The following is a 113,339-nucleotide window of genomic DNA, read 5'->3' as shown; positions in this document are numbered from 1 at the left end:
CAGGTAAATCGCATAACACACAAAGATGCATACCCTTTGCCCCGTATAGAGGAATCCCTGGCTGCATTAAAGTCTGCAAATTACTTCTCCACCCTTGACCTCACTAGTGGGTACTGGCAAGTAGCTGTTGCTGAGGAGGATCAGGAAAAGACGGCCTTTACTACCCCGATGGGACCCTGCAAGTTCAACAGTATGCCGTTTGGACTCTGCAACGCCCCCGGAACGTTCCAGAGATTGATGGAGTAATGCCTGGGACACCGCAACTTCGAGACTGTACTGCTATACATAGATGACGTGATAGTGTACTCCAAAATGTACGAGGACCATTTGAAGCACCTGGCAGAGGTATTTGAGTCGCTGTCCCGGTATGGGATGAAGCTGAAGCCCTCCAAGTGCCACCTGCTCAAGTGAAAGGTACAGTACCTGGGGCACATTGTCAGTCCAGAAGGAGTAGCACCGGACCCGGAGAATGTCACTGCCATCCAGAAATGGCCAGAGTCAAAGAGCCTCAAGGAGGTACGTCAGTTCCTGGGACTAGTCGGGTATTACCGGAGGTTTGTGAAGGACTATACCAAGAAAGCGGTGCCTTTGCAAGATCTCCTGGTAGGACAGTCCGGAAGAGGCAGAAACCCCCCGTTCCAGTGGGGTAAGGAGCAAGCTGAATCCTTTGAGGTGATGAAGGATATCCTGACCGGCGAAGAGATCCTAGCCCACCCTGACTACAGCCAACCATTCCTGCTGTACACTGATGCCAGCAACGAGGGATTAGGAGCTGTGTTAAGTCAGAAGCAGAATGGCTGAGAGAAGGTGATCGCCTATGCAAGCAGGAAGCTCCGCCCGACCGAGAGGAACCCAGAGAACTATAGCAGCTTCAAGTTGGAGTTCCTTGCCCTGGTCTGGGCCATCACTGAGTGGTTCAAGCACTACCTAGCCTCCAGTAAGTTCACTGCCTACACTGTTAATAACCCCTCGTCTCATCTGGAAACAGCCAAGTTAGGAGCCATGGAGCAACGATGGATGGCTCGGCTGTCAAACTACCAGTTCACCATTAAGTACCGGGCAGGCCGCAAGAATGCCAATGCCGATGCCCTGTCCAGGATGCCTCACCAGTCGGACACTGAAGAAGAAGTGGATGACCTGGAGGAGATAGAGCTACCTGCCTTCCACCGTAATGGAATGGTCCACGAGCAACGAGCCTCCAGGAGGCATCGCGGTAAGAAGTTAAACCCTTTGCCTCACCACAGCTGGAAGGAGACCCACGACAGCGACCCAGTTGTCAGCCGTATCAAAGAACTGATAACCCAGGAAGGTTCCTCCCTGGAGAAGGACGCGTCTCCACAAGCCAAGCAACTGTGGAATGAGAGAAGCCGGCTGTTTATCTATAGAGAGAAGCTGTGCCGAAGGTACGTCAACCCGAGGACCCATGAGATGGTATGGCAGATCGTAGTGCCTAGGACGGACATCCAGATGGTGTTGGAGGCCTACCACGATCAAGCGGGGCACTTTGGCTGGAAGAAGATTCAAACCCTGCTAAAAGGTCGGTTTTATTGGGTTGGAATGCGCAGTTCCATAGAGAGATGGTGCTGGGATTGTGGACCCTGTAGCCTCAGAAGAAAAGACTACAGCAGCCAGAAGCCACCCCTGCAACCCATCAAGACAACTCGACCCTTGGAGATCGTGGCCCTGGATCATGTCAAGCTGTCACCCAGCAGGTCAGGATATTCCTATGCCCTGACCATGGGGGATCACTACTCCCAGTTCCTAGTGGTCGCCCCCGTCAAGGATCTGAGGGCAGAAACTGCGGCAAAGACGTTTCAGGCGTACTTCTGCAGGCCCCATGGATACCCGGAGCAGGTGCTGACCGATCAAGGCCCTGCCTTTGAAGCCGAATTGTTCAAGGAGTTCTGCCATCTGTACGGGTGTAAGAAGATCCGGACTACACGGTACCACCTCCAAACCAATGGGTTATGTGAAAAAATGAATAACATCGTCATCGACCTATTGAAGACCTTACCGCTAGAAGAAAGAAACCAGTGGCCAGACAAGCTACCTGACCTGTTATATCTGTGCAACCACATACCTGTGAGTTCTACCAATTGTACTCCAGCATATCTCATGCGAGCAAGACCCGGAAAATTGCCCATGGACCTGGAGCTTGGTGTAGTAGAACCCGAAGCAGATATGTCCACTGAGGACTGGGACACGAGAGTACAAGCCTGTGTCGAAGACAGTCTGCATAGGGTAAGAGACAAGCAGGAAGCACAGTACAACAAGAGTGCACCAGCAGAACCGTTAGCACCTGGAGAAGTTGTGCTAAAGAGAAAAATAAGAAACCACAAACTTGATGACCAGTGGGAGAGGGAACCCTACACTGTGTTAAATTCAAGATTTGATAACAGGAAGACCTGTTTAATTACCAAGGACGGAGGAAGAACGACTGCAACGGTATCTAGAGACCATCTAAAGTTGTGTCCAGGTCTGCTAAGGCCCCAGGAAGAAGTGCCTCTCATCGTACCGGAGGAGCCTAAAGAAGCAGTAATACATACCGAATTAGGAGATTTCCCGGCAGATTGGCCCCAACTAGGAGGAGCAGTGATAATACCTGTGATCCACTTCTACCAACAGCCAGAAGACCCTCCACAGCAAGTAGGACCAGTAAGTGCCCCAGAAGAGCCTGCTCAGGAAGAATCCCGGAAGAAGGATCACCAGTAGAAGCAGAGCCAGAAGGCCCAGTAACCAGTGTACTTGCCAGCCTCATAGAGAGGTTAAGACAGTTCAACAATTTACACACACGTAGATCTGATAGGGTAGCGGACAATGCAAACACGGACATCAACAACACCCCAGTACTACGTAGGTCAACACGCAGTACAAAAGGCCAGGTCCCTGTCAGGTATAAGGAGTCAGTTAAAAATACCTGCAGCGTGAATAGTTACCCAGTAAGGTATTGCATAATGTTTATTGTATAAGATGAAATTAAATATATGTGCATTTAGTTACCCGTAAGGGTAAAAAGAGACTTGTAGGCTGAGGACTGTGAGCAGCCCAAGAACTGTCCTGTACATAGTTGCACTCCCTGGAGTGCCCTTTTAAGTGACCACTGAACAAAAACCCGTTTGGCGTGGCGGAAGACGTGGTCCAGCACCTGGATCACCTATGCCCTGTAGCCACGCCCAGGGTCTACGTTGAGGGTTTTCAGGCGGGTTCCTCATGTTCCTTCATCGGTGAAATGGACACCAAGTTACGGAACTTGCTGTAGCTTTAATGTTATCTATAGTTGTAATTATTGTATTATAATGTTTCCTGTAACGTTCAAGAAAGTGCCTCCCATAAAGGGAAGAAAAGTTGTTTTTGTTAACCTGTTTTTGAAAAGTGCTTCAGTCCAGGAGTACTGAGTTTTACTAGGGGGGAATGTGGCACCCTGCTGTGCATTGGTGCCACAGAACCCAGAAGGGTGCATGGATGGACTTCTCCACAACAGGCCCTCACACATTCACACATCTCCACCCTACCACCTCAGACCAGCAGAGGGAGCCCGTTAGGGATATATAAAGGGAGGGTGGAGCTAGGCAGCTGAGATTAGTTCCTGCTGAGACACAGAAAGGGACAGAGCTCAGAGTGAGCTGGGAGCTTGCTGACGCTCAGAGAGCAGTGAAGAGAGCAGCACGCTGGCTGCTGTGCTTAGGCGAGCCAAGGCCTACAGCACGTGTGGAAGCCTAGTGAGTGCCTTGAGTGAGCTGAAGGCGAGAGGAGAAAGAAGAAGTAGTGAGGGGGCAGAGGAGCAAACCAGGCTCACCCCGATATATATACCGGACACCGGGTCTGCGCTTACAGGGACCCTTTACACCCAGTAGGAACCACCGGAACTCCTGGAGGACTACAGGTCCCAGGCTCACCAAACCCTGACTAAAGTACCAGGGCTAGGAGTCATGGAGGTCCCAGCGTCCAGGGAGAGTGAACTACAAAGAGAAGGCCCTACCACCAGGTCAGCAGGTGCAGAGAGAGACAGTAACCAAGCTAGGCCCAGCTCCAGGCAGGCCAGAAGCTTAGAGAATAAATCAATGGATCAGGAGGCCCTATACCCGCTCACTGGGGAGAGTCCAGAAGTGCGCCCTTCACCTGGAGTACCCTGGGCCGTGCCTGCAGCATCACCAGTAAAGGAACTGAAGCTTACCCCTGTTCCTCCGGGACCGTCCTGCCGTCTCTCCCCTGCACCACCATCCAGTACATCCCCCACGCTGCCCTGAGGCCCGCTCCACCTGTGGGGAGCCATTCCATCACAAGCTGCCCTACCATCTGCCTCAGAGGACTGCTCCGCTGCGGCGGCACCCCTTAGCCGCATTTCACTGACCACCCTGGGTCACGGACCGGGCCAGCCACCGTGATATCCCCCGGCAACCAGAGGCCTGGCTGCCGAGTACCCCACGGCCCTGGGGGCGCGTCATTAGGAATGGGTTAAAAAGTATGAATGTCTTATGGAAGCATCTAAAAGAAATTAGGGAGCAGAGAAAAGTCCAATAGCGTCTTATCCAGCTGACAATTAAAGATATAAATAGGTTATGGTAACCTAGTAAGGTTGTGTTCACACAACGATATTAAAGCATAGAATCCCAGCTGCTGCAGGTCCACAGGTTCGCAGACCAGAAAATTTTGCATAGAAAAAGGGGGTTTTGATGGGTAGAATGGTAGATCCGAGCACACACTAATAGGTTTGCGCTTTTTTATTTGTCTACGCGTTTTGAAGTATAACATTTTTGTTGCCATTCTTGTGTTTCTCTTGGGCATCTTTAGAGCCTTTTTTTGGGGAATTTTTTTTTTTTTTTTTTAAGTCCGTAAAACAACATATAAAACTGAAGCATTTTTCTAGGTGAAAACACTAAAAAAATGCCTAAGAGTCTATTGGATTTTTTTTTTACTTATATTGTAAAGTATGGAGGATCATCCAAGTTGAAAACGCCTGAAGAATGGTGGCCACATTTCTTTTAATTGCTTGGCATTTTTGGAAATGTGAAGCAGTTAAAAGATTCTCAAAAGCTTGGGCATAAGAACAACATAAGTCTTATTTTACAAAAACGTGAATAGGAACATTCTTTTGAGCATTTTTTGAGCAACTTTTCATAGTGGACACAAGCCAAACCATCCCGAAAAAAAAACCATTGTGTTAACATACCTTAAGATTGCAACTAATAAATATAATAAACTACACTAAGGCTGCCATGTTGACCAGACTATTGAATAGAGTACAATTTAATGATTCCAGACATGCAAGTGTGTGTTGGGTCTTCTTCACATGGCCATGGTAGTGTCTCCACGAGTCAGAGCACAGCTCATTTACTTCCATAAGTGAGAGTTGTGGCCATTCATTTACCCTTCATTGAAATTCCATGGAAAATTGTAAAAAAGGCAAGAAAATATTCTAAAACTTTATTTAATCAATGCGTCAAAACTTTTTAAAATGCAGTTTTGTGGTTCCTGATATTTTTAGCTCCTTATGAATTAATAGTTAAGAGGAATTTCCAACTATGCTACCAGATATTTGTGGCACTTCGTGTAAATACGCTATATATGTTCAAGTACAAAAACCTCTTTAATACATATTAGGTGATTTAAGAAAAATAATAAGCCTTAGATTTTTAAAACACTGAACACTGAAAGAATATCCTTGTGTACATATTATCCTGTTTTATACATTGCATCTTTAGTCTCCATTTATGAAAGTTGTTTTTTTTTGCATAGAAAGTTTATTGCCCTATAGTATATATTTACATTATATATGTATTTCACAATGCTAAGCTAGCAAAATCCACTTAGACACCCATACAAGATGAGTTAGACTGGTTCCTTATACATATTCTCTACCTGTTGACTATAACAGCACCATGAAGCTTCCCTACTATTTTTTATGATGATGATGATCACACTGATCATAAGGTCTCAAAAAAAGTATTTTGCTGGCATTATTTTACTCAAAACAGAATATTGAATAACTTTGATAATAGTCAATGTTTAGCCTTACCTAAATTCTGCTGATATTGAGTTACAATACTAGAGTTACATCCAAAACAGCATTCCAAATTCTATCAACTTCCACTTTGTTAATTCAAAGCACTAACAGGCACATATATTTCATCTCCAGTGGAGTGTATTATAGCAGATGGATTTTTAAAGGGAGTCTGTCAGCCCAAACTAGGTGTTCAAAGCACCCTTGGTGAGTTCAACAGTCTCAGTGCACCCCTGGTGTGGCCAACAGTCTCAGTGCATCGTTCCACCACTAGCTATTAGTTTTGCATACCCATCTCCCTTAATGGTGATTGACAGCGCGAGCCTGGAGTCTACAACGAGACAACTCAGGTAAATTATATGGTATATCCCTATTTATTATCCTATTTTCCATAAAAAGATGCTATTATATGACCTATTAATTGAATTTACACTGGTATATACTTACACTACCATATCATACTGTATATTCCCATCTATTATATACTATGCCTTATACATATTACAAACTATATGTTCTCATATATTTTAGACATTTATTTCTATATTAAACATCTCATACCACTATTATATTCCCTTGCTATATTTTGCCTTTCATCCGCTTAATTATATTTTATATAATCATGTTTGGTACAATCATGCATATATTACGCATAATTAATTTTTGTTAAATCATGTACGTACATCATGGTTTCATGAATTTTCCAAAGTTATATCTTGGTGAATATAGTTATTACCTAATTAATTCCATAAGATCATACAAATCTTTTTTAAGTTTGTATGATTATTATTTTGTACTTTAATCACGGTCATTTTCTTCATGATTAAATTATTTATTGCACATGATGAGTATAGATGCAATTTTCTTTATGGCAATATACCGGTATATGTACATATATAAAATTAATACATTAATTTTCATTTGGAATACCTTGGTTCACATCTTGTTAAATTCAGGTAATCCATGGCTGTCAATTACCAGTGGGGGAGACTAGGGCATGCAATAACAATGGGTAGAACAGTGCACTGAGCCTCTTGGCCATACCAAGGGTGCACCAAGCACCCAAATTAGGATGTTTGATTAACCTTCAGTTTTTACAGAATGAGGACTATAATTCAGAAAACTAAAAATGTGATATTTTGTTTTCTAGTGGCTCTTATCCATTACAAGGCTGTGTGCTTAGTTAATACTGTCAGATTGAGCGGACAGACTCTCTTTAATTACTACATCAGACTATTGAAAGGTGCTTGGTGTGCAGATACATATCCCACAGTATACTACAAGGAGGGATGGCTGCTCTTCATTGGCCATGACTGGGTGTGGTACAAGTAAGTTGTAGCAACTTAGGGCTCAGACAGTTGTATAAATTTACCAGAGATCAGACTGCAATGTTTGGGCTGTCCGGTGGGTCTCCTGAATGTGACAGCTGCATAGAAATATTCTATTAACCTGATAAAAACATTATTAACCTGCAGATATTGAGTCAATCTGCAGATTAATAGCGTTCTGAAACCGTGGGGCTGCTGAACTCAAAGCTCAACTGCCAGGAGGCAAATAACTTTATTCCTCCTCGCAGCCTCAGGCTTTCAGTTATTGAGGTGCAGCCGGTGCGGCTTCAGTCACTGCTCAATACATAGTGATCACCGGCTGTAACCATACCCCCACACTGACCCACAGGCAAGCTTGCAATTAAGTCAGTGCGAGGCCGCGGTTACAGCTGCTGTTTACTATGTATTGAGAGGTGATTGAAGCTGCACTGGCCGTGTTTCTTTGACTCGAAATCCGGGACTGCCGGGAGGAATAAAGTTAATTTCCTCCTAGTAAGTCAGGCTTCCAGTCTGGCGGTCGGGCAGCATCAGAACGCTATTAACCTTGAGAGTAACCCCATATCTGCAGGTCTACAGTGCTTTTTGACATGACAGGTTCCCTTTAACAAATCCTGCTCATACTATTCTGCAAACATTCAACAGACTTTCAGTTTGCAAGGCTCAAGAGATTTCACTTTCTCAACATTCGTGTCTTCGAGGCATCTGCGCTTAGTATTTGAGTTTTCAGAAACATCTGGGTCTTTATTCTTTTTGAAACAGTCTTTGATGTCCATTTCCATAGGGTCATCAGCAGAATCTGAAACCAACAGATTAGTCATGTAATTTCAAGTAATTTGTAAAATAACATAAATGAAAGCTGAGAGACATTGCATTTTTTGTCAGAGGTTTTTGGGCTCGGAGGTGTAGAGTCCATTTTTTTCTGTACTTTGCCTGAATCATAAGTTTGACAGTATTGAAAGCAGGAGTGACCCCTAGCAATATACAGGGTGGTGGGCAACATTTGTATTAACATTTGTAAAACTAGTAAGGTTTCCCCTGCCTATTAGGCAAAACATTGAGTGCAGCTAGTGGGTATCAGTATCACTTATGATGATTCTGCCTACTGTTCACTTACATACCCACAGGATGACCCATATTGTACATGGGAAGTTAAAGGGAATCTGTCACCCTCCTGACACTTATCTGACCTCTAATATGGGCATACAGGTGATAGAAATGTAAATCTATTCATACCTGTATGCCTCATATTAGAGGTTTTGTTGCTGTGAAATGTCATTTTATTCATACAAGTTTCTGCTGTGTTCCAGTCCGGGGGCTGGAAGAAATCCCAGCCTCCTGTGGTAATTATAATGTTTCCCCCTCCCCTGCAGGTCACAGTGCCCTGTGATGTGCAGTTGTAGCAGCCAAATCCAGGCACTGTGACATGCAGGGGAGGGGGGAAACATTATAATTACCACAGGAGGCGGGATTTTTTCCTGTCCCCTGGCCTGTAAGCATCAGAAACTTGAAAGAATAAAAAGACATTTCACACCAACAAGACCTACAGATAGAAATGAGGCATACAGATAGAAATGTAAATCTATACCTATCACCTGCCTGTATGCCCATATTAGAGGTCAGATAAATGCCAGGGGGTGACAGATTCCCTTTAAAGCTATGGCTACACTGGTCTTAAGGTCTGTACGCAGTACTCTGTTTATTACATAGTGAAGCAATAAAATCTCCTCTCTAACCTTGTGCTATAAAAGTTGTTTTACTAAGTGTAATCACAACCACTAAATGATCGTCTAAAGCAGTGGTCTCTCACTGTCCAGCTGTTGGAAAACTACAACTTCCTGCATGACCACCAGGAGGAAGATGTAGCATCGGCGTCTCTGCCTCCTGCCGGGCAGAGACGCCGTTCCCCTCACCGACGCGGTCCCAGTCCAGCGTCTTCCTGCTCCCCTCCTGCTGTCGCTGTGGGGCGCAGCTTCCCGGGCACTGTGCTTAGGGCGATCGCGCGTTCCCTCCCTCTTAAAGGGGCCGCACGCGCCGTCCTAAAGAGTCCCCGGCCAATGGCTGGAGGACTTCCCCTTTATAAGGTACTTCCTCCAAAATGGAGGTGCCTGTGCAAGGTTGTTGTTTTGTGTGCTAACACTTCCTTCAGCCCTCAGGTCCCGCTGCCTGTCAGTCTTGCCCGCCAGTCTGTCTAACAGCCCTGTCTGCCAGTCTGTCTAACAGTCCTGCCCGCCAGTCTGTCTATCAGCTGTTTCCACCAGCCTGTTTACCTGGAGCACCTGCCAGTTACCTGCTGCGCCCGCCAGCCTGCTTACCTGGAGCACCTGCCAGTTACCTGCAGTGCCCGCCAGCCTGCTTACCTGGAACATCTGCCAGTTACCTGCCGTGCCCACCAGCTTGCCTACCCGGAGCACCTGTCTGGCTATCTGCTGTATCCGCCTGCTTGCCTACCCAGAGCACCTGTCTGGCTATCAACCATACCTGCCTGCTTATCTACCCAGAGCACCCGCCAGCCTTCCTGCCGTGCTCATCCGCTGTACCGGTCAGCTCCTGTCATCTGACCCGTAGGAGTCACCTGCTCTCACACAAGGTAGGTCCCAGAGTGGCACCTGGTTCACGTGCTCGGTCCCTCCCTGGTTCATGGAGTCGACTAAGCCACCATGTGACCTGGGTCGGTTCGAGTAGGCACTTAGTTACGCCCTCCTTGCACCGAAGCACAGAGGTTCCACCACCCAGACCCGTAACAGAAGAAACCTTGCCCCATGACTTTTGAAAATCAATGTCACATCAGCACCAACAAATGCAATCGATTCTCTTTAAACCATGGTTTTGCAATCCTTTTTAGGCTGACTGCAGACAAGCATAAGAAAAATCTACCAAGTTTCATCCAGAAAACTTGGACGATTTTCATCGACGTGCTATCCGAGTGTCCTTTTTTTTTGTACATTAAAAAATCTATACAATCAAATACAGTTTCCTAGGTTTATAATAAAAATTTATCTGTAAACATTGGATGGCACACGGATGTTCTGTGTGGGATCCAATTTTTTTCTTTTCTTTTTTTTTTTTTTACACACCCATTGAATTAAATGTGGGAGTCTCATCCAAGACAAGGAATAAAATAGTGCATGTTGGAATTTTTTTCTCATGGACAGCTGGGCTGAGAAAAATCGTTCATCTGAGCAGGGTATTGAATGACATGGGTCAGTGTGCTGTCCGTGTGCTAATCGATCAAAAATCAGAGAGCACACGTTCGACTTATACGCTCGTCTGCATGAGCCTTTAGCGTCAGGGCTACACAAGTTTTTGTAGTGCTATTTGTGGATTTTAGTTGATTTAGTGACAGCTGTAGTTCTGAACATTGGATGCAGCTCACAATATTCATCTGGACAACAACTGTATCTCAATAGCATCAGGAGCACTCAACATTTTTTTTGTCTATATGTTGCAGCAGTTGAGTGCCACTTCCGTCTCTAGCATAGATTAAATTCCCAAGATATCTCTGGATTTGCAGAGGAGTCTTATTACACTGCACTTGCTCTGCCCTGAGTCGTTCCAATGTGCAACCAGTGACATTATCACCAGGCTCGCAGTGACCCATAGGGGAGTAAATTAATTCCCACAGTTGGCCCCCAATCTCCAAATGACTCGCCCCCAGGGCTGTGGGGTGCTCGGCAGCCGGGCCTTATGGCTGCTTTTGGGGGAGATCACGGTGGCTGGCCCGGTCCGTGACCCAGGGCGGTCAGTGCAAAAAGGGGATATTTATAGGGGATTTGTCGTGACGCCACCTGTGGAGTCTGGTGAGGATCACCAGCGCTGAGACAGTCCTCTGAGGCAGGTGTTAGGGCAGCTTGAGATTGAACGGCTCCCCACAGGTGGAGCAGGCTTCAGGGCAGTGAGAACGATGCAGGTTGCGCTGGGCGTTGTGGTGCAGGGGAAGCGATGGCGCAACAGAAGTAACGGACAGAGACAGGGGCTTTGCTTCATTACCTTTACTGGTGCTGTTGTTAGGTACGGTCCAGGGTACTCCAGGTGAAGGGCGCACTTTTGGACTTCACCCCAGTGAGCGGGTATAGGGCCTCCTGATCCGTGTCTGTCTCGGTGTATGTTCCTGGCCAGCCTTCAACTGAGCCTAGACTATGTGTCCTGCTTTTACTTCACCTGTTGCTAAGAAGTAGGACCTCTGGTTGGTAACCACTTTCCCTGGACGTCGGGGCCTTCGTGGTTCCTGGTCCTGTAGGTGTCTAGCTTCAGGTTTGCCAGGGACTTGTAGTCCTCCTGGGATTCCGGTTATCCCTACTGGGTGTAAAGGGTCCCTGTAGGCTCGGACCCGGTGTCCGGTTTGTATAACGGGGTGAGCTTACTAGGCTTCTCTGCCACCTTAGCTCCACTCTCGTTTTCTCCTCGCCGTCGACCACACTCGGGGCCCTCACTACTCGGCAGCTGGCGTGCTGTGTCTTCACCGCTCTCTGAGCATCGGCAGGCTCTCAGCTCACAGACTCACTTCTGTCTGAGCTTAACAGCTAACTAAGACTAGACTGAGCTGCCTGGCTCCACCCTCCCTTTATATATCCCTATCAGGGCTCCCTCTGCTGGTCTGAGGTGGTAGGGTGGAGGTGTGTGAATGTGTGAGGGCCTCTTGTGGAGAAGTCCATCCATGCACCCTTCTGGGTTCTGTGGCACCAATGCGCAGCACGGCGCCACACAAACATGAACAGTGTTTGGTATAGCATAACTGATGCAATATAAACAGAGGTCTTGGTACATCATATCATCATTTATTTCGTAAACTACTCATTAAAATGTAGATGTACTGTATAACAACAGAATATATAGTAACCTCCCGCTTTGGTAACCCCTTATTAGTATTCAACATCAAAAACCCAGTATTGGTACGGGGTCCCCATCCAAATCCAATTATGTTGCACTTTTTTGCTGAAGTTTGTGGTTTGTCACTGTGTGAGCTGAGCAGGCAAGACAAGGTAGGAACAGCAGGCTCAAAAAAGTGCACGTACCCGCTCTCCTTCTAGGTAATTAAAATAAATATATTTCAAACCACTTCAAGATCGGGCCATTTTCCCCCATTCCTGACCATGCACATTTTCTATTTTTTTCAAATATGTGGTTTTAAGGGCTCAACCCTTTTTCTTGTTCATATATACAAATAGTTTTTGCATCTTTTTTTCGTGATACATAGGGCCTAATTAGTGATGTGCGAGCATACTCGCAAGTACTCGGTACTCGCCCGAGCATTTCAGTGCTCGAGATGCTCGGAGCTTGCCGAGTACTTCAGAGATCCTCGGGCGGATTCTCGGGTCCCCTCCCTGCATGTTTGGCGCTCTTTAGAGGGCCAATCAACATGCAGGGATTGTCTGCCACACACTGTAATGCCGCAGCCATGTTGGTTGTGGCATTACAGTGATTGACTGGCCGCACAGCGATCAGATATAGGTCTATATCTGATCTGGCACTGCAGTGCTCATCACAGTCACTCCGGAATCAGACAGTGTAGGGATAGGTGCTGCTGAGCTAGGGAGAGATTTGGTTGCTTATTAGTTAGTGTAGGTATACCACAACATTCTCTACATATCCATCTCAACTAACAGTCCCTCTGAGGACTAATCCAGCTGCAGAGATATCAGTGCTAGGCAGGCAGGCAGGGTATATAGCGGACTGCAGTGCATATAGCAAGAGGGTCCATTCCAGTTCTGTCTTCTGGTGCTTTTACAGATATTATATTTGTAGAAATAGCCCGAGGTATCAGGGGCCAGGAATATTTTTTTTATCTTATTCCTGATTTTTTTTCTTAAAAAGCAATCCAGAGAACACCGTTTTTCAGTGCCATTTGCTTGTTGGCACTGCAGAATACAGCCAGGTCCTTTCCATATTACAGTGCTAAAAATACAGCTATTTAAAACTGTGGTTTGTCCGTCACATGGATCACATATAATTGCGCTGAAAATCCTGCCATTTTTGGCCTCCATTGAAATTTTGTTTCAGTGTGTCAGTGAAGTTATTGATACGAGGTTGCTGTTAAAAATAGTTACTTACAGGCCAGCTATTTAAAACTGTGGTTTGTCCGTCACACGGATCCAGGCTCCGACCGGCCTGGCGGGGTGCCGGGAAACTTCCAGGTGGGCCCCGGGCCCCCTGCAGAGAAGACAGAGGAGAATTTAAAGAAAAAAAAAGTGGTCACAGGCCCTTTAAGGGCGTGCGCCCGCACTTTCACCACCGCGATGCCCAGGACAGTAGCGGGAGGGGCCTGGGAGCAGGAGAGCAGGGTCTGCACTGCAGTGTCACATTTAACAGACAGAGCCGCACGTCTGCTAAAAGGGACTGCACAGCGCGCCCTGCACTGCAGTCTCCCGCCTTAGGAGCGCTTCTGTACACTCTATGGGCCGGACTGGAGACAAGCCAAGGTAGTGTACAATTCGTGTGTGTTTGTATGAATTTTTATGTATATGCTGCCTTCATGTGTGTGTATATGCCTGTGTGTGTATATGCCTGCATGTGTGTACAGTGTGTGTATATATCCCTGCATATGTGTGTGTGTGTGTGTAGTGTGTATATGCCTGCGTGTGTTTGTGTGTATGTATTTGAGTGCCTGCATGTCTGTGTGTGCCTGTCTCCATGTGTATATGTGTGCGTGTCTACGTGTGTATATGTGTCTTCACACTTGTGTGCGTGCTTCCCTGCATGTCTGCAGTTTTGTGCGTGTGATTTTCAGAGTGTGTCTGTGCATGACTGCGTGTGCATTTCTGTATGTGCTTGCTGCGTGTGTACGTGTCCCCATTTCTGTGAGTATGTGTATCTGTGTGTGTATATTAGGGCTCTTTCACATGTCCTGATATTTACGGACGTGGAGATATCTGTGTCCACCTGTGTCATCCGTGTGACACATACTGGCGCTTGGGAATCAATGTACAGTTAGCACTGTTCCCAAGAGCCGGGTGCTGAACTCTGCCCTCATCATAGATCCCTGCCGGCGCTGCAATCGGCAGCAGCAGGGTCAATGATGAGAGTAGTAGTTTACTCCCGCCGTATCCAACTGTAAAAATAAGAATAAAATAAAAAAATCCTTTTATTCTTATTTTTACAGTTGGACACGGCGGGAGTAGACTACTACTCTCATCATTGACCCTGCTGCAGCTGATCGCAGCGCCGGCAGGGATCTATGATAAGGGCAGCGTTCAGCACCCAGTGCTTGGGAAGAGCGCTGTCATCAGTGTGCAAGACGTTTTGCGGCCTGTGCAGCAGGTAAAAAACAGACATGTTAGCGTGTTTTGCCCACGGAGACCACATGGTCTGTGGAAAGTGGAAACACACTGACATGTGCACATAAGCATTCATTTGAATGGGTCTACGTGTACCAATGTCTCTGGTACGTGCGGAAACTCACCGCACGTACTGACGTGTGAAAGAGCCCTTAGTATGTGTCTGTGTGCGCTTGTTTTCGTGTGTGTAAGTGTGGCGCCCCTGAGGGTTCAGTCGCCACAGGGGTACTGCACCTCAGAACGAGGTATGGTATCTCCTCTCCCAGGTAAGGATGGAGTACCTCACAGGACCCCAACCACACACTCAACACTACACCACTCCAGTTCTGAAGGGGACCTAAAGCACCATAGTGCTGCCCCGGGCCTGAATGGAGGAGTTGGGGGGAACCAAGGTTAGGGGAAACCATGTAGTGAGTAGTGTTGAGCCACCCCCGTATTGTTCGGGTTCGGTTCGGTTCGTCGAACACCGGGATGTTCGAGGAACTGTTCGTCGAACTGTTCGTCGAACACCTTAGAACACCGTCGAACACCGTTAAAACCAATGGCAGGCAAACAAAAACACATAGGAACACATAGAAAACACCTTCAAAGGTGTCCAAAAGCTGACAAACTGCTCAGAAGACGCTTTCTTTAAAAAAGCCGGCCGGCAATTCAGCAGCGGCATACACCGGTACCCGACAATTTAGACATGAAGGAATAGAGCATCACACATAGATTAGATAGATAGAAACATGTCAGTCACATATATATGAAGTACAGTAATAGTGTTGCTTACTGTACTTGTCATTTAGTGTAAAGGATTTATTAAAAAATATAATAGTGTTTTCGTGCACCGTCTCTTTAAAAAAGCCGGCCGGCAATTCAGCAGCGGTACCTGACAATTTATAACAGACAGAATAGAGCTTCACACATAGATTAGATAGATAGAAACATGTCAGTCACATATATATGAAGTACTGTGACAGTGTTGCTTACTGTACTTGTCATTTACTGCAAAGGATTTATTAAAAAAAATAATAGTGTTTTCATGCACCGTCTCTTTAAAAAAGCCGGCCGGCAATTCAGCATCTGTACCCGACAATTTATAACAGACAGAATAGAGCTTCACACATAGATTAGATAGATAGAAACATGTCAGTCACATATATAATAAGTACAGTGACAGTGTTGGTTACTGTACTTGTCATTTAGTATTAAAATAAAGGATTTATTATTAAAAAAAATTGGCGTGGGGTTCCCCGTAATTTTAGTCTCTAGCGGAGGTTAAGCAGACAGCTGGGGCAGATGTTTGAAGCCTGGGAAGGGGGTAATACCCACGGAGCTTCCCAGGCTACTAATATCAGCCCCCAGCTGAATACCTAGCCTTTACTAGCTATTAAAATGGAGGACCCCCCCAAAAAAAATGACGTGGGGTCCCCCCTAATTTAATAGCTAGCAAAGGCTAGGCAGACAGCCGGGGGCTGATATTAATAGCCCAGGAAGGGAGCCATGAATATTGGCCCCCTCCCAGGCTAGAAACACCAGCCGTCAGCCGCCCCAGAAATGGCGCATCCATAGGATGCGCCAATTCTGGCACTTAGCCTCGCTCTTCCACGCTGCCCTGGTGCGGTGGCAGGGGGTAATAGGGTTGGGGTTGATGTCAGCTTATAATGCCAGCTGACATCAAGCCCAGGTTAGTAATGGAGAGGCGTCTATAAGACACCCCCATTACTAACCCCATAGTCAAAGTTAAAAAAAAAACACAAACACCCAGAATAAAGTCCTTTAATTGAAATAAAGACACAATTCTTTATTGTTCTAAATTAAACCATACTTACCATCACGCCCATTCCAGCTGAAGCCAACGATCTCCTGCAATAAAAGAAAAATAATAAAGCAACCTCATCCTTACCTTTCCATGGTTCCCAGGACAGCTTCAGCTCTGCTACATCGAGATGACAGGCTGGACCGCAGCAGAACGCTGCCATCCAGCCTGTCATCCCGCAGACACTGAGAAGCGCAGGCATGCTTGCGCTGCTCAGTGTCTGACTGTGACGGCATCCAGATGAGCCGACAATGAACTCGGCTCACCTCATGTACGTCACTGACAGCGTGGGAAAATTCTCCTGCACTCAGCGCTTCAGCGTGAGAATTTTCCCACGCTGTCAGTGACGTGCATGAGGTGAGCCGAGTTCATTGGACATGACCTCGGCTCATCTGGATGCCGTCACAGCCAGACACTGAGTAGCGCAAGCAAGCCTGCGCTTCTCAGTGTCTGCGGGATGACAGGCTGGATGGCAGCGTTCTGCTGCGGTCCAGCCTGTCATCTCGATGTAGCAGAGCTGAAGCTGTCGTGGGAGCCATGGAAAGGTAAGGATGATGTTGCTTTATTATTTTACTTTTATTGCAGGAGATCATTGGCTTCAGCTGGAATGGGCGTGGCGGTAAGTATGGTTTAATTTAGAACAATAAAGAATTGTGTGTTTATTTCAATTAAAGGACTTTTTTCTGGGTGTTTGTGCTTTTTTTAAATACTTTACTAGAAATTCATGGTGGTCATGTCTAATATTGGCGTGACCCCATGAATTTCGGGCTTAGGGCCAGCTGATAATGCCAAGCTGGCCTTAACCCCTTTATTACCCAGTGAGCCACCGCACCAGGGCCCTGGATGAGTTGGGTACAGCGCCAGAAGATGGCGCTTCTATGAACGCGCCATTTTCCGGGGCGGCTGCGGACTGCAATTTGCAGCGGGTGGGGCCCAGAAAGCTTGGGCCTCCCTGCGCTGCAGATTCCAGCCCCCAGCTGCCTAGTTGTACCTGGCTGGACACAAAAATAGGGCGAAGCTCCACGTATTTTTTTTTTAAATTCATGAAATTCATGGAATAATTAAGAAAAAAAGGGCTTCCCTATATTGTTGTGTCCGGCTAGGTACAAATAGGCAGCTGGTGGTTGGGAGCAGCCCGTTCCTGCCTGCTGTACCTGACTGGACACAAATATAGGGCGAAGCCCCACATCAATTTTTTTTTCATTATTTCATGAATTTCCTGAAATAATTTTAAAAAAATTGACGTGGGGCTTCGCCCTATATTTGTGTCCAGTCAGGTACAGCAGGCAGGAACGGGCTGCCCCCAACCACCAGCTGCCTATTTGTACCTGGCCAGACACAACAATATAGGGAAGCCCTTTTTTAAAAAAATTATTTCATGAAATAATTAAAAAAAAATTGACGTGGGGCTTCGCACTATATTTGTGTCCAGCCAGGTACAGCAGGCAGGGACGGGCTGCCCCCAACCACCAGCTGCCTATTTGTACCTGGTTGGACACAACAATATAGGGAAGCCCTTTTTTTCTTAATTATTCCATGAATTTCATGAAATAATTTTAAAAAAAAATGCCTGGGGCTTCGCCCTATTTTTGTGCCCAGCCAGGTACAACTAGGCAGCTGGGAGCTGGAATCCGCAGCGCAGGGAGGCCCAAGCTTTCTGGGCCCCACCCGCTGCAAATTGCAGTCCGCAGCTGCCCCAGAAAATGGCGCGTTCATAGAAGCGCCATCTTCTGGCGCTGTACCCAACTCATCCAGGGCCCTGGTGCGGTGGCTCACTGGGTAATAAAGGGGTTAAGGCCAGCTTGGCATTATCAGCTGGCCCTAAGCCCGAAATTCATGGGGTCACGCCAATATTAGACATGACCACCATGAATTTCTAGTAAAGTATTTAAAAAAACACAACACCCAGAATAAAGTCCTTTAATTGAAATAAACACACAATTCTTTATTGTTCTAAATTAAACCATACTTACCGTCACGCCCATTCCAGCTGAAGCCAATGTCTTCTGCAATAAAAGTAAAATAATTAAGAAACCTCATCCTTACCTTTCCATGGTTCCCACGACAGCTTCAGCTCTGCTACATCGAGATGACAGGCTGGACCGCAGCAGAACGCTGCCATCCAGCCTGTCATCCCGCGGACACTCAGAAGCGCAGGCATGCTTGCGCTCCTCAGTGTCTCGCTGTGACGGCATAAAGATGAGACAAGCTCATGTCCAATGAACTCGGCGCACCTCATGCACGTCACTGACAGCGTGGGAGAATTCTCCTGCACTCAGCACTTCAGCGTGAAAATTCTCCCACGCTGTCAGTGACGTACATGAGGTCAGCTGAGTTCATTGGACATGAATGAGCTCACCTCATGCACGTCACTGACAGCGTGGGAAAATTCTCACGCTGAAGCGCTGAGTGCAGGAGAATTTTCCCACGCTGTCAGTGACGTGCATGAGGTGAGCTCATTCATGTCCAATGATCTCAGCTCACCTCATGCACGTCACTGACAGCGTGGGAAAATTCTCCTGCACTCAGCGCTACAGCGTGAGAATTCTCCCACGCTGTCAGTGACGTGCATGAGGTGAGCTCATTCATGTCCAATGAACTCAGCTGACCTCATGCACGTCACTGACAGCGTGGGAGAATTCTCACGCTGAAGTGCTGAGTGCAGGAGAACTCTCCCACGCTGTCAGTGACGTGCATGAGGTGCGCCGAGTTCATTGGACATGAACTCGTCTCATCTTTATGCCGTCACAGCCAGACACTGCAGAGCGCAAGCATGCCTGCGCTTCTCAGTGTCTGCGGGATGACAGGCTGGATGGCAGCGTTCTGCTGCGGTCCAGCCTGTTATCTCGATGTAGCAGAGCTGAAGCTGTCGTGGGAACCATGGAAAGGTAAGGATGAGGTTGCTTTATTATTTTTCTTTTATTGCAGGAGATCGTTGGCTTCAGCTGGAATGGGCGTGACGGTAAGTATGGTTTAATTTAGAACAATAAAGGAATGTGTCTTTATTTCAATTAAAGGACTTTATTCTGGGTGTTTGTGTTTTCTTTTAACTTTGACTATGGGGTTAGTAATGGGGGTGTCTTATAGACGCCTCTCCATTACTAACCTGGGCTTGATGTCAGCTGGCATTATAAGCTGACATCAACCCCAACCCTATTACCCCCTGCCACCGCACCAGGGCAGCGTGGAAGAGCGAGGCTAAGTGCCAGAATTGGCGCATCCTATGGATGCGCCATTTCTGGGGCGGCTGACGGCTGGTGTTTCTAGCCTGGGAGGGGGCCAATATTCATGGCTCCCTTCCTGGGCTATTAATATCAGCCCCCAGCTGTCTGCCTAGCCTTTGCTAGCTATTAAATTAGGGGGGACCCCATGTCATTTTTTTTGGGGGGGTCCTCCATTTTAATAGCTAGTAAAGGCTAGGTATTCAGCTGGGGGCTGATATTAGCAGCCTGGGAAGCTCCGTGGGTATTACCCCCTTCCCAGGCTTCAAACATCTGCCCCAGCTGTCTGCTTAACCTCCGCTAGAGACTAAAATTACGGGGAACCCCACGCCAATTTTTTTTAATAATAAATCCTTTATTTTAATACTAAATGACAAGTACAGTAACCAACACTGTCACTGTACTTATTATATATGTGACTGACATGTTTCTATCTATCTAATCTATGTGTGAAGCTCTATTCTGTCTGTTATAAATTGTCGGGTACAGATGCTGAATTGCCGGCCGGCTTTTTTAAAGAGACGGTGCATGAAAACAATATTATTTTTTTTAATAAATCCTTTGCAGTAAATGACAAGTACAGTAAGCAACACTGTCACAGTACTTCATATATATGTGACTGACATGTTTCTATCTACCTAATCTATGTGTGATTCTCTATTCTTTCTGTTATAAATTGTCGGGTACAGATGCTGAATTGCCGGCCGGCTTTTTTAAAGAGACGGTGCACGAAAACACTATTATATTTTTTAATAAATCCTTTACACTAAATGACAAGTACAGTAAGCAACACTGTCACTGTACTTCGTATATATGTGGCTGATATGTTTCTATCTATCTAATCTATGTGTGATTCTCTATTCCTTCTATTCTAAATTGTCGGGTACCGCTGCTGAATTGCCAGCCGGCTTTTTTAAAGAGACGGTGCATGAAAACACTATTATTTTTTTTGATAAATCCTTTACACTAAATGACAAGTACAGTAAGCAACACTGTCACTGTGCTTCTTATATGTGTGACTGACATGTTTCTATCTATCTAATCTATGTGTGAAGCTCTATTCTTTCGGTTCTAAATTGTCGGGTACCGGTGTATGCCGCTGCTGAATTGCCGGCTTTTCATGTTTCACTGTGAGCACTGTTCCCATCGATTTGGGCAATCACTGTAATGCCACAACCACCATGGCTGTGGCATTACAGTGAGTGGCAGACAATCCCTGCATGATTGGTGCTCTAAATAGCGCCAGACATGCAGGACACGCTTTTCGTGCACAAACAGTTATCGAACATAACCTCGAACAGCCGAATTTTTTGCAAATCGTTCGGGTTCGTCGAACAACTCGAACACCACCCAAAACAGCTCGAATTTGAGATTGGCGAACAGTTCTAGTCGAACACCGCTCATCTCTAGTAGTGAGTGAGGGTGGAGGAAGCACTTTACTTTAGCACTTAATTAGAATCATATATAACTGGAGGCCATTTTAATAACCGGGTCTTTGGTCGTGGGTCTTTGGGACGGCAGGTCAGCACAAGGCTGCAGTCTCCTCAGGGTCCATGGTTCCCGGTCTCAGGCCTCAAGACGGGGGATTGGGGCAGAGTTAGAATCATCTCTGTCCCCGGTCAGAGTCCAACGAAGAAGGCCCAGGAGGGGAGCAGAGGAGATAGGCTCCACAGGCAAAAGGATCTCAGGGGGTGCGGACGGAGCGGAGTCTCCACCTGCATACCTTATTCTGGCCCTGCCAGAGAGACCTTGTCACAAGAGGGGGTACCGGTCCCCGATTATCTGACTTTGCACTTCACGTCTCTGTCGGAAAAGTCCGGAGGCTTATGTGGATCCAAGGGGGATACGGACGGAGCGGAGTCACCACCTGTATGCCCTAATCTGAGTTTATCCAGAGGGACCCGGCCTTACACCACGTTCTCACCACAAGTCACCAAAAAGGGCACCCAGTCGGTCCGGGAACTGCACGTTACCCACAAGGGACATCGCAGTACCCGTACGGGACTCAGAGGGTGACACAAGGTGGGAGAAGTTCAACAGGAGAGGAACACTTTAGAGCGGGGGTCGTGTCAAGCGCTCCTGAACTACCTGGAGTGTGCTGAACCCCACCCTGGCGGCCGCAGCTCACCGTGTGACAGCAGAGAGAAGCTCTGAGCTGAGAAAACGCTACTGTGAGTAAAGACTTGGATGACTTCAACTACTGCCTCTGTCTGTTCTTTCCTCCACGGCTCTGCACCCGCCAGCGCTCTATTCTGCATCCCTTTCTACGCTGCCCTGAGGCCCCGCTCCACCTGTGGGGAGCCGCATCAACTAAGCTGCCTGAACACCGGCCTCAGAGGACTGTCGCAGCGCTGGTGATCCTCACCAGACACCACAGGTGGCATCACGAACATTCCCCTTTCCCATACACCTTATCCCCCCTTCCTTCCCCTTGCTTTTAAGAGTGACCCCAGGGTACGGCCCAGGGAGCCGGCCACCGCGACATCCCCCAAGATCAGGCAACAACAAGGCCCGGGCGCCGAGTCGTTTGTCCCCATCCCTTGGGCGTGTCATAAGGGCGCTTCTGCATGTCTGTGTGGTCTTCCAAAGATTTATTATATTTGGGGAGAGATGGGAGAGAAATTTTAGTAGACAGAATGGGGAGATGTGTGAAGAAACTGTATGGTGAACTAGGGGAGGGGTGGGAATGGGTGCAGGAACAGAATGGGGAAGGGATGTATGAGACATTGTGGAAAGTGGGAGGATAACGTGAGGAGACAGTATGGAGGGAGAAAAGTGTGAGGTGACACAGCACAGAGACTAGGTAGTGTGGGGGAAGGTATAGAGATGCGGCAGTATGGGAGGGAACAATGTGAGGGCACAGCAAGGAGGGAACAGTATGCTGAGGAAGGGGAGTGTGATGACTGGGCAGCATAGCGGGGGACAGTGTGAAGAGGGGGCCCAGTATGGAAAGGAAAGGACAGTGTGTAGAACATGTACCATTAGAGGGGTAGAGTGTATGTCATATTTTGTGCAGGGAGCATTGTAAGAGTTAAGTTTATTCAGGGGCTCAGTGTACATATTTTTATTCCGGAGCATTATAATAACACTGCTATCTTTAAGGGCAGCGTGTGAGGATGTGCTGCAGAAGACCGGAGAAGATGGAATTCTGCAGAGACGAGCTGTGGATGAGAAAAGTCATCATGGAGTCTGGACTACAGGAAGAAAAGAAAGAACGACTCTAATCAGAGAAGACGCCTCAGGTAAGATACCAGAATGTAAATGTTCATTTGTGATCCTGCCTGTGTCTCATCAGTACTGTGGTTCCTGTATGGTCCGCAGTCTGATGATGACTGATAACAACTCCTAGTATCTCTATTGTTAATTACTTACTGGGAGTTGTAGGTTTATGCGATATAAAGATATATGGGGCTGACCTGACATTACAATTGATGGTGGTTCAGATGATGTATTCATGTACTGATGTGTTTGTGTGCATCTGCGTGTTTGTATGTGTCTACGAATCTGGAATAATATGTATTTTTGTAAGCTGCGTGCATGTAACAGTGCATCGTTGTGTGTAAACACATTCATATGCTTGGGGCACCTTTACTAAATCTATTAGGACTCTTTCACATGTGTTAGGGAATACCACTTGTCTTTCCACATTTAGGAACAGACAAGTGAAATTTGCTAACCTTGTCATAACTGTCACCATAGGGATGTGCTTGTATGGAGCAGGTTCAGGAGCTGAGTCTGCTCCATACCAGGCACATGCAGACTGTGTTACATAGCCGGCGTCTGCAAGAAACAGCAGTGTTCAGAGCTCGCCTTGATTGCTGCTGTTATGAGTATTTAAGTGACCTTGTCAATCACTGACGGCGGCATTTAGATAGCAAAATGGCCGGTGCATGCTGTCACCTGTTCCCTTCAGCCCCCTGTGACGCAGTTGCAGGTTGCTGATGGGTTGCAAGTAGTGCTGAGTGAGTGTGGTCGGATAAGGTGTTATCTCAGCAGCTCGGGTGTTATCCGAGTATCTTGTAGTACTCTGCTAATATGTCTGAGTCCCTGCGATAGCATGTTTTGCGGCGGTAGACAGAAGCAGCATATGCAGGGATTACCTAACAAACAGGCAATTCCTGCATGTGTTGCGTCTGTATACCGCCGCAAAACATGTTACCATGGGGACTCGAGCATAGTAGCAGAGCACTACAAGATACAACGGATAGCACCCGAGCATGCTGGGATAACACCTTATCCGACCACGTTCACTCATCACTAGTTGCCAGGTGCTGCTGTCATGTTAATCATTCAATGAAGCTCAGCCTGAGGTTGTGTGACACCCAGCTGCGCTTGGTATCACAGATCCTACAAGGGTGTATTGAAGGATTCCTCCACAAAAGGCCCCCATAACCATTCACACATCTCCACCTTCCACCTCAGACCACCAGAGGGAGCCCGTTAGGGAGATATATAAGGGAAGGTGGAGCCAGGCAGCAGTCAGTCAGAGTCTGGTTTAGCAGTGAGTCCAGTGTTGTCTGAGAAGAGTTACCTCAGAGGACAAAAGCCTGTTCCAGTTCCTGCAATTGCTATCCTGCAGTGGAGCTTATCCAGATCAAGACTCAGTTGTAGCTCAGAGCAGTGAGTTTCAGGTGTGCTGGCGCCATAAGATCGGTGAAACGCGGCATGCTGCCATTAGTGTGAGTAGACTATCGAGGGCCCGAGTAGGCCGAAGGCGAGTAGAGAGAGTTAGTACATAGGTGGGGCAGAGGAGCTTAACTAGCTCACCCCGAAGAAGCAGTTACCGGACACCGGGTCCGAAGTTTACTGGGATCTCTATGACCTAGTAAGATAAACCGGAATCCTTGGAGAACTACAAGTCCCAGGATCGCTAAAGTGCTGATACGTAACAGAGCCAGGAGACACATAGGCCCCGTAAGTCGGGAGCGTGCACTCCAAGAGAAGGCCCTACCACAAGATCAGCCAGCGCAGGACAGAGACAAAGTTAGGCCTAGCTCCAGGCAGGTCAGAAACTTACTACGCAGAAGCAAGAAACAGGAGGCCTAACACATGCTCTTTGGGGAGGATCCTGATATGCACCCTTCACCCTACAGTGCTCCGGGATGTGCCTAAATTTCCACCAGTAAAAGGTACTGAAGTGACTGTCGTGTCCGTCCCCGTTCTTGCTCTGACCCGGCCAAGTCTCTCCGTCCTGCATTCCCTATTCATACCCTGCCCTGAGGCCTAGCTCCACCTGTGGGTAGCCATACCATCTAGCTGCCTTATCATCGGCCTCAGTGGACTGCGCAGCGCTGGTGAATATCACCAGAAACCACAGGTGGCGTCACGAACTCTTTAATAAAATTTAACATCTATCAACGCCTTTTTAAAGAGTGACCACAGGGTATGGGCCCGGGAGCCGACCACCGCGACATCCCCAAGGCAAAGGCCCGGGTACTGAGTAATTCCCATTTCCCCTGGGCGAGTCAGTGGGGCTCCATGGAAGATGTCACAATCAAGGTGCCGGACATTATTACAGCACACTCACTTTATAGTAAGCGGTGACTGTAATGTCTCCCTCCTTGTACCGACCCTATAACAGGAAGTGAGTGGCGACAGGGAGAATAAAACATAATTTTCTCTGTGTACCCAACGCTTTTACATTAAGCTGTATAACCAGGCTTTAAACCCTATTTACCTGCAGATTACCTCTATATCTGCAAATAAATAGCGTTTTTCAAGGCGACAAGTAACCATTAAAGGGACTCTGGCAGTACGAAATGACTGTTCGAACAAAGTCCTGCCGCTTGGTGCTCCACAGCGTGGCCAATAATGTAACTATAGTACATTATTGAAAAACATAACAAGTAATAAAACCGTTTATGGTGGGCTGTAATGTGGGCCCCTAGAGTTATTTCCTCTGGTGGGCCCTAGGCACCCCAGTCCGACCCTAAATGGATCACATATAAGTTCGCTGAAAATTCTGCCATTTCTGGCCTCCATTAAAATTTTGTTTCAGTGTGTCAGTGAAGTTATTGGTACCAGTTTGCTGTTAAAAATAGTTACCTACAGGCCAGCTATTTAAAACTGTGGTTTGTCCGTCACACGGATCACATATAAGTTCACTCCAAATTCAGTCATTTGTAGTGCGCATGGAAGATATTTTCCTCCATTTAAAATGGGTAAGGCGCGTGGCAAGGGACGGGGAACTTGACGTGATGGTTATGGTGATGGTGCATGCAGAGACCAAGGCCGTGGGCAAGCTGAAATTGTGCCACAACAAACACCCACATCTTCTCGCTCGACCTTCCTGTCCCAATTAATAGGGGAACGCAGAACACCACTATTGAACACAGAGCAGTGTGAAAAGGTTATTGGTTGGATAGCAGATAATGCTTCCAGTCACTTAGCCACCACCACCACCCTGTCTTCCACACGGTCAAGTCTCAGTAGCCTTGAGTCTGGACTGCATATTCCTCACCCTGATCCTCCTTCCTCCCACCATGACGAGTTCCCAGAGACAACTGATCCCACACTTGGACACTCCGAAGAGCTGTTCACTTTTCCATTTATAGATTTGGGCATCTTGCCAGGTCCACTTGAAGCGGGGCAAGAGGAGATCGCATGTAGCGATGCCCAAATATTTGAGCAGCCACGGTGGGAAAGTGTCACAAGAGGTGGACGATGATGAGACACAATTGCCAGAAGGTTAGGAGGAGGACCAGAGTGCGGAAGTGGAAGACGAGCTGCTGGATGATATAGTAACTGACCCAACCTGGCAGGAAGACACGCGGAACGAGGACAGCAGCACACAGGGGGAGGGAGGCAGAGCACCCCAACAGGCAGGAAGAAGCAGTGTGGTGGCCGCAGACAGAAGGCGTGCAACCGTTCCCCGTAACACAAACACGACTGAAGTAGCCAGTAAAACTGTTTAGTCTTCCCAAGTCTGGTTATTTTCTAAAGTCTCTGCCGATAACCCCAAAATAGCCATTTGCACCACCTACCAGGCCAGCATCAGCAGGGGTAGCAAAACTACCAGCCTGACCACCAGCATGATCAGGCACATGGCAGCAAAGCACCTGACTTTGTGGCCCGAACCTTTTAGGCTTGTGGAAATGGAAGCATTCGGCAACCTGATGGCGGAGGCCACTACTCGGTACTCGGTCCCCAGCCGCTACTATTTCTCCCGGTGTGCCATCCCCACATTACACAAGCACGTGTCCCACAACATTAGCCGTGCCCTCAACAATGCAGTTACAGGGAAAGTCCACCTAACAAAGGACACGTGGAAAAGTGCTTGTGGACAGGAACGGTACATCTTGCTGACGGCACACTGGGTTAACATAGAGGAAGCCAGGACCCAGTCGGACCTTGGAACGAAACACATTCTCCCAACACTGAGGATTGCGGACCCTAGGTTAATCAGGGTTGCCCCCACAGTCTACATCTCCTGCACCTCATCCTCCTCAGCCTCCTCCTTGTTATGCACACGCCCGGGCTGAGCGGCGTGTGCGTGTGATTGTAGTGATTCCCTGGACCATGAACCGGAGAGTGCCTGGAGGGGCGTGACTAAGTATCTGGCCGATCCGACCAAGATGGCACGACGGCATACGACGCCAGTGCACCAGGGAGAAACCGGGCAGAGGGACCAGGTGCTACTCCAGGTCAAACTCCGGACACGGGGGTTGACCCACACAGGGATTATTGGATCAGGCTGGTTAGGCTGGCGCACAGACTGGAGGGTATAGGCAGGCACGACTGGTATGCAGGCAGGCGGGTAAAGGCAAGCGCAGCTAGAGTGCAGACAGGGAGGCACTAGCAGGTAGGAACACAGGCGGGATAGGACCCAGTACACACTGGGACTCAGGAACAATACAGGTAGAGGGGTACAGGCAAGCACAGCTAGAGTGCAGACAGGGAGGCACTAGCAGGTAGGAACACAGGCGGGATAGGACCCAGTACACACTGGGACTCAGGAACAGGCAGGTTAGGCTGGCACAGACTGGTGGATATAAGCAAACACGGCAGGTATGCAGATGGGTGGATACAGGCGAGTATGCAGGCAGGGAGGTACTGGCCGAAAGGACGGGCTGGAGCACAGAAAGGTTAAGACCCAGTACAGACTGGGTCACAGAACCGCAGATGCGGTAGACAACCACAGCAGAGAGGGAACGCCCGAAGCGGTGGGCAAGAACAGAGCAGGACGGGGCTGCCGGAGCAGCGAGCACAAGCAGGGCAGGACAGGACTGCCGGAGCAGCGGGCAGAAGCAGGGCAGGACAGGACTGCCGGAGCAGCGGGCAGAAGCAGGGCAGGACAGGACTGCCGGAGCAGCGGGCAGAAGCAGGGCAGGACAGGACTGCCGGAGCAGCGGGCAGAAGCAGGGCAGGACAGGACTGCCGGAGCAGTGAGCAAGGAGTCAGAGCAGGCTAGAACCGCCGGAGCGGTAAGCAAAGGAGTAAGAGCAGGCTAGGCTGAGTAGGGGGGACAGGGCTCTGTTCACACGGAACAGACAGGAAGGGAAAGGCAGAGCCAGACACCCACAGGGTACTTGCAGTGAAGTAGCGAGTGGACCACAAACTCACAAACGGGAGTACAGAGACAACAAGCAGGAGTTAGGTACGAGTTCAGACTCTGCAGAAAAAGGAAGGGAACGGACATAGAGGCAAAACAGGTAAAGGATAGGAGAGAGTTCAGACTGGAACTGAGTGTACGGAGGAGACCGACACTGCAGCGGAATACAGGAGCGGGTCTGGGAATACGGCCCCCAGAGAGGCAGGACGAACAGGCAAGGAGCGTGTTCAGACAGGACAGACAAGATACAGGAGCAGGTCTAGGTAATCAGCCCCTAGAAGGCGAGAGGAACAGGCTAGGAGCGTGTTCAGACAGGTCAGACAAGATACAGGAACAGGTCTAGGTAATCGGCCCCTAGAAGGCAGGAGGAACAGGCTAGGAGCGTGTTCAGACAGGCCTGGAAATACAGCCTCCAGGATAGGCAGACAAGAGAACACAGAACGGGACCTGGCACCTACAGAGTGCACGCACACACTGAATGAAACACTATGCTCAGGCAGGGATAGATGGGCGCAGCTGAGCTATATACCAGGTGACAGACAGCAATAGGCTGAGGACGCACAAGAGGTGTGACCCACAGCAGGTACAAAAAGCAGGAAGTGATCGGGCGCCGCCCTTAAGCAGCAGAAACAGACACAAACAGACAGCATGGAGGGAAGCCAGAGAGACATTCTGGACAGGAGATCAAGTGCGCGCTCTTGCACAGTGGGAGATGGACCACTATGCAAGGACGCCGCCAGGTATGTTACACTCCTCCTCTCCAGCCTCCATCTCCGAAATGACCACATCAGTCACAAGCTGGAAGCACTGCAGCACTGCTTCGGCCAAGCGGCAACAGGCTGTGCTGAAGCTAATATGCTTAGGTGAAAAACCGCACAATGCTGAAGAGTTGTGTAAAGCTCTGATAGAGCAGGCAGATCTGTGGCTGACACAGCTGAACCTACAGCCAGGCATGGTCGTGTGTGACAATGGCCGGAACTTGGGGGCAGCTCTGAGGCAAGGCGAACTCACACATGTACCATGCCTGGCTCATGTGCTTAACCTCGTGGTTAAGCGGTTTCTCAAAACCTACCCGGAGCTGCCGGATCTGCTGGTCAAAGTACGCCGCCTCTGTGCCCATTTTAGAAAGTCAGCTACAGTTCCGCTGTGCTCTTGCCGTGCTCCAGCAGTGTTTGCAGCTTCTGGCTCACCAACTAGTGTGTGTGTCCTCACGTGTTGGAACTATACACTGCAGATATTGGGAAGGATTTGTGAGCAGAAGAGGGCAGTTGTTGACTATCAGCATCAACAAGGCTGTCAGTATTCAGTTCAGACTTCACACATCAGACCTCACGAGTGGACATGGATGTCAGACATCTGTACCATACTCCAAAACTTAGAGGACTCCATGAAGATGGTGAGCGGTGATAACACCATAATTAGCATCACCATCACGCTTCTCTGTCTTCTGAAACGCTCTCTGCTCACAATCAAAGAGGATGCATTGCAGGCGGAGCACGATGAGATGGAGCAAGGAACGATACAGGGTGATTCCACACAGCCCAGCCTCATCTCTTCCCAACGTGGATTTGGTGACAATGAGGAAGAGGAGGAGGAAGAACAGGAGCTAGTTTCATGCACTATAGACGGTACTACCTGCACAACTGTCATATCGTCTGTTCAGCGTGGATGGCCTGAGGACAGGGAGGAAGAGGAGGAGGAGAGCATGGTCTGTCGTCCTCTTGGTGAGGACATGGAAGTCTTGCCTGTTAGTCTGGCACGCATGGCTGAGTTTACGATACCCTGCCTTTCCCATGACCCTCGCGTTCTCCAAATTTTGGGTGACAGTCATTACTGGTTGGTGACACTTCTAGACCCACGCTACAAGGAGAACTTTATATCTCTTATTGCTGAGGTGAACAGGACTACAAAAATGGGCAGTACCAGAAGGCCCTTGTTGCAGAACTATTAAAAAAATTCCAATCTGAAAATGCTGGCGGCAGAGGTCATAGTTCATCGGACAACCAAGGAGTACAGACGAGAGAGACACAACTCCAATCCAGCAGAGGCAGGGGAACCCTGTCAAAGTTCTGGGAGTGTTTTCTCAGCCCCTCCCATCGCACAGGCCCTGAAGTGTGGGGTACTCTCACAAGGAGTGCAAAGTTTGGGAAGATGCTGAGAGAGTACCTTGCTGGCCGTACCAACATTCTCCGTGATTCCTGTGTGCCTTATAATTATTGGGTATCGAAGCTGGACACGTGGAATGAACTGGCTCTCTATGCCTTGGAGGTCCTGGCCTGCCCTGCCGCTAGCATTTTACCAGAGCGGGTTTTTAGTGTCGCTGGTGGAATTATAACTGATGAGCGCATCGGCCTATCAACTGAAAATGCTGACAGGCTGACTCTTATAAAAATGAACAAGGGCTAGATTGAGCCAGACTTCTCAACACCACCGATTGATAGCAACGTAACATAAACTCAAATCCAGTGTCTTTTTTTGGGAGGTATAATCCCATGCAGCTTTTCATACCCACCATGGGTATATGCTTCCTGATTTTGGCTATTTGCTCTTGTCCTCCTCCTTCTCCTCATCCTCCACCACCATATCACCAGGGTGACCGTGGTCCGTAATGCAACACCCACATAATTTTTTAAAGGGTGTTTATGATTAGTGTTGAGCCACCCCCGTAGTGTTCGAGTTCGGTTCGGTTCGTCGAACACCCGTGTGTTCGCCGAACTGTTCGTCGAACTGTTCGTCGAACACCTTCGAACACCGTTAAAACCAATGGCAGGCAAACAAAAACACATAGAAACACATAGAAAACACCTTCAAAGGTGTCCAAAAGCTGACAAACTGCTCAGAAGACATAACTAACACATGGAAAAGTGACAAGTACATATAGTCATGCGAAAAGAAAAGAGGTGGAGGAGTAAAAGGAGGGGGAAACACAGATATAGGCATGTCATGCCCTTCTAAAATCCAAAAAGTGAGAAGCCGACACGGCCAGTTCGTTCCTGCTCGTGCCACCTCTGTGTCGCCGGGTTTGTGCCAGAGCCGCGGTGGACCCTGACGGCCAGCCCCCCTCTCCCAATACTGGTGCCCGTCCGTTGGTGGGTCGAGCCCCCCCGCGGTGGGGGTGGGGGGGTAACATCTGCAGAAGAAAGACCATATTCCAGCCAAACTAAGATGTCGACTTCTTTTCGTGGACAATGTGATACGATCCCTTTCTTACGGACACGCCCATCGCTACAAATTCCAGATGAGGCACAAAAACAGCAGGTGCTTCAGCGGATATCAAGTGCTCCTTCAAGTGGGCTCTCCTCCACCTCAATTTCAACATCACAAATACTCCAGTCCTAAGAGGTGTCACCGCAATCGCACTTGCTTCCTCACAGCTCCCAAGTCTCCAGCTGCCCATCTGAGTATGGGGTAACACAGATGGTTGAGTCTGCAGAGCTGTTTACTCATACTATAGCCTGGGAAACGGAGGTCTGCTCCAGAGCATCTGTTAATCCAGACGAGGAAATGATCTGCACTGATGCCCAGAATCTTTATAAGTCGGATCGAGGACCAGATGAAGAAGGTTCTGAGCATAATGTAGACCCTCGTTCCCAAACTGTCACTCCTGTTGGTGGAGACAATGATGAAGACGATGATGAGACTCAAATACCTGATTGGAGCGACAACTTGACTTTTCGGTCAGGGCAGGAAGAGGTTGGCTTTGAGGACTACGGGTGTGATAACACACAGGGTGATGATGATGAGGTTGGAGATCCCACTTACTGTCAACCCACAGTCAGCCAGTCGATGAGGTCAACGGAGGAGGTGGAGGAGGATGTGACTAGCCCAGGGGATGGGGATGACTCAGTACCCGGGCCTTTGCCTGGCCTTGGGGATGTCGCGGTGGTCGGCTCCCTGGCCCGTACCCTGGGGTCACTCTTTAAAAGAGTGGATAATTGTTAATTTTATAAGAGTTCGTGACGCCACCTGTGGTATCTGGTGAGAAGCACCAGCGCTGCAGCAGTCCACTGAGACCCGTGATAAGGCAGCTCGATGGTATAGCTCCTGACAGGTGGAGCTAGGTCTCAGGGCAGCGTATGCAGGGGGAATGCAGGACAGGCGAGACCCAGCTGGGTCAGAGCAAGAACGGGAACGGACACGGTAGTCACTTCAGTACTTTTTACTGGAGGAAATTCAGGCACATCCCAGAGCACTGTAGGGTGAAGGGTGAATATCAGGATCCTCCCCAATGAGCGGGTGTAGGGCCTCCTGTTTCTTGCCTCTGCGTAGTAAGTTTCTGACCTGCCTGGAGCTAGGCCTAACTTTGTCTCTGTCCTGCGCTGGCTGACCTTGTGGTAGGGCCTTCTCTTGGTGTTCACGCTCCCACTATGCGGGGCCTAAGCGTCTACTGGCTCTGTTACGTATCAGCACCTTAGCGATCCTGGGACTTGTAGTTCTCCAGGGATTCCGGTTATGCCTTACTGAATCTAGCTAGCAGGAGCCTCGTGCTCCACTGCTGAACTATTAACTGAATTCTCTAGACTAGACTGAGCTCCACTGCAGACTGACCTCTCTTAGGCTTCTCTACTGCAGGAACTCTTCAGAGGAACTGAACTGTCTAGCTCCACCTTCCCTATTTATATCCCTAACGGGCTCCCTCTGCTGGTCTGAGGTGGAAGGTGGAGATGTGTGAATGTTTATGGGGGCCTCTTGTTGAGGATTCCATCAATACACTCTTCTAGGATCTGTGATACCAAGCACAGCGGGGCGTCACAGATGCTATTGACGACGAGGTCAGGTTGCGCCTTCCTGGACAGAGACGGAGTACTGGAAGCACGTCAACAACTGCATCCTCAACCACAACTCTGCCTCTGACCACAAGTCATAGTGGCTCTTCAGGTCACATGGGCTCTAAGCCTTGCATAGCCTGGGCATTTATTCAGAATGATAAGGATGACCCAACTCGTGTTATCTGTAATATTTGTCACCAAAAGCTAAGTAGAGGCCAAAAAATCCATAGTTTGAGTACTTCATGCATGTACCGTCACATGGATATGAAGCATAAGTTGCAGTGGGAAGCTCACTGTGCTACAATGCGGCCTAGCAGGCTGGGCCAACCACCGTCTGCCCCTTCTTGTGCATCCGCGGCCTCTTCATCCTCTGTGACTGGGGGGACAGCAGTCACACATGTTTTTGGACGCAGACCTGCAACCTCTTTACCTGCAACAGCCAGTGTGATTGGCAGGTCGTCAGTTCATTGGGAAGTGGAAACACCTGCTGGTGTTGAGCGCTGTCCGACATCGATAGCACCACCTTTGGATCAAGGCAACCTAACATGTCCACCTGCATCTTCCTCACAGACCGGCAGTTTGCCGAGGACACGCTACTCAACCCCGTCTAAGCACAACAGCCAGCCCTCGGTCCCTCAGTTGTGGAAAAGTAAAAGACCATTTCCTCCTAGCCATGAGAAAGCTAAGAGGTTGAATTTCACCATCTGCAAGCTCTTGGCTACAGAAATGCTGCCTTTCCGCCTGGAGGACACAGTGGATTTTCGAGACCTTATGTCCGTCGCAGTGCCCCAGTACCAGATGCCCAGTCGGCACTACTTCTCAAAGAAAGGTGTGCCTGCGCTCCACCAGCATGTCGCACACAACATCACTGCTTCTTTGAGAAACTCTGTGTGTGACAGGGTGCATTTCACCACAGACACTTAGACGAGTAGGCATGGACAGGGGCGTTACATGTCGCTGACTGGGCACTGGTAACTATGGTGACAGCAGGACAAGGGGCTGCTGTCCAAGTCTTACCGTCCCCATGAGTTGTGCGTCAATCCTCTTTATCTCGAAGTTCCTCCACTGCTTCTGCCTCCTTAACCTCCTCTCGGTCCTCCACCTGCACCCAAAGCCTGTCTGGTAATGCCACCTGCTTTCTAACTGCGCAGAAGGAATCCTGCACACCTCCTTACTATGCTGGCAGCAGGGCTCAAGGCATCAGTGTTTACTTTGAAATGTCTGGGAAATGTGAGTCACACAGCTGAGGAGTTGTGGTCAGCTCTGTAGACCCAGTTTCATGAATGGTTGTCTCCACTGGACCTGCAACTAGGGAAGGCCGTGTGCGACAATGCTGCAAACCTGGGTGCGGCCCTTCGCCGGGGCAATGTCACACACGTGCCTTGTATGGCTCACGTGTTGAACCTGGTTGTCCATAAATTGATAGCCCACTATCCCGGACTAGTTGGCCTTCGGGCACGGTCGCTGTGTGCTCACTTCCGCCGTTCGCATCCCGCAGCTCAACGACTTACATCTCTACAGAAGTCGTTGGGCCTGCCAGTTCACCGGCTGAAATGCGATGTGCCGACACGGTGGAATTCAACTCTGACCATGTTAAAGAGACTGTGGCAGCACCGACAAGCCCTGGTGCAATACGTTCTGACGTATAGCCTGGGCCAACGAGATCCAGAGGTGGGGCAAATCACGCTGCAGGAGTGGTCTCAGATCAGGGACCTATGAAGTTGATGCGCCCCCTGGGCCGTGGGGTACCCTGAGCCGGGCCGGTAGACGCTGGGGGTTGTAGTCACTGTGGCGGTGACCCGGTCCGTGATCCAGGGCGGTCAATCCAAGGGTAATTTGTATATATGGGTTTTATAATGTCCGACTACGCCACCTCTGGAGTGGGGCAAAAGGGGCCGCCGCTGCGGAACAGTCCTCTGAAGCTGGTGGTTTTGCAGCAATGGTATTATTACTCACCACAGGAAGAGTGTAGCTTCAGGGCAGTGTGGGTGGATGATGGTGGTTGTAGTGCAGGGAGTCAGTAATGAACACAGAGTCCGTGTGATGCAGTCCCAAGATCTTTACTCACAGTTGTTGCAGTCCAGATTACAGGTACCAGAGCAATCTCACCCGTCGTGCTGTGCGTACTCAGTGAGGGGCTCAGTCCACCCCCAGATAGCTCCGGAGTACTTAGCAGGACCCCCTTCTGTGTGTCCTTTCTCTGGCCTTCTCCCTGCACCTCACACCCAGTGACACTTCTATCCGGTATCCTCGGGCCTTGGCGGGCGACTTGAGTTCCGTCCCCTGGGTCCTATGTGGCTACCTTCTTAGTGAGACTGGTGTGGACTTTTACCTGCAGTACATGAAATGCTGCAGCCTCCGGTTTCTAGTTGAGCCGTGCTGTTTCTCCGCTAGTTGAGGGACCGGTTCCCCTTATCTGGCCTGACTCCTCTACCTCCCGGTAGCAGCAGGAGTACGGGTGGCCTTCTGCACGGCCCGTAGCCCTAGGGTCCCTTCGGTTCCTGGAGCCTTCCTGCTCCAACTCCTCTCTTCTCTCCTTCAGTCCTGGGCCTCCCAGGCTAGGCCCGCCTCTGGAGCAGAGCTCATGCCGAGTCTTTGCTCCTGTCGCTTTCCCTCCTCTGACTGGCTTGCTCTTTCTAAGATGGCTTCCTATTTATACTCTCCCTGTCATGTGCTCCGCTAAGCTGCTCCCCTAAGCACCCACTACATAGGACCCTTCCACCAGCTAGGGACCTGGGACTGTGCCCTCCCTTAGGAGCAATCTCGCCCTACCCCCACTGCGGGTATGTGTTGGATGCAGGTGTTAGGGTCCCGAGCCATATGCCTTCCTTACCTGAGGGTGAGATACCACACCTCTGGGTGAGATGCAGTAACTCTGTGGTGACTGAACCATCAGGGGTGCCACAAACCCTTCTGCACAGTTTTGAAATGGCGACGAAGATGTTTAGTGCTGACGACGATGCCATTATCAGCATGACTATTCCGGTGGTTTACATGCTGGAGCACACAATAAACAGAATTCAGAGTCAGGTGGTGGGACAAGAGGAGGTGGAGGAAGTAGAGGAGGAGTCGTATGCAGAAGGGATAACATCTCCAAGGTCCAGACGGTTGGTAGCACCAAAGCAGCAGGCATGGGAGGGTGGGGGAGAGGGATTAACCAGGGCGCATGGTAGCAGCCAAACTGTTGAGGAAGGTGCAGGAGCCGAGGAAGAAGTGGAGGACGAACTGGCGATGGGCATGGAAGACTCATCAGATGAGGGAGACCTTGATCACATTTCTGTTGTGCGAGGTTGGGGGGAGAGGGCAGAGGAAGGAAGCATGATTCTTACCTCGCTACCAACACAACAAGGACTTGGTCCTCCTGGATGCGCAAGACACATGAGTGCCTTCTTGCTGCACTACCTGCAACATGACCCTCAGATTGTCAGAATTCGAAGTAATCCCGACTACTGGGTTGCCACACTCTTAGATCCCCGGTACAAAAGTAAATTTACCGAAATAATTCCAGCCATAAAAAGGGATTGACGCATGCAGGAGTATCTGCAGACGCTGTTGCAGAATCTTACATGTGCTTTTCCACAAAACACCAGTGGTGCACGTAGTGAATCTCACAGTTCTAACTTGCCAACCATGGGACTGTCGAGTCTTCATCACTCAAACCGTAACAGTAACACAGTATCTGCTGGTAACAGCAATTTTGTGGAATCGTTTCACCACTATTTTAGACCATCCTTTGCAAGGTCACAGGAGACAAGTAGTCTGACACATAGTCAATGCCTAGAGAGGATGGTGCAGGAGTATCTCCAAGTGAACATCGAAGCCATGACTGTGTCACTGGACCCTTGCTCATTTTGGTATTCCAATCTGGAAAAATGGCCGGAGCTCACCACTCACGCCTTGGAGATCTTGTCATGCCCTGCAGCCAGTGTTCTCTGAACGTGTGTTCAGCGCTGCTGGTGGTGTGCTGACAGATAAGCGCACGCGTCTGTCCACTGAGAATGTAGACAGACTCACGTTCATAAAGATGAACAAATCATGGATTCGCAAGGACTTTTCTACCCCTGTGTTATCCTTGGGAGACTAAAACCTTGAGGATTTGGTAAAATCACCTCACCAACCGTTTTAAGCAACTGTGGGGCAATTGATGCCACTTAACCCTAGAACGCATGACCATAAAAATCTACACTTTCATATACCTGGGGCCTTTTAGGCCCGTGTGCAAATAACATGGAATAACTCAAACTCAAATGACAAACAACTATATACATGAAGAATACCTAGAGTTTCAAAATTCTAACTAAAGTAATCTTGCAGAAAATAGAAAACAATTAACAGGGCGGGACTGCGAGGCCCCAGGTATGCGTTCTAAGGTTAAGTGGTGTCTGTGCAACAATTTTGGGAAAAAATGGAGACTCTTTTTGGAGTCCCCTTGCTGTGTCTTACGTGACGTTGGCATCGTCAATTCCAGGTGGGTTGGGTCGCTCCCCCCCCTTTTAACTGTAAGAAACTACATACACTATGGCTTGGGGTAACACAGATGGTTGAGTCTGAAGAGCTGTTTACTCAGAGGTCTGCTCCAAATCTTCAGTGTCTGCTAGTCAGCGTAGAATTTTTAACTGCATCTAGCCTAGGCAATACTTTGGGCGTAGTAGCCCAGCTGCGAGGCAAGCTGCACCGCCTGTGTATCTAATAAGAATTTTTAAATGCATCTAGCCTAGGCAGACTGTGGGGACCCCCAACCAAACCCAGACGCTCAGCCCCCCTACCGCCCCCCTTTCCTTGACAATACAATAATGTAACTCTTACAACTGGATGGGTGAGGATCGGTCACAGCTTTATTAACTCTTTATACTCATTCCATTAGAAAGGCATTTTATTTCTAAAATAATTCAGCTTGTTGCAGCATGCCCTGGGTCTCCACTCCGGCAAGTTGGCCAACAAGTGTAAGTCTCCAACATGTCCTTTCTATTTCCAGGCCACGGAGGATCCTGCGTACTCGTATGCAGGACTCAGACCCCCACCCTTCACTCTTAACGCTTGTTCCACTCCGTCCTGGAGTCCTGACAGGAATATGTCCAGTACAATATCCATTAAGTGAACAACGTCGGGCCGTACCAGGCCTGCTTTATCTCCTTCCAGTTGTCGGTGTCGTACCACTACACCGCCTCTGTCTCTTCTAAATTTTGCCATCCGAATATTTATTACCCGTCTTGTCTGTTCAATGGCCGTGATGTCTCGCGCACCTTGCCATACCGCTATCGGCACAATCTCTGACCATACTATAGCTAGTTTTGTGAAAAATTCTCTGAAGCGCTCAGTGTCTAGTTTCATTATTGCCATTAGTTATGCGCTGTTGTGATGACCTAGGTTGTTTCCCCCGGCCTGTATAACTAAGATGACCAGACATTTTGCCTCTCTCCCTACCTTGATTACCTCCATTAGTACCTGTGGCCATAGCGGGCCTCTAATACCTCTCTAGTTGAAATATGTGTTATGAAACTCTAATTTCCTCCCGCCTGGGCAGACTTTCGCCCTTTTTTCTGCCCAATACATATACAAGTGGCCTATCACCCACACTGTTGGCTTAGCGTCACCTGTAAAAGAAACAAACCACGTTAGGATAACAAGTCCTGTCTTATGTATCTTGCCAAACACGTGGATCGCCATCTCCCTATCCTCTGAACTTCCGTTTCTGACAGTCCTGCTCTTGCTGCTTCCGTGGCCGCGCCTATGCGGAATGAGTGTGTCCCGTAATCTTTGGGGTGGTTCCCTGCCGATCTTATGCATTTATTAAATATAGCTTGGAACTGGTATCTTGATAATGGCATTCCATCAATGTGTGATAGGAAGAAATTACTTTGTGATCTGATGTTTAGATATGTTTTTACTATTGTTACCCGACTTAATGTACCGTTTGTGGGTTGTAGAAGTACCCAAGTGCCCCTGCCCACTGGAACCGTTTTCGATTTGTGTATGCGTAGACGTATTGCATTATTGGCTATGACTACGTCCTGTATAATAAGCCTCCACTGGTGGTAATTTTGGATTGAGGGACTAATTCGCTTATGCATAGCGCCCCGAAGAAGGCGATCACAAATGCAGTAGACAGTAGTGTTGCTTCAAATTGTGAGTGTCAGGTTAATAGTGTTAGGGATATGATGTGAGAAATCAGTTTTAGTGACGGGACGTCTACACTCCTGACTTGGCTGACCCTTTTTCCACCCTTTTATGGATTGTCTGATGATGAACCTTTGTCACATCTCCCCAATTCAGTAGTTGGAAGTGAAATGCTACTCCGGTCAGACACCGCTGCGCTGACGCCCCTGATATGCCCCTCATAATTAGCTGGTGGAGAAATTCTATGGTGACTTGTGATCTGGCTTGTTCACATTGGTCAACCCGTCTGCCTGCTACTAGTCGTGTCCACTCTTCCCATGCCTTACCGTATGCTTGCCACGTCGACGGGGCAACTGACGCTCTGATTAATGGCATCAACTATTCGCCACTAGATCCCATAGGGAAGGTGGGCAACTGTTGCCCGATGGGTGGGCGTTGTGGAAGACCTCTGTGAAAATCTGCCAATTGAATTGTTATAAAGCGTTAGCAGCAGCTTTAGACCCCTCAGCATAGTGGCTAGCGCGGACCCATACATTGTGTTTTAGGCACAGGAATGCTAGCCTGGGTAGTAGACCTAGCACTGGGAGAGACGATGATGCCATCTTATTAATGCAGTGCGCTAGGCTGGTGTTTTTTGTTATGAAGCGTATATTTTTGTAAGCAGGCGCGCGCCCCATATTTCTATTGCTACCACTATTGGGAAGAAAAATTATTTTCAGGGCTAGATGCAGCTAAAAATTATTATTAATTTACAAGCTGGTGGAGCTTGGTATAGATGGCCTAATACAATGAGTTCCACACACTGCTAGAAGGCCAAATATTTTTTCAGAGCTAGATGCCGATAAAAATTATTTTTCATTTGCAACCTGATGGAGGTCAGTAAGGATGGATTAATAGAGAAAGTCCCACACACTGCTAGAAGGCCAAATATTTTTTCAGAGCTAGATGCAGATAAAAATTATTTTTCATTTGCAACCTGATGGAGGTCAGTATAGATGGACTAATAGAGAAAGTCCCACACACTGCCAGAAGGCCAAATATTTTTTCAGAGCTAGATGCAGATAAAAATTATTTTTCATTTGCAACCTGATGGAGGTCAGTATAGATGGACTAATAGAGAAAGTCCCACACACTGCTAGAAGGCCAAATATTTTTTCAGAGCTAGATGCAGATAAAAATTATTTTTCATTTGCAACCTGATGGAGGTCAGTATAGATGGACTAATAGAGAAAGTCCCACACACTGCTAGAAGGCCAAATATTTTTTCAGAGCTAGATGCAGACAAAAAATTATTTTGAATTTGCAACCTGATGGAGGTCAGTATAGATGGACTAATAGAGAAAGTCCCACACACTGCTAGAAGGCCAAATATTTTTTCAGAGCTAGATGCAGATAAAAATTATTTTTCATTTGCAACCTGATGGAGGTCAGTATAGATGGACTAATAGAGAAAGTCCCACACACTGCTAGAAGGCCAAATATTTTTTCAGAGCTAGATGCAGACAAAAAATTATTTTGAATTTGCAACCTGATGGAGGTCAGTATAGATGGACTAACAGAGAAAGTCCCACACACTGCTAGAAGGCCAAATATTTTTTCAGAGCTAGATGCAGACAAAAAATTATTTTGAATTTGCAACCTGATGGAGGTCAGTATAGATGGACTAACAGAGAAAATCCCACACACTGCTAGAAGGCCAAATATTTTTTCAGAGCTAGATGCAGAAAAAAATTATATTCCATTTGCAACCTGATGGAGGTCAGTATAGATGGACTAATAGAGAAAGTCCCACACACTGCTAGAAGGCCAAATATTTTTTCAGAGCTAGATGCAGATAAAAATTATTTTTCATTTGCAACCTGATGGAGGTCAGTATAGATGGACTAATAGAGAAAGTCCCACACACTGCTAGAAGGCCAAATATTTTTTCAGAGCTAGATGCAGACAAAAAATTATTTTGAATTTGCAACCTGATGGAGGTCAGTATAGATGGACTAACAGAGAAAGTCCCACACACTGCTATAAGGCCAAATATTTTTTCAGAGCTAGATGCAGACAAAAAATTATTTTGAATTTGCAACCTGATGGAGGTCAGTATAGATGGACTAACAGAGAAAATCCCACACACTGCTAGAAGGCCAAATATTTTTTCAGAGCTAGATGCAGAAAAAAATTATATTCCATTTGCAACCTGATGGAGGTCAGTATAGATGGACTAATAGAACAAGTCCCACACACTGCTAGAAGGCCAAATATATTTTCAGAGCTAGATGCAGATAAAAATTATTTTTAATTTGCAACCTGATGGAGGTCAGTATAGATGGACAAATAGAGAAAGTCCCACACACTGCTAGAAGGCCAAATATTTTTTTCAGAGCTAGATGCAGATAAAAATTATTTTTCATTTGCAACCTGATGGAGGTCAGTATAGATAGACTAATAGAGAAAGTCCCACACACTGCTAGAAGGCCAAATATTTTTTCAGAGCTAGATGCAGATAAAAATTATTTTTAATTTGCAACCTGATGGAGGTCAGTATAGATGGACTAATAGAGAAAGTCCCACACACTGCTAGAAGGCCAAATATTTTTTCAGAGCTAGATGCAGATCAAAATTATTTTTAATTTGCAACCTGATGGAGGTCAGTATAGATGAACTAATAGAACAAGTCCCACACACTGCTAGAAGCCCAAATATTTTTTCAGAGCTAGATGCAGAAAAAAATGATATTCAATTTGCAACCGAATGGAGGTCAGTATAGATGGACTAATAGAACAAGTCGCACACACTGCTAGAAGGCCAAATATTTTTTCAGAGCTAGATGCAGAAAAAAATTATTTTTAATTTGCAACCTGATGGAGGTCAGTATAGATGGACTAATAGAGAAAGTCCCACACACTGCTAGAAGGCCAAATATTTTTTCAGAGCTAGATGTAGATAAAAATTATTTTTCATTTGCAACCTGATGGAGGTCAGTATAGATGGACTAATAGAGGAAGTCCCACACACTGCTAGAAGGCCAAATATTTTTTCAGAGCTAGATGCAGACAAAAAATTATTTTGAATTTGCAACCTGATGGAGGTCAGTATAGATGGACAATTAGAGAAAGTCCCACACACTGCTAGAAGGCCAAATATTTTTTCAGAGCTAGATGCAGATAAAAAATTATTTTGAATTTGCAATCTGATGGAGGTCAGTATAGATGGACTAATAGAGAAAGTCCCACACACTGCTAGAAGGCCAAATATTTTTTCAGAGCTAGATGCAGATAAAAATTATTTTTAATTTGCAACCTGATGGAGGTCAGTATAGATGGACTAATAGAGAAAGTCCCACACACTGCTAGAAGGCCAAATATTTTTTCAGAGTTAGATGCAGAAAAAAATTATATTCAATTTGCAACCTTATGGAGGTCAGTATAGATGGACTAATAGAATGATGCTATGCCCAAAAGGTTTTACTTCACTAGGTGCAGTAAAAAAATTGGTATTCTATACACAGGTGGTGTAGCTTGCAACACAGATAGGCTACTCCACTGACTAACACACTCTGCAATAGGCTAAAAAGGATTAGCTTTGCTAGATTCAGCCAAATGCTGTGAAAAAAACTTGCACAGCACTGGCACAGACCTGCCTGGCAAAAAGTGATAGGAACTGATGTAACCTAACCCTGAAAAGGACTGCAATTACAATTAGTCTTTACTCCCAACCTATCTATTTAAGAGCACAGACCTGCTTGATAAAAGTCGTATGAAATGATGTAACCTAGTCCTTAAAAGGACTGCAATCACAACTATTCCCTACTCCCAAGCTATCTGTAGATTTGTGCGAAAATTGGCTTGAATTTAACAAGGTATAGCGCACACAGCAACAGCGGTGCCGTCTAACACGCAGCTGCAGCAGTGAGAAAATGGTGGCGACGGGGAAAATGGCTGGGTCTTATAGGGCAAGGACATGTGACATACACTGCCAATGACACATGCCCTTGCTTGTGTGAAAAAAAGCACTTCGCTCCGTGTGTGCGCTGCTGATAGGCTGACAGATTGCACCTCCCCACTGTAAATGCGGGAAAGAGAAAAAAAAATGGAGATCTTCATTATTCCTGCAGAGATCCATCCCCTGCCCCTCCCCCCGCCCCGCTGTACACTCAAACTGCGTATTAACATTAATTTTCATCACTACTGAGAAAAAATCCAGTTATGATTTTGGTGCACGAACAGTTATCGAGCATAACCTCGAACAGCCGAATTTTTCTCAAATCGTTCGTGTTCGCCGAACGGCTCGAATACCGCCCAAAACAGCTCGAATTTGAGATTGGTGAACAGTTCGAGTCGAACAACGCTCATCTCTATTTATGATGCCCGTAAAAAAATTTTTTTATACAGTATGTCATGTATACCCCCCAGGGGTAAATGTTTGTCAGCCCATGCACTTAGTTAATGGGCATTACAAGTATAGGAGACCTGCTCCTTTCTAATGGGAACATTTTTTTATGAGGCCCTCTACATCTCTTCCAAGGGGCATTGGAGTATCTCCCAATTTTTTTTTTCAGCCCTTGCATTCACTGCATAGGCCAACACAATGGGAGACCCATTTCTTGATAATGGTAACATTTTTTCATGAGGCCCTATATGTCTCTTCCAAGGGGCATTGGAGTGCCTCCCAATTTTTGGCAGCCCTTGCATTCACTGCATAGGCCAACACTATGGGAGACCCACTTCCTAATAATGGGAACATTGTTTTCAAGAGGCCCTCTGACGTCCACGTCTCTTCCAAGGGGCATTGGAGTGCCTCCAAATTTTTGGCAACCCTTGCATTCACTGCATAGGCAAACACAATGGGAGACCCATTTCCTAATAATGGGAACATTGTTTTCAGGAGGCCCTCCTCTAAGTTTCTTCAAAGGGGTATTGGGGTGCGTCCAAATTTTCAAAGCGTATTGGGATGCGTCCAAATTTTGGGCAGCCCTGCCACTCACTGCATACACAATAACAGTATAGGAGACCACTCTTTAGTAATGGGAACAACAAAGCATAGACGGCTGATGGCTCTCTAAGAATAGCAAGGGCCCTTTAAGAATAGTAAAGGCCGTCTGATGGCCCTATGAAAATAGGCTTTGTGACTTCCAGAGTCCCTACTTCATAAATGAAACAGGATGTGTCTGATCATGTCTCACACACCACATGGCCAGATAAAGTTGTAAAATGTTAAAATGACATTTCCCGGTGAATGCATTTGTCACAGTTGAAAGCAATGCAAAAGTGCAAAAATGCATCAAAAACGCTACGTGTAAACATAGCCCAAGGTGTGAAGGAGTATTTCTGTTTTGGTTATTTATTTTGCCTTATATACAAGTCACTACCCAGGAAAGGATGTTCCATAACATATTTCCCAGGAAAATCCATTTTGGTTTCGTTTTTGTATGTTTTATTGAGTCTGTAAAAGTGGTGTAATACTCTGACAACGTTGTTGACAGCAGTGACCTGGGAGTCAGAAATGCTTCCAGGGGTCTTCCCCATGCTGTTCCCATGTCATTTGAGCACTGTTCCCATCGATTTGGGCAATTTTTAGGCCCTCTGCAGACCATCAGGGGGAGCCACCTGAAAAATGCTCGAGTTTCCCATAAACTTACATTGGGCTCGTTGCTAGGGTCGAGCACCCGAGTATTTTAGTGCTCGCCCATCATTAAGCCTACTCTTTAGTATATTCAGATTGTATTTTTAATTTTTTTTGCCGATATTAGGAAATATTCGGGGTGGGGTACAGAAATACGCATCTATTATTCACTTAAATTTTTATATATCTATTTTCCAAGAGGACTGGGCAATTAGAAATGGCAGCGGCTTATTTTTTTATTTATTTTTTCCTTCTTTATTTTCTACTAAATTTTATAATTTATTTCACAAACCGTGCCCCCATAAAATCAGAACAAAACTTTGGGGGTCCATATTAACATTTTAATACTTTTTTGTAATCTGATTTTCCCTGTAACTTGGGCAGGTATACTATCCTCAGTAACAAGGCAAATTCAATCTCCAGTTTGCATAACAGAGTTGATATGGGTCTGTTATACACAGCACTGTGTATACAGTGATTGGGAAAGCATAGATGGTACTAAACCATCTCTGCCCTCTCTATGAGCAGCTGCTTACTTTGCAGGGACTGTTTAAAACATCACTTAAGAGCAATTTTCAGATTTCCTGGACATTTAAAGTCTACAGTCAATCCACAAATAGTTAACCTCTCGGATTCACTTACTTCTAATTGAGGAACTGTAAATCTCAGAATACACTAACAGCCACAGTATGTCAGGACCTGCAGGGAATTGTAATTTTCCACAAAGGAACTTTCTATAAGGGCAATTTCTCATGTAATGGACGCAAAGCACTGAAAACAGACATGTGCTCTTATCAGATATTTTCCAAGTTTTCAAAAAGATTTGTTATTTGCAATGCAGTTTTAGGGATAAAACGGATGTTGACCTGAAAAAATATGCAGTCATTAGTAATTTTAAAATAGCATAACTTCGTGGAAACACAACATGACGATGCTGTTCATGGCCACACTGTGATCTCTACTTGTTTACTTACCCTTTACACATCATGCTATAAAACCTTCAATGGCATCCTCATCTATAGGGTCAATGTGGGTGCAACAATTCCTGCCCAATGTATCTTTATATACAGTACTTCAGTGGGGATGTGGCTTCATGCAAACATAGCCACATTTCCATTTTAAGGCAAGGTGAGTGTGTCACCTTGGAATATGATAAAGAGGATCGAGTAATATTGTGATGCAGCTTCAGCTTATTTCCACTGCCTCATGCTTGTAATAAGTTTCTCCTTGAAAGCTTTTACAATAAAATGCAAAGGAAAGAGACTAAAGCAATAGATCAGTGGATACACTGGAACGTTTGCATATAGCACTTGCAAATAGTGTGGACAGGCAGTATCAGACTGTGGAGTTTTAAAACTAGAGCTATTCATTGTCAGGGCTCACCTTCAATGTAAAAATCTGACAATATAGGTTATAAAAATCAGGAATTATACACCGCGTGCAGAATTATTAGGCGTATTTTGATCACCTTGATACTTTTTATACATGTTGTCCTACTCCAAGCTGCATAGGCTTGAGAGCCAACTACCAATTAAGTAAATCTGGTGATGTGCATCTCTGTAATGAGGAGGGGTGTTGACTAATAACATCAAAACCCTATAAAAGGTGTGCTTAATTATTAGGCAACTTCCTTTCCTTTGGCAAAATGGGTCAGAAGAGAGGTATCGTTGTTACCAGTAAAGACCCTGAATTACACCGCACCGTCTCTGAGTGGTTCCTGCTACCCCCATCTTCCACGTCGGCTGCCCTGAGGCCATACCCCTCCCGTTTCCAGGTCAACAGGTAACTTACCAGGTCTTGCCCTCATTAGGTAAGCCGGGGTACAGTTGGTGGAACCTACCGGGATGTGGTTGTATAGGTCCACCAGATCGGGCAACTTCTCAGGCCACAGACTGCGTTCTTCCAGGGGCAACGTTTTTAAAAGATCCATTACCACCTGGTTCATTTTCTCACAAAGTCCATTAGTTTGCGGATGGTAGGGTGTCGTCCTTATCTTCCGGCAGCCATACAGATTGCAGAATTCCTGGAAGACCTCCGCTTCAAAGGCAGGTCCCTGGTCCGTCAGCACTTGGTCCGGGTACCCGTGTGGACGGCAAAAGTGCTGCTGGAAGGCTCTAGCTGCTGTTTGAGCCGTTAAGTCCTTGACGGGGACGACAACCAAGAACCGGGAGTAATGATCCACGATGGTTAACGCGTAGACGTAGCCACTTCTGCTTGGGGTCAGTTTTACATGATCCAAGGCTACCAGTTCCAACGGTTGCCGGGTGACGATGGACTGCAGGGGAGTCTTCTGGCTGGCACGGTCCTTCCTTCTCAGGTTGCACGGGCCACAGTCTCTGCATCACTTCTCAATGGTTCCCCTCATGCCTACCCAGTGGAATCGCTCGCGCAGCAGGAACTCCAGCTTCTTCCACCCGAAGTGTCCAGCTCCGTCGTGGTATGCCTCCATCACCATGGCTGCGTCTCTTCGTGGCACCACTACTTGCCAGAGTAGTTCATGCGTCCGGGAGTTAACCATTCTGCGGCACAACTTCCCCTTGTAAAGGAACAGTCGACTCTTCTCTGCCCATAGTTGTTTGGCTTCCTCCGGAGCGTCTGGTTCAAGGCAAGCCTCCGGGCGAGTCAGCATCTCCTTCACCAGTCAGACGGCAGGGTCGCTGTCTTGCGTTTCCGCCCAGTTGTAGTGAGGTAAGGGGTTCAACGTAGCAGCCTGCTTACTCCTTACCCGGTGGGAATACTGGATAGTCCCATGGAGCTAGGCCTAACTTTGTCTCTGTCCTGCGCTGGCTGACCTTGTGGTAGGGCCTTCTCTTGGTGTTCACGCTCCCACTATGCGGGGCCTAAGCGTCTACTGGCTCTGTTACGTATCAGCACCTTAGCGATCCTGGGACTTGTAGTTCTCCAGGGATTCCGGTTATGCCTTACTGAATCTAGCTAGCAGGAGCCTCGTGCTCCACTGCTGAACTATTAACTGAATTCTCTAGACTAGACTGAGCTCCACTGCAGACTGACCTCTCTTAGGCTTCTCTACTGCAGGAACTCTTCAGAGGAACTGAACTGTCTAGCTCCACCTTCCCTATTTATATCCCTAACGGGCTCCCTCTGCTGGTCTGAGGTGGAAGGTGGAGATGTGTGAATGTTTATGGGGGCCTCTTGTTGAGGATTCCATCAATACACTCTTCTAGGATCTGTGATACCAAGCACAGCGGGGCGTCACAGATGCTATTGACGACGAGGTCAGGTTGCGCCTTCCTGGACAGAGGCGGAGTACTGGAAGCACGTCAACAACTGCATCCTCAACCACAACTCTGCCTCTGACCACAAGTCATAGTGGCTCTTCAGGTCGCATGGGCTCTAAGCCTTGCATAGCCTGGGCATTTATTCAGAATGATAAGGATGACCCAACTCGTGTTATCTGTAATATTTGTCACCAAAAGCTAAGTAGAGGCCAAAAAATCCATAGTTTGAGTACTTCATGCATGTACCGTCACATGGATATGAAGCATAAGTTGCAGTGGGAAGCTCACTGTGCTACAATGCGGCCTAGCAGGCTGGGCCAACCACCGTCTGCCCCTTCTTGTGCATCCGCGGCCTCTTCATCCTCTGTGACTGGGGGGACAGCAGTCACACATGTTTTTGGACGCAGACCTGCAACCTCTTTACCTGCAACAGCCAGTGTGATTGGCAGGTCGTCAGTTCATTGGGAAGTGGAAACACCTGCTGGTGTTGAGCGCTGTCCGACATCGATAGCACCACCTTTGGATCAAGGCAACCTAACATGTCCACCTGCATCTTCCTCACAGACCGGCAGTTTGCCGAGGACACGCTACTCAACCCCGTCTAAGCACAACAGCCAGCCCTCGGTCCCTCAGTTGTGGAAAAGTAAAAGACCATTTCCTCCTAGCCATGAGAAAGCTAAGAGGTTGAATTTCACCATCTGCAAGCTCTTGGCTACAGAAATGCTGCCTTTCCGCCTGGAGGACACAGTGGATTTTCGAGACCTTATGTCCGTCGCAGTGCCCCAGTACCAGATGCCCAGTCGGCACTACTTTTCTCAAAGAAAGGTGTGCCTGCGCTCCACCAGCATGTCGCACACAACATCACCGCTTCTTTGAGAAACTCTGTGTGTGACAGGGTGCATTTCACCACAGACACTTGGACGAGTAGGCATGGACAGGGGCGTTACATGTCGCTGACTGGGCACTGGGTAACTATGGTGACAGCAGGACAAGGGGCTGCTGTCCAAGTCTTACCGTCCCCATGAGTTGTGCGTCAATCCTCTTTATCTCGAAGTTCCTCCACTGCTTCTGCCTCCTTAACCTTCTCTCGGTCCTCCACCTGCACCCAAAGCCTGTCTGGTAATGCCACCTGCTTTCTAACTGCGCAGAAGGAATCCTGCACACCTCCTTACTATGCTGGCAGCAGGGCTCAAGGCATCAGTGTTTACTTTGAAATGTCTGGGAAATGTGAGTCACACAGCTGAGGAGTTGTGGTCAGCTCTGTAGACCCAGTTTCATGAATGGTTGTCTCCACTGGACCTGCAACTAGGGAAGGCCGTGTGCGACAATGCTGCAAACCTGGGTGCGGCCCTTCGCCGGGGCAATGTCACACACGTGCCTTGTATGGCTCACGTGTTGAACCTGGTTGTCCATAAATTGATAGCCCACTATCCCGGACTAGTTGGCCTTCGGGCACGGTCGCTGTGTGCTCACTTCCGCCGTTCGCATCCCGCAGCTCAACGACTTACATCTCTACAGAAGTCGTTGGGCCTGCCAGTTCACCGGCTGAAATGCGATGTGCCGACACGGTGGAATTCAACTCTGACCATGTTAAAGAGACTGTGGCAGCACCGACAAGCCCTGGTGCAATACGTTCTGACGTATAGCCTGGGCCAACGAGATCCAGAGGTGGGGCAAATCACGCTGCAGGAGTGGTCTCAGATCAGGGACCTATGAAGTTGATGCGCCCCCTGGGCCGTGGGGTACCCTGAGCCGGGCCGGTAGACGCTGGGGGTTGTAGTCACTGTGGCGGTGACCCGGTCCGTGATCCAGGGCGGTCAATCCAAGGGTAATTTGTATATATGGGTTTTATAATGTCCGACTACGCCACCTCTGGAGTGGGGCAAAAGGGGCCGCCGCTGCGGAACAGTCCTCTGAAGCTGGTGGTTTTGCAGCAATGGTATTATTACTCACCACAGGAAGAGTGTAGCTTCAGGGCAGTGTGGGTGGATGATGGTGGTTGTAGTGCAGGGAGTCAGTAATGAACACAGAGTCCGTGTGATGCAGTCCCAAGATCTTTACTCACAGTTGTTGCAGTCCAGATTACAGGTACCAGAGCAATCTCACCCGTCGTGCTGTGCGTACTCAGTGAGGGGCTCAGTCCACCCCCAGATAGCTCCGGAGTACTTAGCAGGACCCCCTTCTGTGTGTCCTTTCTCTGGCCTTCTCCCTGCACCTCACACCCAGTGACACTTCTATCCGGTATCCTCGGGCCTTGGCGGGCGACTTGTGTTCCGTCCCCTGGGTCCTATGTGGCTACCTTCTTAGTGAGACTGGTGTGGACTTTTACCTGCAGTACATGAAATGCTGCAGCCTCCGGTTTCTAGTTGAGCCGTGCTGTTTCTCCGCTAGTTGAGGGACCGGTTCCCCTTATCTGGCCTGACCCCTCTACCTCCCGGTAGCAGCAGGAGTACGGGTGGCCTTCTGCACGGCCCGTAGCCCTAGGGTCCCTTCGGTTCCTGGAGCCTTCCTGCTCCAACTCCTCTCTTCTCTCCTTCAGTCCTGGGCCTCCCAGGCTAGGCCCGCCTCTGGAGCAGAGCTCATGCCGAGTCTTTGCTCCTGTCGCTTTCCCTCCTCTGACTGGCTTGCTCTTTCTAAGATGGCTTCCTATTTATACTCTCCCTGTCATGTGCTCCGCTAAGCTGCTCCCCTAAGCACCCACTACATAGGACCCTTCCACCAGCTAGGGACCTGGGACTGTGCCCTCCCTTAGGAGCAATCTCGCCCTACCCCCACTGCGGGTATGTGTTGGATGCAGGTGTTAGGGTCCCGAGCCATATGCCTTCCTTACCTGAGGGTGAGATACCACACCTCTGGGTGAGATGCAGTAACTCTGTGGCGACTGAACCATCAGGGGTGCCACAAACCCTTCTGCACAGTTTTGAAATGGCGACGAAGATGTTTAGTGCTGACGACGATGCCATTATCAGCATGACTATTCCGGTGGTTTACATGCTGGAGCACACAATAAACAGAATTCAGAGTCAGGTGGTGGGACAAGAGGAGGTGGAGGAAGTAGAGGAGGAGTCGTATGCAGAAGGGATAACATCTCCAAGGTCCAGACGGTTGGTAGCACCAAAGCAGCAGGCATGGGAGGGTGGGGGAGAGGGATTAACCAGGGCGCATGGTAGCAGCCAAACTGTTGAGGAAGGTGCAGGAGCCGAGGAAGAAGTGGAGGACGAACTGGCGATGGGCATGGAAGACTCATCAGATGAGGGAGACCTTGATCACATTTCTGTTGTGCGAGGTTGGGGGGAGAGGGCAGAGGAAGGAAGCATGATTCTTACCTCGCTACCAACACAACAAGGACTTGGTCCTCCTGGATGCGCAAGACACATGAGTGCCTTCTTGCTGCACTACCTGCAACATGACCCTCAGATTGTCAGAATTCGAAGTAATCCCGACTACTGGGTTGCCACACTCTTAGATCCCCGGTACAAAAGTAAATTTACCGAAATAATTCCAGCCATAAAAAGGGATTGACGCATGCAGGAGTATCTGCAGACGCTGTTGCAGAATCTTACATGTGCTTTTCCACAAAACACCAGTGGTGCACGTAGTGAATCTCACAGTTCTAACTTGCCAACCATGGGACTGTCGAGTCTTCATCACTCAAACCGTAACAGTAACACAGTATCTGCTGGTAACAGCAATTTTGTGGAATCGTTTCACCACTATTTTAGACCATCCTTTGCAAGGTCACAGGAGACAAGTAGTCTGACACATAGTCAATGCCTAGAGAGGATGGTGCAGGAGTATCTCCAAGTGAACATTGAAGCCATGACTGTGTCACTGGACCCTTGCTCATTTTGGTATTCCAATCTGGAAAAATGGCCGGAGCTCACCACTCACGCCTTGGAGATCTTGTCATGCCCTGCAGCCAGTGTTCTCTGAACGTGTGTTCAGCGCTGCTGGTGGTGTGCTGACAGATAAGCGCACGCGTCTGTCCACTGAGAATGTAGACAGACTCACGTTCATAAAGATGAACAAATCATGGATTCGCAAGGACTTTTCTACCCCTGTGTTATCCTTGGGAGACTAAAACCTTGAGGATTTGGTAAAATCACCTCACCAACCGTTTTAAGCAACTGTGGGGCAATTGATGCCACTTAACCCTAGAACGCATGACCATAAAAATCTACACTTTCATATACCTGGGGCCTTTTAGGCCCGTGTGCAAATAACATGGAATAACTCAAACTCAAATGACAAACAACTATATACATGAAGAATACCTAGAGTTTCAAAATTCTAACTAAAGTAATCTTGCAGAAAATAGAAAACAATTAACAGGGCGGGACTGCGAGGCCCCAGGTATGCGTTCTAAGGTTAAGTGGTGTCTGTGCAACAATTTTGGGAAAAAATGGAGACTCTTTTTGGAGTCCTCTTGCTGTGTCTTACGTGACGTTGGCATCGTCAATTCCAGGTGGGTTGGGTCGCTCCCCCCCCTTTTAACTGTAAGAAACTACATACACTATGGCTTGGGGTAACACAGATGGTTGAGTCTGAAGAGCTGTTTACTCAGAGGTCTGCTCCAAATCTTCAGTGTCTGCTAGTCAGCGTAGAATTTTTAACTGCATCTAGCCTAGGCAATACTTTGGGCGTAGTAGCCCAGCTGCGAGGCAAGCTGCACCGCCTGTGTATCTAATAAGAATTTTTAAATGCATCTAGCCTAGGCAGACTGTGGGGACCCCCAACCAAACCCAGACGCTCAGCCCCCCTACCGCCCCCCTTTCCTTGACAATACAATAATGTAACTCTTACAACTGGATGGGTGAGGATCGGTCACAGCTTTATTAACTCTTTATACTCATTCCATTAGAAAGGCATTTTATTTCTAAAATAATTCAGCTTGTTGCAGCATGCCCTGGGTCTCCACTCCGGCAAGTTGGCCAACAAGTGTAAGTCTCCAACATGTCCTTTCTATTTCCAGGCCACGGAGGATCCTGCGTACTCGTATGCAGGACTCAGACCCCCACCCTTCACTCTTAACGCTTGTTCCACTCCGTCCTGGAGTCCTGACAGGAATATGTCCAGTACAATATCCATTAAGTGAACAACGTCGGGCCGTATGAGGCCTGCTTTATCTCCTTCCAGTTGTCGGTGTCGTACCACTACACCGCCTCTGTCTCTTCTAAATTTTGCCATCCGAATATTTATTACCCGCCTTGTCTGTTCAATGGCCGTGATGTCTCGCGCACCTTGCCATACCGCTATCGGCACAATCTCTGACCATACTATAGCTAGTTTTGTGAAAAATTCTCTGAAGCGCTCAGTGTCTAGTTTCATTATTGCCATTAGTTATGCGCTGTTGTGATGACCTAGGTTGTTTCCCCCGGCCTGTATAACTAAGATGACCGGACATTTTGCCTCTCTCCCTACCTTGATTACCTCCATTAGTACCTGTGGCCATAGCGGGCCTCTAATACCTCTCTAGTTGAAATATGTGTTATGAAACTCTAATTTCCTCCCGCCTGGGCAGACTTTCGCCCTTTTTTCTGCCCAATACATATACAAGTGGCCTATCACCCACACTGTTGGCTTAGCGTCACCTGTAAAAGAAACAAACCACGTTAGGATAACAAGTCCGGTCTTATGTATCTTGCCAAACACGTGGATCGCCATCTCCCTATCCTCAGAACTTCCGTTTCTGACAGTCCTGCTCTTGCTGCTTCCGTGGCCGCGCCTATGCGGAATGAGTGTGTCCCGTAATCTTTGGGGTGGTTCCCTGCCGATCTTATGCATTTATTAAATATAGCTTGGAACTGGTATCTTGATAATGGCATTCCATCAATGTGTGATAGGAAGAAATTACTTTGTGATCTGATGTTTAGATATGTTTTTACTATTGTTACCCGACTTAATGTACCGTTTGTGGGTTGTAGAAGTACCCAAGTGCCCCTGCCCACTGGAACCGTTTTCGATTTGTGTATGCGTAGACGTATTGCATTATTGGCTATGACTACGTCCTGTATAATAAGCCTCCACTGGTGGTAATTTTGGATTGAGGGACTAATTCGCTTATGCATAGCGCCCCGAAGAAGGCGATCACAAATGCAGTAGACAGTAGTGTTGCTTCAAATTGTGAGTGTCAGGTTAATAGTGTTAGGGATATGATGTGAGAAATCAGTTTTAGTGACGGGACGTCTACACTCCTGACTTGGCTGACCCTTTTTCCACCCTTTTATGGATTGTCTGATGATGAACCTTTGTCACATCTCCCCAATTCAGTAGTTGGAAGTGAAATGCTACTCCGGTCAGACACCGCTGCGCTGACGCCCCTGATATGCCCCTCATAATTAGCTGGTGGAGAAATTCTATGGTGACTTGTGATCTGGCTTGTTCACATTGGTCAACCCGTCTGCCTGCTACTAGTCGTGTCCACTCTTCCCATGCCTTACCGTATGCTTGCCAAGTCGACGGGGCAACTGACGCTCTGATTAATGGCATCAACTATTCGCCACTAGATCCCATAGGGAAGGTGGGCAACTGTTGCCCGATGGGTGGGCGTTGTGGAAGACCTCTGTGAAAATCTGCCAATTGAATTGTTATAAAGCGTTAGCAGCAGCTTTAGACCCCTCAGCATAGTGGCTAGCGCGGACCCATACATTGTGTTTTAGGCACAGGAATGCTAGCCTGGGTAGTAGACCTAGCACTGGGAGAGAGGATGATGCCATCTTATTAATGCAGTGCACTAGGCTGGTGTTTTTTGTTATGAAGCGTATATTTTTGTAAGCAGGCGCGCGCCCCATATTTCTATTGCTACCACTATTGGGAAGAAAAATTATTTTCAGGGCTAGATGCAGCTAAAAATTATTATTAATTTACAAGCTGGTGGAGCTTGGTATAGATGGCCTAATACAATGAGTTCCACACACTGCTAGAAGGCCAAATATTTTTTCAGAGCTAGATGCCGATAAAAATTATTTTTCATTTGCAACCTGATGGAGGTCAGTATAGATGGACTAATAGAGAAAGTCCCACACACTGCTAGAAGGCCAAATATTTTTTCAGAGCTAGATGCAGATAAAAATTATTTTTCATTTGCAACCTGATGGAGGTCAGTATAGATGGACTAATAGAGAAAGTCCCACACACTGCCAGAAGGCCAAATATTTTTTCAGAGCTAGATGCAGATAAAAATTATTTTTCATTTGCAACCTGATGGAGGTCAGTATAGATGGACTAATAGAGAAAGTCCCACACACTGCTAGAAGGCCAAATATTTTTTCAGAGCTAGATGCAGATAAAAATTATTTTTCATTTGCAACCTGATGGAGGTCAGTATAGATGAACTAATAGAGAAAGTCCCACACACTGCTAGAAGGCCAAATATTTTTTCAGAGCTAGATGCAGACAAAAAATTATTTTGAATTTGCAACCTGATGGAGGTCAGTATAGATGGACTAATAGAGAAAGTCCCACACACTGCTAGAAGGCCAAATATTTTTTCAGAGCTAGATGCAGATAAAAATTATTTTTCATTTGCAACCTGATGGAGGTCAGTATAGATGGACTAATAGAGAAAGTCCCACACACTGCTAGAAGGCCAAATATTTTTTCAGAGCTAGATGCAGACAAAAAATTATTTTGAATTTGCAACCTGATGGAGGTCAGTATAGATGGACTAACAGAGAAAGTCCCACACACTGCTAGAAGGCCAAATATTTTTTCAGAGCTAGATGCAGACAAAAAATTATTTTGAATTTGCAACCTGATGGAGGTCAGTATAGATGGACTAACAGAGAAAATCCCACACACTGCTAGAAGGCCAAATATTTTTTCAGAGCTAGATGCAGAAAAAAATTATATTCCATTTGCAACCTGATGGAGGTCAGTATAGATGGACTAATAGAGAAAGTCCCACACACTGCTAGAAGGCCAAATATTTTTTCAGAGCTAGATGCAGATAAAAATTATTTTTCATTTGCAACCTGATGGAGGTCAGTATAGATGGACTAATAGAGAAAGTCCCACACACTGCTAGAAGGCCAAATATTTTTTCAGAGCTAGATGCAGATCAAAATTATTTTTAATTTGCAACCTGATGGAGGTCAGTATAGATGAACTAATAGAACAAGTCCCACACACTGCTAGAAGCCCAAATATTTTTTCAGAGCTAGATGCAGAAAAAAATGATATTCAATTTGCAACCGGATGGAGGTCAGTATAGATGGACTAATAGAACAAGTCGCACACACTGCTAGAAGGCCAAATATTTTTTCAGAGCTAGATGCAGAAAAAAATTATTTTTAATTTGCAACCTGATGGAGGTCAGTATAGATGGACTAATAGAGAAAGTCCCACACACTGCTAGAAGGCCAAATATTTTTTCAGAGCTAGATGTAGATAAAAATTATTTTTCATTTGCAACCTGATGGAGGTCAGTATAGATGGACTAATAGAGGAAGTCCCACACACTGCTAGAAGGCCAAATATTTTTTCAGAGCTAGATGCAGACAAAAAATTATTTTGAATTTGCAACCTGATGGAGGTCAGTATAGATGGACAATTAGAGAAAGTCCCACACACTGCTAGAAGGCCAAATATTTTTTCAGAGCTAGATGCAGACAAAAAATTATTTTGAATTTGCAATCTGATGGAGGTCAGTATAGATGGACTAATAGAGAAAGTCCCACACACTGCTAGAAGGCCAAATATTTTTTCAGAGCTAGATGCAGATAAAAATTATTTTTAATTTGCAACCTGATGGAGGTCAGTATAGATGGACTAATAGAGAAAGTCCCACACACTGCTAGAAGGCCAAATATTTTTTCAGAGTTAGATGCAGAAAAAAATTATATTCAATTTGCAACCTTATGGAGGTCAGTATAGATGGACTAATAGAATGATGCTATGCCCAAAAGGTTTTACTTCACTAGGTGCAGTAAAAAAATTGGTATTCTATACACAGGTGGTGTAGCTTGCAACACAGATAGGCTACTCCACTGACTAACACACTCTGCAATAGGCTAAAAAGGATTAGCTTTGCTAGATTCAGCCAAATGCTGTGAAAAAAACTTGCACAGCACTGGCACAGACCTGCCTGGCAAAAAGTGATAGGAATTGATGTAACCTAACCCTGAAAAGGACTGCAATTACAATTAGTCTTTACTCCCAACCTATCTATTTAAGAGCACAGACCTGCTTGATAAAAGTCGTATGAAATGATGTAACCTAGTCCTTAAAAGGACTGCAATCACAACTATTCCCTACTCCCAAGCTATCTGTAGATTTGTGCGAAAATTGGCTTGAAATTAACAAGGTATAGCGCACACAGCAACAGCGGTGCCGTCTAACACGCAGCTGCAGCAGTGAGAAAATGGTGGTGACGGGGAAAATGGCTGGGTCTTATAGGGCAAGGACATGTGACATACACTGCCAATGACACATGCCCTTGCTTGTGTGAAAAAAAGCACTTCGCTCCGTGTGTGCGCTGCTGATAGGCTGACAGATTGCACCTCCCCACTGTAAATGCGGGAAAGAGAAAAAAAAATGGAGATCTTCATTATTCCTGCAGAGATCCATCCCCTGCCCCTCCCCCCGCCCCGCTGTACACTCAAACTGCGTATTAACATTAATTTTCATCACTACTGAGAAAAAATCCAGTTATGATTTTGGTGCACGAACAGTTATCGAGCATAACCTCGAACAGCCGAATTTTTCTCAAATCATTCGTGTTCGCCGAACGGCTCGAACACCGCCCAAAACAGCTCGAATTTGAGATTGGCGAACAGTTCGAGTCGAACAACGCTCATCTCTATTTATGATGCCCGTAAAAAAAATTTTTATACAGTATGTCATGTATACCCCCCAGGGGTAAATGTTTGTCAGCCCATGCACTTAGTTAATGGGCATTACAAGTATAGGAGACCTGCTCCTTTCTAATGGGAACATTTTTTTATGAGGCCCTCTACATCTCTTCCAAGGGGCATTGGAGTACCTCCCAATTTTTTTTTTCAGCCCTTGCATTCACTGCATAGGCCAACACAATGGGAGACCCATTTCTTGATAATGGTAACATTTTTTCATGAGGCCCTATATGTCTCTTCCAAGGGGCATTGGAGTGCCTCCCAATTTTTGGCAGCCCTTGCATTCACTGCATAGGCCAACACTATGGGAGACCCACTTCCTAATAATGGGAACATTGTTTTCAAGAGGCCCTCTGACGTCCACGTCTCTTCCAAGGGGCATTGGAGTGCCTCCAAATTTTTGGCAACCCTTGCATTCACTGCATAGGCAAACACAATGGGAGACCCATTTCCTAATAATGGGAACATTGTTTTCAGGAGGCCCTCCTCTAAGTTTCTTCAAAGGGGTATTGGGGTGCGTCCAAATTTTCAAAGCGTATTGGGATGCGTCCAAATTTTGGGCAGCCCTGCCACTCACTGCATACACAATAACAGTATAGGAGACCACTCTTTAGTAATGGGAACAACAAAGCATAGACGGCTGATGGCTCTCTAAGAATAGCAAGGGCCCTTTAAGAATAGTAAAGGCCGTCTGATGGCCCTATGAAAATAGGCTTTGTGACTTCCAGAGTCCCTACTTCATAAATGAAACAGGATGTGTCTGATCATGTCTCACACACCACATGGCCAGATAAAGTTGTAAAATGTTAAAATGACATTTCCCGGTGAATGCATTTGTCACAGTTGAAAGCAATGCAAAAGTGCAAAAATGCATCAAAAACGCTACGTGTAAACATAGCCCAAGGTGTGAAGGAGTATTTCTGTTTTGGTTATTTATTTTGCCTTATATACAAGTCACTACCCAGGAAAGGATGTTCCATAACATATTTCCCAGGAAAATCCATTTTGGTTTCGTTTTTGTATGTTTTATTGAGTCTGTAAAAGTGGTGTAATACTCTGACAACGTTGTTGACAGCAGTGACCTGGGAGTCAGAAATGCTTCCAGGGGTCTTCCCCATGCTGTTCCCATGTCATTTGAGCACTGTTCCCATCGATTTGGGCAATTTTTAGGCCCTCTGCAGACCGTCAGGGGGAGCCGCCTGAAAAATGCTCGAGTTTCCCATAAACTTACATTGGGCTCGTTGCTAGGGTCGAGCACCCGAGTATTTTAGTGCTCGCCCATCATTAAGCCTACTCTTTAGTATATTCAGATTGTATTTTTAATTTTTTTTGCCGATATTAGGAAATATTCGGGGTGGGGTACAGAAATACGCATCTATTATTCACTTAAATTTTTATATATCTATTTTCCAAGAGGACTGGGCAATTAGAAATGGCAGCGGCTTATTTTTTTATTTATTTTTTCCTTCTTTATTTTCTACTAAATTTTATAATTTATTTCACAAACCGTGCCCCCATAAAATCAGAACAAAACTTTGGGGGTCCATATTAACATTTTAATACTTTTTTGTAATCTGATTTTCCCTGTAACTTGGGCAGGTATACTATCCTCAGTAACAAGGCAAATTCAATCTCCAGTTTGCATAACAGAGTTGATATGGGTCTGTTATACACAGCACTGTGTATACAGTGATTGGGAAAGCATAGATGGTACTAAACCATCTCTGCCCTCTCTATGAGCAGCTGCTTACTTTGCAGGGACTGTTTAAAACATCACTTAAGAGCAATTTTCAGATTTCCTGGACATTTAAAGTCTACAGTCAATCCACAAATAGTTAACCTCTCGGATTCACTTACTTCTAATTGAGGAACTGTAAATCTCAGAATACACTAACAGCCACAGTATGTCAGGACCTGCAGGGAATTGTAATTTTCCACAAAGGAACTTTCTATAAGGGCAATTTCTCATGTAATGGACGCAAAGCACTGAAAACAGACATGTGCTCTTATCAGATATTTTCCAAGTTTTCAAAAAGATTTGTTATTTGCAATGCAGTTTTAGGGATAAAACGGATGTTGACCTGAAAAAATATGCAGTCATTAGTAATTTTAAAATAGCATAACTTCGTGGAAACACAACATGACGATGCTGTTCATGGCCACACTGTGATCTCTACTTGTTTACTTACCCTTTACACATCATGCTATAAAACCTTCAATGGCATCCTCATCTATAGGGTCAATGTGGGTGCAACAATTCCTGCCCAATGTATCTTTATATACAGTACTTCAGTGGGGATGTGGCTTCATGCAAACATAGCCACATTTCCATTTTAAGGCAAGGTGAGTGTGTCACCTTGGAATATGATAAAGAGGATCGAGTAATATTGTGATGCAGCTTCAGCTTATTTCCACTGCCTCATGCTTGTAATAAGTTTCTCCTTGAAAGCTTTTACAATAAAATGCAAAGGAAAGAGACTAAAGCAATAGATCAGTGGATACACTGGAACGTTTGCATATAGCACTTGCAAATAGTGTGGACAGGCAGTATCAGACTGTGGAGTTTTAAAACTAGAGCTATTCATTGTCAGGGCTCACCTTCAATGTAAAAATCTGACAATATAGGTTATAAAAATCAGGAATTATACACCGCGTGCAGAATTATTAGGCGTATTTTGATCACCTTGATACTTTTTATACATGTTGTCCTACTCCAAGCTGCATAGGCTTGAGAGCCAACTACCAATTAAGTAAATCTGGTGATGTGCATCTCTGTAATGAGGAGGGGTGTTGACTAATAACATCAAAACCCTATAAAAGGTGTGCTTAATTATTAGGCAACTTCCTTTCCTTTGGCAAAATGGGTCAGAAGAGAGGTTTGACGGGCTCTGAAAAGTCCAAAATTGTGAGATGTCTTGCAGAGGGATGCAGCAGTCTTGAAATTTCCAAACTTTTGAAGCGTGATCACCGAACAATGAAGCGTTTCATGGCAAATAGCCAACAGGGTCGCAAGAAGCGTGTTGGCCAAAAAAGGCGCAAAATAACTGTCCATGAATTGAGGAAAATCAAGCGTGAAGCTGCCAAGATGCCATTGGCCACCAGTTTTGCCATATTTCAGAGCTGCAATGTTACTGGAGTATCAAAAAGCACAAGGTGTGCGATACTCAGGGACATGGCCAAGGTAAGGAAGGCTGAAAAACGACCAACTTTGAACAAGAAACATAAGATAAAGCGTCAAGAATGGGTCAAGAAATATCTTAAGACTGATTTTTCAAAGGTTTTATGGACTGATGAAATGAGAGTGACTCTTGATGGGCCAGACAGATGGGCTAGAGGCTGGATCAGTAAAGGGCAGAGAGCTCCACTCCGACTCAGACGCCAGCAAGGTGGAGGTGGGGTACTGGTATGGGCTGGTATCATCAAAGATGAACTTGTGGGACCTTTTCGGGTTGAGGATGGAGTGAAGCTCAACTCCCAGACCTACTGACAGTTTCAGGAAGACAACTTCTTCAAGCAGTGGTACAGGAAAAAGTCGGTATCGTTCAAGAAAAACATGATTTTCATCCAGGATAATGCTCCATCACATGCATCCAACTACTCCACAGCGTGGCTGGCCAGTAAAGGTCTAGAAGAAGAAAAAATAATGACATGGCCCCCTTGTTCACCTGATCTGAACCCCATAGAGAACCTGTGGTCCATCATAAAATGTGAGATCTACAGGGAGGGAAAACAGTTCACCTCTCGGAACAGTGTCTGGGAGGCTGTGGTGGCTGCTGCACACAATGTTGATCGAAAACAGATCAAGCAACTGACAGAATCTATGGATAGAAGGCTGTTGAGTGTCATCATAAAGAAAGGTGGCTATATTGATCACTAATTTTTTTGTTTTTTGTTTTTGCATGTCAGAAATGTTTATTTCTAAATTTTGTGCACTGATATTGGTTTACCTGGTGAAAATAAACAAATGAGATGGGATTATATTTGGTTTTTATTAAGTTGCCTAATAATTCTGCACAGTAATAGTTACCTGCACAAACAGATATCCTCCTAAGATAGCCAAATCTAAAAAAAAAAACACTCCAACTTCCAAAAATATTAAGCTTGGATATTTATGAGTCTTTTCAGTTGATTGAGAACATAGTTGGTGATCAATAATAAAAATAATCCTCTAAATACAACTTGCCTAATAATTCTGCACACAGTGTATCTTTATGTGACATGCAAAAGTAGTACTGTTGCTTCAAAAGCATTCAGCAACTGTTACAAATAACACAAGCACAGGGGACAGGAAATGTTGTGCTTCAAAAGCATCCAGCAACTAGAGGGGTTAACACAGTCACAGGATACAGGGAGTGTTTTAGCAGAGCCCCAGGGGGATTGTGGGGAACTTGTTATTGTAGTCTGGCTGAAGGCGAAGAGAAAGGTGGTGTGTTATCTGGATCTGACAGAAGGCAACTGAACAGGATTCAGATCAGGAGAGAAACTAAACACAGGTCAGATAAACTCCCTGAACTAACAGAGCAAATTATCGGGCAGGAAGATAAGGACTGGAAAGAATTGTGTCATAGGGATCATCTCCCTCATCAAACCCTCCCCCCCTCCATCTCCATGCAGGATAAAGAATGCTGTGTACTATTCTGTCCTTGTGAAGGAAAAGCCTGTGGTGGTGTATGCATAGAGTTGTGCTGCTAAGAGATCTAATCTATGCTGAATTAGGCTACTGAAGAGACTGTAATACTGTGCCTTGTGAAGAAACTGCTGTATTGTTACTGGAGCTGGTTGCTCAAGAAACTCAGACTATACGGTAATGAAGATTATTGCTGTAATATCCCTGAATTGCACAGGCCGTGCTTCAGATTAAATTCCACTGTTAAATTGTTGAAAAATACTCTTTGTCAGATGTGTCTGGTCAGCAATTGAATCTATCGTGTGCCTGAGAGAAGCTGCAACACATGGTCTATGGTCGCCCTGAGTAACCGTTCCCCCTGGATTCCAAAAAATTCATGAAACCCGTCTCGCCCTATCTGAACCTAGCGGCGTGCGTGTAACATTTAACTGGATGGGAAAGATGGGAATGGAATGGGAACCACTCTCCATAATCTTTGAAAATTCTTGGAGAACAGGAGAAGTCCCAGAAGACTGAAGAAGAGCAAATGTTGTTCCTATCTTCAAAAAGGGGAAGAAGGTGGAGCCAGGGAACTATAGGCCAGTGAGTCTGACTTCTATACCAGGAAAGATCTTTGAACAAATTATTAAACAACATGTATGTGTAGCTCCCCGAGGGTTCGGTTGCTACAGGGGTATTGCACCTCAACCAGAGGTGTGATATTCCACTCCCAGGTAAGGATGGAGTGTGGACCAGGGTTCAGTTAGCTGCATACACACACTCACCCCATTTCCGGGGGACAGCTCGATGGTGCTCCCATTTATGCAGGCACGACTGACTATGTCCTCGGACAGCTCGACGGCGCTCCCATTTATGCAGGCACAACTGACCATGTCCCTGGCTGGAGTGGGGAGGGGGGAGAGAACCCAGTGATGTAGGAGCAGAAGGGGACAGTTTCTGGAGCATAGGAAGGAGCTCATTGGGTGCAGGTCACCTGAGCTCAGACACAGAGAAGCAGATAAAAGGTGGGAGCCATCTTTAGTCAGTGAGTAGTTCAGAGAAGCAGAGCAGAGTGAAGGAGGAGAGAGCTGACAGGGAGCCGAGGCTCAACCTGAGCTCAGCTCCATGAGGCAGGCCTGGAGAGAAGGCCGGGGCCAGAGAGGAGAAGAGGAGAAGGAGAAGGAAGGAAAGAGGAGAGACAGAGGAGTAGAAAGGCTCCAGAAACAAGAAGGCAGAAGGGATCCTAAGAGAGCAGAACGGACAGCAACCGTTGCAAGCCCGCGTTATATCGGGTGAAGGGTCAGGCCGTGGAAGGGTACCGGATTCCCAAGTTGGTGGAGGTAAATCATCCCTCAGCCAAGAACCGGAGGTCGTGATCATTTATTGGTGCGACCCCTTGCTACACCCGCTAGGAAGGCACCACATAGGGTCAGGGAAACTGGCGCCAAGTTTTACCAGAGAAGGCCCGAGGCAGCCGGACTGAAGCGTGGTCACTGGTGGGCCACGAGAGGCCAGAGAAAGGATAGAAGGGGGTCCTGTGCCACACTCCTGAGTTGCCTGGGGGTTGACCGAGCCCCTCACCTGGTGGACGCAACACGGCTTGGGCAGTCATTGCTGACAGAGGTGACTTGGATATCAACTGTGAGTAAAAGGCCTGAACTGCACCATTGGACTCTGTGTGATTTATTCTGCGCCTGCACCATCACCCCCAGCATCCACCTACATTGCCCCGAGGCTACACTCTTCCCGTGGGGAGTTATCCTATCCCTGTGCTGCACACCAACACCAGCCTCAGCGGTCTGCCTTGCAGCGGCGGTCATCCCTGACCGAAATCCACGGGTGGCGTAGTTGGACATTCCAAAACACAGATAAATAGACTGCCACAATTTGGTCTGACCCCCCTGAGCCACGGGATCGGGTTGCCACTACTACCCCCATCAGCACCGTGCACAAGAAGGCCCGGTTCCGGGTACCCCACGGCCCAGGGGGCGAGTCATATGTAAGTACCTGGATAAGAATGAAGTGATTAACCAGAGTCAGCATGGGTTTGTAACTAACAAGTCATGTCAGACTAACTTAATTTCCTCCTATGACAGAATCACTGACTGGGTGGATCAGGGAAATGCTGTAGATATAGTATATCTTGACTTCAGCAAAGCATTTGACAAAGTATCTCACACCATCCTTATTGAAAAAATGAACAAGTATGGAATGGACAAGGCAACTGTTAGGTGGATTCATAACTGGCTTAGTGATCGAACTCTAAGAGTGGTCGTAAATGGCTTCACATCCAGTTGGATGAATGTCTGAAGTGGGGTACCAGAGGGCTCTTTCCTGGGACCTGTATTGTTCAACGTCTTTATCAATGATTTAGATGAAGGAATTGAGGGTATACTGATTAATTTTGCTGATGACACAAAGCTAGGAGGGATAGCTAACACTAGAGAAGAGAGAGAGAGAATTCAAAAAGACCTAAATAAACTGGAGCAGTGAGCAGCAACTAATAGAATGGTTTTTAACAGGGAAAAATGCAAAGTACTACATCTGGGCAATAAAAATTTAAAAATTATATACAGAATGGGAGGAATAGAGCTAAGCAACAGTACATGTGAAAAAGACTTAGTTATACTAATAGATCATAGACTCAACATGAGTCAACAGTGTGATGCAGCAGCAAAAAAGGCAAATACAATTCTGGGATGTATTAACAGAAGCATACAGTCTAGATCATATGAAGTCATTATCGGTCTTTACTCCTCTTTGGTCAGACCTCATCTGGAATACTGTGTCCAGTTTTGGGCACCACATTTTAAAAAAGACACTGACAAACTGGAGCAAGTTCAGAGAAGAGCAAGCAGAATGGTGACGGGTCTGCAAACCATGTCCTATGAGGAACGGTTACAGGATTTGGGAATGTTTAGCTTGCAAAAAAGAAGACTGAGAGGAGACTTAATATCTGTCTACAAATATCTCAAGGGCTGTCACATTGTAGAAGGATCATCTTTATTCTCATTTGCACAAGGAAAGACTAAAAGCAATGGGATGAAACTGAATGGGAGGAGACACAGATTAGATATTAGAAAAAACTTTTTGACAGTTAGGGTGATCAATGAGTGGAACAGGCTGCCACGAGAGGTGGTGAGTTCCCCTTCAATGGAAGTCTTCAAACAGAGGCTGGACAGACATCTGTCTGAGATGATTTAGAGAATCCTGCTTTGAGCAGGGGGTTGGACCAGATGACCCAGGAGGTCCCTTCCAACTCTACCATTCTATGATTCTATGAATCTATTATTTCCATTTTCTGTCTTGCCAGATCATATTGTTAAGATTAATAACCTGTGCCATACTACTTTTTACCTTGTGTAAGCTGTGCAGTATTATGCTGCTGTTCGCGAACAAGCCTCATCAATTGCAAATTATGCTCACTGATAACTTTGTGATCCACCATGGGAAGAGGATAATCTTGACCTTAAATAGAGAAAAAAAATCAAACAAATCAAATGTAAATTAAAAGTCTTACCAACTTAAAATGTATTAAACTCGCATGTGGAAAAGCCATTAAAGAGAACCAATCTGCTTATTAACGCTGCCTGAATCACGGACAGCATGAATCAAAAATCAGCTCCTACATTAAAAACATCATGTTTTACTCTGTAAGGCTGAAGTCTGTCAGAGAGAAACATAGTTAAAAGTGCAACCGGTTACAAGGGGAGTAGTTCATGTTGTGTGTCTTGGCAGCCTTCTTCCCACCTGCTTAGCTAAACTGACAGGTCTCTCCCTTTGTGTGTGTGTATAGGGAAAGACCTGTCATATTATCCAGGTAGGAAGAAGACTTATTTATTATTTATTTTACTCACTTATATAGTACCATTAATTCCATAGGGCTTTACAGACATTATAGACACTGTTCCCATTGGGTGTCACATTCAAACTTCCCTATCAGTATGTCTTTGGAGTATGGGAGGAACCCACACAAACACGGGGAGAACAAACATACTCCTTGCAGATGTTGTCCTTGGTGGGATTTGAACCCAGTACCCCAGAACTGCAAGGCTGCAGTGCTAACCACTGAGCCTCCGTGCTGCTCAGATGGCAGGGAAGATGGCAGGGAACTGCTTCTTGTACTAGCCACCTTGTCCTTGGCTGTGCTTCCTTGTTCTTAAGATGAATTACAGTTTGCATTGTTAGAAACAGTCAATAAGCCTGCACCTTATTAGAGCCTTTTTTAGGCAAAAAAAAAAAGCTGTGGACATAGGTTTTAGAGACGAGACCCCTGGAACCATAATGTTTTGGTTTATCCTAGTAATATACCGTAACATCATAAGATTGGGATTAGTGATGAGCGAGCACTAAAATACTCGGGTTGAGCAAATTGGAATAATCGGGTGCTCGACCCGAGCAACGAGCCCAATGTAAGTCTATGGGAAACTCGAGCATTTTTCAGGCGGCTCCCCCCGGCGGTCTGCAGAGGGCCTAATAATTGCCAAAATCGATGGGAACAGTGCTCAAATGACATAGGAACAGCATGGGGAAGACCCCTGGAAGCATCTCCGACTCACTGATCACTGCTGTCAGCAAAGTGGTCAGAGTATTACACCACTTTTACGGACTCACAATAAAACATACAAAAACTAAACCAAAATGGATTTTCCTGGGAAATATGTTAAGGAACATCCTTTCCAGGGTAATGACTTGTATAGAAGGCAAAATAAATAACCAAAAACAAAAATACTCCTCCACTCCTTGGGCTATGTTCACACGTAGCGTTTTTGATGCGCTTTTGCACTTTTGAATTGCTTTCAACCAAGACAAATGCATTCACCAGGAAATTTCATTTTAACATTTTACAACCTTATCTGGCCATGTGGTGTGTGACACATCGTCAGACACATGCATACAGTGCTGAAAAGACATGGGAACAGCATGGGGAAGACCTCTGGAAACATCTCTGACTCCCAGGTCACTAACTAAAAGTTTGCCCATCATAAGTGATCCTTGGTGCATGCGAAGATGCCTCCCGCCATGCACCTGTCGTTGCAGACTTGCAACAATCACCGTCCACGTCCTTGTCCCACTGCAGCGTTCAGTTGTCCCTACCCCTTTCCTTGAAATGCAAGTGCAAGTATGCAGGCAGCCATACTCGGTCCCCAGCCGCCACTATATTTCCCGGTATCGCCTCCGCCTTCCACAAGCACGGGTCCCACAACATTACCCATGCTCTCCCCAGTGCACTTACTGGGAAGGACCGCCTAACCACAAACACGTGGACAAGTGAATGTGGCCAGGGACGGTACGGAGCCAGTCCACAACTTTTTTTGCTAAGAGTTGTATTTAGCTCGGTGAAAGGACTGGCATAGAGGGAAACTGTATGTACCCTGCGTGTCATTTCTCCCAGGAAGTCCTCTAAAGCTGCTTGCACTTGAAATGTGGCCTGAACATTACTGCTGGTACTTTTCTGTGGGAAATTGCTTGCCTCCTACCAGCCTGGAATATTTCCAGCAAACTATAGTACGACGCCATGGTATTAGCACTGCCCACAGTACCAGTAGCGAAGCCATCCCCAATTTCCTTCTCAGGAATTTTATTTGGTAGACTGAATGGCTGCCCAAATACATTTTCTCACAAAGGAGCTGAAGATAGAGTGGCAGTAGGTGCAAGTTTCTCCAGCCTGTTAGATATTAGAGGGTGAAAGGCACCACATTGGATCAGTGGTTAGCACTGAAGCCTTGCAGAGCTGGGATCCTGGGTTCAAATCCCAGCAAGGACAACATCTGCAAGGACTTTGTATGTTCTCCCCATGTTTGCGTGTGTTTCCTCCTCAGTTAAAAAGCAGCTATAGAGTGTCCGGGAACCTTCCCACACACTTTTCTTAGCCAGGACTGCTTCTCAGCAGGGTTGGATGGTCCCACCAAAGAATCCTCTTGTGTGCCTTGGCTTCTACCTCAGGAGAGTTCATGATAGCGCTAACTTTGCAGCTGCTATGGGGCTCTTGAGCGGGTGAGAAAGGTTAGCCCTCAGAATTAAATCCTCTGGTGGGCACAATGTTTTTCAATCTGAAACAGCTTCTCAGTGGGAGTTGTAGTTCACCACAGCCATATTCTTTAGCTCGGTGAAAGGACTGGCATAGAGGGAAACTGTATATACCCCGGCTGTCATTTCTCTGTCACCAGGTTCCGCCCATTGTCACACACAACCATGCCTGGCTGTATGTTCAGCGGTGAGAGCAACAGATCAGGCTGCTGTGTCACAGCTTTCAACAACTCTGCAGCGCTGGGCGGTTTGTCAATTAAGCATAAAGCATGTTATCTTCACCACAGCCTGTTGCTACTTGGCCAAGGCAGTGCTGCAGTGCTGTCAGCTTGTGACTGATGTGATCATTTCAGAGATGGAGGAGGACAATGTGATTATGACGCGCCCCTGGGCCTGCTGTGTCGCGCAGCGTCTCGCGCACGGGGGCTTACCCGGAACCGGACCAGATGAGGGTTGTAGTCTCCGTGTGGCGGGGACCCGGTCCGTGCCCAGGGAGTCAGACTCAGTGTGTGGCAGTCTTGATAGATGTTATTTGAGTGTCGACTACGCCACCCGTTGATTTGCAGCTATGGAGCTGCCGCTGCAGGGCAGACCGCTGAGGCCGGTGTAGAATTGTGCAGCGTGATAGTATAACCCCCAACGGGAGGGGTATGGCCTCAGGGCAGCCGACGTGGAAGATGGGGGTAGCAGGAACCACTCAGAGACGGTGCGGTGTAATTCAGGGTCTTTACTGGTAACAACGATAGACCCTCCCGGAGTACTTGCTAGCGAACGGGGCCTGGTCAGTCCTTGAGCAGATGGGATCTCCCCTGGCCAGGCGGAGTTGTAGGCCTCCCAAACTGACTGTACTCTTCTGGCTACCTTGCTAGAGGCGGGTATAAGTAGCCCACGTCCCTGAGTGTACCGTGTGGTGCTCACCCGTATGGCCGGTGACTCGGGGCCTTCTATTGGCTTCCGCTCCACGATGGCGGTGCTGGTCCCACACGTGTGACCGTGCCTTCGGGTTTATGGGCCTGAGGACCTGCAATCCCCTGCCGGTCGGCTTCTGCTGCTGGGTAAGAGTTAGTCCCCACAGCCTCGGACGCCGGGTCCGGTAAGAAAGCTTCTCAGTCAGGGCGAGCTCTGCAGCTGCCAGCCCCTGACTCGTAGTAGTATTGCTCCCACTGAGATCCAGCTGTTTCTTCCTATGACTGTCTCTTGTCTCTACTCTCCTTGACTCCTAACCCTGCTTCAGCCCCGGGTTTATATAGGGGAAGTTCTTCCCCTCCCAAGACTGGGCAGGAGGTGTGGCATGCACAGAATCCCTGACCAAAGGACCTCCCACCTGCTCTCAGACATAACATCTCTATCACTGTGGCAACCAGACCCCTGGGGTGTCACATTCCCCCCTAGTGAAATTTAGTACTCCGGGACTAAACATATTTTAGAAAAACATAACAAGATAAAAACAATAATAATACAATAAGAAAAACATATAAAGATGGTTACGGCATGTCCGTAACCGGGTGCAGTCTTTGAAGAAAGCAAGGTGTCCATTTCACCAAAACAGGGAGACGTAACCAGGTAGGGGTCTGTCCTGCCCCGAGTCCTTAACAGTCTTTAGTCCGTCCTGGGTTACGCTCCAACTATGTACAAGGATTCCCGGTAAATCCACCAAGGACTCCTACAAATAACTAGAAACACAAAATTATACACAAGCAACAATACACAGGTAAACATAAATAAAACAATTTATACACTTCAAATCCTCCACCGTGCGGGTAACTGGCCTCTAGTAGCCCTAGTGGACCTACGGAGCTGACTGCCTAGCCCTGAACTACAGGGTGTAGGAGCTGTCAAGGGTAAACTGGGCAGCTGTCTACCGGCTCTTTGGCTCACTAGGGATATGGCAGGCTCACTGCAAGCAGAGGGTTGATCCTCCTGGTCTGCGGGTGTGGGGTCTTCTGCCTCCTGGACCGGCTGTTCTTCCAGCTCTACCTGTTGCTCCGTAGGTGCTTGGGATGCTGGTTGGAGGAAGGTGAGTACGGGTACCACAACTGCACCATTGACTTGAGTCCAAGACCGAGGGAAGTCCCCGAGCACAGTACTAACCATATCTTCCCTTTCCTCTACGGGTCGATGGTCTTCTTGTTCCTCTTCAGGGTTCCTCAGTTGTTCGGGACACTTCTTCAGGTGGTCCCGGGATACAATAGCTGTGGTTTCCCCTCCGTCTTTACTGATGGTACGAACCTTCGGGTTCTCGTGGCTTGAGGGCAGTACGGTGTACGGGTCCTTTTCCCACTGGTCGTCCAACTTGTGGAGCCGTCTCTTCCTCTTCAAGACCTGCTCTCCGGGTACCAGGGGAACAGCGGGAGCATACTGGTTGTAAGTTTTCTCTTGTCTTTCCCTAGCCTGACAGAGACTTCGCTCCACGCTCTCCTGTACTCTCCGGTACTGCTGCTGCCTCTCCGTGTCCCAGTCTGTTTCTGGTGAAGTGTCCTCGGGTGTCAGGACTCCCATTTCCAGGTCAACAGGTAACTTACCAGGTCTTGCCCTCATTAGGTAAGCCGGGGTACAGTTGGTGGAACCTACCGGGATGTGGTTGTATAGGTCCACCAGATCGGGCAACTTCTCAGGCCACAGACTGCGTTCTTCCAGGGGCAACGTTTTTAAAAGATCCATTACCACCTGGTTCATTTTCTCACAAAGTCCATTAGTTTGCGGATGGTAGGGTGTCGTCCTTATCTTCCGGCAGCCATACAGATTGCAGAATTCCTGGAAGGCAGGTCCCTGGTCCGTCAGCACTTGGTCCGGGTACCCGTGTGGACGGCAAAAGTGCTGCTGGAAGGCTCTAGCTGCTGTTTGAGCCGTTAAGTCCTTGACGGGGACGACAACCAAGAACCGGGAGTAATGATCCACGATGGTTAACGCGTAGACGTAGCCACTTCTGCTTGGGGTCAGTTTTACATGATCCAAGGCTACCAGTTCCAACGGTTGCCGGGTGACGATGGACTGCAGGGGAGTCTTCTGGCTGGCACGGTCCTTCCTTCTCAGGTTGCACGGGCCACAGTCTCTGCATCACTTCTCAATGGTTCCCCTCATGCCTACCCAGTGGAATCGCTCGCGCAGCAGGAACTCCAGCTTCTTCCACCCGAAGTGTCCAGCTCCGTCGTGGTATGCCTCCATCACCATGGCTGCGTCTCTTCGTGGCACCACTACTTGCCAGAGTAGTTCATGCGTCCGGGAGTTAACCATTCTGCGGCACAACTTCCCCTTGTAAAGGAACAGTCGACTCTTCTCTGCCCATAGTTGTTTGGCTTCCTCCGGAGCGTCTGGTTCAAGGCAAGCCTCCGGGCGAGTCAGCATCTCCTTCACCAGTCAGACGGCAGGGTCGCTGTCTTGCGTTTCCGCCCAGTTGTAGTGAGGTAAGGGGTTCAACGTAGCAGCCTGCTTACTCCTTACCCGGTGGGAATACTGGATAGTCCCATGACGGTGGAACGCAGGGAGTTCAACTTCTTCCAGTCCCTCCGGATCTTCTCCTTCGTCCGGCAGGTTGGGCATCCTGGACAGGGCATCCGCGTTGGTATTGGAGCGTCCGGCCCGGTATTTGATTGTGAACTCGTAGTTGGACAGACGGGCCATCCACCTCTGCTCCAGGGCACCGAGTCTTGCCGTGTCCAGGTGTGTCAACGGGTTGTTATCCGTGTACACGGTGAACATGGAAGAAGCGAGGTAATGCTTAAAGCGCTCGGTGACTGCCCATACTACGGCCAGGAACTCTAGCTTAAATGAGCTGTAATTCTTGGGGTTCCTTTCGGTGGGTCGCAGTTTTCGGCTGGCGTAGGCGATTACTCGTTCCTTCCCCTGCTGGATCTGGGACAGTACGGCTCCTAGCCCGATGTTACTGGCGTCGGTGTAGAGGATAAAGGGCTGGCTATAATCCGGGTACGCCAGGATTTCGTCCCCCGTGAGGGCCATCTTCAGCTGGCGGAAGGACTCTTCTTCCAGCTCCTCCCATTTGAAGGGCGGCTTCTGGTTCTTGGCCTTCCGGGACTGGCCTATCAGGAGGTCCTGCATAGGTGCTGCCTTTTTGGTGAAACCGGGAATAAACCTTCGGTAGTAGCCTACCAACCCGAGGAACTGCCGCACTTCTTTTACGCTGGAGGGGCTTGGCCATTCCTTAATTGCGGTGATCTTATCAGGGTCGGGAGCCACTCCGTCAGCACTCACCACGTGTCCCAGGTACTGCACCTTTGGTTTCAGGAGGTGACACTTGGAGGGTTTCACCTTTAGGCCGTAACTCGCCAGAGCTTCGAACACTTCCGCCAGGTGTTTCAGGTGGTCCTCATACGTCTTGGAATATACGATGACATCGTCCAGGTACAACAAGACCGTCTCGAAGTTTCTGTGGCCCAGACAACACTCCATTAGTCGTTGGAAGGTTCCTGGTGCGTTGCAGAGTCCGAACGGCATGCAGGTGAACTCGCTAAGTCCCATCGGGGTGGTGAATGCGGTCTTCTCCCGGTCCGCCTCTGCTACAGGAACCTGCCAGTACCCGCTAGTGAGATCCAAGGTAGAGAAGAAGTTAGCAGATCTTAAAGCAGCCAAAGACTCCTCTATCCTTGGTAAGGGGTACGCATCCTTGTGTGTGATACGGTTGATTTTCCGGTAATCTACACACATCCTCATGGTGTTGTCTTTTTTTCTGACTAAGACTAGTGGAGCTGCCCAGGGGCTACAGCTATCCCTGATCACCCCAGCCTCCTTCATGTCTCTAAGCATCCCCTTGGCGTGTTGGTAGTGGGCAGGGGGTACGGGTCGATACCTCTCTTTTATAGGAGGATGGTCTCCCGTGGGGATGTGGTGTTCTACCCCCTTGACTCGCCCGAAGTCTAACGGGTGTTTACTGAACACTCTCTCGTACTCTTGAACCACCCGATAGACTCCTTGTTTCTGGTGTGCGGGAGTGGAGTCAGTACCCAGATGTAGTTGCTGACACCAGTCCTCCATGTTTTTCTTAGAGCCGTTACCTTCCTCCGGGTGAGATGGAGGCAAGGGTTCCACAGATTGTATAGAATTTTGGTTAATGGTATATAATTTAGCTAGCGTGGCATACCGGGGCAGATACACTTCCCTCTCCCCGATATTTATTATGCGAACGGGCACCCTCCCATGGCGTACATCAACCACCCCCCGTGCTGTCAAAATGGTGGGCCTACTGTCCGAGTAAACTGGTTCTACCATTGCCTGGTAATCCCTACCTCTCAGACCAATAGCTGCCCGGCACCAAATCATCATTTCACTTTTTGGGGGCATGGCAATAGGAAAAGGGTCACACATTCTTACGCTACCAATCTCACCGCCGGAGAGTTCCACCTGTTGCCGTCGCATCAGTGCCCGGATCTCTTTCTGGAGCACCCGCTGCTCGCCGGAGCTGGCGTTCTTGGCAACCTGCTGTAAAAGGAAAATCACCTCTGCAAGACAATTTTCAATTACATTAGTTCCTAGAGTTATTTTTGGGTGACTCTCATGTTTGTCAATATCTACAATGATCAGTCCCTGTGCTGCCAGTTCGACTCTACCGATTTTGATGGTCACCTCTTTAAATCCGATCTGTGGCACGGGCTGGCCATTGCTGGCGATGATACTCAAGTCGTCGTCAGGGTAGCGGGTAATATCCGAGTCATTCCAGTACTGCTTAAAGAGCACGTACGGGATGGTGGTGACCTGTGACCCGGTGTCCAGTAGGGCACTCATGGGAATGACATCCAGTACCACAGGCAAGACTGGACGTCCTCCCACAAATCTGTCGCGCCAGTTCGATGGGCCTGATGATCTTTTTCCTGGGGGTTGGCCCTCTACCCCAGGTTGTGCCCGTTTAAAGAACAGTACCTTGCCATATGTCCGGGTTGATTGCAGCGGCGGCAGATGGGTCGTCCGTCCTCGCTGTATCGATCACTGGGTCTTCCTCTGGCCGGTGGGGTCCTCCTTGGTCGACGCCACGGGATGTCCTCCGGTCCGGATGCCAGCTGGATCTTCCCTGGGGTGGAAACCTGTAAAGACTGCACAGTTCGGGTTAGCGCAGCAACGCTCTTAGCTAGCTCTTGGACCTGATGGTGTAGGTCTGGAGCCGGGTCATTGTCCAAAGCCTGCGCATCAGCTCCCACAGGCCCTGCCGACAAGGGCGCCGCCTCCTGGTGGTAAGCAATAGCTGGGCGCCTGTGGGTCATAACGCCACCCGGTGCTGGTTCTCGGAGCACCCGGATGGCTCTGTCCTTGAACTGTGCAAAGCCCAGATAGGGATCCTGTAAGGCCATCGCCCGCAACTGAGTTCGGTGGGCATTGCAATATAAACCCTCTATAAATTGTTCGGTCAACAGCCTGTCCTCGTTTCCCACTCCATCAGGGTCGGTCTGCTTAATGGCCCTCAGGGCCTCTTGTAGGTTTAGTGCATAGTCCCTTATACTCTCATGCGCTCGCTGCTTGCACCCGTAGAATCTAAGCTTAATCTCGGCTGAGGTGCGGGTATCAAAGGTATCCTTCAGCCGGGTTAGTATCCCTGCGACAGTCTTCCTCCCAGGTGGCCAGGATTTTACTTCCCTTTTGGCTGCCCCGGTTAGTTGGGCCACCAGGATGCTCACTTTTTGCTCTTCTGTGAGGGGGTACACCTGGAAGAGGCTATCCAGCTTTTCTCTAAAGTCATGCAGGGTATGTGACTCCCCTGAGTACTGGGGTAGCCAAGCGGCTCCCGGGATATAGGGCATGGTGAAGGGCATAACTGCAGCAGCGGTGGCGCTGGCGGGGGTTGAGGCAGTGAAGCTCTCCTCCGTATCCGACATCTTCCTCCCCCCTAGTGGACCGTGGCCTACCTTGCGATGATCCTGTTCCGTAGGCCGCGGCTCCGCAGTAGATCGTCAGGGTTGAGGACCTTCCGTCGCGCTCCGGTGACATCGGCGTCTGCTGGGCTCCTTCCAGGACCTTACGCAACGTCCGGACGTGAGGCGGGGCTTCAGTTCTCGCGCGCTTTCGAAGTCCACGCCCCTCTTCTTCCCGCGTGGCGTCCTCAAGATGGCGTCCAATGGCGGGAAAACTCCACGGATGGCGGGAAGAAGGCAGAAGATGGCGCCGGATGGCGGGAAATCTCACCACTGGTAAGTTTGAACAGTCTTTGCTTTTCAGGCACGCAGTACCCGGTGGTTGCGGGCACGAAATCCTGCCGACTACGCCAAAGTTGACGCGCCCCTGGGCCTGCTGTGTCGCGCAGCGTCTCGCGCACGGGGGCTTACCCGGAACCGGATCAGATGAGGGTTGTAGTCTCCGTGTGGCGGGGACCCGGTCCGTGCCCAGGGAGTCAGACTCAGTGTGTGGCAGTCTTGATAGATGTTATTTGAGTGTCGACTACGCCACCCGTTGATTTGCAGCTATGGAGCTGCCGCTGCAGGGAAGACCGCCGAGGCCGGTGTAGAATTGTGCAGCGTGATAGTATAACCCGCAACGGGAGGGGTATGGCCTCAGGGCAGCCGACGTGGAAGATGGGGGTAGCAGGAACCACTCAGAGACGGTGCGGTGTAATTCAGGGTCTTTACTGGTAACAACGATAGACCCTCCCGGAGTACTTGCTAGCGAACGGGGCCTGGTCAGTCCTTGAGCAGATGGGATCTCCCCTGGCCAGGCGGAGTTGTAGGCCTCCCAAACTGACTGTACTCTTCTGGCTACCTTGCTAGAGGCGGGTATAAGTAGCCCACGTCCCTGAGTGTACCGTGTGGTGCTCACCCGTATGGCCAGTGACTCGGGGCCTTCTATTGGCTTCCGCTCCACGATGGCGGTGCTGGTCCCACACGTGTGACCGTGCCTTCGGGTTTCTGGGCCTGAGGACCTGCAATCCCCTGCCGGTCGGCTTCTGCTGCTGGGTAAGAGTTAGTCCCCACAGCCTCGGACGCCGGGTCCGGTAAGAAAGCTTCTCAGTCAGGGCGAGCTCTGCAGCTGCCAGCCCCTGACTCGTAGTAGTATTGCTCCCACTGAGCTCCAGCTGTTTCTTCCTATGACTGTCTCTTGTCTCTACTCTCCTTGACTCCTAACCCTGCTTCAGCCCCGGGTTTATATAGGGGAAGTTCTTCCCCTCCCAAGACTGGGCAGGAGGTGTGGCATGCACAGGATCCCTGACCAAAGGACCTCCCACCTGCTCTCAGACATAACATCTCTATCACTGTGGCAACCAGACCCCTGGGGTGTCACAATTACATTGAGGTTAAATTGGTGACACTGTTTTTTATACTAAAGAAAGATCCTATTGTTTTGTTTTTTTTTACGTTATTTTTTAAGACAAATGCATTCACCGGGAAATATCATTCTAACATTTTACAACCTTATCTGGCAATGTGGTGTGTGACACATCATCAGACACATCCTTTTTTATTTATGATGGAGGGACTCTGAAAGTCATAAAGCCTATTTTTACAGGGACATCAGACGGCCCTTACTATTCTTAAAAGGTCAGCAGTCGGCCGTAGCTATTGTTAGGGAGCCATCAGCCGGCTATGCCTTGTTGTTACCATTATTAACAAGTAGGTCTCCTATAATGTTATTGCGTATCCAGTTACTGCAAGGGCTGCCAAAAATTTGGACACAACCCAATACCCCTTTGAAGAGACATAGAGGAGGGTCTCAGTAAAAAAAAATGTTCCCATTATAAAGGAGCGGGTCTCCTATAGTGGTAATGCCCATGCTGTGACTGCAAGGGCTGCCAAAATTTGGGAAAAACCCCATTAAGAATTTAAAGACACATAGAGCAGGCCACAGTAACAAGGTAAGACATGTTCCCATTAGAAAGGAGCGGGACTCCAATTCTTGTAATGCCCTAAGTGTATGGGCTGACAAACATTTACCCCTGGGGGGCATACATGAACATACTGTATAAAAAAAAATTTTTCACGGGCATCATAAACACCCTTTAAAAAAATTATGTGGGTGTTGCATTACGGACCACGGTCAACCTGGTGATGTGGTGGTGGAGGATGACGAGAAGGAGGAGAACAACAGCAAATAGACAAAATCAGGAAGCGTATACCCATGTGTGGGTGTGAAAAGCTGCATGGGAATACACCTCCCAAGAAAAGACACTGGATTTGAGTTTATGTTACGCTGCTATCATTCGGTGGTGTTGAGAAGTCTGGCCCAATCCAGCCCTTGTTCATTTTTATAAGAGTCAGCCTCTCAGCATTTTCAGTTGACAGGCAGATGTGCTTATCAGTTATAATTCCACCAGCGGTACTAAAAACCCGCTCTGATAAAACGCTGGCGGCAGGGCAGGCCAGGACCTCCAAGGCATAGAGAGCCAGTTCATTCCACGTATCCAGCTTGGATACCCAATAATTATAAGGCACAGAGGAATCATGGAGGACGTTGGTACGGTCGGCAAGGTACTCCCTCAGCATCTTCCCAAACTCTGCACTCCTTGTGAGAGTACCCCGCGCCTCAGGACCTGTGCAATGGGAGGGGCTGAGAAAACTCTCCCAGAACTTTGACAGTGTTCCCCTGCCTCTGCAGGATTGAAGTTGTGTCTCTCTCGCCTGTACTCCTTGGTTGTCCAATGAAGTGTGCCCTCTGCCGCCAGCTTTTTCACAAGGGAATTTTTTTAATAGTTCCGCAACAAGGTCCTTCTGGTACTGCCACATTTTTGTAGACCTGTCCGCCTCAGGAATAAGAGATATAAAGTTCTCCTTGTAGCGTGGGTCTAGAAGTGTCACCAACCAGTAATGACTGTCATCCAAAATTTTGAGAACGCGAGGGTCATGGGAAAGGCAGTGTAACATAAACTCAGCCATGCGTGCCAGACTACTAACAGGCAAGACTTCCGTGTCCTCACCAAGAGGATGACTGACCATGCTCTCCTCCTCTCCTCTCTGTCCTCTGGCCATCCACGCTGAACAGACGGTATGAAAGCTATGCAGGTAGTACCGTCTATAGTGCATGAAACTAGCTCCTGTCCTTCCTCCTCCTCCTCATTGTCACCCAATCCACGTTGGGATGAGATGAGGCTTGGCTGTGTGTAATCACCCTGTATGGTTCCTTGCTCTATCTCATCGTGCTCTGCCTGCAATGCATCCTCTTTGATTGTGAGCAGAGAGCGTTTCAGAAGACAGAGAAGCGGGATGGTGACGCTAATTATGGCGTCATCACCGGTCACCATCTTGGTGGAGTCCTCAAAGTTTTGGAGGATGGTACATATGTCTGACATCCATGTCCACTCCTGAGGTCTTATGTGTGGAGTCTGAACTGAATACCGACGGCCTTGTTTATGCTGGTACTCAAGAACTGCCCTCTTCTGCTCACAAATCCTTCCAAACATCTGCAGTGTAGAGTTCCAATGCGTGGGGACATCACACACAAGTCTGTGAGCCGGAAGCTGCAAATGATGATGAAACACTGCAAGGGCGGTGGAAACTGTAGCTGACTTTCTAAAATGTGCAGACAGGGGGCGTACTTTAACAAGCAGATCCGGCAGCTCCGGGTAGGATTTGTGAAACCGCTGAACCACAAAGTTAAGCACATGGGCCAGGCATGGTACGTGTGTGAGCTCGCCTCGCCTCAGAACCGTCACCAGGTTCCGGCCATTGTCACACACGACCATGCCTGGCTGTAGGTTCAGCGGTGAGAGCCACAGATCTGCCTGCTCTTTCAGAGCTGTCCACAACTCTTCAACATTGTGCGGTTTTTCACCTAAGCATATTAGCTTCAGCACAACCTGTTGCCGCTTGGCCAAGGCAGTGCTGCAGTGCTTCCAGCTTGTGACTGATGTGGTCATTTCGGAGATGGAGACTGAAGAGGAGGAGGAGGCTGAGGAGGATGAGGCGCAGAAGCTGTAGACCGTGGGGGCAACACTGATTGACCTAGGGCCCGCAATCCTTGGCGTCGGGAGGACGTGTTCCATCCCAAAGTCCGACTGGGTCTCGGCTTCCACTATGGTGCCATCAGCGAGATGTACTGTCCCTGCCCACAAGCACTTGTCCACGTGTCCGTGGTAAGGTGGACTTAACCGGTAAGTGCGTTGTTGAGAGCACGGCTAATGTTTTGGGACACGTGCTTGTGTAATGCGGGGACAGCACACCGGGAGAAATAGTGGCGGCTGGGGACCGAGTACCGAGGGACGGCTGCCGCCATCAGGTTGTGGAATGCTTCCGTCTCCACGAGCCTAAAAGTCAACATTTCGAGTGCAAGCAGTCGTGAAACGTGAGAATTTAGTAGTGTGGCCTTAGGGGCGTTGGCTGCATATTTGCGCTTGTGTTCCAAGGACTGGGGTATGGACAAGTGAATGCTGCGCTGGGTCAAGGACATGGACGAGCTTCCTGATGCTGCTACTTGAGAGTGTGCAACGACAGGTGCAGGGCAGGAAGCGTCTTCGCATACATCATGGACAGGGGATTGGCTTGGATGCACAACAGCGGAAGAAGCAATGGTGCCACCCGCAGACACTGTTCCTGGCCCCTGGGGTTCGGCCCACAAAGTTGGGTGCTTTGCTGCTATGTGTCTGATCATGCTGGTGGTGGTCAGGCTGGTTGTTTTTCCATCCCTGCTGATGCTGGCCTGGCAGGTGGTGCAACTGGCCTTTTTGGGGTCTTTAAAAAACAACCAGACTCTGGAAGACCTAACAGTTGTACTGGCAACTTCCTTCGTGTTGGTGTTACGGAGAACGGTTGCCTGCCTTCTGTCTGTGGCCACCACACTGCTCCTTCTTGCCTGTTGGGGTGCTCTGCCTCCCTCCCCCTGTGTGCTGCTGTCCTCGCTCTGCATGTCCTCCTGCCAGGTTGGGTCAGTTACTATATCATCCACCACCTCGTCTTCCACTTCCGCACCCTGGTCCTCCTCCTGACTTTCTAGCAATTGTGTCTCATCATCGTCCACCTCTTGTGACACTTTCCCACCATCAACTTCGTGTGACCGTGGCTGCTCACATATTTGGTCATTGCTACACGCAATCTCCTCTTGCCCCGCTTCAAGTGGACCGGGCGAGAGGCCCGAATCTATAAATGGAAAAGTGAACAGCTCTTCAGAGTGTCCAAGTGTGGGATCAGTTGTCTCTGGGTACTCGGCATGGTGGGAGGAAGGAGGATCAGGGTGAGGAATATGCGGTCCAGACTCAAGGCTACTGAGACTTGACCGTGTGGAAGACAGGGTGGTGGTGGTAGTGGCTAAGTGACTGGAAGCATTATCCGCTATCCAACCAACAACCTTTTGAACACTGCTCTGGGTTCAATAGTGGTGTGCTGTGGTCCCCTAGAAATTGGGATAGGAAGGTCAGGCGAGAAGATGTGGGTGTTTGTTGTGGCACAATTTCGGCTTGCCCACGGCCTTGTCCTCGGCCTCTGCATGCACCATTACCATCACGTCCATCTGATTTAATGAGCCATTCACAGTTTCACTGTACTATCCGTGTGTACTTACATGTGCATGGCTTAATCTTTGAGACAAGCATATGCTACTGGCAGGATCAACCCTTGTCCCTTGCCACGTGCCTTGCCCATTTTAAATGGAGGACAGTATCTTCCACGCTCACTACAAATGACTGAGTTTGGAGCGAACTTATATGTGATCCATGTGATAGAGAAAACAGAGTTTTAAATATCTTGTCTGTAGGTAAGTAGTTTGAACAGCAAACTGCGGTGAATAGCTTCAATGACACACTAAAGGAAATTTTTAATGGAGGCCAGAAATGGCAGTATTTTTTGACAACGTATATATAATCCGTTTGACGGAGAAAACACAGTTTTAAATACCTGGCCTGTAGGTAAGTGTAGCATCCCTGGCGGCTTGCCGGCATGGCTTACCACCTCCCACCATGCAAGACCGCCATTTTATCTATCCGTCCAGGCTGCACACTTTGCTCCAGTACCTGCTGTGTCTCTTGTCTGATCGCTTAGGGCGGCGGCGCGGTTACTGCCTGATTCTTATAGTTACTGTGTGCACACTCCTAATGCCTCCCCAGCCTATTTCTGTGAGTCACTGGATACTTAAACCCCCTCCACCCAGTAGGAGGTGCCTGAGCAACACTTTCTTACAGTGTGTTTTGTGCAACTGAGTTGCCAGGCCCTGTCCTGTATCTTGTCTGTTTCCACCACCCTGGGGTCTGTATACCCAGACCTGTTACCTATATCTTTGACTTCTAGTCTGTTTCCGCCACCCTGGGGGCTGAGTTCTCAGGCTTGTTCCTGTATCTTGTTCTTGGTTCAGTTCCTGTCTGAATTGTATCCTAGCCCCTTACCTGTTTGTCTTTATGTCCAAACCTTCCCTTTTCCTGCAGTCTGTACCTGCACCTAACTCCAACTCGTTGTCTCTGTACTTCTGGTTGTGAGTTTTGTATCCACTCGCTACTTCATAGTAAGTACCTTGTGTGTATCTGGTTCTGCTTGTCCCGTTTCCCTGCCTCCGTATCTACCTCCTGTGTTCTAACTATCTTCCTGTATTTTCCAGTCTGTTCCATGTGAACTGAGCCCTGTCCTGTCTGCCTGCACCTTCTGCTCTGCTCTGCTTGTCCACCGCATCTGCGGTTTCACTCTGCTCTACTTGTTCACCGTACCTGCGGCTTCGCTTTGCTCTGCCCTGCTTGTTCACCGCACCTGCGGTTTCCCTCTGCCCTGCTTGTTCACCGCACCAGCGGTTTCGCTCTCCTCTGCTGGTTCACCACAACTGCGGTTTCGCTCCCCTCTGCTCGTTCACCGCACCTGGGGTTTCGCTCCGCTCTGCTTGTTCACCGCACCTGTGGTTTCACTCCGCTCTGCTTGTTCACCGCACCTGCGGTTTCGCTTCGCTCTGCCCTGCTTGTTCGCCGCACCTGCAGTTTCGCTCTGCCCTGCTTGTTCACCGCACCTGCGGTTTCGCTCTCCTCTGCTGGTTCACCGCAACTGCGGTTTCGCTCTGCTGGTTCACCGCACCTGTTGTTTCGCTCCGCTCTTCTTGTTCACCGCACCTGCCATTTCGCTCCGCTCTGCTTGTTCACCGCACCTGCAGTTTCGCTCCGCTCTGGTTGCTCACCGCACCTGCGGTTTCGCTCTGCTCTGCTTGTTCACTGCACCTGCGGTTTCGCTCCGCTATGCTTGTCCACCGTACCTGCGGTTTCGCTCTGCTCTGCTTGTCCACTGCACCTGCGGTTTCACTCTGCTCTGCTTGTTCACCGCATCTGCGGTTTTGCTCTGCTCTGCTTGTCCACCGCACCTGCGGTTCTGCTCTGCTAGTCCACCGCACCCGTGGCTCTGTTCCAGTCTGTACTGGTCCTTATCCAGCCTGCGTTCATACCTGCCAGTATCTGCCTGTCTGCATACCAGCCGTGCCTGCCAGTGCCCACCTGTCTGCATACCAGCCGTGCCTGCCAATACCCACCTGTCTGCATACCAGCCGTGCCTGCCAGTACCCACCTGTCTATATGCCAGTCTAACCTGCCTGTTCCTGCATTCCCCGGTGTGGGTCAACAGCTGTTACTGGGGTCTGACGTGGAGTAGCACCTGGTCCCTCTGCTCGGTTCCTCCCTGGTTCACGGAGTCGACTGAGCCGCCGTGCGACCTAGGTCGGACCGAGTTGATACTTAGTCACGCCCCTCCAGGCACTCCTCAGTTCATGGTACAGTGGGATCACTAACCACGCTCATGACAGTCAGTCCAGGCGCGAGCGTAACAGTAAGTAGTTTGAACAGCAAACTGCGGTGAATTGCTTCAATGACACACTAAAGGAAATTTTTAATGGAGGCCAGAAATGGCAGTATTTTCTGACAACGTATATGTGATCCGTTTGACGGAGAAAACATAGTTTTACATAGCTGGATTTCTAGCGCTCTAATATGGAAAGGACCTGACTGTATTCTGCAGTGCCAACAAGCAAATGGCGCAGAAAAAATGGTGTTCTCTGGATTGCTTTTTAAGCAAATAATGAGGATTAAGATGCAAAGAAAAGTATTCGTGGCCCCTGAGACTTGGGCCTTTGTATAGAAATATCTAACAACAGCAGAAGGCAGAATTGGAATGGAGCCTCTTGTGCTATATGCACTGCAGTTTGCTGTATACACCCTGCCTGCCTGATATCTCTGCAGATGGATTAGTCCTCAGAAGGACTGTTTGTTAAGATGGATATGTGTAATGTACGGTTTTTCTCCCTACACTACCTAATACACGATCAAATCTCTCCCTGGCACAGCAGCAGCTCTCCCTACACCGTCTGATCCTGAGTGACTGTGACGAGCATGGCGGCGCCAGGTCTGATATAGACCTGATGACGCTGTGCGGCCAGCCAATCACTGTAATGCCCACAACCAACATGGCTACGGCATTACAGTGCATGGCAGTCAATCCCTGCATGTTCACTGGCTCTCTAAAGAGTGCCAAACATGCAGGGAGGGGACCCGAGTTCCCGCCCGAGCAACCCGGAAATACTCGGCGAGCGCCGAGCATCTCGAGCAGTGAGATGCTCGGGCGAGCACCGAGCAGTAGTGAGCATGCTCGCTCATCACTAATTGGGATATATCCATCAAACTGGGTTTTTTTTAGAGCACACAGTCCCAGCAAACACTGTGTATAACTTATCTATTAATTTAGCATTCTTCATGATAGAACTTATACACAAACTCTTATAACCCTTTTACTTTGATGAAAGCAATTTTCCCAACCGTGGTTCCATTAAACGCCATGCTTCAAGGCATTCATACTTTCCTCTTTAAGGAGGATTTAAACCTCCAAGTGATATTTAGCTCACCAATTATGCATCCAGCTTGCTTCTGAATTTCTTCTGGTGCTGTCCATGGTTCATAAATGTATTTTACAGGAAAGTCCTTTAGTACAGGCAAGTATTTTCTATGGAGAAAGGTTTATATTACAAGAATTGCTTTAAAATATATATAAAAAAAAAAACCTTTTCCAAAGTTGAATATATGTACAAAATATAATAAATCTGTACATTTTTTCATTATTATTTATTATGCTTTGCTTATATAGTGCCATCATATTCCACAGTGCTTTACAGACATCATCATTGCTGTCCCCACAGGGGTTTACAATCTAAATTCCCTATCAGTATGTCTTTTGGAGTGTGGGAGGAAACCCAGGCAAACACGGGAAGAACATACAAACTCCTTGCAGATGGTGTCCTTGGTGGGACTTAAACCCAGGACTCAGTGCTGCAACGCAACAGTGCTAACCACTGAGCCACTGTGCTGCCCATTAAGAAAGCAGTTTAAACCAAACTCAACAAAGATCAGTAATTTGGCATTGACACATTTATTTCTTACTTTAAGACTAATATACTGTATTATCATATATTGTTTATGGCAATATACTGTATATAGGGGTCTGAAATATTGTAGCTATGAGATATAAGCAGCCCCTTTTTGTTGATAAGGTAATGGAAGGAGCTATGAGCTGATTGAAGGCGATTCAAATCATATACAGTTGTCCAGTTACAGATGCCACTTACCGTATATAACTTCCATCCGGGTCAGTGCGCTTTCCAAAACGAACAGGACAAAAGATACGGGTATAATGATGGAAAAAAGCACTTGCTGAAAGCCACATCCAATTCCCTGCATTAATGCTATAGTCTGCATCTAACAGCAGCTCTTCAAAGACCTGAACAAAAGAGAATATACACTTCATCAAATGCAAAAAAGACCAAAATAATAAATAATATAGCATAATAAAAAATATTAGTAATATTATTATTATTATTATTAATACTCCCTACCAGAGCAGCTGCTTCTTTAAATTCTAAAAACCCTAGTAATTTAATAGTATATAATATATTATATAACATAATACTATAATAGTGTTTGACAATAATGCAAATGAGTGTGGAAAAGACTGACAAAGCCCAAAAAAAAAAAATAGCCTCAATTTTCTCTATACACACCAACATTTATTAAACAGAAAATAAAGAAAAACATTATTTAATCCAATTCCAGAATTCCTTGTTTTTCTGGGCTAGAAAAGGAGTCAACACCACCTTATCGAGCACCTCGCACTTCCGCATTGGGAGGTAAGAGGCGCAACTGACATGGAGTCTTTGGCCATTCGGCAGGTATCTTGGTCTTGTCCTATTTATTAGAATATGACACCACGTCAGTCGTCCCTCTCACTATGACAGACATGCAGTTTTAGAAAGTATATTAATAAAAAGATTTGATTTTCATGACATACTGAACTTTTCAAAGACAATTTGCATTCACTCCTTGAGGCCAGTGATGGGTCCTGTGCACCCACCTACTAGTTTAGATCACAGACCAAACAACTTGGACACAGTGTGCGGAGAGTTCTAAAACTTGTATCTTTGATTGCTTCTCACATCCAGATGCAGAAGTTAGAAACACCGGATAAACACTTTAGTTTCCACTTTCCTTGAGGTCAAGAGAAGTGGAGGGATTTAGGCTAGGCCTCCATGGCAAGCAATAGCTAGTCATAATGTAATGACCGGAGGTCCGAGAGAGATCCAGTGAGTCACAAACTGAGACAGAGACAGAAATAAACAACACTTTCTTTACTAAGACAGGGATTAGACTAAAATTCAGTATTGAATGAATCAGTCTCAGGTTCTGCCTGGGACACTGTCTCTAATAAATACACGCAATCAGCAAAAGCTGAAATCAATGTGCCAATCTCAAGGTTTCCAGCTTATGTGAATTATTCTAGTGATCTGGAACAATTTTACCTAAACACAAAGTCAGTCTAGTGAGGGCGGTATGTGGGGACCCCCTGAGATGGCACACTGAATACAATCCTACCACTATTAACAATAACAATGCTTGAAACTATACCAATTGCTCTTATACCCTTATTATCAGAATACCCGGGTATCTTAAAGTTATGGTACCGTTAACCTGAGATGCAGTCTATCACAGGCCTGTGAATCACGGTGGCTGCAGCTAGTCCCGGAAAACTTTGGCGCCAAAACAAAAACAAAGTTCACAAAAACAGCAAAAATTCCTTATCTTGTCGGCCGATGCCGAGCCCACACGCCGGGGACTTTAGTCCTGTAGCCTCAGATTAAGGTCTGGGAAGATTTCTTCACAAAGGCTTGTCAATATCCTCTCAGTAGAAATGGCACCAGAAACCTTCTTTCCTCCCGAAGTCTCTCACTCTTTTCCAGTACACCAACCATGTGCTCTGTCACAGAAATGGATTCCTTAGTCCCTTCCTTTATCACTCGACATGTGACTCCTTCAGCACAAAGTCTCTAATCCACTCAGCATAGACTACCACAAAACTCCACAGAGCCACACAGCTTTCCCCAGCTCAGCACTTGTTCTTAAACAGAGAAAGGGGTAAACAAACTCCACAGGGAAGCGTGTAAAGACAGCATCTTCTTGCAGCTCAGTTCTCACAGACTTCCTGTCTGGCCTCTCACACCTCAGACACTCTTAGAACACACAGAGTTTCTTGCACTGCCCCTCCTCTGAGCTCAGCCAGGCAAAAGTCACAGGGTCCTAGTGCTCTCCTGCTGTTATCACATTTCACACTCTCACAATAAGACCAAAATAATTTGTGCTGTTTGCGAGAAAGAAAAGCAGTTTGCAAAATAGTTTTTTGGCTGCAAAAAAAAAAGCTGCCAAACTGCAGAGAGGTTGGAAGAAAGTTACAGTCACACGGGACTTGATTAGCAGCATCAAGTGGCAAAGATGAAAGTGACTTTCCATCTGTGACAAAAAAATCTGACAAGTGCATTAGATGTGATGTCCCAATGACACTTTGTGATCTTCATGTCACCATGCAGGACTAATCCAATATGTATAGGCAATGATTTGGAGTGTTTTTAACCCCCCAAAAAGTAATAAAGTATTATAAGAACTCACAATATCTCTATATGCTCTATATGAATCATCTCTGTACAAAATTATGTTTTTTTTTAATAATAAAAAATATGCTGCTTACAGCAATCTGCAGCTTTGGCTCAATCTGTCTGTCTGCACCATCAACTTGTGTATCCTACTTCAGCAGCACCTAAAAAATACTTCATTTTCATAATGCCTAGCGTTTGTGCAGTTAAACCCCATCCCTTCACCCCTTATTATAGTAGCTTCGTCCATGCTTGCTGTTATCTAACTCTTCTCCCATTCACCTCTAACTCTTGCTCCCATTGTACGTCTTTCCCTGCTCTCCTCAGTTGAAGCATCACTGATACAATCATAGCACCAGGTCCCGGTCAGGGTAAGTGATGCTAAGAAAAAATTCCAAATATGATAAAACCAAGGTTCATATTACTATAAACGATGGATCAATCCATCTGGTAATATCTACAGTATATCTCACTCTCTCTCACCCGTGTACAAAGTGAAGGAGATTTAGAGGCTACTGATAATGATGCCACACAAGCTCAGTAGCAGGGAGACTAGACCCAGTCTAGCTCTCCTTCAGTCTTAAAAACATTTTCATTAATTAAAGTTAGAGATGAGCGTTGTTCTACTCGAACTGTTCGCCAATCTCAAATTCGAGCTGTTTTGGGCGGTGTTCGAGCCGTTCGGCGAACACGAACAATTTGAGAAAAATTCGGCTGTTCGAGGTTATGTTCGATAACTGTTCGTGCAACAAAATCATAACTGGATTTTTTCTCAGTAATGATGAAAATTAATGTTAATACGCAGTTTGAGTGTACAGCGGGGTGGGGGGAGGGGCAGGGGATGGATCTCTGCAGGAACAATGAAGATCTCCATTTTTTTTTCTCTTTCCCGCATTTGCAGTGGGGAGGTGCAATCTGTCAGCCTATCAGCAGCGCACACACGGAGCGAAGTGCTTTTTTTCACACAAGCAAGGGCATGTGTCATTGGCAGTGTATGTCACATGTCCTTGCCCTATAAGACCAAGCCATTTTCCCCGTCGCCACCAATTTTCTCACTGCTGCAGCTGCGTGTTAGACGGCACCGCTGTTGCTGTGTGCGCTATACCTTGTTAATTTCAAGCCAATTTTTGCACAAATCTACAGATAGCTTGGGAGTAGGGAATAGTTGTGATTGCAGTCCTTTTAAGGACTAGGTTACAGCATTTCCTACGACTTTTATCAGGCAGGTCTGTGCTCTTAAATAGATAGATTGTGGGAGTAAAGAATAATTGTAATTGGAGTCCTTTTCAGGACTAGGTTACATCAGTTCCTATCAGTTTTTGCCAGGCAGGTCTGTGCCAGTGCTGTGCAAGTTTTTTTCACAGCATTTGGCTGAATCTAGCAAAGCTAATCCTTTTTGGCCTATTGCAGAGTGTGTTGGTCAGTGGAGTAGCCTATCTGTGTTGCAAGATATACCACCTGTGTATAGAATACCAATTTTTTTACTGCACCTAGTGAAGTAAAATCTTTTGGGCATAGCATCATTCTATTAGTCCATCTATACTGAGCTCCATCAGGTTGCAAATTGAATATAATTTTTTTCTGCATCTAGCTCTGAAAAAATATTGGGCTTCTAGCTGTGTGTGGGACTTGTTCTATTAATCCATCTATACAGACCTCCATCAGGTTGCAAACTGAATATATTTTTTTCTGCATCTACCTCTGAAAAAATATTGGGCTTCTAGCTGTGTGTGGGACTTGTTCTATTAATCCATCTATACAGACCTCCATCAGGTTGCAAACTGAATATATTTTTTTTCTGCATCTACCTCTGAAAAAATATTGGGCTTCTAGCTGTGTGTGGGACTTGTTCTATTAATCCATCTATACAGACCTCCATCAGGTTGCAAACTGAATATATTTTTTTCTGAATCTACCTCCGAAAAAATATTTGGCCTTCTAGCTGTGTGTGGGACTTGTTCTATTAGTCCATCTATACTGACCTCCATCAGGTTGCAAATTGAATATAATATTTTTCTGCATCTAGCTCTGAAAAAATGTTTGGCCTTCTAGCAGTGTGTGGGACTTGTTCTATTAGTCCATCTATACTGACCTCCATCAGGTTGCAAACTGAATATAATTTTTTTCTGCATCTACCTCTGAAAAAATATTTGGGCTTCTAGCTGTGTGTGGGACTTGTTCTATTAGTCCATCTATACTGACCTCCATAAGGTTGCAAACTGAATATAATTTTTTCTGCATCTACCTCTGAAAAAATATTTGGGCTTCTAGCTGTGTGTGGGACTTGTTCTATTAGTCCATCTATACTGACCTCCATAAGGTTGCAAACTGAATATAATTTTTTTCTGCATCTAGCACTGAAAAAATATTTGGCCTTCTAGCAGTGTGTGGGACTTGTTCTATTAGTCATCTATACTGACCTCCATCAGGTTGCAAATTCAAAATAATTTTTTGTCTGCATCTACCTCTGAAAAAATATTTGGCCTTCTAGCAGTGTGTGGGACTTGTTCTATTAGTCCATCTATACTGACCTCCATCAGGTTGCAAACTGAATATAATTTTTTTCTGCATCTAACTCTGAAAAAATATTTGGCCTTCTAGCAGTGTGTGGGTCTCATTGTATTAGGCCATCTATACCAAGCTCCACCAGCTTTTCAATTAATAATAATTTTTCGCTGCATCTAGCCCTGAAAATAATTTTTCTTCCCAATAGTGGTAGCAATAGAAATATGGGGCGCGCTCCTGGCTTACAAAAATATACGCTTCATAACAAAAAACACCAGCTTAGCGCACTGCATTAATAAGATGGCATCACCGTCTCTCCCAGTGCTAGGCCTACTACCCAGGCTAGCATTCCTGTGCCTAAAACACAATGTATGGGTCCGCGCTAGCCACTATGCTGAGGGGTCTAAAGCTGCTGCTAACGCTTTATAACAATTCAATTGGCAGATTTTCACAGAGCTCTTCCACAATGCCCACCCATCGGGACAACAGTTGCCCACCTTCCCTATGGGATCTAGTGGCGAATAGTTGATGCCATTAATCAGAGCGTCAGTTGCCCCGTCGACGTGGCAAGCATACGGTAAGGCATGGGAAGAGTGGACACGACTAGTAGCAGGCAGACGGGTTGACCAATGTGAACAAGCCAGATCACAAGTCACCATAGAATTTCTCCACCAGCTAATGATGAGGGGCATATCAGGGGCGTCAGCGCAGCGGTGTCTGACCGGAGTAGCATTTCACTTCCAACTACTGACATGGGGAGATGTGACAAAGATTCATCATCAGACAATCCATGAAAGGGTGGAAAAGGGGTCAGCCAAGTCAGGAGTGTAGACGTCCCGTCCCGTGTCACTAAAACTGATTTCTCACATCATATCCCTAACACCATTAACATGACACTCACAATTTGAAGCAACACTACTGTCTACTGCATTTGTGATCGCCTTCTTCGGGGCGCTATGCATAAGCGAATTAGTCCCTCAATCCAAAATTAGCACCAGTGGAGGCTTATTACACCAGGACGTAGTCATAGGCAATAATGCAATACGTCTACGCATACACAAATCGAAAATGGTTCCAGCGGGCAGGGGCACTTGGGTACTTCTACAACCCACAAACGGTACACTGAGTCGGGTAACAATAGTAAAAACATATCTAACCATCAGATCACAAATTAATTTGTTCCTATCACACATTGATGGGACGCCATTATCAAGATACCAGTTCCAAGCTATATTTAATAAATGCATAACATCGGCAGGGAACCACCCCAAAGATTACGGGACACACTCATTCCGCATAGGCGCGGCCACAGAAGCAGCAAGAGCAGGACTGTCAGAAACGGAAGTTCAGAGGATAGAGAGATGGTGATCCACGTGTTTGGCAAGATACATAAGACCGGACTTGTTATCCTAACGTGGTTTGTTTCTTTTACAGGTGACGCTAAGCCAACAGTGTGGGTGATAGGCCACTCGTATATATATTGGGCAGATTAAAGGGCGAAAGTCCGCCCAGGCGGGAGGAAATTAGAGTTTCATAACACATATTTCAACTGGAGAGGTATTAGAGGCCTGCTATGGCCACAGGTACTAATGGAGGTAATCAAGGTAGGGAGAGAGGCAAGATGTCTGGTCATCTTAGTTATACAGGCCGGGGGAAACAACCTAGGTCATCACAAGAGCGCATAACTAATGGCACTAATGAAACTAGACACTGAGCGCTTCAGAGAATTTTTCACAAAACTAGCTATAGTATGGTCAGAGATTGTGCCGATAGCGGTATGGCAAGGTGCGCGAGACATCACGGCCATCGAACGGACAAGGCGGGTAATAAATATTCGGATGGCAAAATTTAGAAGAGACAGAGGCGGTGTAGTGGTACGACACCGACAACTGGAAGGAGATAAAGCAGGCCTCATACGGCCCGACGGTGTTCACTTAATGGATATTGGACTGGACATATTCCTGTCAGGACTCCAGGACGGAGTGGAACAAGCGTTAAGAGTGATGGGTGGGGGTCAGAGTCCTGCATACGAGTATGCAGGATCCTCCGTGGCCTGGAAATAGAAAGGACATGTTGGAGAGTTACACTTGTTGGCCAAGTTGCCGGAGTGGAGACCCAGGGCATGCTGCAACAAGCTGAATTATTTTAGAAATAAAATGTCTTTCTAATGGAATGAGTATAAAGAGTTAATAAAGCTGTGACCGATCCTCACCCATCCAGTTGTAAGAGTTACATTATTGTATTGTCAAGGAAAGGGGGGCGGTAGGGGGGCTGAGCGTCTGGGTTTGGTTGGGGGTCCCCACAGTCTGCCTAGGCTAGATGCATTTAAAAATTCTTATTAGATACACAGGCAGTGCAGCTTGCTTCGCAGCTGGGCTACTACGCCCAAAGTATTGCCTAGGCTAGATGCAGTTAAAAATTCTACGCTGACTAGCAGACACTGAAGATTTGGAGCAGACCTCTGAGTAAACAGCTCTTCAGACTCAATCATCTGTGTTACCCCAAGCCATAGTGTATGTAGTTTCTTACAGTTAAAAGGGGGGGGGGAGCGACCCAACCCACCTGGAATTGACGATGCCAACGTCACGTAAGACACAGCAAGGGGACTCCAAAAAGAGTTTCCATTTTTTCCCAAAATTGTGGCACAGACATCACTTAACCCTAGAACGCATACCTGGGGCCTCGCAGTCCCGCCCTGTTAATTGTTTTCTATTTTCTGCAAGATTACTTTAGTTAGAATTTTGAAACTCTAGGTATTCTTCATGTATATAGTTGTTTGTCATTTGAGTTTGAGTTATTCAATGTTATTTGCACACGGGCCTAAAAGGCCCCAGGTATATGAAAGTGTAGATTTTTATGGTCATGCGTTCTAGGGTTAAGTGGCATCAATTGCCCCACAGTTGCTTAAAACGGTTGGTGAGGTGATATTACCAAATCCTCAAGCTTTTAGCCTCCCAAGGATAACACAGGATTAGAAAAGTCCTTGCGAATCCATGATTTGTTCATCTTTATGAACGTGAGTCTGTCTACATTCTCAGTGGACAGCCGCGTGCGCTTATCTGTCAGCACACCATCAGCAGCGCTGAACACACGTTCAGAGAGAACACTGGCTGCAGGGCATGACAAGATCTCCAAGGCGTGAGTGGCGAGCTCCGGCCATTTTTCCAGATTGGAATACCAAAATGAGCAAGGGTCCAGTGACACAGTCATGGCTTCGATGTTCACTTGGAGATACTCCTGCACCATCCTCTCTAGGCATTGACTATGTGTCAGACTTCTTGTCTCCTGTGGCCTTGCAAAGGATGGTCTAAAAAAGTGGTGAAACGATTTCACAAAATTGCTGTTACCAGCAGATACTGTGTTACTGTTACGGTTTGAGTGATGAAGACTCGACAGTCCCGCGGTTGGCAAGTTAGAACTGTGAGATTCACTTCGTGCACCACTGGTGTTTTGTGGAAAAGCACATGTAAGATTCTGCAACAGCGTCTGCAGATACTCCTGCATGCGTAAATCCCTTTTTATGGCAGGAATTATTTCGGCAAATGTACTTTTGTACCGGGGATCTAAGAGTGTGGCAACCCAGTAGTCGAGATTACTTCGAATTCTGCAATCTGAGGGTCATGTTGCAGGTAGTGCAGCAAGAAGGCACTCATGTGTCTTGCGCATCCAGGAGGACCAAGTCCTTGTTGTGTTGGTAGCGAGGTAAGAATCATGCTTCTTTCCTCTGCCCTCTCCCCCCAACCTCGCACAACAGAAATGTGATCAAGGTCTCCCTCATCTGATGAGTCTTCCTTGCCCATCGCCAGTTCGTCCTCCACTTCTTCATCATCGTCAGCACTAAACATCTTCGTCGCCATTTCAAAACTGTGCAGAAAGGTTTGTGGCGCCCCTGAGGGTGCAGTCACCACAGAGTTACTGCATCTCACCCAGAGGTGTGGTATCTCACCCTCAGGTAAGGAAGGCGTATGGCTCGGGACCCTAACACCTGCATCCAACACATACCCGCAGTGGGGTTAGGGCGAGATTGCTCCTAAGGGAGAGCACAGTCCCAGGTCCCTAGCTGGTGGGAGGATCCTATGTAGTGGGTGCTTAGGGGAGCAGCTTAGGGGAGCACATGACAGGGAGAGTATAAATAGGAAGCCATCTTAGAAAGAGCAAGCCAGTCAGAGGAGGAAAAGTGACAGGAGCAGAGGCTCGGCATGAGCTCTGCTCCGGAGGCGGGCCTAGCCTGGGAGGCCCAGGACTGAAGGAGAGAAGAGAGGAGTGGGAGCAGGAAGGCTCCAGGAACCGAAGGGACCCTAGGGCTACGGGCCGTGCAGAAGGCCACCTGAACTCCCGCTGCTACCAGGAGGTAGAGGGGTCAGGCCAGATAAGGGGAACCGGTCCCTCAACTAGAGGAGAAACAGCAAGGCTCAACTAGAAACCGGAGGCTGCAGCATTTCATCTACTGCAGGCAAAAGTCCACACCAGTCTCACTAAGAAGGTAGCCACATAGGACCCAGGGGACGGAACACAAGTCGCCCGCCAAGGCCCGAGGATACTGGATAGAAGTGTCACTGGGTGTGAGGTGCAGGGAGAAGGCCAGAGAAAGGACACACAGAAGGGGGTCCTGCTAAGTACTCCGGAGCTATCTGGGGGTGGACTGAGCCCGTCACTGAGTACGCACAGCACGACGGGTGAGATAGCTCTGGTACCTGTAATCTGGACTGCAACAACTGTGAGTAAAGATCTTGGGACTGCATCACACGGACTCTGTGTTCATTACTGACTCCCTGCACTACAACCACCATCATCCACCCACACTGCCCTGAAGCTACACTCTTCCTGTGGTGAGTAATAATACCATTGCAGCAAAACCACCAGCTTCAGAGGACTGTTCCGCAGCGGCGGCCCCTTTGGCCGCACTCCACAGGTGGCGTAGTCGGACATTATAAAATCCATATATAAAAATTACCGTTGGATTGACCGCCCTGGGTCACGGACCGGGTCACCACCACAGTGACTACAACCCCCAGCGTCTACCGGCCCGGCTCCGGGTACCCCACGGCCCAGGGGGCGCGTCAACTTCATAGGTCCCTGATCTGAGACCACTCCTGCTGTGTGATTTGCCCCACCTCTGGATCTCGTTGGCCCAGGCTATACGTCAGAAACTATTGCACCAGGGCTTGTCGGTGCTGCCACAGTCGCTGCAACATGTGCAGAGTTGAATTCCACCGTGTCGGCACATCGCATTTCAACCGGTGAACTGGCAGGCCCAACGACTTCTGTAGAGATGTAAGTCGTTGAGCTGCGGGATGCGAACGGCGGAAGTGAGCACACAGCGACCGTGCCCTCTGCAGAAGGCCATCTAGTCCGGGATAGTGGGCTAAAAATTTATGGACAACCAGGTTCAACACGTGAGCCATACAAGGCACGTGTGTAACATTGCCCCGGCGAAGGGCCGCACCCAGGTTTGCAGCATTGTCGCACACGGCCTTCCCTGGTTGCAGGTCCAGTGGAGACAACCATTCTTGAAACTGGGTCTCCAGAGCTGACCACAAGTCCTCAGCTGTGTGACTCACATTTCCCAGACATTTCAAAGTAAACACTGATGCCGTTGAGCCCTGCTGCCAGCATAGTAAGGAGGTGCGCAGTTAGAAAGCAGGTGGCATTACCAGACAGGCTTTGGGTGCAGGTGGAGGACCGAGAGGAGGTTGAGGAGGCAGAAGCAGTGGAGGAACTTCTAGATAAAGAGGATTGACGTACAACTCGCGGGGACGACAAGACTTGGACAGCAGCCCCTTGTCCTGCTGTCACCATAGTTACCCAGTGCCCTGTCAGCGACATGTAACGCCCCTGTCCATGCCTACTCGTCCAAGTGTCTGTGGTGAAATGCACCCTGTCACACACAGAGTTTCTCAAAGAAGCGGTGATGTTGTGTGCGACATGCTGGTGGAGCGCAGGCATACCTTTCTTTGAGAAGTAGTGCCGACTGGGCATCTGGTACTGGGGCACTGCGACGGACATAAGGTCTCAAAAATCCACTGTATCCTCCAGGCGGAAAGGCAGCATTTCTGTAGCCAACAGCTTGCAGATGGTGAAATTCAACCTCTTAGCTTTCTCATGGCTAGGAGGAAATGGTCTTTTACTTGTCCACATCTGAGGGACCGAGGGCTGGCTGTTGTGCTTTGACGGGGTCGAGTAGGGTGTCCCTGGCAAACTGCCGGTCTGTGAGGAAGATGCAGGCGGACATGTTAGGCTGCCTTGATCCAAAGGTGGTGCTCTCGATGTCAGAGAGCTCTCAACACCAGCAGGTGTTTCCACTTCCCAATGAACTGACGACCTGCCAATCACACTGGCTGTTGCAGGTAAAGAGGTGGCAGGTCTGCGTCCAAAAACATGTGTGACTGCTGTCCCCCCAGTCACAGAGGATGAAGAGGCCGCGGATGCACAAGATGGGGCAGACGGTGGTTGGCCCAGCCTGCTAGGCCACATTGTAGCACAGTGAGCTTCCCACTGCAACTTATGCTTCATATCCATGTGACGGTACATGCATGAAGTACTCAAACTATGGATTTTTTGGCCTCTACTTAGCTTTTGGTGACAAATATTACAGATAACACGAGTTGGGTCATCCTTATCGATCTGAATAAATGCCCAGGCTATGCAAGGCTTAGAGCCCATGCGACCTGAAGAGCCACTACGACTTGTGGTCAGAGGCGGAGTTGTGGTTGAGGATGCAGTTGTTGACGTGCTTCCAGTACTCCGTCTCTGTCCAGGAAGGCGCAACCTAACCTCGTCGTCAATAGCATCTGTGACGCCCCGCTGCGCTTGGTATCACAGATCCTAGAAGAGTGTATTGATGGAATCCTCCACAAGAGGCCCCCATAAACATTCACACATCTCCACCTTCCACCTCAGACCAGCAGAGGGAGCCCGTTAGGGATATAAATAGGGAAGGTGGAGCTAGGCAGTTCAGTTCCTCTGAAGAGTTCCTGCAGTAGAGAAGCCTAAGAGAGGTCAGTCTGCAGTGGAGCTCAGTCTAGTCTAGAGAACTCAGTTAATAGTTCAGCAGTGGAGCACGAGGCTCCTGCTAGCTAGATTTAGGGAGCCCAGATAGAGCTTAAGGTGTGCCGGCGTCATAAGATCGGTGAAGCGCGGCAAGCTGCCGTTAGTGTGTATAGCCTATTGAGGGCCCGAGTAGGCCGAAGGCAAGTGGCGAGTTAGTACATAAGGGGCAGAGGAGCTTAACCAGCTCACCCCGAAGCATTTACCGGACACCGGATCCGAGCTTACCGGGATCTCTATGACCCAGTAAGGCATAACCGGATTCCCTGGAGAACTACAAGTCCCAGGATCGCTAAGGTGCTGATACGTAACAGAGCCAGGAGACGCTTAGGCCCCGCATACTGGGAGCGTGAACTTCAAGAGAAGGCCCTACCACAAGGTCAGCCAGCGCAGGACAGAGACAAAGTTAGGCCTAGCTCCAGGCAGGTCAGAAACTTACTGCGCAGAGGCAAGAAACAGGAGGCCCTACACCCGCTCATTGGGGAGGATCCTGATATGCACCCTTCACCCTACAGTGCTCCAGGATGTGCCTGAATTTCCTCCAGTAAAAGGTACTGAAGTGACTACCGTGTCCGTTTCCGTTCTTGCTCTGACCCAGCTGGGTCTCGCCTGTCCTGCATTCCCCCTGCATACGCTGCCCTGAGACCTAGCTCCACCTGTGGGGAGCTATACCATCGAGCTGCCTTATCACGGGCCTCAGTGGACTGCTGCAGCGCTGGTGCTTCTCACCAGATACCACAGGTGGTGTCACAAACTCTTATAAAATTAACAATTATCCACCCTTTTAAAGAGTGACCCCAGGGTACGGGCCAGGGAGCCGACCACCGCGACATCCCAAAGGCCAGGCAAAGGCCCGGGTGACCTCATCGACTGGCTGACTGTGGGTTGACAGTAAGTGGGATCTCCAACCTTGTCATCATCACCCTGTGTGTTATCACACCCGTCGTCCTCAAAGCCAACCTCTTCCTGCCCTGACCGAAAAGTCAAGTTGTCGCTCCAATCAGGTATTTGAGTCTCATCATCGTCTTCATCATTGTCTCCACCAACAGGAGTTACAGTTTGGGAACGAGGGTCTACATTATGCTCAGAACCTTCTTCATCTGGTCCTGGATCCGACTTATAAAGATTCTGGGCATCAGTGCAGATCATTTCCTCGTCTGGATTAACAGAAGCTCTGGAGCAGACCTCCGTTTCCCAGGCTATAGTATGAGTAAACAGCTGTGCAGACTCAACCATCTGTGTTACCCCATACTCAGACGGGCAGCTGGAGACTTGGGAGCTGTGAGGAAGCAAGTGCGATTGGGGTGACACCTCTGAGGACTGGAGTATTTGTGATGTTGAAGTTGAGGTGGAGGAGAGCCCACTTGAAGGAGCACTTGATATCCGCTGAAGCACCTGCTGTTTTTGTGCCTCATCTGGAATTTGTAGCGATGGGCGTGTCCGTAACAAAGGGATCGTATCACATTGTCCACGAAAAGAAGTCGACATGTTAGTTTGGCTGGAAGATGGTCTTTCTTCTGCAGATGTTACTCCCCCCCCCCACCGCGGGGGGCTCGACCCACCAGCGGACAGGCACCAGTATTAGGAGAGGGGGGCTGGCCGTCAGGGTCCACCGCGGCTCTGGCACAAACCCGGCGACACGGAGGTGGCACGGGCAGGAACGGACTGGCCGTGTCGGCTTCTCACTTTTTGGATTTTAGAAGGGCATGACATGCCTATATCTGTGTCTCCCCCTCCTTTTACTCCTCCACCGCTTTTATTTTCGCATGACTATATGTACTTGTCACTTTTCCATGTGTTAGTTATGTCTTCTGAGCAGTTTGTCAGCTTTTGGACACCTTTGAAGGTGTTTTCTATGTGTTTCTATGTGTTTTTGTTTGCCTGCCATTGGTTTTAACGGTGTTCGAAGGTGTTCGACGAACAGTTCGACGAACAGTTCGGCGAACACACGGGTGTTCGACGAACCGAACCGAACTCGAACACTACGGGGGTGGCTCAACACTAATTAAAGTACACACAGTATTTTCCTTTTTTTTTTTCCATATGTTAGCTGCCAGTAAATACATAATTAAAGAAGCACTCCCATCAAAATTTTTATCTTCTTAATATATTGCAATCAGTCTCGGACTGGGGTGCCAAGGGCCCACCAGTAACCAACTCCAGGGCCCCACTTTTTCTCTACATGCAAATGTGACGTTATCCTCAATCACACATTTATATAACAATGAATAAGATGCTGCCGTTGTCTGTACATAGACATTCAGTGACTCCCACTCACACACCACCTTCTCATCTCACCCCCTATCTGTTGTTGTCCCCCAAGGTTCAGTTCTAGGACCTCTACTCTTCTGCATCTACACCTTAGGCCTGGGACAGCTCATAGAGTCTCATGGCTTTCATTATCACCTCTATGCCGACGACACACAGATCTACCTCTCTGGACCTGATATCTCCTCCCTAGTAACCAAAATCCAACAATGTATGTCCTCTATTTCATCTTTCTTCTCTGCTAGATTTCTAAAACTTAACATGGACAAAACAGAATTCATCATCTTTCCGCCATCTCATTCATCCCCCCCCCCAACTGACCTATCTATCAACATCAATGGCTGTCCACTCTCCCCTTTCCCTCAAGCTCGCTGCCTTGGGGTAACCCTGGACTCTGAACTCTCCTTCAAATCACATATCCAAGCCCTTTCCACATCCTGCCGACTTCAACTTAAAAATATCTTTCGGATCCGCACATTCCTCAACCATGAATCTGCAAAAACACTAGTGCACACCCTCATCATCTCCCACCTTGACTACTGCAACCTCCTGCTCTGTGGCCTCCCTTCCAACACTCGCACCCCTCTACTCTATCCTAAACTCTACTGCCCGACTAACCCACCTGTCCCCCCGCTATTCCCCGACCTCTCCTCTCTGTCAATCTCTTCACTAGCTCCCCATTGCTCAGAGACTCCAGTTCAAAACCCTAACCATGGCATACAAAGCCATCCACAACCTGTCTCCTCCATACATCTGTGACCTAGTCTCTCGATACTTACCTGCACGCAACCTCCGACCCTCACAAGATCTCCTTCTCTGCTCCTCTCTTATCTCCTCCTCCCACAATCGCATACAAGAAATCTTCCGTGCATCCCCCCTACTCTGGAACTCTCTACCCCAACATATCAGACTCTCGCCGGCCGTGGAAACCTTCAAAAGGAACCTGAAGACCCACATCTTCCGACAAGCCTACAACCTGCATTAACCATCGCTCCACCATACCTCTCCATGACCAGCCCTACCCTCACCTACTGTATCCTCACCCATCCCTTGTAGATTGTGAGCCCTCGGGGGCAGGGTCCTCGCTCCTCCTGTACCAGTCGCTGTCACGTTTTGTTCAAGATTATTGTAATTGTTTTTGCTATGTATACCCCTTTTTCACATGTAAAGCACCATGGAATAAATGGTGCTATAATAATAATAATAATAATAGTGATTCAAGTATATTGTGCCAAGTATTGGTCCAAACCTAATTGCAATCATCATATTATATAGCACTGTGTACTTACAATTGCTTACTTTGCCCTTCTACACTGCTAATTCTTCTATTTTACATTAGGTCTATAACATCGAGTGATTAAACAGATTGGCTAAATCCTTCTAAACTCTATATAGAAAGAGAACGTCAATTTTCCCTGTATGAGTCAAGAGTCACTGCAAAAGTCCCTGGCAGGGGAGAGAGGGAACAGCAGGGTCAGGAGTTGAAGAGAGGAATGGTAAAAGCAGGGAAAAGAGACTTGCTGTTTCTACATAGAGCAGAGGAAAGAGAAACATTAACTGGATGGAAAGGCAAAATGAGCAATTGTAAGCGCACAGTGCTATATGATATGATCATTGCAAAATATTAAGAGGATAAAAATTCTGATGGGAGTGTTTAAGAAATAAAACGCACAGTGTGTTTATTTTGCCTTTTCAATGCATTTGTGGGTTTATGACCTTTTCTTCAAAATGCAGCCTACTCTAGGTATGTTTATATTTTTAAAATGGCTAAAAAAAAAAATTAAAAGCACATTAAAAGGTTGTGAGCAAAAATGGCTGCCAAAAGCTTGGAATACATTTTTACAGCCACTAAAAGTTTTTCTACGGGCACTAAAAGTGATAAATCCCTCTTTCATTTTTTTAATTTAATCCCCATTTCATTTTTTCATATCATTGTACAATACAGAAAACATTAGTGGGATGGTTTAACCCCTTCGCAACCCTGGGATTTTCTGTGTTTGCATTTTCATTTTTTGCTTCCTTTGTTCCCAGAGCCATAGTGTTTTTATTTTTTGGTCAATATGGCGGTGTGAGGGCTTATTTTTTGCGGGATGAGTTGTACTTTTGAACAACATTACTGGTTTTACCAAATCGTGTACGGGAAAATGGGAAAAAAATTCCAAGTGCGGTGAAATTGCAAAAAAAAGTAAAATACCACAGATGTTTTTTTTTTTTACCACGTTCACTGAATGCTAAAACTGACCCACCATTATTATTCTCCAGGTCATTACAAGTTCGTAGACACCAAATATGTATAGGTTCTTTTTTATTTAAGTGGTGAAAAAAAATTCCAAAGTTTGCTAAAAATAAAATGGCGCCATTTTCCAAGACCGGCAGCGTCTCCATTTTTCGGGATCTTAGGCCGATTGAGGGCTTATTTTTTGCGCGCTGACCTGAAGTTTTCATTGATACCATTTTGGGGTAGATCCGATGTTTTGATCGCCCGTTATTGCATTTTATTGCAATGTTGCGGCGATCAAAAAACGTAATTCTGGCGTTTAGAATTTTTTTCTTGTTACGCTGTTTACCGATTGGATAAATTATTTTTTTATATTGATAAATCGGGCTATTCTGAACACGGTGATACCAAATATGTGTATGCCGGGTTTTTTTTATTATTATTTTATTTTGAATGGGGCGAAAGGGGGGTGATTTAAACTTTTATATTTTTTTAATTTTTTAAATATTTTTAAAAAACATTTTTTTCACTTTTTGCATGCTTCTATAGTCTCCATAGAAGACTAGAAGCAGCACTTGTCTGATCGCCTCTGCTACATAGAGGTGATGAGCAGATCACCTCTATGTAGCAGAAATGCTCCTGTGCTATGAGCGCCGACCACAAGGTGGCGCTCACTGCGATCAGCATATGACAACCACTGGGGTCTGCTGCAGACCCAGGGTTGTCATGCCCACCCATCAGTGATCCTCGATCACGTGACGGGGTCACTGATGGGCATGGTAAGTGACGCGCTTCCGGCGCGGCGATGTTAACTGCCGCTGTCAGAGACAGTGGCATTTAGCATGTTAACAGGCGCGGGTGGATTGCGATTCCATCCGCGGCTGTTGCGGGCACATGTCAGCTGTAATAATCAGCTGACATGTGCCCAGTTCAGTGTGGGCTCAGCGCCAGAGCGCGCGCTGAACAGGGGGTGACAGCCTGGTGCGTACTAATACGCTACAGGCTGTAAAGTGGTTGAAAAAAACTAATTGAGAAAAAAAGGTTTTTGAAGGTATATTCAATAACTAATCAAACTGCACATGTACCCAAGGAACAATTTCTATTAGTGACTTTTAGGTCTCATCATACGGTATCTTCATGCCTTCTTCCCAGCTAATCCAAAGGTCTCCTCGAGTTAAAAAGCAGGCCACAGCATGTCTGGCTAAGTGGTGGATCCAACCTTCCTCTCGGAGCTGAGTCATTATTGCACCAATCCACGGAAAACCTGTTTGTGCCTAGATGTAAAACACATTTATTTTATAACGTTATACGAAATGTTTTCTTTTTACAATTGAAACCCCTTCTATTCAATAAAATGCCTATAGCTTATGCACTTAAAGGAGTTGTCCAAGAGTTTTTTTAACTAAAGACCTAAAAACTAACCAGCAAGTAGTTGCTAACTTCCTTTCAGTTCTACCCAGCATGTCATGGACTGCTCCTCCCAGTGATCCAGCTGCTCCACATCAACAGAGAAGCTCTACCTCTTCTGGTCTACTTTGTCGATAGGGTGTGACTGCCGATGTCATGCTGAGCAGGAGAGAAGCCACTGCTCTGTCGACGTGATGTCAGCAGAAGCTGCTGAATTGCCAGCAGGACCAGTCTGTGAGTGCTTTAGGCCAGCGGATATCGACGCTGGGCATACCAGGCAGGTAAGTAGCAACTACTTGGCTGTTAGCTCTTAGGCACGTAGTAAAAAAAATAAATAGTCCTGGAAAACCCCTTTAAGAAGAAGAAGAAATACTAAGATATTGTTGAAATAACCAAGCCGTTTAGATCAAAATACTTCCTGCTACTGTGAGCCAACATGTAACATAGACTATTAGCGCATGCCAAGTGCTCTTCTTTCCGCTATCTCTTTTTACCACAGGATGACGCCTGCAGGGGTATAATGTAGGATGTACAAACTTACAATTCTCCATTTATTGAGTTTTTCATCATCTTTGTTCCAGTCTATCTGTAGACATATGGGATTTCCTACCATCTTTGTGAAATTTGGAGTGGAAGAGGCGACAGTATAAAAGAATTCCCTCCAAAGCAGTTGTCCTTGTAAAGATACTGATGGAAGAGAATGATTTTTTGCCTGCAATATAAAATGATATGTAATGTTCTTCACGAAACAGATTGTGACTATGTATTAGTTGCTAGTACAACGCATACACTTGACATACTGCATCAAGCTCACCAGTCAGTTATTTCCTTTTATTAGGCATAGGTATATCATAGTATAAAGAATGATGGGTTAACTAGCACAGCAGCTTGCAAAAATAAATACTGCTTTACATTTATTAGGAAAATGTTAAAAAAATGCATGCTATGTAAACTGACCTGAGGGGCATTTTTTAAACCTGCAAAATGGCAATTTCTCTTGCGAGTAAGCTGAGTTTTATAGGCAGATTTTCCTCATAGAATTGCATTATTAAGGAAAATTTGCAGGTAAAAAAAAACCCATGCAGTATGTGTCTTTACTTGGTTTCTGAAAACGCATTAAAAATGCATGAAATTCACACATGGTTGCATCTAAGTTTTTTCAAAGCCAAATACCAGGAAGTATCAAAAACAAAGCAGCTTTATTTAAAATATGCTGTACTAACAAGAGACAAAGACTGGAGTTTTTGTGGGTGGAAACCTGGTGACAGATTTCATTTAAAGGATGAATAGTATCCCCAAAAATACCTTTTATAATCCCCCCATGTGGAGCGCTCCTATGGCCATTGCTGGTCTTGTTATAATGCCTCCATTATTCCCACAATCGCTGTCCTACTGTTTGCTTCAAGTGGATGACACGTCTTATGTCACCCACACAGATCTCCAATTGTGCTCTTGCGCAGTGCTGATGAGGGCAGAGCGAAGTACTACAAAGCATGCGATGCGAGAGGCCAAAGAGCGCCGATGGCCCGGAAGCAAAGCCGGCGCATGCGCAATATAATACTTTGTGCTGCCCTTAGCAGGACAGAGCGAAGTGCGCCTGCACAGGAGCAGAACTGAAGACACTGAGTGGATGACTTAGGACACATCATGCACATGAAGAAAGGCAGGAGGATGGCGATTGCAGGGAGAGAGGAGACGACAAAGCAAGACTAATGACGCCCATTGAACCCAACCGTGCCATATGCGGGGAATAGAAGTGGTATGGCACTATATGCACATTCCCATCTGTCTTTCCTTTATATGGAGACTTTATATGGAGGCATCAAAATACTTCAATCAAACAGGCTTCTATATAGAGTACATCCCAAGTGCATCAGATATAAGATCATTAAAAGGGAACCTGTCACATGAAAAAACGTAATGAATCTCCAGATATGGGGTTAATCTGCAGGTTAATAGTGTTCTGAAACCGTGCGGCGCCCTCATTTAGAGCCCTGCTGCCAGGAGAAAATTAACTTTATTCATCCTAGCAGTGTTCGGCTTACAGTCAGGTTCCCTTTAAACATACACGTGGAGATGCTGCACGAGTGGAAGATGCGCTGGTCCATGCCAATGCTGCCTGTGCATATTACACACCTGCAGCGCCTCCACGTGGATGTCTGAAGGAACTTATACTTGATGGATGAACCTATTCTATTGCATCCGACATACATATGTAAGTCACTTTGATTCAATGGATTGATGTCATGGATTTACTGTATGAAATGTGTTTGTCACAGGAGCATCTATATAAAGGATAATTAGGGTTCTCTACTCTCTGCTCACGGGTTCTAGTTCTGAATGGTAATTTTATAAGCAAATCTCTAAATGAAAAATATTCCAATTTGCAAACCCCAAAAGAATACACCACTAGTGTTGAGCCACCCCCGTAGTGTTCGAGTTCGGTTCGGTTCGTCGAACACCTTTGTGTTCGAACACCGTTAAAACCAATGGCAGGCAAACAAAAACACATAGAAACACATAGAAAACACCTTCAAAGGTGTCCAAAAGATGACAAACTGCTCAGAAGACATAACTAACACATGGAAAAGTGACAAGTACATATAGTCATGCGAAAAGAAAAAGAGGTGGAGGAGTAAAAGGAGGGGGAGACACAGATATAGGCATGTCATGCCCTTCTAAAATCCAAAAAGTGAGAAGCCGACACGGCCAGTCCGTTCCTGCCCGTGCCACCTCCGTTTGTGCCAGAGCCGCGGTGGACCCTGACGGCCAGCCCCCCTCTCCCAATACTGGTGCCTGTCCGCTGGTGGGTCGAGCGTGCCCCCCTGTGGTGGAGGCAGCTCTAAGCTTTTTAATTTAAATTGTCTCTCTAATTTGAATGAATACACTTTAAATCCTTTTACAAGGATCTATTGGAGGGCAAGTCTCATGCCAGCAGCCGCGTAATTCCAGCTCCAGTAGCGTCCACTAAAGCTGCTGCAGTTAAAAAGCTTTTATAAGGATCGAGCTCGGCTGTCCACCGCAAGGCGTCCTACCGCCAGTCCCAGCCCCTATGCCTTGGGGTGCCTCCTGATGCTCTTCATTGAGTATCCCGTGGTCCCGAAGCATTTCCTTTCAAAAAATTAAGATAAGATAAGATAAGATAAGATATACTTTATTTATCCCAGAGGAAATTGCGGTATCACAGCAGCAGAACACAGATCTCGAACATGACACATATGATAACATAACATTTGGAATGCTTTAGACATTGCTTTTCAGACATTTGTTAAACACCCCAATAGCTGTTGGAACAAACGATCTCCTGTATTTTTCCTTTTTACACCTTAGTTGTATTAGGCGATTGCTGAATGTGCTCTTCTGTTTCGCAAACAGTTCATAAAGCGGGTGTGTGTTGTTGCCCATTATAGCTCTGCACTTCTTCTTAATCCTATCCTTTACCACCTCTTCAAAAGTCCCAAGCTGTAGGCCCACCGTCGCGCTAGCCTTCTTTATAAGTTTGTTGAGCTTGTTGGCGTCAGCAACACGCACACTGTTACCCCAGCAAATTATTGCCGCAAAGGTGGCACTAGCCACAGTGTCCAAACTACAGGTGGTGTAGCTTGCTTAACAGCCGGGATAATCCGCTGACTAGCAGACACTGCTACTAGGCACAAAGTATTTCCTGGGCTAGATGCAGTTAAAAATTTGTAATTAGATACTCTCGTTGGATGCTGAGAAAGCATTCCATAGAGTCTCCTGGCACGCCATATATTATTCTCTTAAAAAGCTTGGGGTAGGGGTCTAGGGGACCCTTTTATAGCCAAAATCACGGCCCTGTATCGCAATGCGTCACCTAGGCTGAAGATAAATGGAACTGTAGCACCCCGAGGGCTTGGTTGCTGCAGAGGTATTGCACCTCACCCAGAGGTGTGATATCTCACTCTCAGGTAAGGATGGAGTGTGGATCAGGACCCCGACACCTGCATGCATTACACCACATTGCCGTGGGGCATAGCGACCAATATGCCCCTGAGATGGGCACGACAGTCCCTGTCCCTGGCTGGAGTGGGGGGAGGGAACACTGAGGAAGGGGAACCCTGTAGTGCAGGAGCAGGGAGGAAGCAGTTCCTGGGTGCATTGAGAAGGGAGTATAAAAGGTGGGCACCATCTTAGTTCAGTGCAGAGAAGTCTGAGCAGAAGTGACAGGGAGCAGGGGCTCTGCATGAGCTCTGCTCCAGACGCGGGCCTAGTAACAGAGGCCCAGGCCTGGAAGATGGAGAAGGAAGGAAGAGGAGCGGAGAAGGCGCCAGGAACGAGGAACGAAGGGATCCCAGGGGTGTGGACGGGCGAGTCGCCACCGCACGCCCAAATCCACCTGCGTGGAGGGGTCAGGCCAAAGGGGGAGACAGGTCCCCGAAACTAGTGGAGGCGGGAAACGACCCTCAGCTAGAAACCGGAGGCTGTGACATTTTATGTGGCGAAGCCCCTCGCTACACCCGCTAGGAGGGCAGCACATAGGGTCAGGGAAACTGGCGCCAAGTTTACCAAGAGGAGGCCCGAGGCAGCCGGACAGAAGGGTTGGTAAGAAAGGCCAGACAAAGGACACACAAAGGGGGTCCTGTGAAGCACTCCAAAGTTATCTGGGAGTTGTCTGAGCCCCTCACCTGGTGAGCACAGTATGATGTGGGCAGCCGTTACCTGCAGAAGTGGTCTGGATAATAAGAACTGTGAGTAAAGGCCCTGGACTGCATCACTGACTCCATGTCGTTACTGCTGCTGCCCTGCACCATCACCCCCATCCTCCGCATACACTGCCCTGAGGCTATACTCCTCCCGTGGGGAGTTATGCTACGCTCTGCTGCACCCACAACACCAGCCTCAGCGGTCTGCCCTGTAGCGGCGGTTCACTCTGACCGCAATCCACGGGTGGCGTAGTCGGACATTTAAACATCAAAACCACATAAATAGTTCCGCCACTGGTTTGACCGCCCTGAGCCACGGAACCGGGTCGCCGCCACGGAGACTACAACCACCAGCATCCACCAAAAAGGGTCCGGCTCCGGGTGTCCCAAGACCCATGGGGAGCGTCAGAACATTTTCATCACCTTTCATAATCACCAATGGGACAAGGCAGGGATGTCCTCTGTCCCCTCTCTTATACATCCTAGCGACGGAGCACCTGCTCTCATCAATTCGCCATAACCCCAATATTAGGTGGATTGAGGTGGGAGGCACCGAGTACAAGTGCTCTCTATTTGCTGATGATGTCCTAGTATATATCACTCAATCACGTATATCCATCCCTGCTGTTATGGCTGAAATAGATCACTTTGTTACATGGTCAAATTTTAAAATCAATACAGCGAAGTCTGAGGCCCTCGATGTCTCCCTCCCCAAATCCATACATGATTCCATCCAGTCCAACTTTCCCTTTGCCTGGCCCTCACAGGGTATCAAATTCTTAGGAATTCCTATTCATAGAGACCTCTCCCGTCTATGTTATCTTAATTTTGGGCCCTTTATTGAACAACTCCATACAGACCACGGTTGGCAAGTTAGAACTGTAAGATTCACTACGTGAACCACTGGTGTTTCGTGGAAAAGCACATGTACACTGTGTTCCAAATTATTATGCAAAAAGTGTTTAGGAGTGATAAGGGAAGAATTTGTTTGTTTGTCAGTTAAACTCATTGATGGTGATGTGTGTCAGGGCTCTTTATATCACTGTAAGCAATTGCAGACACCTGTGCTAATTAGTTTGGCAGGTGTGTCCAATGAACGGCAAGACTACTTAAGAAGGCTGTCTCACATTATTAAGCAGCCTACATTTTCTGCCAAAATGGGAAAGAAAAAGGATGTGTCGGCTGCTGAGAAGCAACAAATTGTGGAGTGTTTAGGTCAAGGCATGACTACAATCAACATTTTGTGATGATCAGGATGAAGTGTCTTGGCAATCAAGAAGTATGTAGCTGATTCACAGTACACACGTGTGCGTGCTGATAAGGGCAAATTGAGGACTCTTTCCTACAGGCAATTACGTTAGGTTGAAAGAGCAGCGGCAAAAAAACCTTGTCATAGCAGCAGACAAGTTTTTGAAGCTGCTGGTGCCTCCAACGTCCCCCGAACAACAAGATGCAGGGTCCTTCAGAGGTTTGCAGCTGTGCGTAGACCATCCTGTCGACCTCCTCTATCCACTGTACACAAGCAGAAACGGCTCCAGTGGGCCAAACATTACATGAAGACTGATTTCAAAACTGTTTTGTTCACGGATGAGTGCCATGCAACGCTCGATGGTCCAGATGGATGGAGTGGAGGATGGCTGGTTGATGGACACCCCACGCAAACACGGCTACAGTACCAACAAGGAGGAGGTGGAGTAATGTTTTGGGCTGGAATCATGGGGAGAGAGATTGTCAGCCCCTTTAAGATCCCTGAAGGGGTAAAGATGAACTCCATAATGTATGTGGAGTTTCTCAAACAGCACTTACTGCCATGGTTCAAGAAGAAGAACCGTGTATTCCGCAACAAGATCATTTTCATGCATGATAATGCACCGTTTCATGCTGCACATAACACATCTGCATCTCTGGCTGATATGGGCATAAAAGGGGACAAACTTATGGTGTGACCCCCATGCTCCCCAGACCTCTACCCCATTCAGAACCTCTGGAGCATCATCAAAAGGAGTGTCTGTGATGGCGGGAGGCAGTTCACATCTAAGCAACAGCTCTGGGAGGGTATTCTGTCCTCATGCAAAACAATTGAAGCAGAAACCATCTAAAACCTGACTAATTCAATGGACCAGACAGTTTAGAAGCTCCTTTCGAACAAGGGGTCCTATGTGCAAATGTAACATCACCTAGAATAAAGTTTTGAGTTGAAAACTGTTTGATTTCAGTTTCTAATAACCTGCTAATGCTTATAATTTTAAAAATGACCTTTTTTTTGGTCTTTATTAAAATGAAAAGGTTGATCGAAGAGTGTGGGGGATCTAAGAGTGTGGCGACCCAGTAGTCAGGATTACTTCGAATTCTGACAATCTGAGGGTCATGTTGCAGGTAGTGCAGCAAGAAGGCACTTATGTGTCTTGCGCATCTCGGAGCCCCAAAATTATTTTCCGGGCTAGATGCAGCTAAAAATTATTATTAATTTTAAATCTGGTGGAGCTTAGTATATATGGCCTAATAGAATCAGTACTGCACACTGCTACAAAGCCCAAATTATTTTCCAGCCAAGATACAGATAAACATGATTAGTAATTTAAAAGGTTAAAATGGTTGGTGAGGTGATTTTAACCAATCATCAAGCTTTTACTCTCCCCAGGATGACACAGGGGTAGAAAAGTCGTTTCGGATCCATGATTTGTTCATCTTTATGAACGTGAGTCTGTCTACATTATCAGTGGAGAGCTGCGTGCGGTTATCTGTCAGCACACCACAAGCAGCGCTGAACACACGTTCAGACAGAACGCTGGCTACGGGGCATGACAAGATCTCCAAGGCGTAAGTGGCGAGCTCCGGCCATTTATCCATATTGGAAGCCCAAAAAGAGCAAGGGTCCAGTGATACAGTCATGGCTTCAATGTTTACTTGGAGATACTCCTGTACCATCGTCTCTAGGCGTTGACTATGTGTCAGACTTCTTGTCTCCTGTGGCCTTGCAAAGGATGAGCTAAAAAAGTGGTGAAATAATTCCGCAAAATTGATGTTACCAGCAGATACTGTGTTTCTGTTACGGTTTGAGTGCTGAACACTCGACCGTCCCAGGGTTGGCAAGTTGGAACTGTGAGATTCACTACGTGCACCACTGGTGTTTTGTGGAAAAGCACATGTAAGATTCTGCAACAGTCTCTGCTGATACTCCTGCATGCGTGCATCCCTTTCTATGGCAGGAATTATTTCTGCAAATTTAATTTGTACCGGGGATCTAACAGTGTGGCAACCCAGTAGTCAGGATTATTTCTAATTCTCACAATTCGAGGGTCATGTTGCAGGTAGTGCAGCAAGAAGGCACTCATGTCTCTTGCGCATCCAGGAGCACCAAGTCCCTGTTGTGCTGGTGGCGAGGTAACAATCATGCTTCCTTCCTCTGTCCTCTCCCCCCAACCTCGCATAACAGAAATGTGATCAAGGTCTCCCTCATCTGATGAGTCTTCCATCAGTTCTTCCTCCACTTCTTCCTGGGCTCCTGCACCTTCCTCACTAGTTTGGCTGCTACCATGCGCCCTGGTAAAACCATCTCCCCCACCCTCACATGCCTGCCGCCTTGGTGCTGCCGACCGTCTGGACCTTGCAGATGTTAGCCCTTCCGCATACAACTCCTCCTCCTCTACTTCCTCCACCTCCTCTTGTGCCACCACCTGACTCCGAATTCTGTTTAACATGTGTTCCAGCATGTAAATCACCGGAATAGTCATGCTGATAATGGCATCGTCAGCACTAAACATCTTCGTCGCCATTTCAAAACTGTGCAGAAGGGTGCATAGGTCCCTGATCTGAGACCACTCCTCCAGCGTGATTTGCCCCACCTCTGGATCTCGTTGGCCCAGGCTATACGTCAGAACGTATTGCACCAGGGCTTGTCGGTGCTGCCACAGTCGCTGCAACATGTGCAGAGTTGAATTCCACCGGGTAGGCACATCGCATTTTAGCCGGTGAAGTGGCAGGCCCAACGACTTCTGTAGAGATGTAAGTCGCTGAGCTGCGGGATGCGAACGGCGGAAGTGAGCACACAGCGACCGTGCCCTCTGCAGAAGGCCATCTAGTCCGGGATAGTGGGCTAAAAATTGCTGGACAACCAGGTTCAAAATGTGAGCCATACAAGGCACGTGTGTGACATTGCCCCAGCGAAGGGCCGCAGCCAGGCTTGCAGCATTGTCGCACACGGCCTTCCCTGGTTTCAGGTCCAGTGGAGACAACCATTCATGAAATTGGTTCTCCAGAGCTGACCACAACTCCTCAGCTGTGTTACTCACATTTCCCAGACATTTCAAAGTAAAAACTGCCTGATGACGTTGAGCCCTACTGCCAGCATAGTAAGGAGGTGTGCAGGATCCCTTCTGCGCAGTTAGAAAGCTTGTGGCATGACCAGACAGGCTTTGGGTGCAGGTGGAGGACCGAGAGGAGGTTGAGGAGGCAGAAGCAGTGGAGGAACTTTGACATAGAATCATAGAATCATAGAATCATAGAATGGTAGAGTTGGAAGGGACCTCCTGGGTCATCTGGTCCAACCCCCTGCTCAAACATAAAGAGGATTGACGCACAACTCGTGGGGACGGCAAGACTTGGACAGCAGCCCCTTGTCCTGCTGTCACCATAGTTACCCAGTGCCCCGTCAGCGACATGTAACGCCCCTGTCCATGCCTACTCGTCCAAGTGTCTGTGGTGAAATGCACCCTGTCACACACAGAGTTTCTCAAAGAAGCGGTGATGTTGTGTGCGACATGCTGGCGGAGCGCAGGCACACCTTTCTTTGAGAAGTAGTGCCGACTGGGCATCTGGTACTGGGACACCGCGACGGACATAAGGTCTCGAAAATCCTCTGTGTCCACCAGGCGGAAAGGCAGCATTTCTGTAGCCAAGAGCTTGCAGATGGTGAAATTCAACCTCTTAGCTTTCTCATGGCTAGGAGGAAATGGTATTTTACTTGTCCACATCTGAGGGACTGAGGGCTGGCTGTTGTGCTTAGACGGGGTTGATAAGGGTGTCCCCGGCAAACTGCCGGTCTGTGAGGAAGATGCAGGCGGACATGTTAGGTTGCCTTGATCCAAAGGTGGTGCTATCGATGTCGGACAACGCTCAACACCAGCTGATGTTACCACCTCCAAAGAAAATGATGACCTGCCAATCACGCTGGCTGTTGCTGGTAAAGAGGTGGCAGGTCTGCGTCCCAAAACAGGTGTGACTGCTGTCCCCCCAGTCACAGAGGATGAAGAGGCCGCAGATGCACAAGATGGGGCAGACGGTGGTTGGCCCGGCCGGCTAGGCCGCATTGTAGCACAGTGAGCTTCCCACTGCAACTTATGCTTCATGTCCATGTGCCGGTTCATGCATGAAGTACTCAAACTATGTATTTTTTGGCCTCTACTTAGCTTTTGTTGACAAATGTTACAGAAAACACGAGTTGGGTCATCTTTATCGATCTGAAAAAATGCCCAGGTTATGCAAGGCTTAGCACCCATGTGACCTGAAGAGCCACCACGACTTGTGGTCAGAGGCAGAGTTGTGTTTGAGGATGCAGTTGTTGACGTGCTTCCAGTACTACGTCTCTGTACAGGAAGGCGCAACCTGACCTCGTCGTCACTAGCATCCTCCTCCACCTCCTCTGCTGACCTCATCTCTTGGCTGACTGTGGGTTGACAGTAAGTGGGATCTCCAACCTCATCATCATCACCCTGTGTGTTATCGCACCCGTCGTCCTCAGAGCCAACCTGTTCCTGCCCTGACAAAAAACTAAAGTTGTCGCTCCAATCAGGTATTTGAGTCTCATCATCGTCTTCCTCATTGTCTCCACCAACAGGAGTTACAGTTTGGGAATGAGGGTCTACATTATGGTCAGAACCTTCTGCGTCTGGTCCTGGATCTGACTCATAAAGATTCTGGGCATCAGTGCAGATCATTTCCTCGTCTGGATTCACAGAAGCGCTGGAGCCGACCTCTGATTCCCAGGCTATAGTATGAGTAAACAGCTCTGCAGACTCAACCATCTGTTCTACCTCATACTCAG

At 47.4% G+C, this 113,339-nt stretch overlaps 1 protein-coding gene across 1 annotated transcript; it reads right to left on the bottom strand.

The window, feature by feature from the left end:
• Positions 1 to 7,803: 7,803 nt before the first annotated feature.
• LOC141247594 (cryptochrome-1-like) lies at positions 7,804 to 104,740 on the bottom strand. The gene is made up of 7 exons (XM_073669242.1): positions 104,678 to 104,740; positions 103,174 to 103,344; positions 102,361 to 102,499; positions 84,836 to 84,989; positions 84,119 to 84,216; positions 65,732 to 65,842; positions 7,804 to 8,125 (listed from the first exon to the last, which is right to left on the bottom strand). The coding sequence occupies exons 1-7, from the start codon at positions 104,738 to 104,740 to the stop codon at positions 7,965 to 7,967; spliced, it is 897 nt and encodes a 298-aa protein (XP_073525343.1). The 3' UTR covers positions 7,804 to 7,964.
• Positions 104,741 to 113,339: the final 8,599 nt, after the last annotated feature.

The sequence above is a fragment of the Phyllobates terribilis genome, unplaced genomic scaffold (assembly GCF_046119375.1).
Source record: "Phyllobates terribilis strain yellow unplaced genomic scaffold, ASM4611937v1 Scaffold_2__4_contigs__length_985480577, whole genome shotgun sequence".
Lineage (NCBI taxonomy): Eukaryota > Metazoa > Chordata > Amphibia > Anura > Dendrobatidae > Phyllobates > Phyllobates terribilis.
Note: the sequence above shows the minus strand (reverse complement) of the source record. Positions and strands in the feature narration are given on the sequence as shown.

What these genes read in the sequence shown, in the direction of transcription:
- LOC141247594 (XM_073669242.1), bottom strand. Translation starts at nt 104,740, where the DNA reads ATGGACCAGCGCATCTTCCACTCGTGCAGCATCTCCACGTGTATGTTT. An exon ending in AACTCAATAAATGGAGAATT is followed by an intron (nt 102,500 to 103,173) that starts GTAAGTTTGTAC and finishes TTTTACATCTAG; the next exon opens with GCACAAACAGGTTTTCCGTG. An exon ending in TACTGCACAGCTTACACAAG is followed by an intron (nt 8,126 to 65,731) that starts GTAAAAAGTAGT and finishes TGTTGGTTTCAG; the next exon opens with ATTCTGCTGATGACCCTATG.